Below are 131863 nucleotides of genomic sequence, written 5' to 3' on the forward strand. Positions count from 1 at the left end.
AAGGGTGGAGGTGCATGCATCCTCGAAAAAATAACTTTATCCGTTATTTTGACTGTTTTTGTCACAAGATTGCACGATTATTTTCCACAAAGAAGTCTAATTCTGTAAAGAGGAATGGGCCGGCTGGTGGTGGTCAATCTGCATCAACTCTCGCCATTAAATGGACATATGGTAAGAAGGACTAGGGGCAACGGTGGTGGAGGCCCACGCAGAAATTTCTCTTCTAAGGTGAACAATGATTTAGATTTTCTTTACAATTAGAGTTCAGTTGACAGTCTGAGAAAGGTCTTCTGTAATATAATATTATAGGAAGTAAAACAATAGTTCCTAGGTTTATGAGTCTGGGCTTAACCTCTTCCCCGTAGTAAACAAATGAGTTTGTATTGTGCTGACTTCTAAAAATTGGATACTATAATTACCACCACTTGAAACCAATGCATCTACCGGAAGCTTAATAGCATTAGATCGTCTAATACATCTTTTTCTTAGTCAATGATCAGTTACATCTTTTGAGTACTTGCATCTGAGTGTGTGAATGAGAATTGATGCTCACCTGAGAAACTTTTAGGATGTGCATTCCCTCTATAGCAATATTATTTGTTATTAACTAAAATATGTGGGATTTTATTTTTGATGAGTGCTCTTTCACTGATTTACACCTTTAAACTCGGTGCAGAATGAGTCTTGAAAGAAGCATATTGAACTTTAAGACCAGTTTACTAGTTTTAAACTTCATTTGGGTCACTGGGTGCAGGATTTCATTACATTTGGCAACTTGAAGTGATTCACAACCTCTGTGAGGAATGATTTTGCCTGCAAGTGTTCTAGCACTACCTAAATTTATCAATTTTGAAAGTTTCTTCTTGATTGGTGTTGACAGAAATGTGATATTGAAAATTGCAATGATTTCTTATTGGAGTGAGAATCTGCCATTGCATATGGCTCTGCTTAGGTGAGTTGGGACTAGTTCCACACTTCGACGATTAATTAACACACAGATCATAAGAGAACTTTTATTGCTATAAAGCTTCTTTGGATCAAGCTGAATGTATTGTACTTTGGGTCAAAAGAAGCAAAAGAAGACAGAAAGCCTATCAATTCAATCATTAGATATTGAGCTTTGGGTTAAGCTGAATGGTTAACATACAATTGAACTCACGTAACCAAGCCTGAATAGAGAGGAGAAGGATTCAGTCATTTTGTTACACCCAATCTGGGATACGAAGAAAAAATTCAAATAATTGAAAAAATCAAACTTACACAACTACGTTCTGACCCGCACAGCCACATTCCAACCCACACAGCCAACATCAAACTCACACAATTAAATTCCGACCCACACAACCAACATCACAGCCAAGACCCACACATCCACCACCACCAAACCACAACAACCTACAACCAAAATTCTGAACCACGCCAAACCCACACATCCCATAACCCACGCACATCAAACCCATGCCTACCACAACCCACGCCACGATGACCAAGCCACTGTTGGGGATATTACACAAAGTAATAATGGAAGAACAAGATTAACACAAAAAACAAACAGAAAATAGATAACTTGGAGGCACTATATTATTTTCCTTAGACAATATTTGTCCCCCACACTTTTGTTGCTAAAGGGTTATCGCAAATTTGTCTCCAGGATACAATCAAGATGTTAGGTTCTATAGATAGCAATTCTGGAAAATGACCACCGAATTTCTTGTGTTTCTTTCAAACTTACTTTTTTGTAGAGTTAGTTATTTTTCAAGTGAACATAAGCCTCTATTTATACCCATAGGGTTATGTTTCATGAAAAGTTACATATGCAAAGTTAGTTATTTTTCAAGTAAACATAAACCTCTATTCATGAAAAGGCACGTATGTTTCATGAAAAGACGCGCATGAAGAGTTAGTTATTTTTTCATAAATCGGTTAACAAAGATTGAAACCTCTTCAACCTTTCTGAACAGTCACCAGAAAATTCTATAGAAAATTCCAGAACTTGAATTTTCATTTTATGAAACCATATTCTCCAAACTCAAACATTATTATTACAACATATCTTTCTATATACCTATATATACAACAGCCATCACCCCATGGGCCATGACTCATCGATAGTGACAGCTCCAGGAATTTTTTTTGGGAGTGATTATTAAGAAACTTAAATTATACAAAATCTAATAAAAAGAGAATTTTAAACATTGACAAGACACACACACACACACACACACACACACACACACACACACAAAATCTTACAATTTTCTTCTACAATTTTTATTTATTTATTTTGAAATTGTTACATGATAATCTCATTATCAATGTTGCAAGCTACATCTCTTCAAAAGTTTAGTTAAATAAAATTTTTCTTGAACTTTTTTCTTTTTATTTGTAAGGACCTAATATATTGTTAAGAGGACCAAAGTTTAAGAACAAAATTTGGCTACAAACTTAGTTGTAGTCACTCTCATTAAATGAATTAACATTGTTAGATATTTTGAAAATCTACTCGATGAATTGCATGTTCTCTATGTTCTTAAAACACTTCAAAATTTCATGCCAATCGGATGTTATTTACCATTCGATCCATAAAATTATTTTTTATGTATAATTTTGGACTACAAAAACTCGAAATTTAAATATTTGATTGACGACATAGCTATTAATCTTTTATTTTCTTGAAATTTCGCAAGTATAAAGGATTTAAGAAGAAAATGAAATTAAATGGTGAATTTGTTGAAATTCACATTCAATAAAAAAAATATTGAATAGAGTTGTGGTCTTAGTCTACTACCAAGTTTGTTGCCAAATTTTGTCCAAAATTTAATTATGTTGGACATAAAATGAATTTAGCGTGGTCACAAAGAAATTGGTTCAATTCATAGTGCAAAACAGTACCACAACAGCGTTTAATTCCATGCTTGTATCAGATTATTGCTACAATGGGACAACTTGGATTGGTTATGATGATGTACAAAGTATTTATACAAAGGTCACATATGCTAAGGGAAAGGGGTTGCTTGGTTACTTTTCATGGCAGATTGACCTTGATTACAATTGGACTCTCTCCAAATTAAAAAGGTTAAAACTTATGAATTATCATTTTCTAATATTTTTGTGTTAGTTTCTAGATTCTAAAATAGTTTGCTATAATGATAATTTTCAATTTGAAGCAAAAAAGAAATTACGATAAAAGAAAAAAAAGTTAGGGTTTCAACCAATGTTTCTATGGTGGGCCAAAATTGGATAAGTAAGATTTCAACCTCATACAATTAATTTATAAAGATGGGATGTCAATCGACCTTGTTTACCCTTTTTTAACAACTCTATGAATGATGTTGGAATGTATGTTTGATATATATAAGCCCGGCAAAATAAAACAACTTATGTCTGGGATTAATACTATGCTTCTTGGTTTTAGGCCGAGGTGTAGGTTAATACTTGTTCTTGAACTACAATACTCTCATTCTCTCTCTCTACTTTTTTTTCTTGATCACTTTTCTTGTAGAGATCCTTTTCCTTTATATAATCATTCAAATTGCATCCTGGCCTTCCACTTGGGTGGCCAAGGGTGTTTTTTTTTTTTTTTCCCCCCCAGATACTTGTCCCATCAGGGCCTTACTAGAAGGTTTCTTTGTTAGATTGTGAGCTATGATGACACCATTCAGGGGTCATTCCACCATTAATGCAGCCAGCTAAGTGGGTGCATAACATTGAATGTGGAGGTAATGGATGCCTTATCTGTATCCTTCCTTCATCAACTCAATGACAAACATTCCTTCCTTTCCTCGGACTCGTGTCTAGTGGTCTTCATGGCCAGACCTTGGCCCTTCCAGGAATGTACCTGTATCCTCGAGTTCCTCGGCCACGCTGATCTTCTCCGGTTTTGTGATTGTGTTATCATGTTTGCTCTGAGGCTTCCTTAACAAAACCTTCCAAGGTGTGCCCCTTTTGTCTTGACCTCTTCTCATTTATTCTTGTTCTCGGTTTGCATACTCTTGTCATCGGTTTCCTGTCCTCCCACAATTTCTTAAGCTTTGTATTTGAATTTATTGGTCTTGTGGATTTAATTTGGTGATTAATTATGAGACCCGTAACAAGAGTATAGCTTAATAATATATTTGATAGAATTGTTTAAACTTGTTTCTTTTTTGTTTTTACTTTTATTTGAGCAAAAATATGTAAGAAATATATCTTCTTACATTTGTTTAACTTCACAATTTTACATCAATGTTCATTATTGATATGAGAATTTCTACATTTTAAGACATACAATTGACATTAAAAAAAAAAAAACAAGTGTTAGAGATAATAAAAGCCCAAATATATAACATATTTTGAAAAATAATTTACTATAAAATATAAGGATTATACAGCGTTAAATGAATCTGATCTAACAACTATCTATATAACTACATAAGAAAATTCTGGTGACATAACTTTGTGCACAACTCACCCACGTGGCGAGTTGTGGTTGGTGAAGGGGTGACCCACCATCACCTCTCTACCAATCACAACTCGTCAAGTGGGTGAGTTGTGCACAAAATTGTGCAAAGAGTCGTGGCACCAGAACCACTATTATATAAGTATATCACAATGATAGGCCGACATATTCATTATTCTTTTCAAAAATATATTTTTTAGTTATTAAAAAAAAAAAAAGTTGTCTTGTTGATTACTTGGTTGTACTTTGCAGGTTTTCCGAGGATTTTACCAAAAGATTATTCGTTTCTCAACAACCTCAAAATTGAAACTGCTTTTGACTTTAAAACCCAATATATCCTATATGCAAGTTGCAAATACAATATTCCATCCAAGAAAGAATTAAATCTATTTTCAAAAAAAAAAAAAAAGAGTATATTGAAAGAGAAACCATGCTATTTGCCAATATATATCTGCTCCATTACCATAATCATAGAAAGGTAAACAACTCCCAAATTCCCTTAATGGCTTTGAAAAGACTTGCTTCATTCTCTTCCACGTTCCACCCTCCTGTTCCTTTTCCAACTTCGCTTCTCAGCTGGGAATAAGAATGTCGTCAAAGCTTCCTACTGGTTATCTGGCAGTGGATACCCATTGTCCAACATAGATTCAACCCTTTTCACACACCTCTTTTGCGCCTTTGCTTATCTTGACCCTGACTCCTACCAAGTTAACATTTCCTCCTCAGACATAATCCAATTCTCAGCCTTCACCAAAACCGTGCAGCAAAAAAACCCATCTGTTAAAACCCTCTTATCCATCGGTGGAGGGGACTCAAATCCTTCAACTTTTTCTTCCATGGCTACCCAAGCCAGTACCCCAAAAGCATTCATTCATTCCTCAATATCAATAGCCAGGTCTTATAACTTTTATGGCCTTGACTTTGACTGGGAATTCCCATTAACAGCCACAGACAACATGGATCGGTTTTGGGAGGACCAGTATCTTTAGCAAAACTCTAATGTAAGTTATTGCGTCCACCTATTCCATCTTTTCATACACTATTTTTTATCAAAAAAAAACTTTTCATACACCATTTACCGTCCATATGTCATGGTCGTAACAAAAATTGTGGCTCAAGTACAGACTCTCTTCTGACCAGCTAGCCCGACCACTCAAGGACGTGTGCAATAAAGGACACGTGAGGAAGACAGCATCAATTTTTTCTGAGCTCTATTCAACTTTTCAAGGATAATTCGAACACCTATTTCACCTACTCTCCACGAACTTGGAGCACCAGTCGACAAAACTCATTCAAATCTCACAAAATGCGCATCTGTATCATTTGAGTGAAAAATTGAAGGAAAAGTTTTAAAAGTTGTACTTTCAATTTTATTTTAAAAATTTTACAAATTGATTTATCAGCTACGGATCATATTGATATTAGAATAAATAAATTTTTTAACTTTTTATTTTACTTGATTGATGTTATAGTTATTAAAAATTTTATTTTTTTATATAAGATTTATAAATTGTTGTACCACCAATTTTTAAGCATAAAACAAAAAATGATTAAAAAATTTATTTATTATGTTGTTGATGTTATACAAATCATATTTATTAATATGTTAATTTATGAGTTTTCTGTAATTTTGAGTTGTCTCCCTTCTTCTTTCAATTGACACACTCAACAGTCAACACATAGGCTCTGTGGTCTCCGCTTCTGCTTCTCTCAGGCAGCAACAGCTCCCACCTCCACAGCCACAACATGGAAGAGCAACTTCCTTAATCCGCAGTACTTGTAACAATTCTGCCTTGTTTAATGTTTAAATGTTAACACAGCCATTTTTAAAAGCTTATATAATAATATTTTTAGTACCTCTAGCATCATCCAAAATTAAATTATTGAAAAAAAAATAATAATGTTAGGGATATTATAAATACTGTCATGACTTTACAAACTAATGTATCAATTTTTAAACAAAACATAAAAAATATTTACGAAATTTATTTATGAATACGACACTCATTACATTTATTGTCACATCAATTTATAAGTATCTTGTGTTAAAATTAGTAGTAAATTTAGCATTTTGCTACCTAGGAGTATAGGCCTTATAAGAGAGTTGTTATTAAAGAGTTGTAAATAATATCATCCTCCGTCAAGATACTGATGCAAGTGATACTAAATAAGTAAATATTTTATTACATTAGAGCATTCACATCAATAATTCTAAAAAATTTAGGTTTTAACACCTCAAAAACATATTTTCTCTATTATACCATCCCACTTTAAAATACATCCAACATCAAAACTTCTATAATTTTTACCACTTCATTTAATATAATATAAAGTAGTCATTAAATTAATTTAAAAAAAAAAAAAAAAACACACAAAAACCTATAGCAACCACCTCCTCCTCCACCACCACTACCACCACTCCACCCGCCATAACTACCATTGTAGCAACCACAAACCCTCCACAGCCACCACCGCCAGGTCCACCACAAGCCACAGGCACCACCATGGCAACCACAACCCACTACAGGAAGAAAAGAAAAAGAAAAAGAAAAAAAAAAAATCAAAGCATAACCACAACCATCCATCAAAATCACAACCAACCACCACAAAAACAACTAGTCACTGTAAAAACAAAATCTCAGCCACCTTCCTCTTCCACCAAATCTCAACCACACACTCATTCCTATCCACCAACGAATCATAGCCAAGCACTCACTAGTGGCCGATCTAACCCACTACAGGAAGGGAAAAAAAAAGAAAAAAAAAAGAAGCAAAACCACAACCATCTACCAAAAACAACCAGCCATTAAAACAAAATTGTAACCCAACGATCCAACCCATGCACTCACCGATCTCATTGATCTCACCACTGTGCCTCACGACCAATCTCACCACCATGCCTCCAAATCAGACTCACAAACCATTGCCACGCTGACCCACCATTGAAAACCCACTGAAACATATCGGAAGCCACAGGGAGATCGAGTTCAGAGACAAAGGAGAAAGAAGAAGAAAAAGGAAGAAGGAGAGAAACGACAGGTCTGAAGAGAAAAAAAAAAAAGATTTTTTTTTTTAAGAGAAGAAGAGAGAGAAAGCTTTAATATATATATATATATATATATATATTTTTTAAGTTATAGCTACAGTAAGCTGTCAAAGATGGCAGCTTACTGTAGCTAAGTTATTATTTCTTTTTGCTATAGCACCTTTGTTGTGACCCACGTTTTAGTATTTTAGTTGCAAATATAGCATTTTTAGCATTTATACTATCTTTAATGTGAATTTTTTTCTTTTTTTTGAGAGGAAATGATAGTAGGCTTTATTAATGTAAATTACGTTGTACAATGGGGAAGAGAAAATATGAGCATTCTTCTAACCAAACAATGGCCTTATCTTCCTCTTTTGTAGCACTAGCCAAGCACGATTGCATCGTAAAGGAATGCTAGAAAAAGAAATAAAAACAAAACTTTCTCTAATACATGAAATATCTTCAAGGGTCCATGCAACCTCCAATGAGCAAATCCTGTCAGAATTTAACAATTCCACAAGTTTAGCAAAATTGCATTCCACCTCTACTTTGGAAAAACTGATGCTTTGACAGAACAGTAAAGCTTTCCTCCTCACAAAAGCTATTGTGCATAGCTGGTTCAGCTTCTTATCCATTCGATTACATAGAGCAGCTAGTACTTCATCCTTTTTGTTGCGGATAATCAAGCCAAAACCCACTGATGCAAACGTCTTGGATTGGGAAATAGCCACATTAACTTTGTGAATTAAGTCTGATCGGGGAGGCTTCCAAGTAGCTGCTGTCAAGCCGCCTACCTGCAGATTTCTCTCTTGCACTTCCATAAGCTCCACTCTGTACAAGTCTGCCTGAGACCAAAGATCTTTGTGGGAGGGTGCAGTGTTGTTGAAAACCAGTTTATTTCTGCATTTCCATATCATCTAGCAAGCTATGCAGAGAGTATCAAAAACTGGTGAAAGTAAATTCTTAATTGCAGCATCCATTGCATCAATGAGCTTTATGTGAGGAGGAAATCTGTAATCCCTCAAGTGTGAAGATTGCAGTCAAACGGCTTGGGCAAAGGAGCATTCCAGGAACAAATGAGTACAAGTCTCAGCTTCCTCAGTACAAAGAACACAAGAAAAGGAATTCAATACCTTTCTATCAAAGAGTTTGGTTGTGTAGGCAAACTGTCATGATATGCTCTCCAAATAAATGTTTTGACCTTAGGTGGAACCTGGGCGGACCAGATACCATCCCAAAAAGAGTGAGTCGAGATGGATTGGATGAGGAAGCTTGATTTTCCTTTAAATCCCTTTCCAATTTTGTTTGTAAGAGATACGCACTATGAATTGTAAAAGTAACCGATCTATTTCTAGTCCAAATTAAGGAGTCATCTACTTTGCATGGTGAGTTGGCCTTGATGACAATTGGACTTCCTCCAAAACAGTTTAGTAATTATGAACATATGTTATGCCAATATGATCATGCATTCAGGATTTGGAAATCCTTTTTATTTAAAATATAGAGAGTATTTTACTGTTAAATCGAGAATATATGATCTTCTCGATTTAACAATGCATATAGTTCCACATCACATGATACACCTTTAGATTTTATTTAATCAAAACCCTGAAATGACACAATTACAAATAGAGAGCATAAAAATATGTGTGTTTAAAATTTTTCTATTTACATGAAAAGATCCTATTCCTCCCTAGGTCTGTTAGGTACTATCTTCTATAAATATTACTATGTTGTAACATTTTTTGTGGAAAGTGGAAACAGAAAGTTTGCTAATAAGTCTTGATCAAGTTTCGAGGAGTCTTGATCGTGTTATAAAGGAGAAATGAAATAGGGTTTCAATCAAAATCTTTTTTGCTTTGTCTTTGAATTTATTGGGCTTGCTGGACTTAATTTGATGCATCATCAACGTAATTAAATTCATAGTAAGACTTGGTTTGATTGGGGATGGAAAAATGGAAGAATAGAAAAGATATTGTTTTTTTTTTTTAATGCATATTTGATTGTGGGTAGAAAAGAGTAAAAAATGGAGAACTCTTTTATTTAAAAAGAAAAATAAGAAGATAGCAAATGTAGATGTTATAAATTTACTCTTATGCCCTTAGTATATAATTTTTTTAATAAATATTTTAAAGTATTTAAAAAAATTGAAAAAAAAAAAAACCTAAAAATTAAAAGTTTAAAAAAGGGAAAAAAAAAGAAAAAGAAAAAGAAAATAAAGCAACGAAAAAGGAGGGAGGAGATGGCAGATAGGTAATTTCTCATCAAACCCTTGAGCCTCACAAAAATCATTCCCCTCCTCAAATCAAACACACAAATCCCTTCTATTTTCTCCTTCCCACAAATCACCCCAACCAATCACTATCTTTAGGTTAAAGACAATTTGCATATTTTTAATTGAACTAACTTGTAGTTTTATTTTTTATTTTTTATATTACCCTAATTATGGTAAAGACACACACACATATATAAAAGGACTTCCGTCCAATACTTATGTACACTGATAAAGGCTCGTGTCAGTTTTAAGGTTGCCTTTTAGTTTAAAAAATAGCAATATCTTTCCTTATGTCTTTGTAATGAACAGTTTACATTAAAGGAAACATCTTTGGATTTCTTTGGATTTTTTTTTTCATCACTCATCACTTCTCACTCAAATTCGTTCACTTATGACTCATCACTTAAAATACCCCACTCCGTTTGGCACCATCACTCACTTGTCATCACTCGATATTTTTCAACTGTTTGTGGGCCCTATACCTGTCACTTGGTCAAAGCAAAGCTGTTTTGTGGACCCCACCATTTTCTCTTTTCTCATTTCCCTTCCTTCACCCTTGTTACTCTCCGAAAACAGAAACCCGAACCCAGCTTCAACCACAATAACAAAAATAGCAACAACAACAACAACAACAAAACAAACCCTAACCCAGCTTCAACCACAATAACAAAAACAACAACAACAACAACAACAACAACAACAACAACAACAACAAACCCGAACCCAGCTTCAACCAAAATAACAAAAATAGCAACAACAACAACAACAAAATGCAGCCAATCAGACGGCTAATTCCACCTCCACCTCAGCCGGCGATGACGACAAGCTGATATAGAACCAATACGGCGACAATGAGCGGATAAGCACCGTGATGTGGCGGATCAGATCTGAAAGGTGGCGGATGAGGACCCGGCCCACTGCAAGATCTTCGTCCACGGTCTCGGTTGGGACACCACGCCGAAACCCCAACTGCCGTGTTCAAGGAATGGGTATTTTGTAACCCATTCATGTGGGTATTTTGAAACCCCAAATCCAAATCCAAATCCAAACCCATCCTTACCCAGTCATGGAGTCCAGCTTCAGACCAAAAAGTTTTGTAATGAAGAACACAAAAAAAAAAAAAAAAAAAAAAAAAAAAAAAACTGCAGAACTGAGACAAAAAAAAAAAAAAAAAAAAGCTTACAACGAAAGAAAAAAAAATTCGTGATGAGATAGAGGAAAAGAGATGGTCTGAAGGATGGGCTGTGTTAATGGCAAATGGGTATGGAGAGAAGAGAGTGGCTTGGGAAAGAGAAGAGGAAGAGGGGGGGGGGGGGGGAAGAGATGGTCTGAAGGGTGAGACAAGACACAATAAATGGGGGCCACCATGTCAATATATTTACAGAAATGCCATTGAAAACAGCTAAAATGTGTTTTCGGTTTCTATAAATCATCACTCAAAAATCAGAGAATCGAGTGATGGAAACAAAAACTGGAAATAGAGTTATTGAAATCCAAACAAGCTTTTAGGTCATGAGTCCCATCATTTTTGAGTTATGAGTTATAGAAACAGAATTATGAGTTATGGAAACTAGAAATCTAAACACCCCCTTATTCCCCACCCTACACACAATACATTGAAGTACAAGCCAATTACCTTAATTTAAAGGAAGATGGGATTTGTTTTCAATCTATTAAAACCAAAACTTGGAATATTTGATAGATTTTTTTGTCTAAAATCTCAAAAATTAGTTAAAAGGTATGTATGTACCTGTATAGATTTCTTGTACTCCTTAAACAATCAAAACCCCATGCAAAAGGGATGCCACGTAATAGATTGGACCAAAAAACCAAAAAACATATTACCCTTTGAGAATAGTAAATACATGTAACATTCCTTATTTTCACACCATATTCGAATACAATCATCACCTGTATCAAAGGTTTAAACCCAAACAATATGAACCTTTTAGAATAGTAAATACATAGGGAAGAAAAGAACTAGGATTTGAGAGCTTGTGGAATAATATGCCAGTGGATATGAATGAATTGTATATTTTCACATTATTTCTCCTCCAAGTGAATTCCATCCATGTTGGGACTATCAACAAGCGATTGTGCTAACCAATTTTAAATGTACATTTTGAAAACTCAAGTCAAGTCCCCTTAGTTAAAAACTTCAATGAAAGAACTTCTACAGAGTTAACTTCCAAAATAAATTTCTAGCTACTTTTGTTTGCATCTTAAAGCATCGTCAAGATTTATTCCATTAATATAGGATGTCAACATTAATGAGGTATGTTTAGAAATAATATAAAAAAAGGCTCACTTTGTCATGCCTGCAATGAATATTCCACCATTTCTCTCATCTGACATCTATAAGACCAACCCTGTGCAATAACATCCCCTGATACTTATGAAGTTCAGACTCCCTTGCACACTAGTTTTTGGCGACCATGCTTCAAATCCATCTGGTGCCATAAGGGTTCCATCAATCTTCTCATTATCAAGCCAAAAAGCGAGTTTCATCTCAAAATCAACCAACAGGCTTAAAGAAAAAAAAAATTAAGCTTGTAAGTATACTAATACACAACCAGAAGGATGAGGATGAGATGGGATTTGCAGGGCCCCTTGAAAATTGTACTTTGTAGTTTGTACCATGAATGAATGAATATTTGGGTGGAACAAGCATTGCAAGCCTTCTGTCTTGGTAAGCACTACTTCAAGCATTCTTGAATGCTTTGGTGTCATAAATAACACCATCCCCAACAGCAAGAGAAGTACATTGAAAAGAAATAATGCAGGGATTCAGGTGCCTTTGCTAATTATAATTTTTTGTATTTCCCAGTCAAAAGCTGTAGGGAACTACTCAGAGGAGTTAATCTGATGCTCTACTGAAAAATCTCAATATTCTTACCATTAACACTTCAATCTACTGCTTTATTTTAAAGCCAAAGGCAGAACAAATAAATCAATTAATAAAAGAGTAATATTTTGGCATCCAAAAGGTATCATACACAGCATTTGAGAGATATGGGTTACTGCATGTGCTCCAAAATCAACATCAAGATGAATAAGAAAAAGAAAATGACAGGGAAAATGAATTACCTGCTCAAAACCAAGCATAAGATTTGCCCACTCTATATCCCTAGTAATCAACAAATTGGACCTAGCAAGAAGGAGTGCAACCTGGGCCTAAATAAATCACAAAATACCAAGTGAAACATTATCCATATGTTACAGACAGTGGGTGAAAAAGATTAACTTTGAACATTAAGATTTTGAAAAAAACTTCTTTCTCAAAAAAAAAAAAGATTTTGAAAAAAACTTCAAGGCAACCTCAACCTTTCTCATGCTTTTTCCCCCTTTGTTCTTACAGGGATTTCTCTAAGCTAATTTCTTACTTCACACATACACAGCCAGTATTTCAATTTTCACAAAAATAGCAACAGTAAAACAGCTGATGTATTTGTTAAAGATAATGACAGATGGAGCTACTGAACAATCATAGCACAACAACTTAAATCATAATAAATCTACAGATTAATTCTAAAAATAACAAATTGACGGAAACACTAAACCCAACTCACCTCCTCTGGAGATTTTGGCTCCAGAAAAGCTGAGTCAGATTGGCTCAGAGGTGGTTCATTCAAAACTGGTTTGCCCTTGTCCAAAAAATTATGTCCTGCAAAGAGGTGCCCCTGAATACCATCTTCCATATTGATGTTGGTTTTCATATGCTGTACCAGAAAATTTTCCATACTTAACCAAGTTCCACCATGTAGCTTAAATCTCCAAACAAGATTTCTTGCCAGGACCAACTTTTCTTGAAAACCTGTAGCTGTACCCCACAAACCATCTTGTGACAATGATCTTGCTGGAAATGTCCCACTTTGAGATTGCAAGTACTGAAGGACTTGAACTTTCTCAGGGGTAAAAGCACCATTTTGATTTTGATTTGTAGTATGATACAATGATTCACTCCTTCCAACAGTTTTTATTGGTGCTGGCAAGGCAACAACAACCCTTTGTCCAATTCATCAAATAGAACTGTCACAGTGCCTGCAGAAATTCAATTTGCTAACTACTAAAACTCCATTTGTTGCAGGAGGAAGAAGGGAAAAACACAGATTTTTTTTAATATAAGGAATAAATAAACAAGATACATACCAGCTCAAAAAAATCTGGTGAAGATTTGATTTAAAGTTGTCAAGGATCCCACCTACACATTTCACAGTTTTCTCACATTAATGAGTCTGAAAATGGGGAGGGCACTAAGTGAATTAGCAACATTGTAATAAAAAAATATTTGCAGTTATGCGCAATGAATCGGTTGTTGAAGAACAAAAAAATGGAGAGAGAGAGAGAGAGATTTACAAAGTAAAGAAAATGAGCAAGACCCATGTAAAAATTACACCGCAAATGTAATAGAAAGAGGTAGGCATTTGAGTTGTTTACTTTTAAACGCAAATGAGTGAAATTTGGTGACACATTCAAAATTCCAATCTTTTTTCTTTTTTTTTTAATCATTTCTCAAAATTTATTGAACCCATCAAGCAATTTTGAATACATCACAAGATAACTGAATCTAAGCAACAACAATAAACCGTGCTAATTCAAATTTTATGAGAATATGTTAAATTCATCAATCTAGGTTGTTAGTAATTTATTTTCCGAGGGAATTTTTACCAGAAAAATGAGAATATTTTATCAATAGAATTTGTTTGTAAAATAAATGAAACGTAAGGAGATGGAAGAAGAAGAATGAGTTACCCAAACTTAGGGAAATAAGAATGTTCTTCAAGATTGATGATTGGGATGTGAGAAATGTTGGGCCAGTCCTCTCCTGTCTCTCTTTGGCAACGTTCCTTGATAATTGGAGAGGCAGTGATCTCCAATTCCTTCAATGGAATTGTACGCAGGAAGTCCGGCATTGACTTCAACTTTCCGCAGCCTTGAATTATCAACTCTTGAAGACATGGCATTATAGTAATACAGTCTTCGTCTTCTTTACCTCCAACCCCAATCCATTCTTCCCACTCCTCCAACCACCCAAACGTGAGATATTTCAAATTTGGGAATACTATTATGTCTTCATTCTTATTTTCAGATTCTATTCCCAAAAATTCAACACCTACTTTTTTCAAACTACACACATTCCATATAGTTAATGATTCGAGGAACGGAAATTTCCCCAAATGAGGCAAACTCATTAACTTTGAGGCCCCACGGATAGAAACTATTTTCAATTTGGTCAAGGACATCAACCACTTTGGAGACATTGTACTGCCCTGGTACCAACGAATGTGTAACCGCTCCAAGTCTGGAGGTAGCTCTAAGGCATTTAAAACTAATACATCCCTCTCCATTCTTCTATCATTGGGGTCGAAGGCATTCGGAGCCCAATTCATAATCATAACTTCTCTATTATTCCCTTTCCTGAAAGATAGTAACATTTCACGAAGGTGTATCTTCTTCTTAAGTTGTGCATTCTCAACCTCACTTACATTTACTATGTTCCCCAACCCACATATTTGAAAACTCCCTTGCAGGTGGTTCAAATTTTTTAATTCTTCGAGTTTACATCCTTCGCTATCCTCATCACTTATGTTGAAACATTTTAATGTTCTAAGAGAAATCAATCTTCCAAACCCTCTTGGAATCACTAACTCATATCCAATAAGATGTCTTAAGTTAATTAATTTACCTATCCCTTGCGGTAATTTTGTGAACACAAAATGAGAAGACTGAGTAATCTTCAAATATTGTAAATTGCATAGATTACAAATGGTTTCAGGCAATACCTCATTCCACAGAAACAAATCGAGATACCTTAAATGTATTAAATTTTCCAGTATATGCAGAAGTTCCATTCTATACTCCAAAGTTAATACCCGTAAAAGTCTAAAATTCTGGAATAAATTGGATATGTTATAACCACTTTGATTAAAAAAGATAAGGGTGCGTAGATTTTTGGCATTATCAATGGACAAAGGAAATCGGGATTTTTTTAAAATTTCTAATCTCAAATGGCGAGTATTATTATAATCTAATTCTGACTCTATGTCACTACTGATTATAAAGCATTCATTCTTAGTAATTGACTGTGCAAAGTCATGCACTATATCATGCATTTTGTACCTTATGTCAATAAATTCCCAGGATTCTTGGAAGAAAGAGCGAATGACTAAATTTTCAAAGTATTCTCTTGCCATGATTTCCTTCTCCATATTGCCCTTTGACTCGACAAATCCATGTGCTATCCACATAGATACCAACTCATCAACATTAAAGACATGATCTTTCGGAAAGACAGCACAATATGAGAAACATCGTTTCAGTGGGGAGGACAAATCATAATAACTTAGTAACAATGACGCAAAAAGACCTCTTTCAACATCTTCTAATTCCCACAAATTGCTATCCAAAACGTTCTTCCATTCTTCTCTACTTTTCTTTAAGTGCATGAGACTCCCTAGAGTCTTTGCAGCAAGGGGCAAGCCTTTGCACTTCTTTGATATTTGCCTTCCCAGGTCTTCTAGTTGCTCACATTGCTTAGGATCCTTATCAGAAAATGCTATTTTACTAAACACTGACCAACAGTCTTCCTCAGACAATTCCTCCAACTTGATCGTATTTTCACTTTCCATCATTTTCGCAACTTTGTCTTTACGTGTGGTGACTAGAATTCTACTATTTTCAGAACCACAATTTTTTAGTGCATCTCTAAATGGCATCCACATTGCATGGTCTTCAGTCCACACATCATCAAACACAGGAAAAAACCTCTTTCCCCCAAATAATTCACAAATTTTTTCCAATAGACTCTGCAATTCAGTAATTTTGGGGTCACCACCTGCAAGAGCTTCAATGATTGCTTTGGCAACCCTACATTGATCAAAAGGTTTAGAAACACAAACCCAAATTCTTTTTTCAAACTGATCTTTCACCTCATGATGATTGAAGGCTAGTTGGGCAAGTGTCGTTTTTCCAATACCACCCATGCCCACCAAAGAGATGACACGGGGGAGTTTTTCTTTTTCAGTGCCCTTGCCCAATAGGATGCTCACTAGATCATCCTTAACCTTATCACGGCCAAGAATATCAGGCACATCAACATAAGAAGTAGTTTTTGGTCTCTCAGCTACTTCTTCAATGGCCCGACTCAATTCAAACCCATACACCTCCCTCTCTTTGTTAATCTCATCTAATTTTTCGTTAAGTTCTTTTATCTTATGAGCAATATCACGATGCTGAAAAATATTAGGAACTGAGATGAGGGACCATACCTTCCTCTTCTTAGTAGTGCTAGTTTCAGCGTTTTCATCTTCTTTTTGTTGTTTCTCAATCTCTTCTTTGATCATGGCAGTGTTCCACTCATCCAACAAGTCGTCCATCTCGTAGGATACGCCTTTGAGCTTATCTAACCAAAGCTTCACAGCTTCCTCCTTCAGCTGCCTCTTCTCAGCATCGTTGAGCACTGCCTGGATGGTACGGAATTTGGTTTCAAGCTTTTGGACTTCTTGTTTAACAGTTGCAGTCAAGGTGAACTCTGAAGAAATGAAAGGACCAAGCTGCTCCACAATAGCAGAAAGTAAAGCACGAGCCATAGATTGGAAATGGGAAATTTGCTGGATATCACAAGAGAAGAAGAGTCTGTGAAAGAGTAGGTAGATAATGAACTGATTGATGATATTCAGGAGAAACCAAATATCAAATTCAAAAGCAGGGCCCGCTCTGGTCAATCAATGAAGTCTATCAGTTCACACTGGAATCCATCCACTGTGTAATCTCAAAAGCATAGCCACCCACAAGGCACAAAGTGTAGCGTCGATCACGAAGAAAGAGTTATATAGGAACATTTGAACACAATATCTTCTTGGTTCTTGTATTTTTGTCATTTTTTACTTAGGTTTTCATATATTTTGACCACCTATTTCGGCCCCTAAATTTTGAAAATCATTTTCAATTAATCACAACCATTGTCTTATTAAAGAAAATTGCTTATGTGACACATAGAATGCACAGTTGGCATGTTAGACACTAACATTATCATTAAAATAATAATTAAAAAAATATTTGGCATTTAAAAAATGCCACTCAACTTCCAAGTTATAAAATATTAAAATTTATTATTATTTTAGAAAAAAAAAAACTTTTAATTTACTATGGTTAAGGCGAGTAGAACTAAAATCTAATTTCCAATATAAATTTTTGTGTTGAGAGAGATTGTTTAGTGTATGACCATATGTATAATGTGGGAAACTTGTTTAAAAAAAATTGAAGTCTTGAATTGTTATGGAAAATTGATCATTCATGGTGATTTAGCACAGTTCTAACAATTTTTTTTAGAAAGATTTTAGAATTTCAATTAGGTTGAATTTATATTGACCCACATCATACGTTGTCTTATGGTCCGTTTGGTTGGAAGGATTTTAGGGAGGATGGAAAATAAATGCGAGAAATATGGTGAGAAAACGGTTTTTTTTTTTGGATGTTTAGTTGGAGAGATTTTGGGAAGGAAAACTAGTGAGGCCAAAATGTTTTCTCCACTAGCTCACCAAAATGTTTTCTCCCCAAGTTGGAAAGAAAATCAAGGAGAAAATGTTTGAACTAAAGCACCCATGTGTTGCAAGGTGCTGGGTTTTATTGGTTTCTTCTTGGCACTTTTTTCTTCTTCTTTTTCTCCATTTTGTCCTTTTCTTCTTGGTTGTGTTTCATTTGTTTCAGTTTTGTTTTTTTGGTTCATCTAGTTCTTTCTTTTCCTTTTTTTTTTTTTAAAAAAAATTTAGAAAAGGCATGAAAGTAAGTTTAAACAAATTACACTTTTTATCTCTCCACTTTTTCACTCTCAAACCAAACACTGTGAGAGAAAATTAAAAAAATTTCTATCCTCTCACTTTTTCAATCCTCCAACTAAACGGACCCTTAGTGATGGCCTAATTGGCTTAGCCTAAGAGCTGGCCCTATCCAAGCAAACTGCAGATTTAATTTAATAATTGTTTCAATAGAAGCATAAAACTAACATTCAAACTAAAATTTGGGTTCTTTCTCTTGTAAGGCGCCTCAAGCAATGGCCTAATTGACTAAGCCAAAGCCAAAGCTTGCAATTTGGGACAACAAGTTCTATAGAATGAACAAGGAAAAGATTATAATCAAATTTCAAGTAACATAGACACAAGGCAAACACCATTTCTTGAAAGAAACTTCTTTTTCATCATCAATAAATTTCCTATCCAATAGATGTTGTGTGTGCATTGCACCGCGTGGGTCCAGCCCACACTTTGTCTTAGTTCATTAAATGAGCTTGTTGAAAAATTGCCAAGAAGTCAGCAAAGCAAATTGAACTTGCTGGAGAAGCTTTCCAATGAGAAGAATTGAAGTCATCTTTATGTACAAAAGTCAAGACTAGTTGGCTTGCATTTATTGTGACTTTATGTGAAGAGTGGGGAAGGAAGAAAAGAAGAAAAAAGATGAAGAAATAAAAGGAAAGGCGGAAAGGCCATTCGGCCACTGGGTGTAGAAGAAAAAGAGTGAAGAGAAGTCCTAGTGAGTGAGACTAACAGTGCAATCTTGGAGAATTGTGTGAGTGAAAGCAAGCAAAGAAAAGAGAAAAATATAGAGAGCAAGAGAAAATTGTGAGATACACTGAGAAAGAGAGCAGTGAGTGAAAAGAAAAAAAAGTTTTTTTTTTTTTTTCAAGTTGCATCTCTAAGTATTGTAATCTCTATTTATTATAGTGAAATTATTCGGAGTTTGTCCGTGGTTTTCCCTTTCAAGGAGAAAGGGTTTCTAAAACTTAAACACACAAAGTTTCTCTTGTCCTAGGGTTGCGCTGCGCGCTCTCTAGTCACTCGTAGAATTTGCGTCCCTTTCTCAGTAAAGGTTGTCCTGTTCCCTCCATTGACTATGTTCAGTGGTAGGGCTTCCGTGGGTAGTTCTATACTGTCCCATTCTCCTCTCCCTCTGTTCGTCTCCTTTCCTTTCTGTTTTGCCTTGCAATGGAGGAAGTGGAGAGTATGTGGCAGAGGCTGTCTCTCTCTACAGAGGAGGAGGCTGGCCTTGAAGTCCCAAGCCTTCCCGGAGTGTCGAAGTCTCTGCTAGCTGGTAAATTCCTGTCTCACCGTATTATCAATAAGGAGGCAGTGCTAAGGACTTTTAAGCAGCTTTGGCGCACTCGAAAACCCTTTCACATATACGATATGGGAGAGAATAAAATGATCTTTGAGTTTGAAACAGATACTGATTTGGAAAGGGTCCTGGAGTATGAACCCTGGACTTACGACAAACATTTGGTAATTTTTCAAAGGGTTGATAAGGCATCCACGGTTGCGTCCCTAGCCTTTAACGAGTGCACTTTCTGGGCCCAGATTCACGACCTCCCCATTAAGAGTATGACGCCGGAGCTGGGTATGAGTTTAGGTAATTCCATTGGGAAAGTTGTGTGTGTGACTGAGCCTAACGCGGATGGGGTTATTGGTCGTTTTCTTCCTGTCCGTGTCACTCTCGACGTTACCAAACCCTTGAGTAGGGGGAGGAAACTTAAGGAAAATGGTGTAGTGGTGGGGTGGGCATCTTTCCGTTACGAGAGGCTTCCCAACTTTTGCTATTGGTGTGGCTGCCTGCTACATGAAGACAGGGAGTGTGTGGTCCGGCTACAGAACAAAAGTAAGCTGACCATGGGAAAGCAGCAATTCGGTCCATGGCTACGAGCTGAGCTGGATCGTCCGGCCCGAAAAGTGTCGGCCTCCTCTGGTGTTTTTGCTCAAGCCGGCGTCCTGTCATCGAGGCCTGTCACGGAAATCCCATCTCCTTGCCCTTCTCCCAATGCATCCGTGGGTAGGTCTACCCAAGAAGCTGCCAAGCCACCAGTTGAGTCAGCGCATAAGCTGGATGTGGATGCCTCAGACTTAGCTACTGAAAAGTTTGAAAAGACTTTGCATGAGATTGACACTGAGTTGGGCTGGAATCCAGATGGTATGGATGCTTCCTTGGAGTGTATTTCTCGAGATAAGTGTGACTTGAAAGAGGCTAATCCCGTGGATGGGCTCAAGAACTTGTCCAAGCGTGGCTCAATCCCCTCTAAAGTGGATATTGGGCTTTCTTTCAAGGCTGAGAATGGGCCGATAGAGACAAAGGAACCCCTGCGCCCCCACGTCGCCTTAACTAGCAAATCCAGGTCCCCCCTTGTAGACATTACGAACAGATCTGGCCCAAGCAGAGTTAGTAAGGTACTAGCCCAAGCTAGGCGCCCCAAAGTAACCCGTAAGCCCATTCCTACACCATCTGATGATGTTTTGCTGAAATTCATTAGAAAGCGCCCAAGTTTAGAAGCCTCAGATCCGCAACCCTCTAAACGCAGAACCATTCTTTCACATGAAGTTTCTTCACCTGTTAGTACATCGGCGGTGGCTGCATCCCAGCCATGCCGGCAGCTATGAATTGCATCAGCTGGAACTGCCGCGGGCTTGGGATCCAGCGGCGAGTTCAAGAGCTTTCCGATATTGTGAAGGTGAAAGGTCCCAACCTCATCTTCTTGATGGAAACAAAAAAGAAGAGCTCGTACTTGGAGAAGATAAGATGTCGTCTGAAGTTTGACAACCTGTTTGTGGTTCCTCGAAGGCACCTAAGTGGAGGTCTTGCTCTTTTATGGAAGAACGAGTTAGACCTGCACATTCAAACCTTCTCTCCGCACCACATCGATGCAGTGATAAACCCAAGGATTGATGACGCCTGGCGGTTTACGGGATTCTACGGAGCCCCGGAGACTGTCAACCGGGAAGATTCTTGGTCCCTGCTTCGTTACCTTAGTACTCAGTTGGATTTGCCGTGGGTCTGTATCGGCGATTTCAATGAAATTACGCGATTGGAGGAGAAAAGTGGGGGAGCTATCAGGCCTGAGAAACAAATGTAGGAATTCCGTGATTTCCTTGATTTTTGTGGGTTTAAAGACCTTGGCTTCACTGGTCTTCCTTTTACTTGGAGTAATCGTTGTTATGATGGTCCGCTGGTTTGGGTTCGTTTGGATAGAGCTGTCGCCTCGGCTGATTGGTTGATCCAATTCCCCTCAATTCGCCTTCACCACCTGACTGGCTTCTCTTCAGATCATAAACCCATTTGGCTTTGCTCAGAGAGTATTCACAGTAGATTCCACCGCCCTCAGAAGCCTTTCCGCTTCGAGTCTATGTGGCTAAAGGACGAGCGTTGCGAAGGTGTGGTGCATTCAGCGTGGGACAAACCTTCCACGAGTGATCCTATGGGAAAGGTCCTGGAAAAGGTTAGTAACTGCCAAACTCAGCTGGTTTCATGGAATAAACATGTTTTTGGTAATGTTAGATTAGCCTTAACTCGTAATAGGAAGCTATTGGCTAAGGCTGAAGCCAAAGCCTTATCAGGGTGTGGAATAGGTCAGGTGAAAATCCTGCAGGATGAGATAAATAAATTGATGGATATGGAAAGGTGCATGTGGAACCAGAGGTCAAAATCAGATTGGCTTAGGGACGGAGACCAGAATTCTAAGTATTTTCACTGTCGAGCTACTGATAGGAATAAGAGGAATTTTATTGGGGGTTTAGAGGACCAGTATGGTAATTGGGTTAATGATGAAAATAGGATTGGCGACTTGGTTGTCAATTTTTACTCAAATCTTTTTACCTCTGCCAACCCGACCTTGTTTGATGAAGTGTTACATGGTGTAAATCCTCGGGTTTCCCAAGAGATGAATGACAAACTGCTCCAACCCTTTCATGCTTCTGAAGTCCAGATTGCTCTCAAGCAAATGGAAGCTAACACGGCCCCTGGTCCTGATGGCCTTCCCCCCATCTTTTACAAACAGTTTTGGGCAAAAATTGGTGATGAAGTCTCTTCTGCAGTTTTGGCAGTGCTTAACTCAGGTATTATCCCTCCAAACCTCAACCACACTTTTATTACACTTATCCCTAAAATTCAAAGTCCGAGAAGGGTCACGGACTTTAGGCCCATTAGTTTGAGTAATGTGTTGTATAAGCTTATTGCTAAAGTGCTCGCTAATCGTCTAAAAAAGTTTCTGCCTGAGTTAATTTCAGAAACCCAAAGTGCCTTCATGTCAGGGAGACTTATCATTGACAACATTCTAATCGCTCATGAGACTCTTCATTACCTGAAGACTAAGAGAACAGGGAAGATGGGGCTGATGGCGGTGAAGCTTGACATGAGTAAAGCTTACGACCGCGTTGAGTGGGTTTTTCTTGAGAAAATCATGGACAAAATGGGTTTCAGTCAAGAATGGATAGCGCTAATTTCCATGTGCATCAGATCTGTCTCTTATTCAATCTTACTAAATGGGCAACCACACGGTTTCATTGTGCCAGAAAGGGGCCTTCGTCAAGGTGACCCATTGTCCCCGTATCTATTTCTATTGGTGACAGAAGGGCTGCATGGGCTCTTGAAGAATGTTGAAGCTGAAGGTAGCATTAGAGGGGTCTCTCTTTGTCAATCAGGCCCACGGATTTCGCATCTTCTTTTTGCTGACGACAGTCTCATTTTCTGTAGAGCCTCTATTTCAGAATGCGAAAAGATCCAATCAATCCTTCAGCTCTATGAGCAAGCATCGAGTCAGAATATTAACAGGGGTAAAACAAACTTGTTTTTCAGCTCTAACACTCCTTCCCAAACTCGGGAGGGTATTAAGAATTTCCTTGGAGTGGCAACCTCTCAAAGTTATGACCATTACTTGGGTCTACCCTCCCTGGTGGGCCGTGCCAAAAAGAAATCATTTAGCATCATCAAAGAAAAAATCTGGAAGAAGCTTAAGGGCTGGAAGGAGAAGCTCTTGTCCCAAGCCGGAAGGGAAATTTTAGTTAAAGCGATTGTCCAGGCGATCCCCACCTACACCATGTCGTGTTTTAAGCTCCCAAAAGGGTTGATCAAGGAAATTGAAATCCTCATACGAAAATTTTGGTGGGGTTACAAAGGTGAGCAGAAGCGCATTCACTGGATTAGTTGGGAAAACTTGTGTCTTCCGAAGTGTGAGGGGGGTATGGGTTTTAGGGAGTTAAACAAGTTTAATGACGCCCTTCTTGCCAAGCAGGTGTGGCGGTTGATGAATCATGATGAATCCCTTTTCTACAAGGTCTTCAAGGCTAAGTTTTTTCCGGATTGCTCAATATTGGAGGCAACAAGTCACCACAAAGGTTCATTCGCGTGGAAAAGTATTCTTCAATCCAAACATGTCATTGAGTCGGGTTCAATTTGGAGAGTTGGTGATGGTAAGTCAATCAAAATCCGAGGGGATAATTGGTTGCCAACCCAAAGCTGCAGAAGAGTCATTTCCCCAATTTCCTCTCTTGGCCTGGAGTCCATTGTGAGCAGTCTGATTGATGTTGGCTCCCGTTCCTGGAAAGCTGATCTGATAAAGCATGAATTCCTTCCCCATGAAGCTAGTATCATTGTTGGTTTGCCTTTGAGTCTAAACCAGGTCCCAGATTTACAAGCTTGGTTCCATTCAAGCCAAGGCAACTACTCCACTCTGAGTGCTTACCAGATGCTAGCTAAATCTGACAGGAGCCTTGTTCCAAATTGTTCCAACTTGGGTCGAAACAAAAGAATGTGGTCTGGTATTTGGTCCTTGTTGGTCCCCCCTAAGGTTAAGCACTTGTTGTGGAGAGCAACTCACGAAGCTATCCCAACTCTGCTTAATCTGTGAAAACGCAAAGTGGTCGCTTCAGTCACTTGTCCTAGGTGCCTCTCGGCTTGTGAAGACACTATACATTCCTTGTGGAGTTGCCCTGCTTTGCGGGTCATTTGGAATGCTACTGCTGCTGGTCAGAGACTTCTAAAACATAGATTCATGACATTTGCTGACCTCATGGAGAAAGTCGTTGAGATCAAAGAATGTTTTGATATCAACCTTGTAGCTGTGATTTTGTGGATGATTTGGGATTGTAGAAACTCTGATCGTGTGGGGGGCTGCTCTATTGACCTTCGTACAATACGTGCTAAGGCTTTAACCTTTCTCCATGATTTCTCTTCAGCTCAGATTCCTCGTTAGGTTCAGCCCTCGGTCTCTGGCAGCAGTAGTAGGTGGATTCCTCCTAATCCTTCGACGTATAAGGTGAATTTTGATGGGGCAATTTTTAAGGAAATGGGTGATGCTGGATTGGGCATGGTTATCCGTGATTCTGCAGGTTCGGTCATCGGTGCCTTGGCTGAAAGAATTCCTCTGCCTTGTTCAGTTGCCACGGTGGAAGCCTTAGCGTGTAGAAGAGCAATCTTATTCGCAAAGGAGATGTCCATTTTTGAAGCCTCTGTTGAAGGGGATGCTGAGATTGTTATCATGGCCCTTAAGGATGGAACGACCAGCAACTCCGAATTTGGCCATATCATCCAGGATTCCCTTGTATTAGCTAATGACCTTAGCTTTTGTGTTTTCTCTCATGTAAAAAGATTAGGCAATTCTGTTGCCCACTACCTTGCCAGAAAAGCCAAATCTGGTAATGAGCTACAGGTGTGGATTGAGTCCACACCTGATGACATAGCTCCTCTTGTGTACCGTGACTCTCTGTAGTCCTTTCCCTTTATTAATAAATTTGTGACCCTTGGGTCTGGATTCTCAAAAAAAAAAAAAAAAAAAAAAAAGGAGAAAGGGTTTCCACATAAATCTTTGTGTTCTTATGTAATTGTGCTTCCGCTGTGTTTGCTGAAATTTATTTACAGTTATATAGAATTGTTCCCAACAATAGAGTGCTGAATCTGAGAAAGACCAACAGACAACATATTGTTAGTTTAGAATAACAATTTCTTTATTTACAACCAACCAGAGAGTGCCGAACATTGTGATGAATACAAAAAGAGGCTCTTTCTCTTTCTCATTCCCATGACATCACTGAATTCGCATCAAAGCTGCAAATGCATAATAATAATATCTCTCGAAGCAATTTTTTTTTTAGTTTTTGATTGAGATAGTTCCTATGTCATACATTGTGTTTTAACATTGTTTGTATTTGGTCATGGATTAAACTAAAGTTAAGTGACATTGATATTAACATTGACCATTATTCGGCTGATTTGCTATCATTGTCATGGGCTTAAAAGATTTTTAAACCTGGTCCGGCAGAAAGAGTGTATACATAAAAATGTATGATGTATGATACCCCTATTATTTAAAAAAAAAAAAAAAAAAAAAAATACAGGATATACTCTTGAGAGTTTTTTGCTTTGTTTGTTTGTTTGTTTTTTTTTTTTTTTTTTTTTTAAGAATAAGTAAACTATATTAAGGTTAAAGACGAGCAACAGAGAAGATTGTCGAATTGATTAGGCAGAACATGGTTGGACTGCTAATATTAATATACATATATATATATATATATATATATATATTGATAGTTTTTCTTTTTTAAAGGAGAAGGGATAATTCGATAGTTGGGGATACACTCTTGAGAGTTTAGATGGGATTTTCTAAAAAGAAATAAGAAGAAATGCTAAAATGATGATATACACCAATGGTTTTGTTATAGTGGTCTCTAATGGCTGATGAATAATTATTATATACTCTCAAAATAAAGCTAACATAATATCCCATACCAATAAAAATAAACCACTTAATACAAAAATTTGACATAAACTAAAAGAGTCATGTGAAAAGGTCAAATTTTATATTAGGTGGCTTGCTTTTATTTGTGCATAGTGCCATATCAACTGAATTCTAGGGATATTTATTTGTTTATTTATTTTTGTCTATTGTATATATCAATGGTTCTTGAATGCATAACATAATTAGCAAACAAAACATGATACTCTCATTAACTTCCTGAAAAGGTAAGAATCTTGTTCAGATTCTATAAACCAAACACACCCAAGTGATTTTAGTTGAAAGATCATATATTTGAAACTCATCCAACATATAACTTTTGTGGAGTTTAGGTTCTTCTATCATTTAACTACCCATATGTTTATAATTCAAGCAACCAATTCTGAGGAGAATGTATCGCATATATCATATATATATGCATCTTTCTTCTCATTGCATGACAATTGTAGAATTCACACACTGTAAAAGGAAGCATGCATATATCCAATACATGAGATAATTATTAAGTGCTAGACTTTTTGTACTATAGACTATGCTATTCCTTGGTGCCAATAAACTCTAAACCTGATACATCTATAAGGCCCAGTTATCATGCAACTTCAATGGATTGGAAAATTTTGCAGGTAGTCCGCTTTTCAGACGTAAAGTACAGAAGGAAGTTTAAGATACCCAACAACGGATATGAAACATTTGGAAACAAACTGGTGGGTTGTTTTGTTGGTCCCCTAAAGACTCTTCTTCAAAGAAAGAATTCAACATGGTTGCAAATTCTGAAGGGGGTGGATGAGTATATCATGCTTGGATCCATGACCCTCCTACTAGGGCCTCCAGGTAGCAACATAAATACAATCTAAAATTTAATAATTAAGATCTATTGGCCAGAACATATATTACTCCTTAAGCACAAATAAAAAGAATTGGAACTAAAGCTATATACTGAGCAGGACACTAATTTGTAAAATGCTGAGATCAGTTGCAAGTTGTGCTCAAGAACTTCATAAAGGATGAAGCCATGTGAGATGAAATTCTTTTGCACTTAATGAGAGAAAAAAGTGAGAAATCCTCTTTATTAAGTGCCCAGATTAAAATTTAGGCTTTAGATTAGTCTTTCACAATGAAAAAAACAAGTTGCACCAGTAATGTCAAAAAGAAAATTATGCTCTCATCTCTTAGGAATTACATGAAGTCAGCAGTACTATACTAGAGAAAGAAATCCCTGCAACCTACAACTATTTGAAACCGCATCCTGAAAGTTTCTATCTACAAACAAGTAGCCCTATAAATTAAGATTTATTTTCATATGTAAGTATTTTATATGCGTTCATATTCATAATTTCCATTAGGCTTATTCCAAAATGCCATAAAAAGATTACTTGTATAGTAATTGAATTCTAAGATTTCACAATTGGACTATTTGATATAATTTCTAACGCATATTTGCTTGAATTTTTTATGCTACAATAAACACATCTTTCTTCATTCACCTGCAGTACAATAGCCCTTGTATGATTAGACATTTCGTTGCTACTGAACTTATCCATTAAGTAAATCTCACAATCAGTGGCAAGAGTACTCTCCTAGAAATTCTGGCAAGGAGAGCCAGTGGAAATAAGAACTCAATAGTGGAAGGTGCAGTCATGTACAACAACAAATATGCCTCTAACATTCGTCTCAATAGACTCATTGCATATATTAGCAACCAGCTTAATATGTAAGCACACAATGACCAAATTTTGGAACATGTATACATTTATCATACCATATGAGCATTCAAACACCAGTATTAATCAAAATTTAATTAAATTAGACAAATTAAATAACTTATCGGAGCTACCATGAATGAACACACAAAGTAGTCACTTGACTTCATAGTTTTCAAATAAGCATCATCCGACATCTAAATGTATTAACATAGATCCATACTTATGTGCACACAAATTTACTAACTACACAATAATCAAATTAAAGATTACTTGTTGGCATATTCACTTTCTCTTACTTGTAAAATTGCAGACACGTCCCATTTTTAACAGTTCGAGAGACGCTTGAGTTTGCTAGGGACTGCACTCAGGGGCTTCGGCTAGAGAACTTCACTCCTCGGATGAGAAAGTTCTTTGTCCATGCACTAGTAGAGGGACAGGATCCATTTTTGGAATGTGTTAGAAATCTTAAGTTTGAAACATATAGAAAACAAGCTCACAGGGGAGGCAATATCCGATGCTGATCACCAAAAGCTCACTACGGTTAAGTTAGCACTTGGAACATATTCTGTTATGATTTATGACCAACCATTTTCTGGGTGTGATCTAGCAACTACGTATGACCTAGTTGACACCATAAGAACTATTAGCAGGATTCAGTAATCTTCGGCAATGATGTCACTAACACAACTCTCTCAGGAAGTGTTCAATCTTTTCGATAGAATCATGTTGCTCACTAATGGACGTGTTTTGTTCCAAGGCCCCCATCAAGATGCCATTCCTTACTTTGCCAAACTCGAGTTAGTGTACAGTAACATGGTAGTAGTCACAGCCAAAATAGCAAAGCTAATATGTGCATACCCTTCTTTATAAGTAACAATGTTCAACATAACATTAGAAAGCAGTAACACTAGTTAATTATTCAGGTACATAAAACCATCATATGTGGACTCCAATGAGTTTCTCGAAGATATTGCAGCTGGAGATGGTTTTCAGTATATTGTACCTGGAGCAACGCCCTTAGTAGAGTGCTACAGAGCATCAGATCACTACAAAGATGTAATGAGGATTGTTAATGGAGATGATGCGAAGCACACCTACTGGGTGGAAAGTGAGCTTGGGATTGGGTTATCCCTTAAAACGCCATCCAAATTCCATAGCACAATCAATGCATAGCCAAGAAGAGAGACAGGTAAAGAAATCATTCCATGAGAATATCAATAACCTATCAAAGTAAACTCTATATATGCAGCTGGAACTGATTCAAGAATTTAACTGAAGCAGTTTATTCCAACAATTAATGATTACTAACATGATTTCAAAACTAGTGGTGTCAAAACTCTCAACCAAAGTAGGGCACTCAGGGGGGATCGAAAGCACTGGAAGAGTTCAAGTCGGGGATGTGATCACAGCAATATCTATGAACAATGAAGAAATGCAATACCTATCAGTGGGATCTCAAATAATTAAGCACAATCATGCCTCACATGCATATGCTATGCTGAAGCAGGCAAGAGGTCACACTTGCCTCTAAGTTAAGCGCTGTAAAGAACAAGTATATAAAAAGATTTTCCTACCAACAAGAAAGGACTAATGAGATATCAGCTTATTGGTTTTCAAATGTAATGAAAAATACTGACATTCAAACCAATGTGAGAAACAAAAGATATACTACATGATTTGTACTTACAGAGGTTATCTGTTATTTAGGAGGAGTATCAAGCTCAGTGGAAGCAGTTCCAAAGGCCCTTTGTACAAACATGGTTGCAATCAACCAAGACTTTGACTTACAAGCAAATCAAGATCACCAAAAGGCTTCATGCTATAATCAAATTAAGGCTATTCCAGGTTAATACTACCATATCTTCACAGCTTTCCTTGCTCATGAAGGTCACAAAAATCATCTGACATGTCAAAATTTCAAGTTATTGAATATCTAGAAAAGCCACGTCTACAGAACCAATGTGGAAGGAAAACCCTGATCTTTATTTCATTAAGTATCCCATACTTATTTAAAAATAAATAAATAAAAAGAATCCCACCAATCTTCCTTGAACCATGGTGTTTGGTGGCATGAGTTGTTGGAATTGCTGCCACCAAGGTCAAATGTTACAAGTTTGGTATAGTGAAAAGAGAAACAAAGAATATTAAAAACTAACCCATTTTTAAACTTTGCAGGCAATTGTGCTGGGAATATTTGTAGGAACACTATTTTACAAACTTGGGGGACAATATGACCAACAGCAAATGAATTCCGTAAGGGCCCTAGGGTTTGTATCCACCATGAGTATTATGCTCCTAAATCTTGTACAGCTTCCTCTCTACATGCTCCAAAGGCCAATATTTTACAAGCACAGGGCCCAAAGATTCTTCAGAACTTCATCATATATCACAGCTCATTCCATAGTCAATCTCCCACAGACTCTCATAGAAGTAATCTTCTCAATGACTTTTCCCTATTGAAATATCTATAGCTTTCAAATAACTCAGACATATAATAATTCTTGCAGGCACTTGCATATACTCTGTGTGTTTATTTTTTAGTAGGGCTATCAATGGCAGGAGATGGGGCACCATTCTTTGAGTATCTAATGCTCTTATTCTTAGTAGCATACTTTGGCTCATCAGTATTCTTCTTTATTAGTGCTATCTCTTCAATTCAAGAAGTTGGGAATGCTTTAGTAGGTACTTCTACTTCTTTGACAACAGTTAATCTAACTTACAATGATGATTTCCACAAGTTATTATTAGGACCTTAATGGAAATGAAAGAAATTGAAATAAGTCCCATCCTGCAAAAAGGTGGTTTTTGCTGTCCAAAAGCATCAACACTACATTGTTTGGATTTTGAATTTCCAAAATTGAACACTAATGGAAGGACCTGATGTCCCACAGCATGAGCATGTTCACTACAGAAGTTCTTAATCAGTTGCATAAATACAGAGATTGTATATTCATACATTTGATTGTAAGTTGTAACATTAGGAAATATCTTAGTCACATATAAGGCCTGGCTACCTTGAATTAGCCATAGATTTTGTGCTTCCTTCATAGTATGGTTGCTACTGCTTAGATTTCGTGTTTTCTTTCTGATTTGGTAGCTGCTGCTTTCTTTCTTTATGCAGTGGGTGGTTATGCATTTTTCTTCATTGAATCCAAAACGCTTGAGTTTTCTGTTGAGGAAGGGGCTTCTTATTACTTATTACGGATCTTTGAGAGAGGCCTTACCTCAATGCACTCTGTTTTTATGGGGAAGGAGAGTGCAAACCAATTCTTGTTCCATTTGGAGGAACTAATTTCAAAGCAATCACCTGGTCATTATGTAAGAACAATTAGAGAGGGTGATATTTTTTTCATCCTTCAATTGGGGTCCAACGCCCATGGCACGTTTTTAATGGTTTCTGAACTTCTTCATGGTCGGCGGAAGGGTAACATAGTGATACTAGAGGGAAGGTTGGGTAGTGGCTGGTTTGGCTTTGGCTTAAACCTGAGGAAAATTTTAAAACCAACTTCCCTGAGTAGTCAGGGATTGCTTCATAGAATACAAAGTGCACCAAAGGCTGATGTGGTGGTGGTGGTTGGTAGACCTTATAATCACGGCGGTGCAAAAAATACAGGTAAGGAGAAAATTTCGATCTTTCAAAATTTGAAACCTTCAATTCCCAGTAATTCATACCGTGATCAAGGTGAGAGTTATTCTAAGGAAGATACGGCACAATTCGGGGCTGATATTTTGTCTAATATTAATGTGATTGCCAAAAGAGATTTACTGACTCTAGACATCTCTTTACCTGTGGAGTGTGGGAAAGAGGGGCAGTGGGCTGTGGTTTCTTCTTTTACTAAAGATGTGGGCTCCAATCAAATTAGCCATGGAATGTGGCCCAATACTTTCAAGGGCCGTAACATGTACGCCCAAAACTGGGCCCCCAAACCTAAGCCTAAAGCCCAACCTCAGCAACCTATTATTTCTAAGCCTAAAGACCAACCTCAACAACCCATTATTTCTAAGCCTAAAGCCCAACCTTAGAAACCCATTATTTCTAAGCCTAAAGCCACCCACTCTCATCAAAGCACCGATATGATGCCGATGAAGCTTACCTCCCCCTCCATGCACCTTCAACTACCTTTACCACCAACGAAACTTCTAACCCACCGAGGAGCACCACTAGTAACGACACCGATATGCTTCCGACGTCCACCATCATCAAGGACACCACTTCGTTGTCCGACATCGTCATCTCCCCACCAATGAAGAACAGCACTCCTCCATCGACGATCGATATCAATATCTCCCCACCACTGAAGAACAGCCCCATCACCAACAGCAGCAGCCCTTGTCCACCACAGGCTGATTCTTTACAATTTGGGTCTGTGTTGGGCATCAACCTCCCACCGTTCACCAACAACATTTCTCAATCGAGCACTACTGCGATGGCCAGTGCTACGCTCTCCGATTTGCCAGTAGCTCCCGCGCTAGTTACAGCTGAGGATTGTCATGTTGAGCCTCACCCCTCCATTAAGAATTTCATTGAAGATTTAGAGCACACCTAGGGTAATTCAGAGAAATGGGTCTTAAAGCTTCGTGGAAGGAGGCAGATAGCTATTCCTCTCTCACTTTACCACTCTCCTGGGAGCTTATCGGATTTTTCTGATCTCGAGGGAGCTGTGGGACAGGGTAACAACACTTTCAAGGAAGAAGGGCATATTGTTAGTTGGGCGGATGAATGTGATGGTGCTTTGGATAATGTTTCTGTTGTTTCAGGGTTAGATTGTGAGTTGGGGGAATCTGATGGGGGTCTTGTAAATTGGGAAAATGTTAAAGAACCATTGGTTATGCAACCTTTGGCGATGGCTAACCCAGTTGCTCTACTTGTAGAAGTGGTAAATGCTTCCACTCAAGTATCACCATGGTTTGAGAAACGAATTAAAGCCTTTAGGAAATCTGTGGATACTTCCTTGGAAGGCTTCAAAGCGGAAATTACTGGGATTTTTTTAGCTTTGGAGGCTAGGAAGAAAGCTAAAATGTAGGCAGATAAGACAAGTTATAAAGGGCGTCGGGAGTTGAAAAGTCTGCTAAATTCTTGGAACTTTGAGAATAACTCTGATTTGGTAGGAGTTGCTAGTGGGGAACGGGATTCTGTGGTGCCTCAATGAATCTGAAAATTATCTCCTGGAATGTGAGGGGGCTGAATGATTGTGAAAAAAGACTTCGAATTCGGAATATGATCAGAGGTTGGGGTGCAGACATTATTTGTCTACAGGAAACAAAAATGGAATTGATAACAAGGAGAGAGATTCGGAGCTTGTGGGGTTGTCAAAATTTGGATTGGCTATATTTGGGCTTTATAGGTGTGTCGGGGAGTGTTTTGGTGATGTGGGCTAGAAGGATGGTGGAAAAAATTGACGAAGCAATGGGAAGGTTTTCTGTCTCTTGCAAATTTAAAAATGTGGTAGATCATTTTGTTTGGGCTTTCACTGGTGTATATGGACCAAACTCTAATCATGATCGGCGACTGCTTTGGGAAGAGATGGCTGGTATTCATAGTTGGTGGAATGTGCCTTGGTGCATTGGAGGCGATTTTAATGTCATGCGATTTCCTTCAAAGCGACTTGGTGCAAACTCTTTCTCTTCAGCCATGCTTGATTTTTCAGATTTCATTTCTGAACACAATCTTATTGATTTACCATTGGAGGGAGGTACTTTCACTTGGTCTAATTCTAGAGAAGTGGCTTCGCGGTCTAGGCTTGACAGGTTTCTTCTCTCTTCTGATTTGGAAGAGCACTTTCCTAATATTCGTCAAAAAAGACTGCATAGATTACTTTCAAACCACTTTCCAGTTCTGTTAGAAGGGGGAAATTTTCAAAGAGGCAACCGTCCTTTTCGCTTTGAGAATATGTGGTTAAAGGCAGAGGGTTTTGTGGAGAAAGTGAGAACTTGGTGGGAGTCCTATCATTTTCAAGGTTCCCCTAGCTTTCGGTTTGCAAGCAAATTGAAAGCTTTGAAGCTAAATTTAAAGAAATGGAATGTAGAAGAATTTGGCAATGTGGAGGATAAGATGAACAAGTTATGGAAGAACCTTGAAGCACTTGACTTGCTGGAAGATAGTCGTCCTCTATCATATGATGAGACTTTGGAAAAAGAATGGCTTCGCATTAATCTTGAAAAGGTAACTCTTATGGTTAAAATATGTTGGAGGCAGAAATCTAGGGCCCTTTGGATCCGAGAGGGGGATAGAAACACTAAGTTCTTTCATAGAATAGCAAACTCCCACGGAAGATTTAATACTATAGACAATCTGTTGGTGGAAGGTGAATTGATATCGGATCCTAATTCAATAGCAGCTTGCATCTCTCATTTCTACAAACAATTGTACTCTGAAAATGAGGGCCAAAGACCAGTGCTTGATGAAGTGGAATTCTCTATGATTTCTGAGGAGGAAGTTGCTTGGTTAGAGAAACCATTTGAGGAAGAGGAGGTATATGGTGTCATCCAAGGTTGTAACGGCAATAAATCTCCAGGACCAGATGGTTTCTCAATGGCTTTCTTTAAGGCTTGTTGGGACTTTTTAAAACTTGAAATTATGGAGGTTCTTGCCATTCCATTCACAAGTTGTCTTTGAGAAAAGCCTTAATGCAACTTTCATTGCTCTCATTCCAAAGAAAGTAGATGTTGACAGTGTGAGAGACTTTAGACCTATTAGTCTTATGGGTAGTATTTATAAAGTCATTTCCAAGTTGCTGGCTAATAGGCTGAGAAGGGTGGTTACTGGAATTATCTCTAAGTCTCAAAATGCTTTTGTTCTGGATAGACAAATCCTAGATTCTGTCTTAATTGCTAATGAGTTTTTGGATAGTAGGCTCAAGGCAAGGATACCTGGGGTTTTATGTAAGTTGGATATGGAGAAAGCTTTTGATCATGTCAACTAGGATTTTCTTATGTATATGTTGCAGCGTTGCAAATTCTCTAAGAAATGGAGAAAGTGGATTCTGTTTTGTATCTCCACAGTGAGATTTTTGATTTTGATAAATGGCTCCCCTAAGTATTTCTTTGAGAGCTCTAGGGGGCTGCGCCAAGGAGATCCTCTCTTCTCGCTCTTATTTGCTATTGTTATGGAGGCATTAAGTTGTTTGTTGGATGGTGCGGTTCTGGCTGGACACATTTTGAGTTTCACTGTTGGTACCAGGTCTAATACCCCCCCTGATGGTGACACATCTACTCTTTGCGGATGACACTTTAATTTTTTGTGATGCTACAGTAAGTCAAATTGAATATTTGTGGGAGATTTTAGCCTCTTTTGAGGCCGTGTCAGGGTTGCACATTAACCTGGCTAAGTCAAAATTAGTTCCAGTTGGAGAAGTGACTAATATGGGGGAGCTTGTGGCATTGCTGGGTTGTAGACAATCATCTTTGCCAATGACATACTTGGGACTGCCGTTAGGTGCTAAATTCAAGGACAGGGCGATTTGGAACTCTATCCTAGAAAGAATGGAGTGAAGATTAACGAGTTGGAAGCAATTATACTTATCAAAAGGTGGTAAGATTACCTTAATCTAAAGCACTCTCTCAAGTTTGCCAACTTATTTCCTATCTCTCTTCCATATTCCTGCAGATATTGCTATTCATATTGAGAGGCTTCAAAGAAATTTTCTGTGGGGTGGGATAGATGAGTCTCCTAAATTCCGACTAGTAAATTGGGCCCAGGTTTGTTCTCCATTGCAATATGGTGGTTTGGGCATTAAAAATTTGAGAACCTTCAATCAAGCTTTGTTGGGGAAATGGTAGTGGAGATATGGAAGAGAGACAACCCATCTCTGGAGGCGGGTTATTGAGGCTAAATATGGGAATGATTGGGGAGGTTGTTGTACAAAAGAAGTCTCTAATCCTTATGGTGTTAGTCTTTGGAGAACCACAAGACAAGGCTGGCTAGCCTTTTCAAAATCCATTCAGTTCAAGGTTGGTGTTGGTGACAGAATTAAATTTTGGCATCATGTGTGGTGTGGGAGCTGTACTCTTTGGGAGGCTTTTCCGGAGCTCTATAATATTAGTTGTAATAAGGAGTCTTCTATTGCATATGTTATGCACTTTCCTAACCAGAGGCTTCACTGGGATCTTCTTTTTTCTAGAGCTCCCCAAGATTGGGAAACAGAACATTTTTCACTTTTCTAGATCTTATCAATTCAATGCCCCTTAATGGTGAAGTTTAGGACAAACTATGCTGGAAACCAACTGGGAATAAGAATTTTAAAGTGAGTGAGTACTATCTCTCCCTTTCCTCTACTCTCGAAATTTCTTTCCCTTGGAAGCCTGTGTGGCATTCAAAGGTCCCTAGTAAGGTTGCTTTCTTCTCTTGGACTGCCTCATTGGGTAAGATTTTGACTACTGAAAATTTATGGTATAAGGGTGTCACAGTTGTAGATTGGTGCTATATGTGTAAAAAGAGTGGAGAATTGGTGAATCATCTTCTTCTTCATTGTCCTATTGCTTATGAATTATGGTCTATGGTGTGGGCTCTATTTGGTCTTCAATGGGTTATGCCGCATGGTGTCTCTGATTTATTTTCGAGTTGGCAAGGTTCCTTTGGTGGGCATCGGAGCATTGATTTACGGAGGACTGTCCCACATTGTGTCCTATGGTGTATTTGGCGAGAACGGAACTCATGATGTTTCAAAGGGAAGGAACGATCTATTTTAGAAGTTAAATCTCTTCTTCTTCACACCTTGCTAGAGTGGAGCTCTTTCTTTAATCTTTTCCCTTGTTCTAATTTTTTAGAAATGCTTGATCTTTGTAATTTTTGTGTTTGATGTACTATTTTCCATGTACACCCCCGGTGTACTTGGACTTTTGATTAATACAATTCCGTTATTTATCAAAATAAATAAATAAATACAGAGATTGCAATCAATGATGCATCCTTAAAATTCATTTAGAAAATTCTCAAAATTGCCATGCTCCTGGGAAAAAAAATGTATTATGATAATCACCTCATCAATCTCATATATACATAAAACAATCAATATTTCAAAGTTCTTTTTGAGTGAATGCTGCTTGAGATAGCACTACTTTTACATCAGGTATGAAACCCACTGTGTAATTTCTTGTACTTCGTGCAGGTCTACTTGTCTCGGTCTTCCTACTCTTCAGTGGCTTTGTGATCTATCCATCCAACATTCCAACTTACTAGAAGTGGCTTGTTTACCTGAACCCAATCACTGGGCCAATGTCTCATTTTGCAGGCTCCAGTTTAACAAGGGATACACAGAGCCCTGCTCAAAGTACCTTGGTGAACTTCCTTTATGTGACCAATTCCCATCAATGACAATTGGAAAAGTTTTATGAGCTTTCACAGGATGCTAAGATACTATGGCTTTCTTATGTTATTCTCCTGGGATGGATAGGAATTGCCAACTTGTTAACAGTGTTGGGGCTAAAGAAGATAGAGTTCATTGGGATGAGTTAGTCTCTGCCCCGTCTCAAAAAGACCCCTATAATAAGAAAGTATGAGGAAGACAAAGAGAAAGAATTTCAGTCATACAACAGCAATAGCCAACATTTAATTTCACAACAAGAAGGAATCAATCAATCAATATATTACTAAAAGCTGAGACGTAGCATTTAATGTTGCTATGCTCACATTAAGCCATGTCAGCAGGCATGTCATTCTCATCCTCTTTTTTAAATTTTTAATTCAATTTGAAAATATTTTTTGCCAAATTTTAATTCAATGTCCAGCCTTATCTCTACTTTAAAGTCCACTTCTTATACATTTAAACTCACTATAAAGTCCAAGCCCACACCCAAAGTCTTTTCAGCTAACTCTCTTTGTCAAACCTAATTACTTTTCACGATTACAACATATAATATTCCCCTGCCTTCTGTTACATGGAGCCCTATCTCTACTTTAAATTCCAGCCCACACCCAATGCCTTTTCAGCTAACTCCTTTTGTCAAACTTGAATGCTTTTCACGGTTACAGCTTATGCCTTTCCTTTTAAGGTTTAGTTCCTTCCCATACCCAACCTGTTTCAGCTTCTGTTCTATCATTTCACGTTTTGTTTCATCCACCCCATATCACGATTTCAGCTTCTGTTCTACTATTTCACTCACGGTTTCATCTTCCTGTTCTACGGTTTCAGCTTCTATTTTCGCTTCTAACGGCAGCCTCTCTGTCTTCCTTCATCTCCTTACATCCATATAAATACTGACATAAGCCGGGTGATTCAGTTGAGGTATCCCTACATCCTAATTTCTTTTGTGCTCTATTCTTTTGCTTGATGGTTTTTTTTTTTCCTTTCTACTTTTGTTTCTGCCTTTTTCGTGCTGTGGTGTGGATGGTTGTTACGTTACATTTACTTTCTAAATCATTTTTGTTGGGGTGTTGAATTTGTTACTGTTGGGTTATTTAATTGGAGCACTGCTTCTTTTGGATATGTCCTGAGTTCTTTTGGGGATGTTCTAGGTCGGGAAAACCCAAAAATTGGGTATGTTCATTATGCACGTAGAGATTTATTTTGGCTGTCTATTTGGTTGCAACACCTGTGTTCTATGATATCAATTTTTGATATCTTTGTTTTAGGTTGAGAAGTCTAGAAACAAAGACTTTCTGTTATGTAATTTTTTCCCCTTTACTAGATATGGTTTTTTATTTTTATTTTTTATTTTTAATGGTGGAATGCTTGAAATAAATAATGGAAACCAGTAGGCTATGATAGTTCTTTATGCATGACAAGAGAAGAGAGGCCAACCCTTCACCACCCTCAAAATGTTCGACAAAATGCCCGAGCCAAACTGTAAAAAAGGGGGCTTGGGCTTCGAGGCATGGCTTATAAAGATAGTGTTGACATTAGGCATCCTCCAAGTTTTATTGTATATTTGTGGTCAAACGCTTCAAAGGAACAACCTGAAGACTACATTAGGATTATCAAAGACATATGAAAACTATTAACATCAAGCTATTATTCTTGCCATGAGAAATGCCACAGACACATTAAGGTTCAGTTGGTTTAACCATAGTTAACCTAATTAATCTTTAAATGAACACTCTTTATGATCCAGATCCACACACGAATCCAAGGATTTTTTTTTTTTTTTTTTGAAATGCCAGGCAAGCTTCAATAGATAAATAGAAACTGATCAGGGTAAAGACTATTCATTCAAAGTATCCTTCTTGATCACATTCACAAACTAATCAGGGTAAGGACTATTCATTAACAAACCCCTGCCACCTATTATTGAGAACCCATTTGGCTAAGTAATGAGCTGCTAGATTAGCTTCACAATTTATCCAAGAGAATGCCATTGGATTCAACTTTTTAGCCATATCACAAGTGTCTTCTACTGTCTACAATACATATAGCTTGCCAAGGAACAGAGATAGGCCTTTCCCTTTCAAAGTTTTGTTAATAGCATTGATACAAATCTTTTAAGTCTCCTTCAGTTACTACTTTCCTCAAATTTAGTTCTTGACTCAATAAAACTGCCCATCTAATTCCTTTTACCTCAGCTGCACACACTGTAGTGTTACATACCATCCTTTTGCCCCCAGCAATCACCTTGCCCTTCCAAAATCCCTTCCAAGGCACTTTGTAGGCTGTTTGCAACCTTAGTCATTGAGGGGTGAAGTACACTTTCACTTACACAATCCAATGCCAGGGATGCAACAAATGCCAGTGCCTCCATTTCCAATGGGGTAGGTGGTGGTACTTTTGGGTCCAAAAACCTGTGAATTTTCTTTTGGGTAGTGTATGGGACTATGAAATCAACTATAAGCCTTTGCTCACCACTAATAGTTTTCATAGATTTGTGGTCAAATGTTTGATAGTCTGATTTAATAGGAGCAATCAAATCTTTTGTTTAGCAACCAGAATTAGGTCACCTTGATTTGACCTTCTAATTCAGTGTTTGACTATTTTGTTTCTCTGAAACTTTGATTTGTTTGTCTCTCTCTGCCAATCACCCCTCTAAAAAATATTGCTTTATTATTTTGGCGTGGAGTTGAGGGCTTAATTAACTAGATTCTCTGTTATATGCACAAAAATTGTTTGATGAAATACTTGATTGTTTTGTTCCTTCTCTAGAATTAAGTCCAAAAATTGTAAATGGAGATGTTCTTGTTACACAGTATATACATGGTCTTGGCAGTATATAATGTCCATTTAGCACATGGTTTATTTTAGATTTTTTTTTATTTTTTATTTTTTTATTTTAATCTGTGATGTACTTCTTTTTGTAGAATTGCTTTCTTGGTTTTAATCCCTATTTGAAAGTAGGAACGTAGACAAGAAAAGCTAAGATTCACTTAATTTTCTATCATTTTGTCTTGGTACGAATTTTCTTTTCTCCCTTTTGTTTAGTATATAGATACTCATTGACTTGAATTCAAGCTTGATTCACATTACTAATCAATTATAGAATACATGACAGAGCATGCTCAATGTCTAACAAGTACACATGACATGACAGTACATGCTCCATGTCTTTCAAACAATCAATATGTAAAATCCATTTACAATCTACGAACCCAACTATGTTACCTATCATATTAGGTGAAAGCTTTGTTATTCTATTCAGATTAAGTTCTTGGTCTTAGGCTCTTAAAAGCTTTCTTTGAATTGTCTATGCTGGTAATTATTTGTATGCTTCATTAATGGTATGTACTTAAATGACTCCAAGCAGTTTTACCATATATTTTTTAACAAATTTGCATTTAAATGTATATTTTTGTGTTTTTTTAGGGCCTGGCTTTAGTTTTGGTTTGGCATAAACTCGAAACAAATGCCACAAATATCTAGATTTGTGACTTTTGTATTCTTAATGTTTGACTAAAACTATATGGTACCATTTAAACATGTTTCATATAAGCTTTTGAGGTCTTAGGTCATGTTGTATTTAAATATGACAAAAGATAGTACCATTTTCCACCTTAGTACAGTTAGTATTGGTGTTTTATATATAACTTGGATAGATTGAATTTGTTTTGTGTGTATACTCACTTTTGTTATTTATTTCTAAATTTCATGATGAAGACTAATAGAATACTTATTTTTCATGAAGATTTTTAATATATTGGATTTTTAAAAATAAATCAATAATTGGGCTCAAGTTACTTGAATCATACATGTATCCGTTTAATTTTCTTTCTTGGTTGCTTTGTACTTCCTACCATTTAACAGTTTAAATATTTTTTCCTTGCTTTGTTTAATTTTACTTATTGTTGACTTCTTCAAAGAGTAGTATTACAAAAAATAAAAAATAAAATGAGAAAGGGAGAATTAGAGGTTGTGGGTCATAAGTCGTAGCCACATCCATTAGAATTTGAAGTTGGGTTATGCTTAAATAAGTTAGGCTCAAATTATTTGCAAGGACTTCCACAATTTTGGGCATGTTTGGGGTGGACATATTTGATGCTATTCTCCTTCTAGGCTAGATTTATGATCAATAATAATGGTTAGGTGCTTTTTTTTTTTTTTTTTTAATTTATTTTAAATGTACAGTTGTGTATTGATGAGATTGTCCTCATTCAAGTAGTTAGCCATTTGCTCTAACATCTAAATTTGGAATGATGTCCAGGGGCTATCATGGTTGTTGAAGCATCAAAGCCGATTGCAGTGGTTGATGCGTATGGGTTTTTTAAGTACAAAAAGTAGAATGTTTGTGAGTTTCATTTAGTTTCCAACTTATAATATATAAATTTGGTGTTTTACATTCATGAGGTGAAGTGTTGTTTGACTGGCCCGTCCTTATGAAACATGCGTGAAACTGTGATTTGAATAGGAAAATATGACAAAATCCTATTTGTTATTGGTGCAATTGTTGTGAGAAGTCCAAATTAATTAGATAGGTAATTTGCAGTGATGATTGTATGGTCTAGAAGTTCTATAATCTTTGTGATGATTGGGTTTTGATGCATTGCTAATTTGATTTTCCACTAAAGAATAGTAAAATGTTCTGGATTAATCTCCCATCCTTATTTTTAATTTTTTTGGTTTGGTTAATTTGTGAAATACTTGGTTTTTTTAGTATAATAATAGTTGTCTTCCCTTTGTCAAGAGATTACATTAATAGGCTTGTCACACTCTCTCTCCCCTTAGCTCTCAATTTGTGACATTCATTTTCTCTAATTATTTTTCTTTTGCTATCTTTTCTATTTGTTTACATAGCCAATCATAGGATTTATCTTAATATAATATTTTTATGGGAATAGATTTTTTATGTTTTTTTTTTTTTTTTTAATGCAACTTCAATTTGTTTGATAGTTGGAGATTATTGGATTTGAATCTTGAATGTCTCCATTGGAAACACCAAGAGGTGCCAATTAGTTGAATTACAAAGTTCGTGGCGGATTTTGCCAATTTGAGTTTGACTCAATCTTAATATCTTTAGTTGTAAATTTATTGATATTAAGATGTAAGCGCAGTTGTACATTTATTTGATTTATTGATTCTTTTGTAATATTTATTAAACCAAATGTAAGAGCACATTATGATTATTATAATATATTACTTCATAATATTTGTATGTATCTCATTTTTAATGATATTGTGTGTAAAATTGACTGTTTCATCACAAGAAATGTTCAAGCTGCATTTTTCATCTTATATTGGAGTTGATAGCTTTCAATTGTTGAAATTAGAGAGATGTTTAAACCTGAACATGTTAACATTTGATTTAAAACAATCCCGTGCAACGCACGGGTTAGCGACTAGTATATTACTAAAAGTTGAAGCGTAGCAATTAATATTGCTACGCTCACATTGAACCACATCAGCAACCATGCCATTTCCATATTCTTTTTTGAATTTTTAATTTAATTTTAAAATAGATTTTACAAATTTTAAAATACTAACAAAACTAAAATTATTTCCAGCTTTATCTCTATTTTAAAGTCCAATTTTTATACATTTAATCCCACTATAGAGCCCAAGCCTAGGCCCACACCCAAAACCTTTTCAACTACATCCCTTCATCAATCCTGATGTTTTTTCATGGTTACTATTCCCTTTCCTTCTGTTACACGATTCAAATTCCTGTCCCCCACGTTTTGATTCATTGTTTCAGGCTTAATCCCTTCCCCTTCCCCACCTTTTGATTCTCACGGTTTCAGCTTCTGTTCTACTGTTTCACTCACGGTTTCATCTTCCTGTTCTACGGTTTCAGCTTCTGTTTTGGCTTCTAATGGCAGCCTCTCTTTCTTCCTTCCTTCCTTCCTCTCCTCACATCTATATAAATACTGACATAAGCGGGTGGTTCAGTTGAGGTATCCCTACATCCCAATTTCTTTTGTGCTCAATTCTTTTGCTTGATGGTTTTTTTCCCTTTCTACGTTTGTTTCTTAGGGTGTTGAATTTGTTTTTGCTAGGTTATTTAATTGGAGCACTGCTTCTTTTGGGTATGTTCATTATGATTTTCTAGCTATATTGAATCTATATATTAAATCTGTCACCTTTTACTATTTCGTGTTGTGCTCTATTCTTTTGCTTGATGTTGTTTTTTTTTTTTTTTTTTTTTTTTTTTTTTTTCTACATTTGTTTCTACCTAGGGTGTTGAATTTGTTACTGCTGGGTTATTTAATTGGACCACTGCTTCTTTTGGGTATGTTCATTATGATATTCTAGCTATATTGAATCTATATATTAACTCTGTCATCTTTTACTAGAATTGGCCAAACAATTGGCGTGGGTTTTTTTGAAACCTCTGGAGTCACATCTAGGATTTTTAATTATGCGAGAGAATGTGCAGTCATATTATAGTACCAATTGACTTGGAATGTAAAGATTTTAGTAGCTTTCCCTTGTGTGAGTTGTGACCCCTAAAAGAATCATGCTGTATATATCTATTTTAATATTCTTCAGTACTTGAGATACTTTTTTTGTGGATTCTTCAGTACAGATAGAGTAGAAACCTTCATATGCTAATTTTAGAAATACATTTTTGTGGATTCTTCTCTGTCTCTCTCTTTTTCTTTACCACTCTCTGAATGATTCCTCCAACAAAATAAAACATGGTTCCCCTTATTATGAATGTCAATTCAACTCAACTTTCTTCTACATGGTGAGATGAACCTGGATGAGAGGATTACATTATCTTAATTGTTGTGTTTTATTATTTTTGTTGAAACTTTTGGCATTTAGTACAAGTATCATGTCAAAAAGTTGTTCACACTTGGTAATCAAAATTTGGAGTTTCAAATCACCATCATCTAATCATCTTTGATAGTTGTCCCATGAAAGAAAGATTGTTTCATAGCCTGACAGTACTACAATTTCATAGCCTGACAATATTGCATCTCACATATTATCCATTTCATGTCTCACTTGCTATCTTACTGCACATCAATCTTCCTTAAGAAAAAAACTGTGATGGTTCTGCTTTGGCTAAATCCTCCATAGATGCTAATAACCCTCTTGCACCTTTTCCCAGAACAAACTGATCGTAGAAAATCATCACTTCTTTCAATAATCCTCATCATAAAGACTAATCCCGCTTCCTCTACCTTTACTTTGTAGGATTTCTTTTCAATATATATTATAGAACTCCCTTGACATCTTATTTCAAGAATGGTGAAGTACTTACTTTTTCTCCACTAAAAAGGTTCCAGAAAAAGTTTCTGACTAACCAAGCGGTGGCTTAAGAAAAGAGTGAGGACTTCATTGAAAATGAATTTTACACCAGTGCACCGGATTAACTATCAAACAATGCCTTATCTTTTGATACCCAAAATAAATAAATTAGATTAAGAAATTGATTACAAATTTAATTGGGGTCAAGGAGGAAATTTTAATTTTATAGAAATCATATTCTAGAATTCAAATGCCCCCACCCCAACTATCGATGTAAAAAAAGGTTTAAAATTTTATAAATTCTTTCTTTCTATTGATTCTATTGTTTAAAGAGAAAACTTACCCCAGGATTCAAATAATCCAATTTGAGGCGAAGAGTCTTTAGGATTCTAACTTGATTTTGGCCATGTGTGAATTGGACTAGACCTGTTTTTACATTTTCCTTGTGAGTTAGACCTTTTAAAAGGTTTGACATTTGCATGGATGGAGATAAAACCCTCTGGTATAACTCCATATGGTTTCTTAGTCCCCTTTTTAAATAGGCGTAGAGTGTTGTGCAAGATGTTACAAGTGCCATTCAATTGTTTTTCAGGTCAGGTACTAATTATTAAGGAGGTAAACGCCACCATCTTCTCATGAATTACTAAGGTTCCCAAGCCATCTGAAATGGGTGATTGTAGACCTATCTATGTTGTAACATAATCTATAAATGCATTACTACAGTCTGGGCCAATAGGATTTAAGCCTTGGCTTAAGTATATTGATTGGTCAGCACCAAACCACACTTGTCATGGGAAGGAATATCGAAGAGAATGTTCTCTTAATGAAAGACATGAGGGATGCTGTGTGCTTTTTGTAAATTGTACAGCTCATGGCTGTATGAAATGGTGGCCATTAAATTAGTATAGAGTTTGTGTTTTCTTTTTTATGAGATCCCTTGTGAATTTTTTCCACTAATTTGGATGGTTCTCCAATATTATAGTGCTGCCTTAAACAACTGACTGTTTAAACCTTCAAATTCGTCCTTTTGTACTCCACTATAATAATTAATTTAAAAGAAAAGAATCTGAATCCTATTTCTCTTTCTTATGAATCATAGGCTATGATGTTACTGAAGATGTTTCTGAAATCCTCTTAGCTCTTCTTTTCTTTTTTTTTTCTTTTTTTGGCCACCATCTGCTCATATATTTTTCTTTTTCTATCTATGTTGAAATTTCAATAAAGAAAAAAATGTAAGATTCTTCACATTTACAATATGTTACAAAATATCTATGTGAGTGGGAAATATATTTTGCTCTCTAGCTAAGGAACTTAATCTAATATGGATGTTATTGTTCAGCCTGATGTATAGGTTATGTAATTGTAAAGCCATAGTCATATGGAACATGTTATTGTGTAGGTGTGGGAGCAAATTTCATATTCGTTCTGCAAAAAATACAAAGAATTCTCATATAAGCCACTCCATAGATATTAGAGATTTGCATAATTGTTCATTGCTGGATCTTCTGAAAGGTATTCCAATGTCTTGGATTAAATCTCCTCCACCCAAAGGACAACTTTAAATCATGGACAATCAATATGACTATAGAATCTGGTATGTAGAAAATATGCCTCTTAATATGTAGTGATCCTACTATATGCAGAATTGACCTTCTTTGGTTGTAAGAATAACGTGTGAGAGGATTTACATATTCATCTATTTAAATTTTTTTTTGAAAAAGTTCATCTACTTAATTTAGATATTTATAACTAGACAATTAAATAAAAATTTATGAAACAATCAAAAAAAGCAAAAATTGTCTATATATATTTATCATGGATGGTTATAAATTTATGTTTAACTTTGCATTTACGTATTTTTATGCTTTAATTTACATATTTATAACTAAACGATGAAAATTATGAATAAAATAATTAAAACAGTTCACTCATCATAAAGCTAGAAAAATACTATAAATTACGATCCTAAACAACTTCAAAAATACAAACCAAAAATATCAAAAATACTCTTTACACAATCACAAAAATGAGCATGTAACGTGAATTACCTACATAATTATTAGTCAAAATATTATCCAGTGTGGGAAGACAATAGCCAAAATTTTAAGGTAACGTCAACTTTCCATTTTTTCTCTACTAATCACAATCTACAACGTCCAAAATTGTGGAACAAAATATTGTAGTCTTATAGTTTGTCTTTTTATTAACTTTATACAATGAAGTCATGCACAGTTTTAGAGTCATTGTTATATTTTTGAAAAAAAAAAATTGACTTCATAAATCCAATATTGCAATTGTGATGATAACAATGTTCATGTGTCATCCTTAGTATATGATAAATGAAATGTTTTGTCACCAGTTGATTTTTTTTTTTTTTAAGCACATCAGTTTCTTAATGTGTTTATGTTTTCAAAAAATAACTGCAAGCTATTCAATCGGCTAACCAAAAAAAAAGAAAAAGTTCTTCATGACATCAATCTAACTGAATTGCTCCAAAATTCTCTATTCCTTCGAAAGGAGGAAGGAAAACTCATTCATTAATGCTTTAGGGCTGGAAACAAGCAAGCACTATTTTGGGTCGAAGCTCACAAATATTTTGTACAAGATCAAACTAAAGTGGGAAAAGAAATCTTTTTCAAACCAACATAGAAGGAGACAAAAATGCAAAATATGGATTGGCAATTGCCCTGTTATGCAAATCAAATGATGAGGGAATATAATTACTGTTATCAATTCTAAACCAACCAGATGGAAAACTATTGCTGCAAAACTATCAACAAATCCTTCGACATACAACTTTTGGAACAAACACATTTTGCATCCCAAATAACCAAGCATGCAAGAAAAATGGAGTGGGTTATTGGGATCATGAATGCCCTTACCCTTATGGAAATGAAGAATTACATGTAACATGCAAAATGTGTTCAAATTGACTTGGAAATGTACAAATTAGCCAACCGAGTAAGGTAGAAATTATGTTTCAAAAATAAAATCTACAATAAAATTTCCTCATTCTATTCCGAATACTAATCTTTAATAATACAAAATAAATTCAAAGACCAAAACCTCCAATCACCATGAATCCTGCAATATATATATATATCATTATCATAAAAACATTTATCATGCGCAACGCGCAAGTCCGCAACTAGTGACGGACAATAGCAGAGTTGAGAAATGGATTGAGGAGTTTCAAATTGACCTGGAGAGTCACGGGTTAGGCATTCCAGCGAAGTAGGCAACTCTACTCTTCGAGGATTTATCATTCACAAGGTTTGTTCCCTACTCCTAACCGAACCTTATGTGTCCCAATCTCCAAATTGTACCCAAAAAATAATTATATAATTACCTATAACAATTCCCTAAAACAAATTGTCTACAACAAGAAATAATAAAAGTAATAACAATAGCCTGCCAAACAAAAAAATAGGGGGGAAATTCCAAACTGATCTTTATAAAATTAAAGGGTTGATCCCCATGAGATATTTTTTCACACTTAAGTGGTGCATCAGGTATGAAAAGGGAGCTAAAGAAGGCACAACAGTTTTCAACAATATAACAGGCTATGCAAGACCCCACACCATGCTAGCCTTGTTAGGTGGTAATCAAACAAGTAAGGTCACACTCCGCAAATGCCTAGCTGGAAGGATACCAGTAAGCAGCAGCCTCAGTGGCAACCTCCAGGCAAATGGTTTGGGGATAGGCACTACCTTCTCCAGACTAATAGGCTATGTTGAGAAGCTTGATGCTCACCAACCTTACCTCTCCATCCGTGAATCCCATCAATTCAGTGCTGCACTCCGTCTTGGCCAAGAGATTAGTGCCACAAGCCGCCGCATTCATGTTGAGTTGGTTCTCAACCAACTTGGTCTATTGCCCTACTCCAATGAACTCGTAGGTCATCTTTGCAATGCCACTGGAAAGACATTTGAAATAGCCAAAAAGATAACCATTGCAGTTGAGTTGGTTGCCAACCCAAGTATTCTCCTTCTTGAAGAACCAATTTCTGGTTTTGATGCTAATGGAACCTTGGCCATCCTCAACATTCTCTCTCAGGTGTCAAATTCAGGTCGGGTCATTATTTCTACTCTAACACACCCTAATGCACGCACACTATCATTCTTTGACCTAGCACTCATTCTTACACAAGAGGGAAATCAAGCATACTTTGGCCCAGTAGGATTTAACTGCAATGACTTGCTACATTATTTCACATCAATCCCAAAGGCCCCCTATTATTCCAGAAGAGATACTCCAGTTAGGTTTATCATGGGAGCTCTTGGCATAGGAACCAAAAAGAGGGACACTCCTTCCCTAAATTTTTCACAAATCTACCAAGCCAACTCTCTGTGTGAGATGAATAACAAAGAAATTTGCAATATAAAGAAGTCGATCAAGAACATAAGAAGAAATTGTCTATCTTCTACTTATCCAGCTCCATATTCACGGCAAGCCATTTTGGTAATACTAAGAACACAAAGATTCTTATGAAGGAATGTTCAATATACATATGCTAGACTTACCGATTGTGTGATGATTGGTTTCCTGATGGGTTCCCTCTACTTTCAGATCGAATACAAGGACATATATGGTGCTACATCACGTACACTATATATACACATGCAAGTTATACTCATAGGAGTGATCTCAGCAAACAATGTCATTCCCCAGATTGGCACAGGCAGGTTGGTCTACTTCCGAGAGAAAAGGGCCGGAATGTATCTTCCAGTATTTTACCCAATATCATGGGCAGTGGGCGAGATTCCTTACTTTCTCGTGGCAACACTTGCAGTTGTAGGAATTGGGAATGGGATGGCAGGTATTGGGACACAATCCCCTTCAGAATTCATCAAGTACTGGACAGTGCTCTTCTTGTTCACACTATGCCTAACTTATTTTGGAATGATGATCACTTTCCTAGCACCAGTGCCAACACTAGCTGCATTTGCCGTGTCAGTTGTGACATCACTGTGGGTATTAGCTTCAGGTGTGGTTGTTATCTGACATAAAGTTTTACAGATGGATGTATTGGAGTAACCCATTCCAGTATGCAATGAATGTGATGACCTCAAATCAGTTTTTACTGTAATATAGAGGGGTGTGGATCACAGTGCAATTGTCCATGATTGCAAGATGGTTCTTATGTGTGGGATAGGTTGGAAACTTTAAGAAGCTTAAGCCATGAGAGGATAGATTTGGACATACTCATTTTGTCTGCAATGTGCTTGCTGTTTGCCAGCCTTGCCTCTATCTTCTTTGTTGTGTTGAGACACAATTCACCCCCTCCAATATAGAGTTATGGACGTCAAGAAGCAAAGATGGGAAGTGTTTTAAGGAGCAAGGCAAAACAAGCAAACAGCACAAAGAAGCATATATAGGGTAAATCTGAGCTAGATTAAATCAAAAGGACTCCGGACTATAAAAAATGCATTCAGCTACAATTATAATCAAAGCAACGTGAATTATCACACTGATGACATCCCTCCTTCTTGTACCTATAAGTTGGGCACTGCGATGTATTCATGTACAGCTTTACAATTTTTTTTCCTTTCCAAATTATTGTATTTCTTGGCATTGCAAAATATTCAATATGCAGATTCCAGAAACACTTTAATTTCAAAGGTGTTAAAGTAGCCTAAACCAAGTCAGAGGCAACCACTGGATTCAAAAAGTTTATATAAAGCAAACAAGCAACAAGTGACATGCTGATTGAAGGAGCATTGATGCAAGACAAAACCAAGATGATGCAACAACAAAATTGAAGAATATAAACTAAAGGATAGGTGACCTAGGAGTCAACACATAGGCTTGCTTAGACTTAGATTCAGCACCAAGCAAGAGAGAACCTCTAAGAGTCAGCACTTGGTTGGGTGGAGTAGGCACCAGATCATTGGAAGAATTTCAAGAGAATTTTTTACCAATCAAGCTATAAATTGTCTCCATAGAAGTACAATATTATGCTTACATAAACTACTAGGACAAAACCCTAATTCTAATTTTAATTCACTTGGGAAATCCCCATCGTTGAATTACAAAACTAACCATGAATCTAGGAAATTAAAAATTATATTAATAAAATTAATTAAGTACTAAGAACTAAAATAAAATACATTTGACTAATAAAAATACAATTGATTTCCAAAAGGATATAAAAGTAAATTAAAATAAAATTTTTGCTACACCTCCGACATCAAAAACACTTCCTTTCTTTTTCCTTAATAGAGGAAAAATGAGCAACATGTTCCACTCAACTATCACATACAGAAGCTGCATGAACCTATATCCACACATATCTCAATTTACATTGTAACCGTATCAAGTATGTCAAGGAAAGGTGATAGGAAATATAGAAGGAACTCTATTACTGGCACCACACAAAAAGGTGACTAAATGAAGTAGCAGACCTATCCCCAATCCACAGAGGGGCGAGAAGGATATCCACCCTCTGGAGGAGGCTTTAGAGATGGAGGTAAATTGCCCCATGACATTCCCATATTATCTCGTACTACATCCCCTGTGAATTGCAATGATGAAACATAAGCATTTGGAGTAAAAGTAGTCTGAAACATAGAAAATAAAGCTACAAAAATAAATATAAAAATGTCCATGACAGATAACAGAATATAAGCTGATGAACACAAGCTACATTTACTAAAAAAGGAATAAAGAAATTAAGCCCCATTCCTTCAAGATTGAACAGCAGTAAGCCTTATGCATAGTTTGTATACCACATTAAGTCTAACAATAACATAAGAAAAAAAGAATAAACCAAAAATTATAACAAATGCAACCATTGACAAACAAATGCTCAAGTCTAAGCAAACATACAATGTATCCTTACCTGAAAAACTGCCTCCAACCGACTGATTTCCAGGGATAATTGGTGACTGATTGTTATCCACAAAGCCTGTCACTGATGTTTGATAAAGTTAGTTATCTAATAGTAGCATTGTTAACAGTTATCTAACATATATGTCATTATTAACCCAGATACAGTGTTGAATATTTCCACACCCCATTTCTTTTTTTCTTTTTTATAGAAATAAGATCTTTATAACAAATTTAAGATAGAGTATTAATCAGATTTATTTAAATTCATAAGATAAATAGAAAATTAAAAAGAAAAATAGCCTGAAAAATAAGTAAAAAGAATTAAAGAGAATAATATATATTAGGGACATAATTTACCTGATATGCCTTGAGTATTAACATTTGCTAAGTTGTTCTTGGGATGAACATATTTGCAGGAATCTCCGTACTGGCAAAAACCCTTTACTCCCATCATGCCAAAAAAAAAAACATGTTAATTCAAGGCCAAATCATTTCCATTCCAAAAGCTATATAGCCAATGCAAGAGCTTCACCCAATTTTTCATTATCAACTAATATTACTTGGGTAATCAAAGAAAACTGGATTAAAATTCCCAAACCAAATGCAAACATAAACTCCCTCCTACCCATTACTCAATATGTAATAAAATTACTTCAGTACTCAAAGACAACAAGCTCAAATTTCCACAACAAAAGCCAAGTTAAACTCTACCTCCAACCCATTTTGCACTTAGAAATAAACTTAAACTTTTTTTATACATCTTATGTGAGGGGATTCAAACCCTGGACATTAACTTTAGAAACACCAAGAAGTGCTAGTCGACCTAAAGGCCATAAGGCAAAAATAAACTTAAACTTACTTAACCAGTAAAAAAAATACAAAAGGCTAAAGTAAAATTTTCCTCCAATCCATTATTTATGACACAATAAAACTACTTAAACAATTATAGAAAGAGAAAAAGCTATCTAAATTCTTCCTTCAACCCATTACTCGATATCCAATGAAACTGGATTGGGTAATTAAAGAAAACACAAAAGTTAATATAAATCATGTCTCCAACCCATTATCCAAAATACAATAAAACAACCTGGGTACTCAGAGAAAAAGAAAAAGAAAATCTAAATTCTACCCTCAACCCATTGTCTAATGTCCAACAAAATGACTTGGGTAATCAAAGAAAACCCAAAAGCTGGTCTAAATCCAGTCTCCAATTCCAATATCCATCAAAATAACTTGGCCACTTGGGTAATTAAAGAAATATAAAAAGCTAATCAAGATTCTGCCTTCAACCCGTTATTCTATATCCAAAAACACAAATTGGGTAATCAAACAAAACCCAAAAGCTAATCTTTATTCTTTTTAAAGATAAATGAGCAGATTTTATTTTACCTCATACATGTACAAACAGTACAATGAATAGCAAGACACAATTACAGAGAGCTAGCAAAAGCTCAATCACTACAATCACAGCAAGTTACCAGAAAGCTAATCTAAATTCTTCCATCAACACACTTTCCAATATGCAACAAAAAAAACTTGGGTAATCAAAGAAAAAGTAAAAGCTAATCTAAATTCTTCCATAAACCCATCATCCAACATCCAACAACACAACTTGGGTAATCAAAGCAAAAGGCTAATATGGATTCTGCCTTCAACCCATTATCCAGTATCCAATAAAACAGCTTGGGCAATCAAAGAAAAAACAAAAGATAATCCAAATTCTGCCATGAACCCATTATCCAATATTCAATAAAACGACATGGGTAACCAAAGAAATTGCAATTTAGAGAGAGATTCTCAAAAAGGTACCGTCTTGACAAAGCGGTTGCACACCCCTTTGCCAAATCCTTCAGTGTAAGCCTGGTTAGCATCTGCAATGAAAAAAGCAACTTGGTAAAAAAAATGTGAGAGAATCATAGAGATAGAGAGAGAAGAAGAAGAAAAAGAAGAGACCTTTGAATTGGAAGGAGTCGAACCAGAGGGCCTTGTTTCTAAGGTGTTGGAGACCTTGGAGATGGCGTTTCCGAACATATGGGGTGTCTTGGAATTCCCTGTCGCAGTAGTCGCAGTAGTACTTCCCCAACGGCATTCTCTCTCTCTCTCTCTCTCTCTCTCTCTCTGTGTGTCTCTGCGCCTCTATAAGGAAGTGTGGCATGTCGCTTTGTTGCTGGACACTGAAAACGACAACCGTTTAAGACAATACCTTTTTCATTTTTCTTCTTTTCTTTTTTCTTTTTTCTTTTTTTGAAAGTGAGTTTATTTAATCTAATCTATATATATATATATATATATATATAAAACCGAAACTTTTGAAACTCTCACAATTTTCCACGTCAGCACAATATTTAAATTAAATTTTCCACCTCATCACTGTTTTCTTTTCTCTCCCACCGCCTCTACTCTCTCCTATTTAAGAATTGCTTGCGTAAAAAACCTAAGACCTAAAAACTATTCGCGGAGAAGATAATGTTTGAGGACCCTCACCACAAAGTGAATATTGAAACTGACATCTTTTTATAAAGGTTGGTCAATATCTTATATTTATATGTATGGCCGTTGGTCACCACTATTTTTTTATTATTTTTATTTTAAATTCTTTTTATTTTAGATTTTATAATTAGATTTGCTATTATCTTCTTTTGCCGCAACACAATTTTCTCCTTAAAACTTATCTTTCTTCAAGATTTTTTTTGAGGGCGGCTCATGCTTCACAATTCACATATTCCACTTATGTATTGGACTCCTCTTCTTCTTCGGTCAATGCATCAAGGTTAGGGTTATTTGATTTGTTCAATAAAAATTATAGATTTGTTGCTTTTTCTTATAAGTTTGTCAATTATTGTTTTGTTTATTTAATTGCTGGGCTTGAATCTTTTAATTAAATCTTCAAATTTTTTTAACCTTTTAAAAGTTTTAATATTTTGAATTTTAACATTTAAAAGGTAACTCATATTTCTCTAATATTTCTATGTTGTGTAGACATATTTTTTTTGTTTATTATATTTCTCCATTGTGTAGTCACATAATTTTTGTTTTGTTTTAATAAATTCTTGGCTCAAAATCTTCTAATTGTTTGGTTTACATATGAATTTTTAAGTTCTTTTTTGCAATACATTTAATTGTCTGGCTAATTTCAATAGTAGAAAAGCTATAATCATGGATTCCCTTCTTTCTATTGTATTTTTCTATTGCGTAATTATATATATTGTTTTATTTCAATACTTTTGAAGCTTTGAATCTTCTGATTTAAAAAAAAAAAAATTGGCCTTTTGGAAGTTTTAACATCATAACTTTTGGGTTTTATTTTTTCTATTATCAGAAATTATCTAGAAGATTTCAATGAATATCCATGGATTATTCTTTTTTAGGGTAACCCATCTTTATCTTATATTTCTGTGGGGCCCAATGATTCGAGGCCTTGGCCCGTTTATTCACTGGGGCCCAAGGCCCGAGCCGAGGAAGGTTATAGCCCAGGCTCGGTAACACGAGTACAAAATGGTCTTGGGGCACAATCGAGGACGATTTAGTCCTCGACATGTCCGAGGTCTCACTGAAAGGAAGGGCAAAAACGGTATAGGAGCAGCTTGGAAAAAATCTAAAAATATCTAGGTCAATAGAGAAGGATACGCTGGAAAGTGTAAACGACCAGGGAAAGCTGCCCTTACTGCCATTCAATACTCTGCATCTGACAGAACCATACTCTCCAACTTTTATAACCACCCCCCGACCACTCTAGGTATAGGCTGATGGGACAAATATCAGTCTGGGAAAAGTCGATCCTACACGTGGACGAAGGATAAGGAACACATGCGAGTATAAAAGGAAAAGGAAGGAATCCAAAGGGGGGGGGGGGGGCGGGGAAAAAAAACCAAAAATCAGAGCCTCCCAGCCCGCCTCCAAGAGAAAGACTCCTTGGGCGAAAACAACTTAATCATGTATGAACACCACGAAAAACCCACCGTTTGGTGACCAAGGCCTAGCCTTTCAAACCCACGCTTTATAAATGATATTGTTTGGGCCTTTTTACGTACGAACCCAACACTGTTATGGGTCGTTACGAATCGTGACCTTACAATTGGCGCCGTCTGTGGGAAAGGCTTGTGTCTTGGCATAGGCGATAGGTCGAGATAGTTCCCTTGTCATGTCTAACAGCCGGTTGTAGTGTTCTAGCGTTAAGTTCCACTAGGGGCTATATTTCTTTACTAGGGGCAACGCTTCGTAGCGTCAGCCGCACGGATGGTTCCAGGGGCTGGGCCGAGAAGCTCATTCCCCTAGAACCAAGGTCCCATGCCATAGCTGAGGGGTTATTTCCCCTGACTACTTATCAAAAACTGAGTTTTGGACAGAACCAAGGTATTGCATGGTCCTCGGACTCAAACCTATGGGGAAACCAACTACTTGGAAGAAAAACCGAGTTTTGGACAGAACCAGGGTATTGCATGGTCCTCGGACTCAAACCTATGGGGAAACCAATTACTTGGAAGAAAAACTGAGTTTTGGACAAAACCAGGGTATTGCATGGTCCTCAGACTCAAACCTATGGGGATACCAACTACTTGGAAGAAAAACCGAGTTTTGGACAGAACCAAGGTATTGCATGCTCCTCGGACTCAAACCTATGGGGAAACCAACTACTTGGAAGAAAAACCGAGTTTTGGATAGAACCAAGGTATTGCATGGTCCTTGGACTCAAACCTATGGGGAAACCAACTACTTGGAAGAAAAACCGAGTTTTGGACAGAACAAGGGTATTGCATGGTCCTCGGACTCAAACCTATGGGAAACCAACTACTTGGAAGAAAAATCGAGTTTTGGACAGAACCAGGATATTGCATGGTCCTCGGACTCAAACCTATGGGAAAACCAACTACTTGGAAGAAAAACTGAGTTTTGAACAGAACCAGGGTATTGCATGGTCCTCGGACTCAAACCTATGGAAAGGTCGGCTACTTAATAAAATTCTAAGTTGCTTAATCCTCAGGTCAAATACCAGAAGAGGTTAAAGCTATGAAAGTTTTTATGAAGATGGTGAAACACCCTATTACTCAGCAGCCTGGAGGGGCTGTTCATTTTTGGGTTATATGTCTTCGGATGATTACCTCCTACACCGCACCCAGCATTCAGTTGTCATCTCGGCTATTTTGGGGTAAGTGTTGCTTTCTCAGGTCGGCATTATTGTGCCAAACAACTCTATTAAATTCATGATAATATCTTTTCCTTAGCAAGAGTTTTGACCCTAAGTGTCATTTGTTCAAGTCGGTATTATTATGCCGAACAGCACTCGTAAGTTCATAATAGTGCATTTTTCCTTGATAAGGGATCTTGGCCCTAAGTATTGTGTTTTCAGGTCGGCGGTATTGTGCCAGACCGCCCCAATAAGCTCATCATAATATCCTTTCTTTTCTTCTTAATATGGGTTTCAGCCTAAAGTATCATTTGTTCAATTCAGTATTATTAAGTCGGATAGTTTCAATAAACACAGAATAAGATCTTTTTATTAACTAAGATTTCGGTCCTAGACATCGGTCAAAGTGTAAAAATAAAAAGAAGTCATAAGATAGTATGTCTATTCACGGCATAACCGTTTCAGAAATAAAGAGATAGAACATGTGAAATAAAGCAATAACGACTTTTATTAATATAAAGAAGTATTACAACGTACAAAGAATGACTTAAACAAGCCTATACAGAAGGTGGATTACAAAAACAAAAACAAAAAAAAAAAAAAAAAAAACAACAACAACAACAACAACAACACCAACAACAAAAACAAACAACAACAATAAGACAAATAAACAGTCAGATGTCTTTTTAAACTCGTCTCCGAAGTCCTTCCAAACTTTGCCCTAGTAGCGCTCATATTGAGAGGAGGACCTTCTTTAGAGAAAGAATGAGGAGAAGAAGAGAAAGAAGGAAAAGCACCAGGATGGATCTGGTGGTGGAAAGAAGAAGAAAGAGAGGCAAAAGGAGGCACCAGTGAACGAAGAGAGGAAGAAGCAGGGGCACTTAGTCCCTGCGTCAGTCCTGACTTCTAACACGCTGGTACCATGTTAGCTATGCTCATGAGAAAACGACTGGTACTGATAATGGGTGACCCCAGCTCAGTCGCGCTGAAAGCTTGACGCGACGAGCCCCTGCTTCGGATTTTGGCTGAAAGGAGGGTGAGAAGTATCTTGAGTCTCTGCCATCCCTGCCCTGACCGAGCCATTTTTAGCTTCATAAAAACATGGTATTTTTTAGAAGGGTATGGTTCCTTCATTACACACTCCTATCTTGAACGTATCACAATTTAAGGTATAACTAGCAGAAAAAGTAAACTCTGGAGGTGGCTAAGGGTTTCTGGTTTCAGAAGGATTAAAAGGGTCTCTATATGAAAGAAATAACCTCATGTCTTTCTTCTTATATGAAGGGCAAAACGAGAGGTATTTAATCTGTTCAGATTTCCAAGAAAACCTGTAAACTAGAATATACCCGTTCCACTTCCCCACACCGTCAAATACCGTCGAATTTGAATGGTCTCGTAAAGGGAAATCATTAAAGGCGTGTTTTAGATAATCAAACGACAAGAACGCGTCATGAATGAATTCAAAGGAATGTCTCGTAGCCCAGAATGTTTCCTGGGTAGATGAAGAGACACCAACATTAATGAAGGACAGAGTTAAACGAGCCGTAATAAAGGCTTAGCATTATCAAAACCCTCCTCTTCAACCAAGAGGTCGGACAGCAGGATTTTGAGGGACTATTGTGGGGCCCAATGATTCGAGGCCCTGACCCGTTTATTCATTGGGGCCCAAGGCCCGAGCCGAGGAAGGTTATAGCCCAGGCTCGGTAACACGAGTACAAAATGGTTTTGGGGCACAGCCGAGGACGATTTAGTCCTCGGCATGTCCGAGGTCTCACTGAAAGGAAGGGCAAAAACGGTATAGGAGCAGCTTGGAAAAAATCTAAAAATATCTAGGTCAATAGAAAAGGATACGCTGGAAAGTGTAAACGACCAAGGAAAGCTGCTCTTACTGCCATTCAATACTCTGCACCTGACAGAACCATACTCTCCAGCTTTTACAACCACCCCCAACCACTCTGGGTATAGGCTGATGGGACAAGTATCAGTCTGGAAAAAGTCAATCCTACACGTGGACGAAGGATAAGGAACACATGCGAGTATAAAAGGAAAAGGAAGGAATCCAAAAGGGGGGCTGGGAAAAATGGCCAAAAACTAGAGCCTCCCAGCCCGCCTCCAGAAGAAAGACTCCTAGGGCGAAAACGACTTAATCATGTATGAACATCACAAAAAACCCACCGTTTGGTGACCAAGGCCTAGCCTTTCAAACCCACGCTCTATAAATGATATTGTTTGGGCCTTTTTACGTACGAACCCAACACTGTTACGGGTCATTACGAATCGTGGTCTCACAATTTCTATTCCTAACTTTTTTTTCCTATATTTTTTCTTTAATTGTTCGTGTTTACGTCTCTTTTGTTTTTCTTATTTTTACTTTCATAGCGTATGTACATGTTGTGTATGTTCTTTGATTCTTTCTTTAATGATTTTTGTGTATGTGTCATCGTATCTGGGTACTTAGACAAAATCTATAAAGACTAAAGATGCTTTTTTTTTTTTTTTTTTTTGGTAATGAATCCTGTGTTTTTCATGACTTTAGTGAGTCATATTCTTAATGATCGAAATGGTTTTGTTTGACGTGGATTTTGTTCATAGTGGTTTCAAAGTTTATTTCTTGGCTTATATTATAGATTGTAATGTATTTATTCATCAAACTGTTTAGTTGAGTTTGTTTTCGAAATTGTTTTCAGTGTTGGACATTTTCTTGAAGCATGTTGGTATCATATACTAAAATACTGTTAAGTTGATAATAATAATAATAATATAGTTTAATAAATGTCTGAAACGTATAGCTGTTAACAAATGTTTTAGCTATATGATTTTATTTTACAAATTCAATTTTGGTGTTGTAGTAAAATAAACAAAGATTAAATTATATATTGTACTCAATACATTTCCCTGCATCGCATGGGTTAACAACTAGTATAAACCTATTATTGTTGACTTTATAATATATAAAAAAGGTTTGGAGTGATCACATTTTCTTTTAATTATTCATTTATTTGACAAAATCTAAACACAAAGAAAGGGGTTTTAATTAAACTATTAATTCTTTTCAGAATCTAACTCTTGTTAAGATTTTTACTAATTCTATTTTGTTTGGCTTTATTTTCAGTTAATTAATTAGTTATTCTTTCTCAGATTTGCTTAGAAATTCTTTCCCACTCCCTCTGTTATTAGGATTTTCAAGAATAAGATTGTCATAAAGAATCATATTACAAAAGAAACTTCTTTTGTTTCTACAGAACTCTTTGTCCTCAAGGTATTTGAATTTCTCTTTGTAACTTTTATTTCTTTTGTTTTTCATATTCTAATTTTTATTTAAATTTTTGTATAATGAGTTCTTTTGTTTTTCATATTCTAATTTTTGTTTAATTGATATTTTTCATTTAATAATCGAATGTTTCATATATTGAGGTTTGGGATTTTTGAGATTAGAATCCTAATGTGTAATCAAAGAAGAAGAAACAAAGAACTGTTTAAATCTTCTTACAAAAATCTATGAAAGTTACGTTTGCAAAACATTCATACACATCTTAGAAAAATTGTGGTCACTTAACATTCATTCCCAAAAGAGTTACAATATTTTTTGGATAGTATTTAATTTATTGTAAATAAATCAAGATTAACACGGGTTAGTGACTAGTATGACATGTTATAAAGTAGGTGTCACAATAGATGAGAAGTTTTCTAGATCATGATTGTCTCATCACTTCTTTGGGATGAGCTACTCTCACAATTTTATTTTATTTATAAATTCAAGCTATCCATGTTTAATTATGAAGTTCTTATACACCTTTGATTAATTTAATAATCAGCATCTACTTCAAGATTAATTTACAATGTTTACTATGTCATCTAAATTAGCATATGAGGGATTGTATTTGTAGGATTTTTATGTAAATACCCTTTTTTTAGGGGAAATTTTGCAAAATATCCTAATTTAGGATAAATAGCTGTCATTAACTCCCTTATTTTTTAAATAACAAATCATTCCCGGAAGAATGTATCTCTTATAACAGCCGTATGGAGCGTTCCTCTAACACTTATAAATCTCACATTTAATGAAAGGAACGGTCCATGTAACTACTACAAGAGAGAATTCTCTCTTCCTAGAGACTTTAGTGATGATAGATGGATGATTTCACTTGTGAAGACTATTTATTCATTAGAGAGCACAATATTCAAATATGAAATATCATGATTCTTAAATTGTAATTCCCATCATTTGTAAACTTGTTTTCTCATCAGAGTAATCTCATTGTCCTTTAGGCAATAAATATAGCAAGTTTTGGTTTGACAAGGAACTTAGATAGCAATTATATGCAAAAACAGCCAAGTTAGTTGACAGGGAACTTCAGGACCAAACTTGCATGGAATTCCCTTTCTTTGTCTGTCAAACTTTAGGTTAGTGAAAGAAGGAAAGCAAGGAAGGAGGCCTGTCCATTTCAAGGGCAGGCTTCAACAATCAGGGTGCTTTTCTAACCACACTACAAAGTCTTCATCATTAATTAAGGGCAAACTACGAAAAATCACAAGGGACCCATGTTGATGCCTGTGAAATCCAATTTCACAACCTCATGTTTCAAATGAACTCTAGAACATGTGTGGATATAATAAAAAAGATACGTTTAGAATAAAATTTATGTAAAATTTCTTAGATACTGCACTTTAAATTCCCCAATTGATTGCACTAGACAATACAACGATAAAATTCAATTCAATTCAATTAAGGAACCTTTACTTTACCCAAGTTTGGTCCTGTGTTTAGTATTTGTTTCTTTTTTATAAATGGTAGGCAGAGATGGACCACAAATCATTCACAGCCTAAAACGTGAGAACAAGAGCAAACATGTGGACCAAAGATGATTTTGGTTTGACAGATAGAAACAACTGGACATGTGCTGATATTGTCATCTAGAAATAGCAGTACAGATAAAACACTTAGATACTGCTGATGTTTGTCTTCTCTATGTAAGGTTACAATCTGGCTGTGATACAAGAACAAGGTAATCAGACACCCATTGAGGTTTGGGCAAATAGGTAGCATATCTCTAAATCTGCTTTTACAAAACAAGGTAATAATAGAACAAAAGATACATTGAAGAACTGAGAACAAATAGCATAAATAGATTGAACACAGCTCCATACGGAGAGAACACTCGTGGGTTTGTTACATTACATCAAATCACAAACCAAGAAAGGGGCATCGCTTTCTTGCATGCTCTGGGATCAATTTCACTAAAATCTCAACTGGCACCCCCTTCAATTCTAGTTGACAAAAACAGTAGGTGAGACTTTTGGATGGGAATGACAGTTCATAAGGTAATTTAAATTGTTTTAAAATGATATCATACCATGAGATTTAAAGTTGAATAGTGGTGGAAGGAACCGTCCATTTGGCAAGCGACTGTTGGGATTACGTAGCTCATCGAAAAAGGGATGGATCAAGGCATCCAGCTGCATTGCAATTGAAGCATGATTAGAAAACACAAAGCTCAAAAAAAAGAGAAGCATGAAGACAATTGGCCAAAAAAGTCACTAAACTCATACTGTGACAAGAAGACAATATTTGCATTCAAAAACATTTCTGATTGTCAAGCCGCAAAAGGCATGAAGAAAAATGTGTAGCAATCCCAGTAAAGCTTATTTGAGTCAAATTGATATACGGTACCAAATGTGCATCACACTTTTTCCAGCCAAAGAAAAAAACAAACAAAAGCAAAACAAACGTGACTCATGCTTGACCAACATCAAGTGGTGACATGGTACCAAGATGAGATGCAGCCCAAGTTTAAAACACGCATGCCCCACTGGCCCTCAGTCTCACGGAAAATTCCTCAAGCTTTGACTTCTATAAGTGATGCTGTCTAAAATTGTGTTAGGTGAATGAAATGAACCAACTCTACCAAGAGGGAATCTAAAAATGATACAACCCAAGTAGGACCAAGTGACCTGTATAGTCAAACATATTTGGTAGACTTTTGTCATTACGTGCTCTTTCCAAACCAACCCATCCCAAACAAAAATGGAACAGATTGATCCATGCTGTAAAAGCAATCTCCATCATCATACAACTATTGTGAATAATTACCAATATTCACCTACAAGATTCCTATGATCAACAGATTAATCATATCATACATAGCCTAGTGAAAATGTTCCCAAGGGAGTAGTGCAAGATTGCTGGTAACTTGGTAAAATAAGATATTGGAAAACTGAGATTTTAATGTACTCACAGCTGAGCATCGTAGGTTAGGGGAGTATTGTAGTAGTCTTGAAACCAGATCAACAGCCTCTGGAGGCATATGCTTGTGGAATATCTAATAAAAGAGGAATGAGCAGATATTAGTGGGAGGATTGGTGATAAAAATATATACTAGACCTTAAGATTTCCATCTTGAATACCTTGTGCCATGGATGAGCTTTAATCTGCAGGAATTTGAACTCTGTATAGTTAGGGTTCATGCATTTGATTTCCTCCCTTGTAGGAGTGCCCAAAACCTACAACACAGAAAAATTCATATCAAATACAGCAGTGTAAAAAATATCCATATACCATGTAAACAAGCATGACCGTAATTCAAACCAACCACTGCCCAATCTAAGAGCCTAAAAGCTAAAGCATCTACTAGGTCAGCCCAGTGAAATAATTGTACTCAAAAGACTTCATTTTGTCTCATCAGCTAGTTCCAAACCAGCAAATTTCATACAGAAAATCCCACAATAAATAAATATCAAAGTTCCATTACATAACAAAATATTATATTTACCTTGATTATCTCCACGAGCTGGTCGACTCCACTATCACCAGGAAACAAAGGCTGACAGAACAAAAAATTCATTTTAATCTTAATGTACAAATTACAAATCCAGAAGTTGACCAGAGCTTATATGAATAATCAATTACCTGTCCAAGCAGTAACTCAGCAAGAACTCAGCCAGCAGACCAAATGTCAATAGCCATCGTATACTCAGTTGCTCCAAATATAAGCTCTGGTGCTCAATAATACCTAGAGCAGATGTAAGAAATGTTTGGCTCACATTTTACCTGTCCAACATTAAAGAAAATAAGGACATTAAGCATTCCAATTACAGCAAAGACAAAAATAACATCAGGAAAAAGGACATGAAAAACAAAATAAAAACATGCCAAGACTTTCACACTTCCAAAGTCACATAATTTAACCTGGAAGGTATGTGGATTCACCTGTACAAGAGCAATAGCTTTTAGCTAGAATAAGTTGTCAACCTGCATTTTTTTCCTGTGTCATCCTTACAAAGGCAATGGCAGTGCAGCTTAAAGGAAACATAAGTTACATATCTAAAATAGATATGCAAATTTTTTAGCAGACGTACCAAAAGGTTTTGAGGTTTAATGTCCCAATGACATACTCCAATGCAGCGATGAATATATGACAAGGCCCTAAAGATCTGCAAAGCATAAAGATATATTAGAATCTAAGCAAGAACAAAAACAATCAGCAAAACTATAAATACCACACATGTTGATGAAGTTAAAGCTAGCTATAAACCCTACCTCCCACCCCCCTTCAAAGAAAAAGAATGGAATGTCAACCTAAATCTAAAATAATTAACCATACATGTGAAGATTCCGAGGGTTAAGTCATGAGGCTGTCTTTAATGCATCAAGAAACATTGGTCAGCCTAGGGCTCACAGTCCATGGTGTAGAACACCAGTCTGATACTCTTAAACAAGTTAAGACTAACTTAACATTTAAATATCTTTGCTCAAGCAATATTAGACATAAGCAGTTTCCAAAAAAAAAAATTTCAAATTAACCATATGAACATATAAACATTGTCCATAATAAGGTTTCACATATATCAGTGGCATCCTTTGGTTCAATTTGTTGTAGTGTTTGATCACACAATGAACTGTTTCAGGAACATACTCAAGTACCAAATTAAGGTAAAGTTCATCCTTTTCAGTGGTTGAGAAGAAACAGTGCTTCAAAGAGACAACATTTGGTTGGTCAAGAAGGTGCATGGTTTGTAGCTCTGCGTTCTTATACCTCGTCTTAAGAACCATCTTTGTAGCAACAGTTTCACCTGTCTCTAGGCACTTTGCCTACATAAACATAGTAAACCAGTATATAACAGCTTGCATCATACTAACTAAAAGACGCTAAATTAACAGACAACAAACTTAGTTATAATTTAAATGGTATAAATCCTCACCTGGAACACGACTCCAAAAGATCCATGTCCAACAACACGCTTGGCCATGTAACTTATTGTCTGCAAATATCAGAAGGCCATATCAGAAATACACGTCATGAAATGATACATTGCATTTAAATCAAGATATACACGTATCCAGAAGGACAAATTTTACAATTGTTGACATTTGCAATAGTCCTAAACCAGCTTTAGTTGGACACTTGTAGAGCATGTAGGATTCATTTGACATTTTCATTCAAAAGAGCGTACATAAGGTCCTTAATTACAGAAATTGTGGAGAATAACTTGCAAAACAAAGCTATACCTGCTTCGGCTCGCCTTTTCTACCCCAAATAGTTGTTACAATTATATGACCTGTCTCTGTACCATTACCATCAACAACTGTGGCTTCCATTTCCTACAAAAACAGTGAATCCTATGAATAACTGGTTGATAAACTTCACAAATCAAGTGAACACAAGAAAATAATAAGAAAGAGAAATGCCAAACCAACTCCGTACTTTGTCATCCCTAATTTTCATGTCATTCATCTCCTCCGGCAACCGATCAACTCCGACATTATGGTTACTAGGTTCTCTCATACCAGAAGCAGCTGCTACGCCGACTGAAGCCATTAGTATAAAATGTTTCCTAATCTCCTTAAATATTCACCTTGATGAGACCGATCATTTACCTGCTAAAATAAAAATAAAGAAATGTGGGCCATCAATATCGGGTGTTCACGTCTTCAAACTCTTAAGAGACCAAAGAGATGCAGTTTTATCCCATCTTAGCTCTATCTAGGTGATCACCTTTGGTAGCATTTACTTAAGCTTCCCATATAGATGCATAATGCTTTAAGCGCAAAACTTACAGTACAATTTCTTCTAATCCTTAGATACGTTAGGTTCACCGTTCGCCAATTAAAATCAATCGTGTAATTACATTGACCAAGCAACACAAAAGCTGGTATCTTCTCCAGCAGACAAATAAATTTAACTACATGGCCCATTAGACAACCACATGAGTGAATTTAATTGGGGAACATTAGGTAAAACATCTAAGGAATTGTATCTAAATTCTGTCCATGTTTCAAACTGGCAAAAAGGTCTACCTGTTTACCAAAAAACAAAAACTTTGCATAACAATGCACACAACAAAAAAGGCCAACCTTCAATTAACGAATATGAATGTTGGACGTACTTGAGAACCACCAATGGGCTCAAGTACTAAAAGCAAGTGCTAGTATAACAAAATTGTTGTTGGTGCAGTATAATACACGCTATCCTCACATTTGGGACATACTTCTATTTATGTAAAATTTCATAAACATCCCTAATCATAGAGATGTAACCAACTACTTTATTAAGACTAGCACGCTAAAAACCTAAGCATTCACCAAATTCCCAATGGGCTTCAAAGCACAAGCACGATTCCATTGAGAGAGAGTCAGTTGTACACAAAATACCTGAGTGTTAACTAAAAATAAAAAGCATTTGAATGTATGTACACATTGAAAGTTAATCCACAATGGATGAAAGGATAGATCAACTGTGTCATAATCAAGCCTAGAAACCAAGGTACCACTGCCATCTGTACTGTTCTAGCCAAAGATATTGGGAGCAATTCCTAGTGGTTCCATATCTCTATCTAAATTAATGACCACATAGTAATGCTTCATTCTTGCAATGGCACCCAAAAATTGATTAAAATCTACAAGGGAAGGGAAAGGGTGCATGTGAAGCATTGTATCAAACAAAAAAAGAATGAACCTCTCAAAACCATCTTTAACGACTATACCAAATGGATTTATATTCATCCAATTCATAATTATTTAGGAATCAATAAAACTAACTGCAAATATTATTAGAAAAATATCAAATAAATACAGGAAATGAAATGCTTAGACTAGAGGACAAACCCAAATGGTCCCTCCAATGAAGGCTTTTCCATCCTACATAAAACAATTTGATCTAGATGAAATGTTGTAACATATGTCAATAGAGTTGTATATAGAATATGTACTACACTTTAATGGTTTACCAATTCTGATGTGCAGTAGGATTGTAATTGCTTTTAAAGTTAGCAGGCATATTAGCATAAAGTAATAAAGCTGCATGAGTGTCCTCATTCGATGATCCTCTAGTAGAATTAACAATCATCATCCAAACCCCATATATTTTATATTAAAAGTTTTGTTATAGTAACTTTACCGCAATCATCATGCTATAGTGTTAACACACCTGTTCATGGATCAAATGTTTTAGGAGTGACCCTGAAAAGTCCTCAAAGAGTTCTATTTTTTGTGAAAAAAATTTATAATTTCAATGCTTATTATCCAGACCTAGTAGTGAATGCATGCAACTAGATGTAGCATAAATCCACCTAAGAATTGATGACCATTACCATCTTTGTTGATTTAAGTATCTTGGTAGCACAGCATTCATAGTGAAATAAAGTGATACAATGTGTTTAAGTAGTATATCTATATTACTATTTCATTTCCTCAGATAGAAAACTTTAATTGCCATGCCAACAGGTATATAACATAGGATTAAAATCCAAAACGGAAGGAAAAAGGCAAAAGGGAACCGATTGATCAAACAACCCTAAGGCACTACCAACATTCCTAAAGCTTTGAGATCTGCATTGATCTCTCACAGATTTAAAGAACCAATTGAGGTTTTCCACATCTTCACTACTAATATACATGAAAGGCAACTCCTTATAGATTGAGTAGCAAAGCATTAAATTATGAAACCAAGTACCTGATGTTGAAAGACTAAAATCCTTCATACAAGTTGTTCTATATGTTGAAAAACTAATCCCTTGCATATGCTAAATAACCATGCAACTATTTATCCTAACTAACTTCCCAAATGGACCACATTATCCCTATACATGAGAACCCAATTCCAGCCATCAAAACAGTGTTCCCAACTTGCCAACACATATGAGCAACTATCAAGGATGTGTTGTAGGAATACAGAGCTTAACAGAACAAGATAGGCTGATCGGCACACAGCACTTTAGGTCAGAGCTTTTGTGTCGAATTGTCATTAGTGTCGTTTTACATTGAAATCCGGGACCAAAGTGTTGTTCAGCACTCTTGGTTAGGAACCCAATTTTCCAGTCCTGCCTTTATTCATCAAGTCAGTTTGAGTTTTGGGTTGAGTTCCTTTCAAACTTCATAGAGACTAAAGTTCTCCTTCATGGCTCTCTCATCTAATAATTCCTTATGAGGATCTACCCCGATGTACCCAACGATAGTTAAGTTTATTTTTAGAGCCAAATCTTCAATTGCTTCTACTTGGAAACTCCAACGACACCCAAACCAAGTCATTCCTAGAAGTATATACATTCGCCATAAATGAAGTTCCGAATGATTTACTTGAGGGCAACGACTTGAGCCTGGATTAATGATAAACTCACCCAACCCAAATAATTTGAGAGAATCTTGTTCTGTTAAAAATCCCCCCCCCCCCCCCCCCAAAAAAAAAAGAAACAATGTTTTGAAGGAAAGTTAACCTAAGCATTTGTCTTTCTATTTTAGCTAGAGAAAAGTTTAAAAAAAAAAAATTAATCATATTAATTATTATGAAAATCAGTGTCACCTATAAAATTCTAAGCAACAAAAGAATTTGTAAAATCCAACTACCTATAGCTACAAACAAGCAGCACATTATATAATAGAACAATGTTAACAATATAGCAAAAGAATACCAATGGTAGGAAGGGTGGTCCCAATCTCTCCCAATTTCAACTTGTACAAAATGGTAGTCTTGCCCACTACATGAAGACCCACCATTAGAATACGCATCTCCTTGGCAAAAGGCCAGCTAAAAAGCTTGGTGAAAGAGAACCCCATCTTTTATCTCAAGCTGAATTCCCAAAATCACAAGTCAAAGACCAAATCAACCTCACAAGAAAACACTCATACATAATAATTATCTCATCATAATGATTTTGCAGTAACCTACAGCACGACTTTTATAAACCTTGTTGTATATTTCACAAGACCTATAGGATTATCTATCTTATACTTGACCAAACATGACATCACTAAGTTAACCTTGTGTATTTCAAAAAGATTGGTTTTCGTTAAGCATAACATCACTAACTAAAACTAAGAAACCTAACCTAAGTTAGGCTAGAAAATCACAATCTACATACAACAAAATGAAATTACAAAAGCTCCAAAAGAATCAGCTCTTTGTGTCCATGAAATGTAATCAATCACTAACAAATGAACTATTCTTCAGCTATATGATCACAAGTTGGGAGTTTCCAACTCAATTCATTTACTTTAAATCGTAAATGTCAAAATGATTATACCATGAAGTTAATTTTGTATTGCACTACAAACTAAGTTGCTTCTCTCTTAGACAATTCAAGGAGAAGCACATACAAAATTATCAGCTAACTCCTTGAGTTGATAAACCAACCAAGCTAGACTAACAAAATTTGACTCGAGTCCACTGCACAAAAGCACCACAAGGCTTATAAGAGGGGGAAAAAAGGGAAGGGGGAGGGGGGACTCAGTTTGCATAAATGCAACTCCAAAACTTAATTTCATTGAAGGGAACATTTATTATCATTAATTCCATTGGCTAAGGGACGTATAACCACACAAAAAATTACAAATTTTAGAGCAACAATATTTAGCATTAACCTTAAATAAGAAAAAATTTTGAAACAACTATCTAGGAAAATAGGTTCCAACTTCCAAGCAACAACATGAGTGCACAATGAAATCACAACAAAAGATAGAACAATTAAAGATACAAACAATCATGCATACATAAATGAAATAGAAAATCATCTTTAGAAACTACAAAATTTACCTGAAATGATACACATCTTTTAAAGATTGACATGTGATGGATAAAATATGAAACTTGTCCTTGATGTTGAGAAACTAAAAGACCTTCACTTAGGCTTCTGGAGAAATTCTTGAATGTTCTTATCTACTTGATTAGATGACAGCAAGTCAAAAAACTTGCTTGCAACTGTCGCATTTGCTGAAAAACCCTTATCAACCATTATTTCAAGATATTTAACTGCCTTTGATGTCTCATTATGTTGCAGTAACCCTTGGATTATTGTGTTATATGTGCAATCGTCAGGTGAACAACCGCTCCCATCCATTTTCTCAAATATCTCACTTGCTTCTTCTAGCAGTCCCTCTTTGCAAAGCCCTTTGAGCATTATGTTGTAAGTTCGAACATTGGGTTGCAATCCTTTTGCAGGTAGACTATAAAAGAGTTCTCTTGCAACTTTAAGATTCTGAACATTACACAAACCATCAATCAAAATGTTGTAAGTCACAATATAATTGCCCAACGTTTTGTCTTCCATATCAAGAAACACTTTTATTGCCTCAACAACTAGTCCATTCTTACACAGGCCGTCCAACAAGACAGCATAAGTTTGGGGATCTGGAAGTTGGCCACAAGCCTGCATTTTATGGAATAGCTCTAGAGCAGCCTTATGTCTCTCCACTCGACAAAACCCACCTATAAGAGTGTTGTAAGTCACAACATTAGGAGTTACTCCCTTGTTGGACATTTCATTAAAGAGATTCATTGCCTCATCAATTCTTTTATTTTTACAAAATCCATTAATCAATGTGCTATAGCTAACAACATTAGGTGGACAACCCCTCTCAACCATCATGTTCAATGCTTCGATGGCATCCTTCAATTTATTTTGCAAACAGTATCCATCAATTAAAGAACTATAAGAGACTACGTCAGGCTCAATACCTCTTTGAATCATCTTCTCAAAAACTTTTTTTGCCTCTATCAACATCCCCTCTTTGCAAAATGCGTCCACCAATATGTTGAAGGTCCACACACCTGGCACGATCTTCCTCTGTGCCATCTTGTTCAACAAAGTAGTAGCCTCTCTCCACCTGCCGCAATTGCATAGGCCTTGAATTAAGGAATTGTAAGTGAAAAGGTCTGGCTGAATGCCTTCACTCATCATTTCAGTCAAAAAGTTCAAGGCCTCAGTTACCAACCTATCCTTACACAAACTGTCAATGATTGTGTTATACGCTGCCAGATTAAGCTCAAAATCTCCTTCTTCCAATTTCCTGAGCAACCCAAGAGCCATATCAGCCTTACCAATCTTACACAGAGCATTTAGTATCGTTCCACAAGTAAATGCATCAGGTTGATACCCTTTCTTCTCCATATCTTCTACCAACTTCACAGCTCCAGCAATGTTACCTTGAAGACAGAGACCCTTCACAAGGGTGTTTAGAGTAACAGAGTCTGGGTGATAACCAAGTTTCAAAATTGTAGCCAAGACAGAAAACCCAAAACCTAGACGGTTCCAATGACAGAAGCAGTTAATCAAAATATTAAGAGTATAAACATCGGGAGAGATTCCGAATGATTCGATTCGTTTAATTAGAGAAATGACTACTGGGTAATGCTTCATTCTTGCAATGCCACCCAAAACGTGATTAAAATCGGCAATGGAAGGCAAAGGGCGCGTGTGAAGCATTTTATCAAACAGGTCTAAGGCATCATCAACATTCCTAAAGCTTCTAGATTTGCACTGATCTCTAACAGGTTTCAAGAATTGATTTTGACTCTGATTGTGATTCGGGTTTTTTTTAGCACTAGCAATACTAGTAGTAGTAGCAGCAGTAAGTGTAGAATAACAATAAGAACGAAAACAAGTGTGCGAAGAACGAAGACGCGTACCCATTTTCCTGAAGATCCAGCAACCAATTCGGCAACGGAAATCAGAACGAAACGATAGAGTTTGAGAATTGAGAAAGAGAGAGATAGAAATAGAGAATCGGTTCGGGTCGGTTCGGTTTGAGGGCAGTTTCCTTGAACTAACTCTAAGCTACTGATCAGTTATCTCATTGTGTGGTGAGAGAGCAGAAAAAAACTGGGGAAGGAGGCGGCTGAAATGTGGTATTTATATCATGCTCTCATCCTTTTGGTTCTTCTATTTTTTGTCATTTTTTACTTTGGCTTTCAATTTTTTGGGACCCTATTTGGCCCTTTATTTTTTAAAATCGTTTTCAATTAATCACAGCCGTCATCTTATTAAATAATAGTAAAAAAAATATTTGGTATTTAAAAAATGCCACTCAACGTCCAATCAAAAATATTAAAATTTATTATTATTTTAGTAAATACTTATAATTTACCTTGGGTAATGTGAGTAGAGCTAAAATCCAATTTCTAATGTTAATTTTTGTGTTTGAGAGAGAGATTGTTTAGTGTATGGCTATGTATAATGTAGAAGACTTGTTTATAAAAAATTGAAGTCTTGAATTGTTATGAAAAACTGATCATTCATGGTGATTTAGCACACTTCTAACAAATTTATAATAAATAAAAACCAAAACAAAATGTTTTAAAATTTCAATTAGGTTGAATTTATATTGACCCACATCATACGTGACTTTAGGGTCCGTTTGGTTGGAAGGATTTTAGGGAGGATGGAAAAGAAATGAGTGAAATGTGGAGAGAAAATGGATTTTTTGGATGTTTGGTTAGAGAGATTTAAGGAAGGAAAACTAGTGAGGTTAGACTGTTTTCTCCCCCAGCATACTAAAAGGATTTTAGCTTTTTGTCCTTTTCTATATTTTTCATTTTGGTTGTGTTTCATCTATTTCATTTTTATTTTTTTGGTTCATCTAGTTTTTTTTCCCTAATTTGTTACTTTTTTTTTGGTAGAGGCATGAACAAAAATTTAAACAAATTCCATTTTTTTATCCCTCAACTTTTTTACTCCTAAACCAAACACCTTGAGAGAAAACTAAAAACTTTTCTATCGTCTCTCTATTTTCTATCCTCTCACTTTTTCACTCTCTAACCAAACAGACCCTTAGCAATGGCCTAATTGGCTTAGCCTAAGAGCTGGCCCTATCCAAGCAAACCGCAGATTTAATTTAATAATTGTTTCAATAAAACTAACGTTCAAACTAAAATTTGGGGTTTTGCTCTTGTAAGGCACCTCAGGCAATGGCCTAATTGACTAAGCTAGAGCCAAAGCTGGCAATTTGGGCGAACGGGTTCTATAGAATGAACAACTGAACAAGAAAGAGATCATAATCAAATTTTAAGTAACATAGACACAAGGCAACACTATTTCTTGAAAGAAACTTCTTTTTCATCATCAATAAATTTCCTATCTGATAGAGTGCTGAATCTGAGAAAGACCAACAGACAACATAGTTTTAGTTTAGAATAGCAATTTCTATCATTTACAACCAACCAGAAAGTGCCGAACATTGTGATGAATATAAAAAGAGGCTCTTTCTCTTTCTCATTCTCATGACATCACTAAACTCACATCAAAATTGCAAGATGCATAATAAAAATAATATCTATTGTTCAATGTTTTGGATAACAAAACATAATCAGCAATAATAAACTTCCATGTAAAACAAGACTTGTTAGTCTTGCTAAAGAAAGGGTTCTTCTTACTAGTAGAGAGCTATCAAAATAATCATTGAAAGAAATTCTATTCTCTTAATAACAAACTAAAGGCATATGTAGTGCATGCTTGTTGTAAGTGCTTGCAAGGGCCAAAGGGTGTACCTTGGTTTTGAAGAACCTGGCCTGCTTTTTATTAGAAACTAGCCGTGAACCCGTGTGCTACACGTGATAATTATTTTTATGGTGGTTTTATTAAATTTTTTTTTACAATTTAAACTAATCTAATAATGAGTAATGTATTTCATAATTATATTTTTATTTATTATAGGAACAATCCAAAACACCAAAAAAACGTAAACTAAAAAAAAATTAATAAAACTTAACAATGATTAATTGAACCAATATTAGGATAAAATTTTGTTTTTGGTAATCTATTAAGGTTATTTTCTTTGTAAAAATTATAATTTTGGCCACCCAAAACATATTATCAAATAAACAATTATTAGCAAAATCTAAGAATTAAATTTCTATACATGCATTGTTATAAAATAATAATAATTAAAATAAAATTGCAAAAGTTAAAATTTGTCACCTATCCGATTATTTTCGTTTGGCTAACCTTTAAATGAATGGCATTATAGAGTACTTCTAATACAACTATTAAGAGTACTTTGTCCACCACAAAGGATTAGAAAATAAATAAAAATTAGTAAAGTCTCATAGTTTAACATCTAAATTGAACACTATAAAAAATAATGATATCTAACATAATAAATACCAAATTATCCAAATCATGCTATGTAATAGAATAATATTATATTTATATATGCTATATTTAATTCTTCCGAACGCAATAGGATAACATTTAACAATCAAAGAGAATAAAAAATAAAATAAAATAAAACAACAACAATTTAAAAAACAAAACTAAATCGCATTAACCCAAAATAGAGTTTTAAAGAATATAAAAAATTATCAACCTAAAGTAGAAATGCAAGAAAAATAAAAAATAAAAATCCACCAAAAAATTTAGAGAGAGAGAGAGAGAGAGAGAGAGAACCTTTTTTTTTTTGTGAGGGAAAACTATGCATAGAATAGAAGAGATAGTGACAAATTTATAGTAAGAGGGTGTGAATAAGAAGAGACAAAAATAAAGGAAGATAAAGGGAAATAGGAAGAATGATATTAATATAGAGAGTAGTGGGGAGATGAAAAGGTAAGGGAGAGAGAAAGATTGAAGAAGTAGTGAGGAGATGAAATGGTAAGGGAAAGAGAAAAGTTGGAGAAGTGTAAATATTAAAAAAATAAATGTTAAAAATTATTATAGGAAAATTGGAATGGAAAAAAAAAAAAAAAAAAAAAAAAACCCCAAAGCTTGAAAAGCTTCAACATTTTTTTTTTTTTCTTCCTTTAAGCTAAAAAGGCTCACATAAAACCCTAAAGTTGAACTGAAAAGGCTTTGGGTTGGGCTTGATAGTGGAACTAAATAAATAAGAGGTAGACTGAATTAATTATACAGATTTATTATAGGGTGATAGTGGAAGTAATTAAATAAGTAGTGGGTTGGATTTATTATAGAGTGATAGTGGAAGAAAATAAATAAGTAGTGGGCTGCATTTATAGGACTGAAAATTGTAAAAACCATTTTAAAATTGTAGGACAACTTATATTTAAAAAAAAAAAATTACGTGGCAGCTGATGTAACGTAACGAGTAACATTAAACTCTACGCTTCAGCTTTTAGTAATATATAGATTTAGTAGGCAGGGACAAAGTCAACTCAGTCTACCAATTTAAATCCTCACATGAGTTTCTCTTCTTTTTCTTTCCTTCAATTTTTTGGGTAACGTGAACCAAGCAATTAGAAAAATCAGCAGCTGACAAATTTGTCACATGACCTGGTAATAATAGCCAAATCCCCTAACTGCAACATTGCTAGCCTCAGAACATTTAAGAAATTATCTTGTAACTCGACTTACAAGATAACCGATTCAAAGGAACCATATCTCCAAGCTTAATAAACTGCCAAAATTTGCAACACTTGAACCTTTCACAAAATAACCTTAATGGATCCATACCCCTGTAGCTTATTGGTACTTCTTCTTTACCACTAGTAAACATTAATTTATCTCACAACTCATTCATGGGCAAACTACCATTTGAAGTAGGTAATTTGAAAAATATCAATGAAATGGATATCTCTAACAATAATTTGTCTGGTGAAATTCCTATATCTATAGGAAATTGTTCGATCTTGGAATATCTTTATCTACAAGGGAATTCCTTTCAAGGAGCCATGCCATCATCTATGGCTTCTTTGAAAGGTCTACAACTTTTAGATGTTTCACAAAATAACCTTTCAAGACCCATTCCAGAGGGTTTAGAGAAGCTATTCTTCTTAGAAAAATTGAAACTTTCATTCAATAATTTTGAGGGCGAGGTACCAATCAAAGGGGTTTTCAAAAACATAAGTGCCTTATCATTAATTGGAAATACTAAACTTTGTGGTGGTATGCAAAAATTGCAGTTGCCAAAATGCCCTGTAAATGTTATGAAACCAAGAAAATCCATTAGATTCAAACATGCAATTGTAATTGTTTCTATTGTTCAAATTTTCCTTCTGTTTTCATCTTTTATTGTTTGGATGAAAAAATCAAGAAAGAAATCACCTTCAATGGTTTCATCAATGGAGCTCCTTCTAAATGTTTCATACAAAGAACTCTATTAGGCAACCAATGGATTTTCTTGAAATAATTTAATTGGATCAGGCAGTTTTGGCTCTGTATACAAAGGATTTATTCATCTGGAAGAAAGAACAATTGCTGTAAAGGTCCTTAATCTTCAACAAAAGGGTGCTTCCAAGAGCTTTATGGTTGAATGTAATGCCTTAAGAAATATCCGGCATAGAAATCTTGTTAAGATATTAACTTGTTGCTCTAGCATGGATTACAATGGGAATCAATTCAAAGCTCTAGAATTTGAGTTCATGACAAATGGAAGCTTAGATTTTTGGCTTCATCAAAGACTAGACAATGAAAACCAATCAAGGAACTTGAACCTTCTTCAAAGACTAAATGTTGCAATTGATGTGGCTTTTGTAATAGATTATCTTCACAACCATTCCATGCAACCAATCATTCATTGTGATTTAAAACCAAGCAACGTTCTTCTAGACAATGACATGGTTGCTCATGTAAGCGATTTTGGTTTAGCAAGGCTCCTCCCAATCACCAATGATTCTTCAGAAAAGCAAACTAATACAATTGGGATAAAGGGATCAATTGGTTACGTTGTTCAAGGTAACTTCTTTTGAATTCTTCTAGTTAACCTTCAAAACATCTTTACATGTATTAGATTATTTTATTTTAGGAAATTACCTTACCATCAAGAGAGGATATACAAATTCTCTCTCTTCATGCACACATAGAAGCGTACCTAGCCACTCAATTTACAATTTTATTTTAATTGAAGAATTTAAAGGAAACAAAAGCAGATTCTCAAAAATAAAAAAATAAAAAAATAAAAAGCAAACAAAAGCACCAAGCATGTTTTAAGCCTTGATAAATTTGATTAATTGAGACATTGCTTTCTCCATTGACTAAGTATCTTCATTTTTCAAGCATTTATTTCCTCAACACTATATGTTTGTGATGATTGATGATAGCTTGTCAATTTATTATGGCAAATATGGTAGATCCGGTGTCAAAACAATTCTGTGCTATAGTTGTGTGACATTAACTCGTGTCCTATACTGAAGAAGTGGTCAACAAACATTATTGAGGTAATGGAAACTAATAGGAAACATGATTTTTGTTGAACATGGGGCACAGGGCCGGCTCCACAGCAGATGCAAGAGATGCAACCGCCTAAGGCCCCCAAATAAAAGAAGGCCCCACTTGTAAAAAAAAATTTTATATATAATATATTTATTTATATATTTTAGTTAAAAAAAATTTTAAGCATTTTTATTGGTCAATAAAATGCATTTAAAAGGTCCCATTATATCCTAAAATGCAAAAGATTAAAAAGGAAAAAAAAAAAGTCAAATTTCAGCTAACACAATTAAATTTTAGGAGACAAATGTATTAACTCATTTTTGAAATATGCTAAAATTAAAATTAATAGCAGACAAATTCATTAATAATATAACGTAATTGTCTTGAAATATGCTAAAATAGAGATTATAAATGTCAAAAACAAAAGAAAAACCTCTCAACTCTCTGCCTCTTCATCTTCTTACGGTTTTACCTTTCTTTTCTTCATCTTCATCTTGATTTTTGATTTTCTTTCATCAACTCAGTCAGCCTCTCTAGCTTAAAATTTTTCTTTGTTGATTCCTGCATACCACTCTATCAGGCACCAGTCGGCAGTCACAGAAGGTATTTTTCTGCTTCAGTTTTTTCTTCCCCTCTTTCTCTTTGTCTTTCCGAAAATAAAGACTCAAGAGCCATCTATTTCTTTAACTTATATTATATATATTTTTAGTTTGTTTCACCCATTCACCGCACTGCACAACTATTTGATAGGATGGACACGTTTTTTGTTCTACCCGTCTGTGGACTTTTATCTACTTTAAAACTTAGCCATAGAAATTGGAGAAAAAAGCTGATCCGACTGAATGGTTCTCAATTTTTTTTTAATAGGAGTACTGTGGTCAGTGGTATGTCACGTCAAACCACTGACCACAGCACAGTTTTTTTTTTTTTTTGGTTAAAGACCAAAGTTATTCACTTTGGTCTGACGGTTTCTCAACCCTCTTCTTTTTTTTTTTTTTTTTTTTTTTTTAATATGACATTTTATTTATTATTATAAATTATTATGTCAATTAATAATTTGATGTATATCATATTATTATAATTTTGCATTTCAAAAAGTAAGGAAAATAAATTTTAAATAAAAAAAATTAATATATAAATATATTTTATTTTATTAATATTTAATTATAAAAAGGTCTCATTTAAAATTTTCGCCTAAGGCCCCAAAACTTGTTGAGCCGGCCCTGATGGGGCAGCGAAGGCATTCGTACCCAAGGAGTCCAACTAGTCCAAACCATTAACCACATTTTCTATGCTACACATAAATCACAAATATTGCCTGCTTGTTATGAGCCTAATGTAGATTGTGAATTGTGATACTTATATGGAAGGAAGTGAAATTGTTTTTAAAATAGATTTGTTCCGCATGAAAAACTTTACAAAATTTATATAAAATAACTGAAACACCAACAAATATTTGATCGATATAATCTATGAACATATCGCACTAGAACATGCACACGCGCACAAATTATCAATGCTTCTAACTTGAAAATTTGAAATGATGGATTTTGTCTTCACGTTCCTCTTTAGGTTCAACGTTTATTTTGCTATTTTGAATATACAACCAAATGAAGTTGTACTTGCATTAAATTCCAAATATCATTGTAAGAACTGAAAATTTTCCCTTACATGTCATATTAAATTACAGAGAATGACATGGGTGATGAGACATCAATAGAAGCAGAAGCGTACAACTATGGTATATTACTACTGGAGATGTTCTTAGGAAAGAGACCCACTGATGACATGTTTAAAGATGGTCTCAATCTCCACAATTTTGCTAAGACGACACTACCTGAAAAGCTTGTTCAAATTGTTGACCCAATCCTTCTACCAGGAGAAGTTGATGAAGCACCAATAGCAATTGTGGCAGCCAGAGATCTATATATTACTTAAAGCTGAAGCGTGACATTTATTGCTGCTGAGCTCCTGTTGTGCCACCTCATCGCCACGTCATTCGCCACATAATTATTATTCATTATTTATTCCTTTTTTTTTTTACAAATATATATATATATATATATAGATTATTGACTTTATATATTCATTTTTGTCGGTTTTAACATCTATATATATATAATTTTTTTTTTCCAATTTTCCTATAATTTTTTTTTATATTCACTTATTTTTTAAATATTTACACTTTCTTCAACATTTCTTCTTCCCTTACCTTTTCATCTCCCAACTACCCTCTACTTGAATGTTGCTATTCATTTTTCCCTTCATCTTCCTTTATTTGTCTCTTCTTATCCCTTCCCTCTTACTATAAATTTGTCACTCTTTTCCATTCTTTGCATTGTTTTCTCTCACAAAAGGTTCTCTCTCTCTCTCTCTCTCTCTCTCTCTCTCAATGTTTTGGTGGATTTTTATTTTTTATTGCATCTCCGCTTTAGGTTGATAAATTTTTTTGTCTTTAAGAACTCTAATTTAGGTTGATGCGATTTAGTTTTGTGTTTTAAGTTAATATTATTATTATTTTGCTCTTTGATTGTTAAATTTTATTCAATTAAATTATAAAAAAATTAAAGATAGAAGATAAAAATAAAATAGTATTCCATTACATAGCATAATTTGGATAATTTAGTCTTTATTGTTATATCTTTTAATTTTTCTTATTTTTTTCTTCTCTTCTATTTTACTCAATATTGAAATTCAACCATATCCTCCTTATCATTAAATTACTTATATTTTCTCTCTCTTTTTTGTTTTAAAAAATAAAATAAAAAATGTAATATTTTACTTAAATTCAAATAAAAGAAAATTGTGCTCATCATATTGTACTCATTTTTTTTTTTAACATTTACACTTTCTCCTTCTCTTTACCTTTTCATCTCCCTAAACATTTTACCTTGATATCACTCTTTCTCTTTCCTTTTATCTTCCTTTATTTTGTTTCTTTTAATTATCATCCTCTTAGTATAAATTTGTCATTCACACTTCCATTCTTTACATAATTTTCTCTAACAAAAAAGTGGTTATTTCCCACTCTTTCTCCCTCAATTTTTTGGTGGATTTTTATTTTTATTTTTCTTGCATCTCTATTTTAGCTTGATAAAGTTTTGTATTCTTTAGAACTCTATTTTGGTTGATGAGATTTAGTTTTGTGTTTTAAGTTTTTATTTATTATTTTTGTATGACTTTAATTGTTAAATATTATCATATTGCATTATAAATAATTAAAAATATTATATAAGTATGTACTATTATTATATTACATAGAATTATTTGTGAAACCTCGGATTTATGTTAAAACACAAGAGCTTGTTTAGACCCTCAATTAAAAGTTATGGCTAGATTACTTTTACTCTAACTTATCTAAGTAGGGAACAAGAGTAAATGAAGTGCAATAAACCAACAACTACTCTAGTGCATAAACATGAATAACAAACACTAAAAGTAAAGTACAAGAGTAAGGGAAGAGAGATGCAACAACAAGATAACACCAAGATGTGTTATCGAAGAGAAAACTGAAGAACTCTGCGAAAAAACTCTCTATTACCCTCCAAGCGGTAAATCGATCCACTAGATAATAAGTTGGGATACACAAATAGCAAAAGACCCTCTAAGCCTAATCTACCCAATGCACCTAAGCCCACCAAGCTCTTACTCTAACAAGGTTTCTCGGAACTATGTCTTTTCTAACTTTCTGGATCTCGGAATACACCCGATTGCATCCGCCAAGCCTCACCGACTTCTTTTGGCAAATCCCCAAAGCTTCCCAAGCTCCAAAACACTCTCTACACTCTGAAAATGTGTAAGTTGTGTTTGGGTACAAATCTCCTCTCAAGGTATGACAATGGAAGAGGGAAGAAGAAGAGGCTACAATGATTTTTCACTAAGGATGAGTAGCTCTCTCTCTAAAAGAATGGGTGTGTGTGTTGTAGAAAACTATTCTAGGGTTTTTTCTCTCTGAATGGCCTACCTGCAATTTCTATGGATAATGAAGGTATAAATAGTATGGGTGAAAGGTAAGAAAGTCGAAATCCTCCAAGCTGGCATGACTCTTCAGGTTATGGCATGTGCTCCTCATGTGACTTTTAGCTATCTTGATCAAATCTCCACCACTAAATACTAAACCCATTACAAATAAATCCCACAAAAATACAAGGAATCAAATTAAAGCAATTACAACACTTTTTGTCATTGAATAAAGCCAACATAAAACATAGTTGTAAATCACAACTTTACAATTTGGATAAGTTAGTGTTTATTGTTATGTATTTTATTTTTATTTTTTTCTCATATCATTTTATTTAACATTTAAATTCAGCCACATCCTCCATATATATCATTAAATTATTTATATTTCCACTCCTTTTTATTTTAAAAAATTTTAAATATAATATTTTACCTAAATTAAATAAATAAAATTGTCCACATTAAGTGGAGTAATGCTAGGGAAACACTCATTCTCACACCCAATGCATCAAAGGAAGAATGAAATATGAAACAAATCAAGTTAGAAACACTAAATTTATGAATAAAAAAATTAGAAAAAAAAAACTAATAATGCATATTTAATTTCATAAAATCATCATCAAATTTTGGAAAACAATAGGTTGCCAATGGAGAGAGAGAGAGAGAGAGATGGTATAGAAAAAAACCAATACAAAGTAATAAATAGTAGATAAAGAAAAAAATCAAACGTCAATTAGTAATCATTGATTGGAAAACAAAAAGGTTGTAAGGAGAAGTAAAAAATAAAATAGAGATTACCGTATGGAGAAAATTAAAAACTTTACAGTGTAGTAACATAGACCGTTAAATTCACTTAAAAAATTAAATCAACAATCAACAATTAAATACAATCATAGTACTAAATTTAAATTTAAAACTAATCAAACTCTAACTATGGAAACCATATTAATCATAACTAAAAAAGAGATGTTCTCTGATAGTAATAGAAATTACATAAGAAATAAAGTTAGGAAAATTTAAAAATCTATTTTTTGACATTTCATTTAACCTTATTTATATAATATATATATATATATATATATTTATATGTATATAAAATTTTCATACACTATTACTTTCGAAAATCTAATGAATAATGCTACGTCTCATTTATCGTCTTTGTTATACAAATCATCAGTTAGTAAATATATGATAATGGTAAGAAGCATTACAAATGAGATCACTAAAATATACATACATATATATATATATATATATATAAAATTAATTAGCCACTATCATTATGGAGTAGTAGCCTATAATTTTACGCATCCAAAAAAGTGGAATATATAGAATTTTCTTAAAGGTATGTGTAAAGATTCACTATGTGTGTGTGTGTGTGTGTGTGTGTATAAAGGTAAAAAAAAAGGTATCTTTAAGGTTTTTATTGACTTAAAAACTAATGAAAAATCAATGGTTAATAACTAAAATTATAGTATTAATAAAATATTTAATGAGACTATCCTAAAAAAATTATCACGCGCAACGCACGGGTATGCGACTAGTTATAATAATGGCAATGAAATTCAAGAAGACGAAATGGATCCCAATGTGCATAAATGCTTAGTATCAATTCTTGAAATTTGACTTGCATGTTCAATGGAATCACCAAAAGACAGAATGAATGCCTTTAAAAAATATTCCAAGGGAAATCAATTTCAAGTGGCGGCAATAGTGGTAATTCGGGATAATAATGCAGCTGTGCTGGCTTCTTGTTCAGAAAAAATTCATCAAGCTTACAAGCCTGATGAGGTTGAGGCACTGGCTGCTCTGAAGGCAATAACATTTGCGCATGAATTAGGTTTTCGAAGAGCTACTATTGAAGGAGATTCTCTTGGTCAGATTAAAACTTTGAAGTCAAGAGAGTGTAGCCTATCTCCAATAGGTCTATTGGTAGACAATGTGAAAAGGGTTGCTAATAGTTTTGAACAATTGTTGTATTCTCATGTTAAGAGAAACGGCAATAGGGTTTCTCATAGTCTAGCGAAAAATGCATTACGCATACCAGATTTTCAAATATGGATGGAAGATGTCCCATTGTATATTGTTTCGATTTTAGATTTGGATGTAATTGTTTCAAGTTAATAAAATAAGTCAGCTTCTTTCTCAAAAAAAAAAAAAAAAAGACAGAATGAAGATGAAGGAAGTTACCAAAGAACTACATTTGATCAAAAGTGCTTTTCTTGGTTCTACTATACGCAAATCTGAAATTAGGAGAATCCAAGTTTAAGGTACTTCCTAATATTTTAAATTTTAATTTGTCTAGATAATAAAATCACCATGACAATTACATCTAATCAACAAGGTTTATTTATTTATTTATTGGGTGGGTTAATTTTCTAATCTTGATGAAACATTAGAGAAAAAATGTTTTTCTTATCAATTTTATCAATGACTTGACATTATTAAACTCGGTCTTATTATAAATATTCCTGTTGGTGGCGTTATCAACATCGACCCATGCCTTAATATTGATCTTCTTTCTAAGAAAAAAAAATTGAGAATTTTCCAATACAAATAGTTTCTATATGAATATTTTTCTATATATCTATACTATCATCTTTAACTAGAGAATTATGGATCTACTAAAATGATTGAAGACCATCTTAAGAGTTATAGATTGGCCATTAAGTTTTTCAATCTTTTGTTTCCTATTAATTTTGCATAAACGAAATCATGGTGGACAGTAATTTTATTTTTTATTTTAAATCATGGATGTCTTTTATTATTTTGATAAATGATCTTAATCGTATAAATAGTAATACTTTTCAATTCTCACCAACAATCAAATTTTAGACTAAATTTTTTCACACTTTTAGATCCAAAACCTTAGGAAAGGTTCTTTCATATTCTATTTTTATTTTTAAAAGGTCTCAAGCAGATGCAATAGTTGTTCTTGTTTCTTCTTTTATGGTTTTTCCTTATAGTCCAAGAAAAAACGAACATAACTAACTTTATATTTGGACTGCAGAGCAAGAAATTATTAGAAGAGGTCACTGAAAGTCTGAAACTTCTTTCATGTTCCCATTGAGCATATACAGGTGTGCTAGTTCAATCTCCTTTGCCAAAATGTTTAAGAAATGATTTCCTTATATTTTCTTCTTTGGGATAAGGCAGTTCTACTTTTGTATGCATATCATCACTTTTTGGCAGTACAAGCATGTTGAACACTTCTACTACAGGTTCTAGTATAGTGTGTATGTATTTTGTTTTCTATTAGAAAATCAATCCTATTACAAAAAACCCTTTTGTATTGGGAATATCAACTATGATGCTTTTATTTGATTGGTTATTAAAGATATGACATGTATCCCAAATTCTTGAAATATTGAACAGCGAACATTTGCTAAAGGACACTGAGAATTGTGAATCCAGTCCTATATTAGACTACTTTTTGTTATTATTTTTTAGTATAACTAGTCACTAACCCGTGCGATGCACGGGAAAGCTACCAATTTTTTCCAAATAATGTGACATTAGCTATTGGAATTCAGCATCAATTCTCTAGAAAACAAAGCAAAACTCACAATTTACCAATGTATCTAAAAAGACCCATTCACAACTGATTGAGCTTCCATTTACTTGTGCTTCACTGTTTTTCTCTCCTCAACACCTAAATAGAAGCTTAATTAAAATTTTGAGAATATAATCCAACATACAAAACCCAGAAATATCCCTAAAAAATCACAAACTTGGTCATTCATAAAAAATAAAAACAAATCTGGGTATCAAATAACTAAATATAAGAGTTTAATTCCTCTCTGTTTCAATTTAAAACCAAATTGTGCATGTGGGGACCGTTCGATTAATGGGCCCGTAGGGCTCAGAATTGATTCAAGGTTGTTGGGCCCGTGGCCCATCCGAGGACAAATACCCGTCCGAGGACACCATAATCCTCGGCAGTATGCGTCCGAGGATATTAGCGTCCGAGGACGATCGGGACGTGGTCTTACTGCGATAAGATCTCAGAGTTAGGCTACCGTAAAGGATAAGAGTAACCGACTAAGGATGGAAGAGATAAGGCAAACAAATATCTGTCACTACAGCTGCCTCCGCATTAATGACTTCTCAACCAACCCTCTGGCCGCATTAATGTGGAGGTGATACCTGAACAGTAAGGAAGCAGCCTTACAGCTGCCTATAGGAGGTTCCAGGAGATGCCAGATGGGACAGAAAGAAATCCTTCGGACCCAACCTACACGTGTGTGGTAAGGATGAAGCGCAAAGGGGAGTATATATACGAAAAGAGGAACATGAAAAAGGGGATCGGAACAGAAAAAGAGAGAAAAAAGAACGGACATAAGAAAAGAAGGTTAAAGGAGGAAGAGAAAAGGAGTGTTACCCAGTCCACTGAGGAGGGGATTCATTAGATAAGCTTTAAACCTTTAACGTGTTTGAGAGGGAATTTTTGGGAAGGGATATCAGAGTTAACCTAGTTCTTTACACCCACGCTCTACAAATCATATTGTCTGGGCCTTTTACGTACGAACCCAATATTATTTAGGTTCGATACCAAATCGTGTCCTTACAGTGCATAAAAGCAAAAAAAATTTGTTTGTTCTAATATGTCTTTAGTATCAAAATCACAAATTCATTAAAACCAAATTGTGCATAGAAAATTTTAGAGATTGAAAGACAACTTTAAAATGTTTTTTGTATCTTCTTCCTTTGTTGCTTTGTAGTAGTCCCTAAATATGCCCTTTTGTTTTCCTTGAGTACAGATGTTGGTGTGAGTTGCACATTGGTTTGAACATCAAGTTTTTGAAATTTGGTACAATCACCATCTTCTTCAATTGATAAGTTGTTGCTACATTCATTTGAAGTATCACTGATGTAAACCTGGCAATAGAACAAGTTGAGGAATGTATTACAACATATACATCTTAAATATCATATTTGTAATTTTTCTAAATTAAAGAATACTTACTTCTGCCATTTTATCAAGTTGAATTGCTTTGTCAATTTCTTCAAAAGAGTCAAAAAGTTTCTTGACAGTGTAAAATTCCGATCCATAGTTGAGATTATAGTCATTTAGTTGTATTTGGAAAACAAATTGTTTTCCTTTCAGATTTTCTACCTAAGTATAAAGTTAAAAAACAACATCTAACTTTGTATTACTTATTTGTACCTTTAGTTAACAACCTCAAACTACTGGTAGGCATCCTACATCTACTATCAATTGCATCCTTTCTTTCATGAAATTTAAGGTCTCTATCATTTTTTTTAAAATAATCCCTTCTATTATTCAGTCTGTTTGCAAAATCTTGATAATCTTAGTTGTTTATTCTTTGTTCTTGTCATCATCAATGCGCTTTAAAAATCACATTTAGGAGTATCATTTGAAAAGTCATACATGGTGCAATTAATAAACAGTAGAAAGGGAGCGCAACATGCAAACACAAGAATGCTTTACATATCTTTAAATAAACTACATCTATTTAAATGAATAAATAAAAAAACATATTAAAAGAAAAATATTAAGGACCTTGAACTTTGTGAAATAAGGTTATAATGTTATTACATATAAAGTTATTCATCAGCCTTGTCTCAGTCTTGTGTGCACTGCAAGCAGTAGCTGGAGCATTTGAATCAACTGCAGTCTTTTCTTTTCAAGGCAACACTTGCAGCGGTACCCCACATTCCATCTTGCCTTTGGATGGTTGTCCTTAGAGGTTGCTATTAGAGATATTTGAAATCACGGTAGCAACCATAGCCTATTGAGGTTACAGAGATAGAGAGAGGGGGAGTGCATTATCGGGTTCAAAGTAGTTCTAAGTTCAAACTAAGTAAAATATTTAACTAAAATACCATGCTAAAAATAAAAATTAAAAATATTGTTGAGGTGTAAAATTGTGAAGACTCCAAAGCTGAGGTGGCACACTCTTAAGAGGCCAACTTTTTATTAACATTTGAATTTCCTTGCAACCTTCTATTAACGTGAAGCAAACAAACACAACCTATGTTAATATTTCTCACTAAGTGCTTTTTTAAGAATCTGCCAATAACTACCAAAACATCCTGGACTTTGCATCAATTCCTAGTACAATGCCAACAATTACCAATTATCACAATACAGCTAACACTAAGTACAATAGAAGCATAATGCATATTAGCATGTACAACAACAACAAAAAAATTTCACAAACAGCAGCACCAGGCCTTAGTATAGTAGCACATAGCAGCAATAATGTTAGTTTGAATACTGGAAAATGAAGATTAGCCTTATGACCACAGGAGCAACATAGAAAGCCTATTGACTAAAACCTTATCTTCTTTCCTTTTTTTTTGGTAAGTGAAAAACTTTATCTTCTTTCTAAATCATTTTATTTCAAATTACTGAAGCTCACCCTTCCAAGGGTTCAAAAGAATGATGACAGTGAAGCATAAGCAGTTGTGAACAGTTGTCGACCTAATTAAACCATCAACACAATAATTAGACTACAAATATGAGTTATATTAATAATTATTTTTCACAAAATTAAATCTAAAAAAAAAAAAACTAACAAATAACAAAACCTAAATAATATTTAACACAAATTTTTGTTGTTAAAAATACCTGTACTGGTAGTGGTTCTTGCAGTATATGAAGGTGTCAAGAGGCAGGGTTGAAGGTGGGTGATGATTTGACATGGTAGTAGTTTGACAGTCCTAGAATTCCTCTCTTAATCTCTCTCCATCCATCTCTGTGTGCACATTTACGATTACCTTTATCGGCTACAAAATCATAATAAGAAATTATATTAAAAAATTAATGAGATGGAAACACACGAACAAACCCAATTAATTGAACAAATTCTAAGGTGTGATTAGACTATTATAATCCAAATCGACTTTTGAAACCAACAATACTCAAACTAAAAGCAATTCAAATATAAACCAATTAGTAAAACTAAATAAAAGTTAAAACGATTCAAGAATATCTAATGCTATTCGTACTAAAATGGATTTAGTCACAGAGAGAGAGAGAGAGAGAGTGACCTTCTTGGAGGAGTTGGCTCAAATGGGAGTGGAGACTGAGTATTGAGGAGACGGAAAGAACAACAACTCTAACTCTTGCTCGTCCACACTTACATTGTTTTCTACTTTCATCATTAATGATATATTGTCTACGTCGAATACTCCTTTCAAATGGCTCATCATCTCTTGTTCTTGTTTGGCCTAGGTTTCATACTAATTATTAGGTTACATACTAATTATGAGTTTTTTAAAGAAAAATATTTTTTTAATATGTCAATATCGTACCCCTTCCATTTCTCTTTTCAGATAAAATTAATCTTCGTCTCAATCTTGCATAGAAAGCAGACTCCATGCTTGTGGAATAAACTAAAAGCAAAGCATTCACAAAAATTTAATTCATAAATATAACTATATAGCAAAAACATATATTACAAATTAACAGTTAGATGTTATAGAAAGGGGAAAAATTGAAGAAAAATATAGCATTCACATACTAACTTCAGAATTAAAAAAACATATAGATGTGATTATGGTCATATTCCAATTTCAAATTCTCTCTACAAACATATTACCAATAAATATGCAATAAACAGTACAGAATAAAGGAAAGACTGGTAAATACCTGACTTTCCTCGTCTTATAGTTGTATTACCAAATAAGCCAGATATCAAAATGCTAAATCCCTACCTGCAAAACCATAACAATCCAATTTTCAGCCAAGAATCATTAATAGAAGACAAATAGTAAAGTGCCGAAAAAAAAAAAAAAAAAAAAAAAAAACAGATTTAAAACAGCAATCATATATTTGCTGCTGTACACATATATACAGCAACTTTTTCATCACAATGATAAAAAAGCATAATTGGGAAAACGGTAGGGGGGGGGTCATCAACCTCAAATGTGCCATTTACAGCATCTCCATATTGTCCAATGCATTGGGCACAGCAATTTTACACACCAATACACTGCATTGTTGCCCATTAATTTCATATATATAATATATCCCAAACCAAAGTCAAATCCCAGGATTACAAAAAACCCAGATATATATTTTCAACCCATAAACAGGGCAAAACCCAAGTGGGGGACTTCCATTGAATTTGGTTCAATTTGCAATGAGAGGAATAAGATGATGACATTAGAATTTAAAAGGCTAGATATCAAACTAAGATTGGAAAAACTAATAAGGAATTGGGACAAAAGAGCTGTAAGTAGTATTGATTCAACTTTTCACTTTGGTCAACTACAACAGAGCTGTCAAGATGTTTAACCATTAATTAATTAACTCATCTTCATTGCTAATAATGAAAGATTCAATAGCTTCAATGCCAAAAGACAACAACCAAAATAATTTAAACTGACAGGACTCCAACAAACCTTTGATTTTACCTAAAACCCTTTTCATAGATCCACCTCAACTTCACAGAACATACCAACTAAGAGGACTAGTCTGCAACAAACCTTTCATATAGTTATATTAAAGTCTGTTGAAGTTAAAACGGAAAAAATATGAAGCTATTTTGTCAAACAATTTGCATGCATATAGCAAAAGGCAAAATTTGAGAGATCGAGAATGGGGTGGTTTTCTAGAGACTCTATACCCATCTAATATTCATGTAGACAAAAAGAAAGCTATTTAAAGAATAAGGAGAAAAGATACCTATATCAAAACTAAGCCAACCAAAACCTATATAACGCACAATTATTTATTTATCTAAATTACTGGTAGTGGTTTTAGGAATATGACATTGACGGAATGGTGTAATGATAACAGGTGGCAGCTTTCGTAGGGGTGACCCTCAAATTTCTCTATGAACCTTAGAGACCCTGTCTCTCTCTTAATTTTGTCTCAAATTTAAACAATGTAAGTAGAACTATCTCCGGCAGAGTTGTTTTTAGAACCCATAAGATGATTAACCAAACAACATAGTGAAGAACAAATAAAAAATAAAAAATCAAGAGCATATCTGAAACCTTAAACATGATTTATTTTAAAGAATTTCACATTCCAAAAATTACATACCCAAACCTAAGCCTAAATCAAAATCAATTCGATCGAAATCCCTAAGCCTAAATCCTATTTAAACGATAAAATTTTAAGACAAATCAAAAAACCTTACCAGTAAAGGTTTCGACGTGGTGAAACCTAGTGAAGAGGATATGGGTGAGATCGATGGTGTTAGGCAAATCGGTGGTCTGAGGAAGGAGATATCGGATGTGATGGTGGGTATGGTGGATGCGATGCCGTCGTCAGTGGTCTGATGAAGGAGATCGATGGTCTTAAGCAAATCGCTGGTCTGAGGAAGGAGATATCGGATGACATGGGAAAGGCAAAGGATTGGGAAAGCCAGAGCATCGTGAAAGGGAATGGGAAAGGACGTTGCGATCCCGTCTTCGGTGGTCTGATGAAGGAGATCGATGGTGGAAAAGGCAGAGGATTTGGAAAAGCAGAGCATCGTGAAATCCATCGTGAAAAGGAATGGGAAAGGATGTTTTTAATACTGTGCTTTTGGTTTTTTTTTTTTTTGTTTTGGTTTTGGTTTTTTTTTTTTTTTTTTTAATACTGTGCTAATGTGAAAAATTGTGAAAGTTTCAAAAGTTTCGGTTTTTTTTTAATACTGTGCTGATGTGGAAAATTGTGGAAGCTTCAAAAGTTTCGGTTTTATATATATACTAGTCGCTAACCCGTGCGATGCACGGGAAAACTATTAGAAAATAATAATGAATGCATATATTAAAAGTCAATTTAAGTTCATGTGTGCTTGCAAAGGATACATACCTAAATAGTTCTTGCGGTAGAAATAAAAGTCTTATCTTTGAGATAAAGAACTGATGTAAACAAACTAACCTTACATAAAAAAATAAAATAAAAAAAAATAAAAAATAAAAAAACATAAAACTGATGTCACGGGAAATTCAGCCATATAGTAGTAATATATAAATCTCTTAAAACCTAAACCTAAACGTAAGGACTAAATATTTATGCGCCTTCTCTTGCTTTCCTGATGTATTTGGTTAAAAACATAAAACTGATGTTACGGGAAATTTAGCCACATAGTAGTAATATATAAATCTCTTCAAACCTAAACCTAAATCTAAACCTAAACGTAAGGACTAAATATATAAACAAACTAACCTTACAAAAGCTGAACTTTATAAGCTAAAATCTATACCGTGAGTTGTAGATCTTGAATGTTATACCGTGCGTTTAGGGCTTCCTACATCTGGAGAGAGAGAGAGTTTGCAGAAATCAAAGAAAATCTCTCTATAGCTTAAGAAACACAATATAATAAAATCAAAGAGATAAAATTTTCAGAGGATAATAATATTTTATGATAGCGCAGTTAGAATTTTGGTTTAATTCTTGAACACTGAATTGGAAATTGATTATATGAGTATTCAATGGTGAACAAAGTACTATGTATTAATTAATATATAAACAAAACTAACCTTACAAAAGCTGAACTTTATAAGCTAAAATCTATACCGTGCATTGTAGATCTTGAATGCTTTAGGGCTTCCTACGTCTGGAGAGAGAGAGAGTTTGCAGAAACCGTGGCTTTATATTTCTTAACTTGAGAGAGGGGTAAGGTTGCTAGGGTTTTGAGGAGTTATAATTTTTATTTGCTTTTTATTTTTTAAATATTGTGCTGACGTGGAAAATTGTGGTTTGCAGAAACCGTGGTTTTATATTTCTTAACTTGAGAGAGGGGTAAGGTTGCTAGGGTTTTGAAGAGTTATAATTTTTATTTATTTTTTATTTTTTAAATATTGTGCTGACGTGGAAAATTGTGGTGCCAGCAAAGGCTTCGGTTTTATATATATATATAGACTAGTATTATGCCCGTGCGATGCACGGCTTAATAAAAAAATTGTATATAAATTAAAATATATATTTTTTATACTATAATATAATTTAATAACAAAAAAATAGTAATTTTTAAAAATTATGGCAAGTTTTAAATTTTTAGAAGCTCTTTGTAGTAAAATTTTAATTTGTTTTTTTTATATATAAATGGCACTTAAAAATCTTTCTATAATACTTGCTAACATGTGGAGTAGTAGAAGTGCTAACCATAAATAAATTTCTAGCATATATAACCAAAAAAAAATTCCATAGATTACAAAAGTAAAGTATCTAGATTGCAATGTAAATGTAAATTTTTGTCATAAGTGAGGAAATAATTAGCATAATCAATTAAGAACACCAAATCAAAAAATAATATCAATAATTAAGATGAATTGAATTATCTAAATTTTTTAAATAAAAAATCATAGAATTTAAGTAATAATTGAACTGCGTTAATAGAAAAAATAGAAACACAATAAAATAAAATAAAAAAGATAGCTCTTCTCACATAAATCTCCTAATTTCATATTGTAGATGAGTTCCATCCCAAATAGATTTGGTGATAAAATTTCTTGTATATATGACTGAACTAAATATTCCATAAATTACAAAAAAATAAAATAAAAATAAGTATCTAGACCTTCTAGGGTACTACACTCAAAATAATTTCAAAAATAGATAAATAAAGGTACAGAAAGAGAAAAATATATATATCATATTGCAATATAAATGTAAAAGTTTACATATGAATCACCCATGTCTAGCCATTTTGATATTGACATTCATGTATAGCCATTTTGATATTTCCCTTAGTGAGGAAATAATCTGCACAATTAATTAAAAACACCAAATTAAAAAAAATATATATATATATATATATATATATCAATAATTAAAATGAATTGCATTATCTAAAATACTTTATAAAAATAATAGAATTTAAACAATAATTGAACTACGTCAATAGAAAAATAGAAACACAATGAATAAAAAATAAAAAGAAGATAGCTATTATGAATAGAGATGAATAAATTAGAGTAAACAAATACATATAGAAGAAGAGATGAATAGAGGAAAAAAAAAAAATTGTATGGTTCTATGAGTTATTATATATATATATATATGTCCACTCCACGTAAAAGAAGTTGATATAAACAAAAAATCTAATGTCAGTTTAATTTGTGAGATGTGAAGTTAAAATCTAAATCTTAGAAGTCTGAAAAAAAAAAAATGTACCGTAACAAAAGTTAAGAAAATCCCAAGAACCATATTTGAGCACAACAAATTAAATTATAAACAAACATTATCGTAGCTTTTAGAGTGAGGAAGATAGAAATTTACCTTGTAAATAAGGAAAAAACTGAAGAGAGGGATAGACTGAGCATGTCGTGTATATAGAATGAAAGTGTGAAATTGATATCATTCCCTTGTAGCAATGGAATTGATTTACGTATCATGATATCAAAATCCAATAACTGATCTACTTTAAGTTTCAAAAAAAAAAAATAACTGATCTACTTTAAGTTTCAAAAAAAAAAAATAACTGATCTACTTTAAGTTTCAAAAAAAAATAACTGATCTACTTTAAATAGTGCTATATTCACATGTACTTATAAGAGAAGTAGAGTTCCAGTTAAACTTTATTATATAAAATCCCATTAGGAAGATGATATTTGATTATATTTAATTATTTAATTATATTTTTCTTTTTTAATTGTGTTTATCTAAATATTTATAAAAAAAAAAAAAGAAAAAAAAAAGAAAAAAGAAGAATAACAAATTGAGAAATCGTAGAAATCAAAAAATGGGAAAAAAAGAAGAAGACAAATTGTAGAAATCAAAAATTAGGGAAAAAAAGAAGATTTTTTTTTTTTATTAAGTTTTTGTGTCTATCAAACTTTATCCAAAGAAGTGATTTCAAATTAAAAAATTTTATCAACTTAGAAATTATAGGAAAAAAAAAAAAAAAGATAACGTAGAAATCAAAAATTGGGGTTAAAAAGAAGAATAATTTTTTTTAATGGATGAGAAGAAGTTAAGTTGATATTAAATTATTAAGTTTTTGTGTCTATCAAACATTATCCAAAGAAGTGATTTCAAATTAAAATTTTTATCAACTTAGAAATCATAGGAAAAAAAAAAAAGATAAGAACAAAAAAATATATATTTATAATTTGTATATATCTATTCTTAAAATCTAAAAATTTATTAAAATTTCTGCAATTTGGTGAAGCCACGTGGCGCAACTACGGCGTCTAAGTCCAACTTTTATTATATATATAATATGATATGATATATATAGACTACAAGGCATGAATATAGTATTATTCTATTTCAGTTGTTGGGGCATGTAAAATAATGTGAGTAATTAACATTACACTCCTATTTTAGAGGGTCTTCTTCCATTTGTGTACCTTTATGTTATTGCTTTAATGGCCCACCCTAGTCAAGGGATAGTACTTAAAGGCATTTTGCATCATTTACCAATCCTATTGGGAAATAAATAGATGGGGAAAATTCTAGGTTCACCGGGGTGGCACAGATGGAAAATAAGTCAATAATCACTATAAACTCAAGAAACACTCAAAAACAAAACCAACTAAACACATCCACGGAAAAACAAACTGTAGAACGACATCCAAATTAATAATTCTCTCAAATGGAGGATATATTTTGTAAAATTAAACTTAAAAATTCTCAAAAAACAAAACAGTTCTAAAGTAAACCATCAAGAAATAAACACCAATAACCCAAGGTTTAGTCAAATAAACTAAAACCCATGTTATCATCAGACTCTTCAACAGGCTCTTCCTTTTTCTCTTCCTCCTTTGCAACAGCGGTAGGGGCACCACCAGAAGCAGCTGCTGCAACAGGGGCAGCGGCAACAGCAAACTTGCTAGGAACCTGCATTTATACTCAAAACAATCAACCTATTGAACAAAGGTGACCTCCTGGTGGCAAAGTGTAAAAAATTCTCATTGTGACCAAATGCTTGTCAATTAGCCCAGACAAAATAAGGTGAAGTAAAACAACAACAGTGCAACACAACTTGACATTAATTGAAAAATGCAGTTTGCTGTCACCAACCTTAATGTGATCCTAAAAATCTACACCAAGATCACTTATTATGCCACCCACATGTATTAATATATTAATGCGCTTGCACTCACTTTACCAAACTAATGGTGGTTTACAGTGTGCACCACTTTGCAAAAATCAGTTACAAGAACTGGGCCTATCCATCGACTCTGTCGATGCCTCGTGGCGGTCAACCACCCATCGTAGTGACACTCGCACTCTATTCTATTCATTTATAAAAACAACTAAGAAAGATAAGACAAGGGGAAAAAAATTCAGGAAAAGATATCTAACTTTGATGATTTTGGCAGAGATATTCTATAATAACATAAAAGGGTAGAGTGGACTAGGGACAAACTTCTTTCCAAATAACACTGCCAATGTGCCAATTTAAAATGTGACCTTTTAAAATTAAATTGAACATGAAATAATCCAGTTTAAGTGTGCTTTAAAAGAAACAATTGTAATAACGATAACCCCTCTCCCTGCTTTCTATCTTGCTACTTGTCTTTCTACATGGAAATGAAAGCAAATGACATATCTTAGTCCCACTGATGCTCCCTTTAGAAAGTCCATTCTGATGGATTTAATGTTGTCTTTCCATCAGTGGCAACAAGATCGTATGGTGAATCCTCTGCAAATTCAGTTGGCATGGACTTCCGGTGTAGACATGGCTCCCAGTCAGCTTCCTTGATCACCTTTAGTATCTCTTCAACACCTATCTTGCTCCCTTCAGCTGATAAATGAATCCCATCTCTGGGGAAAAAATATATATATATATACATATATATATGTACACACAGCCAACAAACATAATGATTACTCTATTACATCACACTTTATTGGCGAAGTCTTGACTGAAGACAAGTTGACTAACATGGTGCGTATCTAGAGAAGAATGTGAATGCAATTGGTTTAAATTCAATATCAAAATGACTCCTCTCAAAAACTCAGACTACAAATCTATCACTTGATAACATGAGTGCCAAAAACACGTCATGACAAACTGTCACAAACGTAACTAGGAAAGAAACCATGGGTAAATTGCGTGCACATACAGGACTTGGACCCAGGACCAAAACCACAATCCTATACTTATGAGGGGTGGAAGTGCCATCTGACCCAAAGGACGGTGGCTATAAATCAGATTGTTTTTTTATACTTATAAGAAGTTCCGATGCAACAAAAAAACTTACATGAAGCAAGCATCCATCCAATCATCTCTTTTCTGAAGTGCAGTAAAAAGATCAACAACCTTCACACAAGCATCTGAGCATCTTTGGCATAACTCATTTGTTCTAACTAGCTCGCTAAAAAAATGACTGGTTTAAGAAGGAAAACTTGAGTTAGAATTCACATTATTAGAAAACCAGGAAAACAACACACTCAAGATGTGGCTCAGAGCACCTTATGTTTCCACAAATGTTTTCCTCATTGTATGGTAGCATCAACCAAGAAAAGTAGTGTTTGGAGTCAAATAATAATTTTTTTTTTTTTTTTAATAAATATCAGAGAGCTATCAATATTGATACAAACTAGAATCCATTTTTCACTGTCTACATTAAGTTCTTATGGAAGGCTAACAGAAGAAAGCAATTCAGCCTTGATAAATAACAAGGACATCAAGATTACTAACATCTCTCCCTGCTTTCTATCTTGCTACTTGTCTTTCTACATGGAAATGAAAGCAAATGACATATCTTAGTCCCACTGATGCTCCCTGTAGAAAGTCCATTCTGATGGATTTAATGTTGTCTTTCCATCAGTGGCAACAAGATCGTATGGTGAATCCTCTGCAAATTCAGTTGGCATGGACTTCCAGTGTAGACATGGCTCCCAGTCAGCTTCCTTGATCACCTTTAGTATCTCTTCAACAACTATCTTGCTCCCTTCAGATGATAAATGAATCCCATCTTTGGGGAAAAATATATATATATATATATATATATACACACACACAGCCAACAAACATAATGATTACTCTGTTACGTCACACTTTATTGGCGAAGTCTTGACTGAAGACAAGTTGACTAACATGATGTGTATCTAGAGAAGAATGTGAATGCAATTGGTTTGAATTCAATATCAAAATGACTCCTCTCAAAAACTCAGACTACAAATCTATCACTTGATAACATGAGTGCCAAAAACACATTATGACAAACCGTCACAAACATAACTAGGAAAGAAACCATGGGTAAATTGCGTGCACACACGGGACTTGGACGTAGGACCAAAACCACAATCCTATACTTATGAGGGGTGGAAGTGCCATCTGACCCAAAGGACGGTGGCTATAAATCAGATTGTTTTTTTATACTTATAAGAAGTTCCATTGCAGCACAAAAACTTACATGAAGCAAGCATCCATCCAATCATCTCTTTTCTGAAGTGCAGTAAAAAGATCAACAACCTTCACACAAGCATCTGAGCATCTTTGGCATAACTCATTTGTTCTAACTAGCTTGCTAAAAAAATGACTGGTTTAAGAAGGAAAACTTGAGTTAGAATTCACATTATTAGAAAACCAGGAAAAAAACACACTCAAGATGTGGCTCAGAGCACCTTATGTTTCCACGAATGTTTTCCTCATTGTATGGTAGCATCAACCAAGAAAAGTAGTGTTTGGAGTCAAATAATAATTTTTTTTTTTTTTAATAAATATCAGAGAGCTATCAATATTGATACAAACTAGAATCCATTTTTCACTGTCTACATTAAGTTCTTATGGAAGGCTAACAGAAGAAAGTAATTCAGCCTTGATAAATAACAAGAACATCAAGATTACTAACATCTACATAGGTATGGAAATTACTAGCCAAAATTATACTAATGTATATGTGCATGTCCATCCAAATTCCAATTGGTAATCACACAAGAACTTGAAAGTCGAGAGAATCATTGGCACACAAAACTATGGAGACATCTCATCTTTTAAGGTCTATCCTTTGGTTGACCTTGCAAAGAAACCAATTTTCACAAGAAAACATCCACTAGCTTATGCTCTCTTGAGCATCATTGATGTCAAACATGTTCCCCAAAATATTTTCATGGTTGACACTACCAAGTACATCTAGGGTACCATTAGATTTTTGATAGTATGGTCACCTAAATCCTTTTAAGGCAAAAGGCATTTTCAACTAGAAGTATAATATCTTTGGAAAAACTTGATTGAAGACCTGGAGAGCACATAGTGAATTCCACCCAAAGTAGCCTCGCAACAATATGTCTGCCTACAATTTATCACGAAGAACATAAGATTCTAATGTAAAAATTACAAGATGCATAAAACAAGCTATTCCTAATTGAAATTCCGTAACAGAAACAAATATAAGACAGACAAGGTGTTCGCATGAGAAAGTAAAGGGACTATTTATGTGAACTTTTTGATACTAGCATGATATTTTCTTCTTCCTTTGATTTAAGTTTACATACCGGCTGGTTTAAACCCACACAAAAAAGTCCATGTATACCCGCATACTAAGAAAGTTAAGATTGGAAAAACATTTAAATTATTTAGAATACTTCAAGGCCATTTTACACATAACTAGTAGACAATAGTTCTCGAAATTTTAGAGATGTGACTTTCAGACTAGTCAGCAGCTAAAATCCTGAGTTAAACAGGTAAGATAAATTTAAAATATGGTTCAACAGGATCTCAGACACTTTTAATTTCTTACAGGGACAATCTTCTATACCTGTGGCTTCAACTACATTCAAACTAATTACTAGTAAGACAAGCGACCAAGCAATCATAAATGAAATAGAAAATCATCTTTAGAAACTATAAAATTTACCTGAAATGATACACATCTTTTAAAGATTGACATGTGATGGATAAAATATGAAACTTGTCCTTGATGTTGAGAAACTAAAAAACCTTCACTTAGGCTTCTGGAGAAATTCTTGAATGTTCTTATCTACTTGATTAGATGACAGCAAGTCAAAAAACATGCTTGCAACTGTCGCATTTGCTGAAAAACCCTTGTCAACCATTATTTCAAGATATTTAATTGCCTTTGATGTCTCATTATGTTGCAGTAACCCTTGGATTATTGTGTTATATGTGCGATCATTAGGTGAACAACCACTCCCATCCATTGTCTCAAATATCTCACTTGCTTCTTCTAGCAATCCCTCTTTGCAAAGCCCTTTGAGCATTACGGTGTAAGTTCGAACATTGGGTTGCAATCCTTTTGCAGGTAGACTATAAAAGAGTTCTCTTGCAACTTTAAGATTCCTAACATTACACAAACCGTCAATCAAAATGTTGTAAATCACAATATCGTTGCCCAACGTTTTGTCTTCCATCTCAAGAAACACTTTTATTGCCTCAACAACTTGTCCATTCTTACACAGGCCGTCCAACAAGGCAGCATAAGTTTGGGGATCTGGAAGTTGGCCACAAGCTTGCATTTTATGGAATAGCTCTAAAGCAGCCTTGTGTCTCTCCACTCGACAAAACCCACCTATAAGAGTGTTGTAAGTCACAATATTAGGAGTTACTCCCTTGTTGGACATTTCATTAAAGAGATTCATTGCCTCATCAATTCTTTTATTTTTACAAAATCCATTAATCAATGTGCTATAGCTAACAACATTAGGTGAACAACCCCTCTCAACCATCATGTTCAATGCTTCAATGGCATCCTTCAATTTATTTTGCAAACAGTATCCATCAATTAAAGAACTATAAGAGACTACGTCAGGCTCAATACCTCTTTGAATCATCTTATCAAAAACTTTTTTTGCCTCTATCAACATCCCCTCTTTGCAAAATGCGTCCACCAATATGTTGAAGGTCCGCACACCTGGCACGATCTTCCTCTGTGCCATCTCGTTCAACAAAGTAATAGCCTCTCTCCACCTGTCGCAATTGCATAGGCCTTGAATTAAGGAATTGTAAGTGATAAGGTTCGGCTGAATGCCTTTACTCATCATTTCAGTCAAAAAGTTCAAGGCCTTAGCTACCAACCTATCCTTACATAAACAATCAATGATTGTGTTATACGCTGTCAGATCAAGCTCAAAATCTCCTTCTTCCAATTTCCTGAGCAACCCAATAGCCATATCAGTCTTACCAATCTTACACAGAGCATTTAGTATCGTTCCACAAGTAAATGCATCAGGTTGATACCCTTTCTTCTCCATATCTTCTATCAACTTCACAGCTCCAGCAATGTTACCTTGAAGACAGAGCCCCTTAACAAGGGTGTTTAGAGTACTAGAGTTTGGGTGATAACCAAGTTTCAAAATTGTTGCCAAGACAGAGAACCCAAAATCTACTCTGTTCAAAGGGCAGAGGCAGTTAATCAAAATATTAAGAGTATAAACATTGGGATAGATTCCGAACGATTCGATTCGTTTAATTAGAGAAATGACTACTGGGTAATGCTTCATTCTTGCAATGCCACCCAATACGTGATTAAAATTGGCAATGGAAGGCAAAGGGCGCGTGTGTAGCATTTTATCAAACAAGTCTAAGGCATGATCAACATTCCTAAAGCTTTTAGATTGCACTGATCTCTAACAGGTTTCAAGAATTGATTGTGATTGTGATTGTGATTCGGGGCTTTTTTAGCACTAGCAGCAGTAAGAGTAAGGGTAGAATAACAATAAGAACGAAAACAAGTGTGGGAAGAACGAAGCAGCGTACCCATTTTCCTGAAGATCCAGCAAACAATTCGGCAGCGGAAATCAGAACGAAACGATTGGCTGATGGTGAGAAAGCGAGAGAGAGAGAGAGAATCGGTTCGGTTTTGAGGGCAGTGTCCTTGAACTAAAGCTACTGATCAATTATCTGATGTTGGGAGAGCATAAAAAAATTGGCTGAAATGTGGTATTTACATCATCGTCCTAGGGGAGGGGGTTTTAAAAATGTAAATATTATCACACTTACCCAAATTGCCAAGCGAAGGCTCGAACTTTAAATCATTTAGCCATAACACACTTACCACATCACTAGCTATTGATCAGTTAAGTCTTTAAGTTACTTACAAATATATATATACAGACATATGTAACTTTATATGCTGCTTAGATATGCTAATACAAAACATACTGCATCTGGGATTCACTTCAGGCTCCAATCTCGCACATTTATTGTTGTAAAGCCGCAAGGGAAGCAGGTAGTATTTGTAAATCTAGATGCTTGCATGGCTTCATAGCTTGCAACAGTGAAAGTGATTGAGTTAAATTACACAGGGTTTGGAAAACCATATGGTGAGAGTTGAAGATGTAAGGGTGGTGTTTAAAATTTGGTTTTGACAAAATTGACCAAGAAAGAGAGAGAGGTGGGAGGTAAAAAGTTGATTTTTTTATTTTTTATTTTTTATTTTTTATTTAAGAGTTTGACTGTTTAAAATTTATAATTGGTTTGAGAGAGTTTGAAAGGCTTTGTATTTTAGCGCAGAGAAGTAAATCATGAGTGGGAGTTGAAATTGGGTGTTTGTGTGTTTTGAACTATATTCTCTTTCACAGCTTGGAGGCATGTGTTATCTCCTCCCTCAAACTATCTGAAGAGAATCAAATTTAAAGCTAGAATAAGAGTTTAAATTTCATGTTTTTAATGAATTTGGGGATACTCAAATTTATTTTAATTTTTTATGTATGACCAATTTTGTGATTTTTTAGGTGGTGTTCTGGGTTTTACATGTTGGATTATATTCTCATAATTTTAATTGAGCATCTTTTTGGGTATTGAGGAATAAAAAACAATGAAGAAAAAGTGATTGGAAGCTTGTGAAGGGTTTTTTACTTTTTTTTGGATATGTTGTTGAATTGTGAGTTTTGCTTTGTTAATATTCAAATTGAGGATTACTTTATAGATTTTGGTAGATATTTTTTCTAGGGAGAGATTTAACAAAACAATGAATGATAGCTTTGCTTTTTTTTTTTTTTCTTTTTCTAATAAATGTTTTCTTTATGTTCTTTCTACTAACATATATCTATGGTTTTCTATTTGACTTTCTTTTTTTTTTTTTTTTTTTTTTTTTTTTTTTTTTTTTGATTATTCAATCCAACAAATTTTGGGAACACACTAGACACCACCATTCATATGGGAAGAACACTTTAATAACTTCTTCATTCATAGCAGGTACTTGTAGTTCTTTGCTTGGCCCATTTTACCATATAATAATATTTGGAATTGTTTTAGCTCCACTATTATTGTTTTGGGATAATATATAAACTTTGATTTTTCTTTTTTTTTTTTTGAAACATGAATATCGATATAGGGAAAAAAAAAAATAAAAGAGGAGATTATTGGCCCAATGAATGAGGAAGAACAGGGCAAAGGAGAGCTAAGGCATTGCAAAGCCAGTTTATGGATAGGCATCTTACTTTGATTGGTAATTTGGTGCTTCCTTTGTTTACTGCATAATCTTTATTTTTCACGAAGTTTCATCGATATTTTAAACTATATTTGTTTCTTTTTTATCTGTCTATGGTGTTTGTATCATGTTTCAATGATTGGACCAATACCATTGTTTCATGATGCCATTGTTGACGTTGTTAGCATGTTGTTTTAGTTTATATTTCTGCGTGTTAAGAATAACAACTTGAATTTTGAAGTAGAGACTGTGTGCTTTTTTATTAATATATTTACTCTATTTTTTTCCCCTTAAAATTTCATTTGAGATGGTAGTAGATTCAAAACATGTGTAATTTCTTCATCATCATTTTTTCCTGTAAAGTTTGATTTTTCTTTCATCACCACCATTATCAATTGATCAATATTTTAAATCAAAGTTGAGTGTTTGATTTTGTTTGTGTGTGTGTGTGTACTATTTCTCTTCACTTTTGGTTCCAACAAACACAGTGGGTTTTGGTTTCAGGCAAAATCTCAAGTGGGGATTTCCAATTCAAGCTCATTCCCTCACCAATTCACCCTCCGGGCTTATTGTCACAATTTTTCAATGATGCACACTTAGTGCTTTAAATTTAGCTTATATATAAGCCACCTCATAATTTTGAAGTCCACATTTAAGCCTAATAAGGTATGAATAGAGTAGAGTGCAAATTTGACTTTACAAGCTGACCAACTTAAAACAATTTTAATGGGGATTGAAGTTTAGAATTTACTTTGAAGTTCTAATAGCTTGATTTTGTAGATATTATTGAATGCTAGACTTTGTCTGTAGACTATGCTATTCCTTGGTGCCAATAAACTCTAAACCTGACACATCTATGAGGCCCAGTTATTATGCAACTTCAATGGATTGGAAAATTTTGCAAGTAGTCCGCTTTTCAAACATAAAGTACGAAAGGAAGTTTGAGATACCCAACAATAGATATGAAACATTTGGAAACAAACTGGTGGGTTGTTTGTTGGGCCCCTAAAGACTCTTCTTCAAAGAAAGAATTCAACATGGTTGCAAATTCTGAAGGGGGTGGATGGGTATATCATGCCTGGATCCATGACCCTCCTACTAGGGCCTCCAGGTAGCAACATAAATACAATCTAAAATTTAATAATTAAGATCTATTGGCCAGAACATTTATTACTCCTAAACACAAATAAAAAGAATTGGAACTAAAGCTATAGACCAAGCAGGACACTAATTTGTAAAATGTTGAGATCAATTGCAAGTTGTGCTCAAGAACTTCATAAGGGATGAAGCCATGTGAGATGAAATTCTTTTGCACTTATAATGAGAGAAAAAAGTGAGAAATCCTCTTTATTAAGTGCCCAAATTAAAATTTAAGCTTTACATTAGTCTTTCTCAATGAAAAAACAAGTTGCACCAGTAATTTCAAAAAGAAATTATGTTCTCATCTCTTAGGAATTACACGAAGTCAGCAGCACTATATTAGAGAAAGAAATCTCTGCAACCTACAACTCTTTGAAACTGTATCCTGAAACTTTCTATCTACAAACAAGTAGCCCTATAAATTAAGATTTATTTTCATATGTATGTATTTTATATGCGTTCATATTCATAATTTCCATTAGGCTTATTCCAAAATGCAAAAAAAATATTACTTGTATAGTAATTGAATTCTAAGATTTCACAATTGGACTATTTGATATAATTTCTAACACATATTTGCTTGACTTTTTTATGCTACAATAAATACATCTTTCTTCATTCACCTGCAGTACAATAGCCCCTATATGATTAGACATTTCGCTGTTACTGAACTTATCCATTAATTAAATCTTACAAGCAGTGGCAAGAGTACTCTCCTAGAAATTATGGCTGGGAGAGCCAGTGGAAATAAGAACTCAATAGTGGAAGGTGCAGTGATGTACAACAACAAATATGCCTCTGACCTTCGTCTCAGTAGGCTCATTGCATATATTAGCAACCAGCTTAATATGTTAGCACATAATGACCAAATTTTGGAACATGTATACATTTATCATACCATATGAGCATTCAAACACCAATATTAACCAAAATTTAATTAAATTGGACAAATTAAATAACTTATCAGAGCAACCATGAATGAACACACAAAGTAGTCATTTGACTTCATAGTTTTCAAATAAGCATCATCCGACATCTAAATGTATTAACATAGATCCATACTTATGTGCACACAAATTTACTAACTACACAATAATCAAATTAAAGATTACTTGTTGGCATATTCACTTTCTCTTACTTGTAAAATTGCAGACACTTCCCATTTTTAACAATTCGAGAGACGCTCGAGTTTGCTAGGGACTGCACTCAGGTGCTTCAGCTAGAGAACTTCACTCCTCATATGAGAAAGTTCTTTGCCCATGCACTAGTAGAGGGACAGGATCCATTTTTGGAATATGTGATAGAAATCTTAAGTTTGAAACATATAGAAAACAAGCTCATTGGAGAGGCAATATCCGATGTTGATCGCCAAAAGCTCACTACGGCTGAGTTAGCACTTGGAACATATTCTATTATGATTTATGACCAACCATTTTCTGGGTGTGATCTAGCAGCTACATATGATCTAGTTGACACCATAAGAACTATTAGCAGGATTCAGCAATCTTCAGCAATCATGTCACTGACACAACTCTCTCAGGAAGTGTTCAATCTTTTCGATAGAATCATATTGCTCACTGGTGGACATGTTTTGTTCCAAGGCCCCTGCCAAGATGTCATTCCTTACTTTGCCAAACTCGGGTTAGTATACAGTAACATGGTGGTAGTCACAGCCAAGCTAATATGTGCATACACTTCTTTATAAGTAACTATGTTCAACATAACATTAGAAAGCAGTAACACTTGTTAATTATTCAGGTACATAAAACCATCATATGTGGAGTCCAGTGAGTTTCTTGAAGATATTGCAGCTGGGGACGGTTCACAGTATATTGTACCTGGAGCAACACCCTTAACACTAGAAGAGCTAGTAGAGTGCTACAGAGCATCAGATCACTACAAAGATATAATGAGAATTGTTAAAGGAGATGATGCAAAGCACACCTACTGGTTGGAAAGTGAGCCTGGGATTGGGTTGTCCCTTAAAACGCCATCCAAATACCAAGAAGAGAGACAGGTAAAGAAATCGTTCCATGACAATATCAATAACCTGTCAGAGTAAACTCTATATATGCAGCTGAAACTGATTTAAGAATTTAACTGAAGCAGCTTATTCCAACAATTAATGATTGCTAACATGATTTCAGAACTAGTGCTGTCCAAACTCCCTACCAAAGTAGGGCACTCAGGGGGGATTGAAAGCACTGGAAGAGTTCTAGACTTATCCAGCTCCATATTCACGACAAGCCATTTTGGTAATACTAAGAACACAAAGATTCTTATGGAGGAATCTTCAATACACATATGCTAGACTTACCGGGTGTGTGATGATTGGTCTCTTGTTGGGCTCCCTCTACTTTCAGATCGAATACAAGGACATATATGGTGCTACATCACGTACACTATAAATATACATGCAAGTTATACTCATAGGAGTGATCTCAACAAACAATGTCATACCCCAGGTTGGCACAAACAGGTTGGTCTATTTTCGAGAGAAAAGGGTTGGAATGTATCTTCTAGTATTTTATCCAATATCATAGGCAGTGGGCGAGATTCCTTACTTTCTCATGGAAACACTTGCAGTTGTAGGAATTGGGAATGGGATGGCAAGTATTGGGACACAATCCCCTTCAGAATTCATCAAGTTCTGGACAGTGCTCTTCCTGTTTACACTATGCCTAATTTATTTTGGAATGATGATCACTTTCCTAGCACCAGTGCCAACACTAGCTGCATTTGCCGTGGCAATTGTGACATCACTGTGGGTGTCAGCTTCAGGTGTGGTTGTTTTGTTATCTGACATAAAGTTTTACAAATGGATGTATTGGAGTAACCCATTCTAGTATGCAATGAATGTGATGACCTCAATCAGTTTCTACTGTAATACAAAGGGGTGTGGATCACAGTGCAACTGTCCACGATTGCAAGATGGTTCTTATGTGTGGGATAGGTTCGAAACTATAAGAAGCTTGAGCCATGAGAGGATAGATTTGGACATACTCATTTTGTCTGCAATGTGCTTGTTGTTTGCCAGCCTTGCCTCTGTCTTCTTTGTTGTGCTGAGACACAATTCACCCCCTCCCCATTTAGAGCTATTGACGTCACGAAGCAAAGATGCGAAGTGTTTTAAGGAGCAAGGCAAAACAAGCAAACAACACAAAGAAGCATATATAGGGTAAATCTGAACTAGATTAAATCAAAAGGACTCCAGACAATAAAAATGCATTCAGCTACAATTATAATCAAAGCAACGTGAATTATCACATTGCTGACATCCCTCCTACTTGTTGTACCTATAAGTTGGGCACTGCTATGTATTCATGTACAGCTTTACATTTTTTTTCCTTTCCAAATTAGTGTATTTCTTGACATTGCAAAATATTCAATACGTAGATTCCGGAAACACTTTAATTTCAAAGGTGTTAAAGTAGCCTAAACCAAGTCAGAGGCAACCACTGGATTAAAAAAGTTTATATAAAGCAAACAAGCAACAAGTGACATGTTGATTGAGGGAGCATTGATGCAGGGCAAAACCAAAAAGATGCAACAACAAAATTGAGGAATATAAACTAAAGGATAGGTAACCTAGGAGTCAACACATAGGCTTGCTTAGACTTAGATTCAACACCAAGCAAGAGAGAACCTCTAAGAGTCAACACTTGGTTGGGTGGTGTAGGCACCAGATCATTGGAAGAATTTCAAGATAATTTTTTACCAATCAGGCTATAAACTGTCTCCATAGAAGTACAATATTATGCTTATATAAACTACTAGGACAAAACCCTAATTCTAATTTTAATTGACTTGGGAAATCCCCATCGTTGAATTACAAAACTACCCTTGACTCTAGGAAATTAAAAATTATACTAATAAAATTAAATAAGTGCTAAGACCTAAAATAAAATACATTTGACCAATAAAAATACAATTGATTTCCAAAAGGAAATAAAAGTAAATTAAAATAATGTTTTTGTTACACCTCCCACATCAAAAACACTTCCTTACTTTTTCCGTAATAGAGGAAAAATGAGCAACATCTTCCACTCAACTATCACATACAGAAGCTGCATGAACCTCTATCCACACATATCTCAATTTACATTGTAACCATATCAAGTATGTTGAGGAAAGGTAATAGGAAATATAGAAGGAACTCTATTACTGGCACCACACAAAAAGGTGACTAAATGAAGTAGCAGATCTATCCCCAGTCCACAGAGGGAAGAGAAGGATATCCACCCTCTGGAGGAGGCTTTAGAGATGGAGGTAAATTGCCCCATGACATTCCCATATTATCTCGTACTACATCCCCTGTGAATCACAATGATGAAACATAAGCATTTGGAGTAAAAGTAGTCTGAAACGTAGAAAATAAAGCTACAAAAAAAAATATAAAAATGTCTATGACAGATAACAGATTATAAGCTGATGTCCATATGCTACATTTACTAAAAAAGGAATAAAGAAATTAAGCCCCATTCCTTCAAGATTGAACAGCAGTAAAACTTATGCATAGTTTGTATACCACATTAAGTCTAACAATAACATAAGAGAAAAATAATAATCCAAAAACTATGACAAATGCAACCACTGACAAACAAACGCTCAAGTCTAAGCAAACATACAATGTATCCTTACCTGAAAAACTGCCTCCGACCGACTGATTTCCAGGGATAATTGGTGACTGATTGTTATCCACAAAGCCTGTCACTGATGTTTGATAAAGTTAGTTATCTAATAGCGTCATTGTTAACAGTTATCTAACATATATGTCATTATTAACCCAGATAGAGTTTTGAATATTTCCGCACCCCATTTTTTATAGAACTAAGAGCTTTATAACAAATTTAAGATACAGTATTAATCAGATTTGTTTTAATTCATATGATAAATTAAAAATTAAAAAGAAAAATAGCCTGAAAAATAAGTAAAAAGAATTAAAGAGAATAATATATATTAGGGACATAATTGACCTGATATGCCTTGATTATTAACATTTGCTAAGTTGTTTTTGGGATGAACATATTTGCAAGAATCTCCATACTGGCAAAACCCCTTTACTCCCATCATGCCAAAAAAAAACATGTTAATTCAAGGCCAAATCATTTCTATTCCAAAAGCTATAAAGCCATTGCAAGATCTTCGCCCAATTTTTCATTATCAACTAATATTAATTGGGCAATCAAAGAAAACCGAATTAAAATTCCCAAACCAAACGCAAACATAAACTCCCTCCTACCCATTACTCAGTATGTAAAAAAATTACTTTAGTACTCAAAGACAACAAGCTCAACTTTCACAACAAAAGCCAAGTTAAACTCTACCTCCAACCCATTTTGCACTTAGAAATAAACTTAAACTTTTTTTATACATCTTATTTGAGGGGATTCAAACCCTGGACATTTCCTTTGAAAACACCAAGAAGTGCTAATTGACCTAAAGGTCATAAGGCAAAAATAAACTTAAACTTACTTAACCAGTAAAAAAAATACAAAAGGCTAAAGTAAAATTTTCCTCCAATCCATTATTTATGACACAATAAAACTACTTAAACAATTAGAGAAAGAGAAAAAGCTATCTAAATTCTTCCTTCAACCCATTACTCAATATCCAATGAAACTGAATTGGGTAATTAAAGAAAACACGAAAGCTAATATAAATCATCTCCAACCCATTATCCAAAATACAATAAAACAACCTGGGTACTCAAAGAAAAAGCAAAAGATAATCTAAATTCTACCTTCAACCCAAAATCCAACAAAATGACTTGGAGCTAGTCTAAATCCAGTCTCCAGCTCCAATATCTATCAAAAATGACTTGACCACTTGGGTAATCAGAGAAAAATTGAAAGTTAATCCATCTTCTGCCTTCAACCCATTATTCTACATCCAATAAAACAGATTGGGTAATCAAAGAAAACCCAAAAGCTAATCCTTTTTTAAAGATGAATGAACAGATTTTATTTTATCTCAAACAGCATGTACAATGAATAGCAAGACACATTTTCACACAGCTAGCAGAAGCTCAACCGCTACAATCTACAATGACAGCAACTTACGCAAGAGGTAATCTGAATTGTGGCATCAACCCATGCAAGAAAACAACTTGAGTAATCAAAGAAAAAGCAAAAGCTAATCTAAATTCTGCCATAAAGCATAAACCCATTATCCCACAACACAACTTGGGTAATCAAAGCAAAAGGCTAATATGGATTCTGCCTTTAACCCATTATCCAATATCCAATACTAATAAAAACTTGGCTAATCAAAGAAAAAACAAAAACTAATCCAAATTCTGCCATAAACCCATTATCCAATATCCAATAAAACGACATGGGTAACCAAAGAAATTGCAATTTAGAGAGAGATTTTCAAAAAGGTACCGTCTTGACAAAGCGGTTGCACACCCCTTTGCCAAATCCTTCAGTGTAAGCCTGGTTAGCATCTGCAATGAAAAAAGGAACTTGGTAAAAAAAAAAAAAAAAAAGGTGAGAGAATCATAGAGATAGAGAGAGAAGAAGAAAAAGGAGAGACCTTTGAATTGGAAGGAGTCGAACCAGAAAGCCTTGTTTCTAAGGTGTTGGAGACCTTGGAGATGGCGTTTCCGAACATATGGGGTGTCTTGGAATTCCTTGTCGCAGTAGTATTTCCCCAACGGCATTCTCTCTCTCTCTCTCTATGTGTGTGTCTCTTCGCCTATATTAGGAAGTGTGGCATGTCGTTTTGTTAATGGACACTCAAAGCGACAACCGTTTAAAACAATACCTTTTTCTTTTTCTTTTTCTTTTTTCTTTTTTTGAAAGTGAGTTTATTTAATCTAATATAAACCTATTATTGTTGACTTTATAATATATAAACACAAAAGGTTTGGAGTGATCACATTTGGCAATAATGTATATCTCTTTTAAAATTAATCCTAATGTGCAATCAAAGAAGAAGAAACAAAGAATTGTTTAAATCTTCTTACAAAAATCTATGAAAGTTACGTTTGCAAAACATTCATATATATCTTAGAAAAATTGTGCTCACTTAACATTCATTCCCAAAAGAGTTACAATATTTGTTGGATAGTACTTAATTTATTATGCAAGTTTTTTTTTAGAAGATTATTATGCAAGTTCAATTGCCACAATTTGTATATTATTAATGCTCCCTCATGTTTCTAAGTATAATATGAATTTATGATATGATGACTATTGTAAATATATCAAGATTAACACAGGTTAGCGACTAGTATGACATATTATAAAGTAGGTGTGGCAATAGATGAGAAGTTTTCTAGATCATGATTGTCTCATCACTTCTTTGGGATGGGCTACTCTCACAATTTTATTTATTTTTTTTTAAATTCAAGCTATCCATGTTTAATTATGAAAGTCCTGTACACCTTTGATTAATTTAATAATCAACATCTACTTCAAGATTAATTTACAATGTTTACTATGTCATCTAAACTAGCATATGAGGAATTGTATTTGTAGGATTCTTATTGTTTAGAATATATTGTAAATACCCTTTTTTTTAGGGAAAATTTTGCAAAATATCCTAATTTAGGATAGCTGTGATTAACTCTCTTATTTTTTAAATAACAAATCATTCTTAGAAGAATGTATCTCTTATAACAGTCATATGGAGCGTTCCTCTAACACTTATGAATCTCACATTTAATAAAAGGGATGGTCCATGTAACTACTACAAGAGAGAATTCTCTCTTCCTAGAGACTTTAGTAATGATAGATGTACGATTTCACTTGTAAAGAACTATTATTCACTAGAGAGCACAATATTCAAATATGAAATATCATGATTCTTAAATTGTAAATCCCATCATTTGTAAACTTGTTTTCTCATCAAAGTAATCTCATTGTCCTTGTTTTTGGCAATAAATATAGCAAGTTTTGGTTATACAAGATGGCACAATTGGTCATGAAGAGTGAAGACAATGCCAATTCGAAGGAGGATAGCAATTATATGCAAAAGCAGCCAAGCCAAGTTAGTTGACAAGGAACTTCAGGACCAAACTTGCATGGAATTCCCCTTCTTTCTGAGTCCTTTTTTTTTTTTTTTTTTTTTTTTTTGAGAATGCTTTCTTTCTCTGTCAAACGTTAGGTTAGTGAAAGAAGGAAAGTAAGGAAGGAGGCCTGTCCATTTCAAGGGCAGGCTTCAACAACGGGGGTGCTTTTCTAACCACACTACAAAGTCTTCATCATTAATTAAGGGCAAACTACGGAAAATGACGAGGGACCCATGTTGATGCCCGTGAAATCCACAATTTCACAACCCCATGTTTCAAATGAACTCTAGTACATGTGTGGATATAATCAAAAAGATATGTTTAGAATAAAATTTATGTAAAATTTCTTAGATACTGCACCTTAAATTCTCCAATTGACTGCATTAGTCAATACAACGATAAAATTCAACTCAATTAAGGAACCTTTACTTTGCCCAAGCTTGGTCCTGTGTTTAGCATTTGTTTCTTTTTTATATATGGTGGGCAGAGACGGACCACAAATCATTCACAGCCTGAAACGTGAGAACAGGAGCAAACATGTGGACCAAAGATGATTTTGGTTTGACAAAATCAACCATCTATTCAATTATTGGACAAGACGGATTGTATATTTCAAATAATACCATAAAACAAAAGCGACTTGGGTGGCATGAAATGTCGGGTTTATCCTAGAAAAATAAAGAACAATCAATCTAGTTGTTTTCTTGACCACCTGTATTATTTGAACAGCAAATCCTTAAATTGTTTTTTTTTTTTTTTTTTTTAATTATTGGAAAATGACAACTAAACCACCACAAAGAGGGCCCCTAATGGAGATACAAATATTTTAATTGCTACCAATGAAGCTTATGCAAGAGCAAGGGTGGTTACTTCAATACACCATGAAACCAAGTAAAAAAGCTAAGAGACCAAGACTATTGAGGCACTTACAAAGTGTGTGAGAAGACTTTTACAGTCTCCTATTAGATGACTTCCCAAGTCCTAGACTAACATTGAAATCCCAAGACAGATAGAAACTACTGGACATATGCTGATATTGTCATCTAGAAATAGCAATACAGATAAAACACTTAGATAATGCTGATGTTTGTCTTCTCTATGTGAGGTTACAATCTGGCTGTGATACAAGAACAAGGTAATCAGACACCCATTGAGGTTTGGGCAAATAGGTAGCATATCTCTAAATCTGATTTTACAAAACAAGGTAATAATAGAACAAAAGATACATTGAAGAACTGAGAACAAATAGCATAAATAGATTGAACACAGCTCCATACGGAGAGAACACTCGTGGGTTTGTTACATTACATCAAATCACAAACCAAGAAAGGGGCATTGCTTTCTTGCATGCTCTGGGATCAATTTCACCAAAATCTCAACCGGCACCCCCTTCAATTCTAGTTGACAAAAACAGTAGGTGAGACTTTTGGATGGGAATAGCAGTTTATAAGGTAATTTAAATTGTTTTAAAATGATATCATACCATGAGATTTAAAGTTGAATAGTGGTGGAAGGAATCGTCCATTTGGCAAGCGACTGTTGGTATCACGTAGCTCATCGAAAAAGGGATGGATCAAGGCATCCAGCTGCATTGCAATTGAAGCATGATTAGAAAACACAAAGCTCAAAAAAAGAGGAGCATGAAGACAATTGGCCAAAAAGTCACTAAACTCATACTGTGACAAGAAGACAATATTTGCATTCAAAAACATTTCTGATTGTCAAGCTGCAAAAGGCATTAAGAAAAATGTGTAGCAATCCCAGTAACTTGTAAAATGATCCATTGAGCCGATACAAGTCAGTGGGAATCATGGCTAAAGCTTATTTGAGTCGAATTGATATACAGTACCAAATGTGCATCACACTTTTTCCAGCCAAAGAAAAAAACAAACAAAAACAAAACAATCGTGACTCATGCTTAACCAACATCAAGTGGCGACATGGTATCAAGATGAGATGCAGCCCAAGTTTAAAATGTGCATGCCCCACTGGCCCTCAGTCTCACAGAAAATTCCTCAAGCTTTGACTCCTATAAGTGATGCTGTCTAAAATTGTGTTAGGTGAATGAAATGAACCAACTCTACCAAGAGGGAATCTAGAAAATGATACAACCCAAGTAGGACCACCTGTATAGTCAAACATATTTGGTAGACTTTTGTCATTAAATGCTCTTTCCAAACCAACCCGTCCCAAACAAAAATGGAACAGATTGATCCATGCTGTAAAAGCAATCTCCACCATCATACAACTATTGTGAACAATTACCAATATACAACTACAAGATTCCTATGATCAACAGATGAATCATATCATACACAGCCTAGTGAAGATGTTCCCAATGGAGTAGTGCAAGATTGCTGGTAAGTTGGTAAAATAAGATATTGGAAAACTGAGATTTTAATGTACTCACAGCTGAGCATCGTAGGTTAGGGGAGTATTGTAGTAGTCTTGAAACCAGATCAACAGCCTCTGGAGGCATACGCTTGTGGAATATCTAATAAAAGAGGAATGAACAGATATTAGTAGGAGGATTGGTGATAAAAATATATACTATGAGACCTTAAGATTCCCATCTTGAATACCTTGTGCCATGGATGGGCTTTAATCTGAGGGAATTTGAACTCTGTATAGTTAGGGTTCATGCATTTGATTTCCTCCCTTGTAGGAGTGCCCAAAACCTACAACACAGAAAAATTCATATCAAATACAGCAGTGTAAAAAATATCCATATACCATGTAAACATGCATGACCATAATTCAAACCAACCACTGCCCAATCTAAGAGGCTAAAAGCTAAAGCATCTGTTAGGTCAGCCCAGTGATATAATTGTACTCAAAAGACTTCATTTTGTCTCATCAGCTAGTTCCCAACCAGCAAATTTCATACAAAAAATCCCACAATAAATAAATATCCCAAGTTCCATTTTTTTTTTGATGGTATCCAAGTTCCATTACATAACAGAATATTATATTTACCTTGATTATCTCCACGAGCTGGTCAACTCCACTCTCACCAGGAAACAAAGGCTGATAGAACAAAAAGTTCATTTAAATCTTAATGTACAAATTACAAATCCAGAAGTTGACCAGAGCTTATATGAATAATCAATTACCTGTCCAAGCAGTAACTCAGCAAGAACACAGCCAGCAGACCAAATGTCAATAGCTGTAGTATACTCAGTTGCTCCAAATATAAGCTCTGGTGCTCGATAATACCTAGAGCAGATGTAAGAAATGTTTGGCTCACCTTTTACCTGTCCAACATTAAAGAAAATAAGGATATTAAGCATTCCAATTACAGCAAAGACAAAAATAACTTCAGGAAAAAGGACATAAATAACAAAATAAAAACATACCAAGACTTTCGCACTTCCAAAGTCACATAATTTAACCTGGTGGGTATGTGGATTCACCTGTACAAGAGCAATAGCTTTTAGTTAGAATAAGTTGTTAACCTGCATTTTTTTCCTGTGTCATCCTTACAAAGGCAATGGCAGTGCAGCTTAAAGAAAACACAAGTTAAATATCTAAAATAGACATGCAAATTTTTTAGCAGACGTACCAAAAGGTTTTGAGGTTTAATGTCTCGATGACATACTCCAATGCAGCGATGAATATATGATAAGGCCCTAAAGATCTGCAAAGCATAAAGATATATTAGAATCTAAGCAAGAACAAAAACAATCAGCAAAACTATAAGAACCACACAAGTTGATGAAGTTAAAGCTAGCTATAAACCCTACCTCCCACCCCCCTTCAAAGAAAAAGAATGGAATGTCAACCCAAATCTAAAATAATTAACCATACAAGTGAAGATTCCGAGGCTTAAGTCTTGAGGCTGTCTTTAATGCATCAAGACACATTGGTCAGCCTAGGCTCACAGTCCATGGTGTAGAACACCAGTCCGATACTCTTAAACGAGTTAAGACTAACTTAACATTTAAATATCTTTGCTCAAGCAATATTAGACATAAGCAGTTTCCAAAACAAATTTTCAAATTAACCACATGAACATATAAACATTGTCCAAAACATGACTTATCGTGAGAGTAGAAGGAAACCAATTCTTAACAAGTAACAATACCTGGTATGTATAAAGTTTCACATATATCAGTGGCATCCTTTGGTTCAATTTGTTGTAGTGTTTGATCACACGATGAACTGTTTCAGGAACATACTCAAGTACCAAATTAAGGTAAAGTTCATCCTTTTCAGTGGTTGAGAAGAAACAGTGCTTCAAAGAGACAACATTTGGGTGGTCAAGAAGGCGCATGGTTTGCAGCTCTCGGTTCTTATACCTCTTGTCTTGAAGAACCTTCTTTATGGCAACAGTTTCACCTGTCTCTAGGCACTTTGCCTACATAAACATAGTAAACCAGTATATAACAGCTTGCATCATACTAACTAAAAGACGCTAAATTAACAGACATCAAACTTAGTTACAATTTAAATGCTATAAATCCTCACCTGGAACACGACTCCAAAAGATCCATGTCCAACAACACGCTCGGCCATGTAACTTATTGTCTGCAAATATCAGAAGGCCATATCAGAAATACACGTAATGAAATGATACATTGCATTTAAATCAAAGATAAACACATATCCAGAAGGACAAATTTTACAATTGTTGACATTTGCAATAGTCCTAAACCAGCTTTAGTTTGGACACCTGTAGAGCATGTAGGATTCATTTTGACATTTTCATCCAAAAGAGCGTACATAAGGTCCTCAATTACAGAAATTGTGGAGAATAACTTGTAAAACAAAGCTATACCTGCTTCGGCTGGCCATTTCTACCACCAATAGTTGTTACAATTATATGACCTGTCTCTGTACCATTACCATCAACAACTGTGGCTTCCATTTCCTACAAAAACAGTGAATCCTATGAATAACTGGTTGATAAAATTCACTAATCAAATGAACACAAGAAAATAATAAGAAAGAGAAATGCCAAACCAACTCCGTACTTTGTCATCCCTAATTTTCATGTCATTCATCTCCTCAGGCAATCGATCAACTCCAACATTATGGTTACTAGGTTCTCTCATACCAGAAGCAGGTGCTACGCCCACTGAAGCCATTAGTATAAAATGTTTCCTAATCTCCTTAAATATTCACCTTGATGAGACCAATCATTTACCTGCTCAAATAAAAATAAAGAAATAACAAATTTAGCTATAGTGCAGTGCTTTGTACAAGATAAATATCCTTTATCCATCCTCCATAATTCACATAAAAGAATGAATTATAAACCTATACAGAAAGAAACAGAATGAGACCTAGAACCCATCAAATTAGCCAACAATACAAAAGATGAGCTGCAGATCAAACAAATGCTCCTACTTCCACAACCTAAACCTAAAACCAAAGATATATTCAAGGATTTCTTAAGCACTTCACATCAACTACTTAACATAAACTTATAAATTCCCACAAAATATTTAACAAAATCAAAGTATGCACAAAGTTTTGGTTTGTCAAAACCTATCTACTTCCACACCAAACACTAAAAAGCTATAAGACCCCATCAAGCTAAAAAAATATCAAAGTTTTCACATTTTGACACCTTTTTGAGTGAACATAAGAGATGGGAATTTTGAGAGAGAGATCTGGAGATCAATAAAATGAGCTCAAAGATGCAATTTCTCTTTAAAAATAAAGAAAATGGAAGCTGATAAGTATAAATCTTTTGCACTCTATAAATACTCACAAGCAATCAAAGAACTTTTTTTTAAAAAAAAAAATGATAATTAAAGCAAGTAAATCCAACATAAAATACATGATCATAAACTAAACAAAATTTAACCATCACAAAAAGTAGCTAAACAAAGAAACCCATAGATCCATACCAACCAAATAGCCCAACAACGCAAACTCAAACCCAACAACAAAGATCAAAACTTTAACAAAAACAAACAACACCGAGAACCAAAAACCTCAAAAAAGTGAAAAAACAAAAACTGGGTCTTTGAGAAATTTTTTTAAAAAAAAAATTATAAAAAAAACATCCATACCGATCAAACCAGAAATTCCCAGGCATCAACAAGAGCTCCTTGAACAGCAAAGTATCAGAGGCTTTAGAAACTTAGATCCAGTTGGGTTTTTTGATGGGTTAAAAACTTCAAAGCTTTTGGCTTTTCACTCTTATGGATTTGTGTGTGTTTTAGAGAGAGAGAGAGAGTAAATGCTTTGCTTTTTTCTGTGAAGTGTGCTATAATGCGCTGGTGACAGTCAAAGAAAGAACCGAAGCTCTTAAAAAAATAATGAATATTTTATTATTATTTTGTGGTGTTTTTAGTTTTATATTTTTTTTTAATGGAATATTTTTACAAATAAAAAAAAATCGGTAAATGAAAATCATAAAACTTTGTAAGAAGTCTGTGCCTACTGCCTATCTTTTTGACCATTCAAACTTACTTTATAAGTTTTGTGTTTTGGGGTTTTTTTTTTTTTTTTTTTTTTTAAGAATTTTAAAAAGGTATGGTGTTTAATAAATGTCTAAAGGGAATTTGATTTTGGCACCTATGTGATTTTGATTATTGGGCACCCACTTTCCTATTAAGGGTATTTGGATAATTTTTTTTTTTTTTGGGTAGATTTTATTTTTATCCTCATGTTCTTTTTGAATAATTTGATAGATTCTATTTAGGTAAAAAATATGCTGGATTTTTTTTTTTTGAGGGAATATGCCGAAGTTTTTAAATCTTAATAATCCTTTTTTTTAAAAATGGCTCCTTGAGGATAACTTATTTTAATTTATTTATCGAAGTTAAAAAAAAAAGTTGGACTAAAAAAAACTGATCAATTATATCCAAAAAATTATACATAAACCTGAAAAATTGAAAATAATTCTCTCAAAATTTACCATGTCATCAATTATTTAGATGAATATCAAAATTGTGTTAATCAATAACTTTTCATATGTTGATAATATGATAAAGTTTAATGTTTAACCATCCATATAATATTGAACGGTTTAGAATTTAAGAATTCTTACAATAAAATCATCCCAAAAATTTTAGGGAATCTAAAAAAAAGGTTGGATTCTAAAACCATTTATGAAACTTTTGAAAATGATTGATTTTCTCACAATAGCTAAATTCTCTTGTTAGAAACCATTACAAAATGATGGTGAAATATTTTATTTGTAATATGTGTAAAGAAATGGTGGAGTGGTTAAAGGCTAATAGTTCTTTTAAATTAAGTCTACAAATTACTAATATCTTTCCTTAGATACTACATAAAATTATTGAACTATCTCTAACCCAATAATTATGGTATTAAGAGAGCCACAATAGGGAGCTCAACTACTAAGTTGTCGCTAGCAATATTTTTAATCTAATGAAGTTTTGATAAAGAAAGTTTTTACTACTTTTAATGTTGTCAATAAGTTGCCCACTTATGAGGTACCACCAAACTCTTTAATTCAAACGGTAGCTCCTCAATACTAATGACACGTTTGGTAGATTGTAATAGACACTATAATGTAATAGATATTCATATTGCATAATTATTCAGTTGTTTGGTTATGTTTTTATTACAATGAATAGTTATTTCTTATGAATAGTTATTCTTCAAAATGAGGAATAACTATTCCTTCACGATATGTAATAACTTTTTAAAATTTTTTTTCTAAAAAACTATTAGTTGCCACATCTTCAAAAGGAAAGAAAACAAATTATTAGCTCTATTTTAAACACCCTAAAATAAGTGTATTTTAGGAAATTTGACTTAAAAAAATGATTTAATTACACCTTCTTTTTATACTCTACGACATTGCGGATGCATATTCAGGATTCTATTCCTAAATGATCACCAAACTAATGAATAGTAATACTTATTACATTCCAACTTAATGTATTCATTGTAATACTTATTCATATTCTCATGCAATAATTATTACAGTGTATCAAACCTGCGCTAAGTACTTGGTTAAAAGGGAAAAAAGGTTTGGTAGTAATTAGAACATTTCTAAACCTATATAAAGAAAACAAATTGCCCACTTTTCTCAACTACTAGTACTATTACATTTTTATGTATGACTTGTTGTGGTAGGTTATATAGAGATGGGCGGATGAGAAGATTGCATTTTATGGTATGACTTGTTGTAGGATATAAGAGATGGTTGATGAGAAGTTAAGCTTTGGTATGGCACATGGCTACATGTATGATCCTTGTCATGTCACTCAATTTAATATTGGTGAGATCAATACACATGATGTACATACAATATCACATCTTGTGTATTTTGTCAAAATTTTCAATAAGAACTTGTCATTAGATCAATTATTAGTAGAAATTTTTTTCACACAATGTGTTCAAACCTTTTAGCTACTCTCTTGTTTTCTTAAGCTATAAAAGGTCCATAACTCTAGAAAGCTAACATCTACATATTCAAACCTTTATCTAGACTCAACAGTTATTCTATTGAACATTGACCTAAAAATCCTTATAAATATTGCATTAATAATCCATTCAAATTTCAAGTTTCATGTTCTAGCACCAGAAAATTACGTAATACTTCAAGAAGAGAAGAATGTGGTGTGATTATACATAGTTTAAGTTAGGTGGAGTTTTTTTTTTTTTTTTTTAAACAAAATTTATTATTATATTATTTGGGCAAAATTGTAATCCACATTACAACTAAAAATTTCTATCACGAAAACCTTTTCACATATTGATCATTTCAACCTGTTTTCATACAGTTGCTTTAATCAGGCTCAAAATGATTGAAGTGACCAAAGGAGGCTCCACTATTATTACATTAACAGTCCATTCAACCCTGTTGAAGTTTCATTTCATATGTTATGATGAAACTATAAGAGTATAATAATTAATTAACCAAGACTTTTATCAAAAATAAAATAATAATAATTTTTATAAATATGATATGATTTAAATTAATGATACACACTTTATGATAATTAATATTTTTCATTCGGAAAAAAAATGTTAGATTTCTTTTATAAATATCATATTTAAATTCAAATCTCATGCTCAACAAAGAGTTTTTTTTTTTTTAAGGAAAAATATTTGTAGAAGAGGAAGGTGACAACCCCTGCATTTTTATAATAATGCGAAGAGAATCAGACATCAACACACTCACCAATGGGAAACCAAAAAAATTTAAAATTTTAACTTATAACGTCTGCTCTTAATGATTGCCCTTTGGGGATAGAATCTCAAATTTCTTATTAAAAAATAAGAGACATTATCAGTTAAACTAATTTACTAGTTAGACTTTTTATGAGGAAACAGTAATACTTATTACAACACACGAACACTTAAGTAGTACTAATTAGACTACAATCTCTTTATGAGGGTAATATTGTCCTTTCAAGATGGGCGCCTATATTGTCAAAAGGACAGTCCAAATCATTATTGCAACATGCGAATATACCATAGCTCCTTTTGCCGTTTAAAGACCAGGCTCAAGCACAATGTCTTAGATTATAAGATCTATAGGAAATTACAATATCACCCTTGTAATTTATATACGAATCAAAAATGCTTTTAAAGTCAATGATAATGATAAAGAAAATTAGGCAGGCTACCTATGGATGAACCAAATGAAGAATATATTATTGGATGATTTTATTTTTATTTTTGAAAATCTATATTGGATGATTGTGGTCATTGTCTTTATATATTTTTATTTTGATTATTTTTTGGTGACATATAACAAGTCCAAAATTGAAAACTTGGTCTTTTAAAAAAAAAATTTATTATATAATAGATTATTTTATGATTTCACTAAAAGAATAAGGAAAATTAGGTAATGATTAGGAAAGTGGGGCCAGCAGACACAACATAAAACAAAGAAAATACTGGTAAAAAAACAAACAAGCTGTCAAATTTTAACTAGGACTTCCACCCCCCCACTAATAAAGAAAGAGCCTCAATGTTCTTTATTTGTTTTAAGTCCAAAGGACAGCAAAATGTTCACAATTTTTTTCACAATTATTGACGCGACTCATTGTAATTGGTGTATAATAAAAAATCTCTAATGGTTGATCCATATGAAAAAGAGAATTTTCTAATAAACACGGTTTATCATCTTAACAAGTGTAAAAAAATGTTGTCTCTAACATAGTCAATTTTCTTCATTCAAGAGGATATCAACTATCAAGTTATCAACGCTTCTAATGGCAGTGGCGGTGCACTTCTGGCATGTCTGAATAGTAGGCAATATGGCACTTAATAATGATGATTGATATTCAAATCTAATGCATATATGGTGATTTAACATTGTTGATAACTCCAAAGTCGTAAGTGACAAAGTAGCTCCTTATCCTATTCCTTTTACATTCAGAATTTGCTCCACAAAACTTGCAAGACATTTGACCACTGTTTCTTGGCTTGACATGTCAGGCAGCAAGAAACCTTAGCTAGCCCCAGCTAGGAATATTAGCATTACCATAAGATGATAGCTAGAATTTTGCTGCTTGTTTTTATACATTATTGGAATTGTATGATAGTTTAATCATCATTAGTATGTAGTATGTACATTGTGTTTCATGTTAGTCAACAGCTCAATAGCCGTGTATTTTTGTTGTGTATAGACTTACCAATCCAATATCCAAGTTCCATGTTCAAATGCTCAGTTAAAGACCCTAAATTTTCTACAGAAGTTACTATTAAGCTATCATTCTTGGTAGCTACTAAGATATACAAGGTAATACTTGAAGCAATATGAGAAGCAAAAGAGGTCACATTATTTTCTTCCCTCTCAATCTTTTGGGAAATCATGGTTGTTTATGTCCAAGATCAATTTTCCCACAGAACTTTTAGAAGAGAATCTCATTGTAGTCTTTGAAGACATTATAAGATCCTTCATAGCCTTGCACTTTTTCTTGCGCTTACTTGAGAACTACCCAGCAGCTAGTAAGCAAACAACAAAACCAGAAGGACACTTAACAAGTTATTCTTTAAGAGACAGTAAAAATCCAAAATTTCAATATTATGATTCCATATCACCTTATTTGATTACTGCATACGGTACTAATTCAAGATATGCCATGGTCATGGCATTCCTGTCTTATCCTTGGGCTGCCAAGCAATTTACTAAACTTCAAAATTTTCATTACCCCCAGTTTAAGGGCTATTTTCTCTTCCATGATAACTAAGTGCATAAAAAGTGACCAGTTATAATGGAAAAAATTGAAGGTCCTTTTTGTGATGCTTTATGTATCTCTATCCTTATATGTATTTTTGGGGTCTCATCTTGTGAAGCAACATCCTCTTGTTGGTCATGTGCAGAGTAAGTGTAGGAATACTGCAAATGGAGAGACCATTGGTGAAAGACATTGTATCCAACAAGCACCCTAACTTGGATGCTGAGTTAGTATTCCTGTAACAACATATACTTTCTCCAGTGCTAGGTGACAGTTCATCAATCATAAACAGTCCCTTTTATCCCTTATGTCAATAATAGAGTTATAAAAAAAAGTAGCGGTTGAAAGGTTTTTATATTAAAAAAAAAAAAAAAAGCATATATGTCAAAGATTAAGTGATCCTATTATTTCACAATTATCACATTTGTCATTTCATGGAGAGAAAATGATCAAAACAGGGAACTTGCCATTAACAAAGTATTCAATTTCAATCAAGACTTGTTCAGTACTGACGCAAGAATGGAACCAAAAGATTAAGTCAACAATGAGAAGTCTAACATGGCATGCACATATACAGTTTTTTATGAACTTTTTAATCTAGTTAAAGAAAATTTCAAAGATGTACACATTGAATTGGTTGATGAGAAAGTAAAAACGCAATCATCTCTATCGCAACCTAGTTGATCTTACGTCCTAAATCTTCTATCCTTAGCTGGTAAAGGTCGTTTGTTGTCAGGCAAGAAGGTTTGAACTTTGGATCCAATTTTTTATTCACAACCTTAGAGCAAGGGAAGTGGGTTTTAGTGATGAGAAAGAGCTGCCTCTAGTTATGTAGCCTAATGGACACAATAAAGAAAAAAATTGAGGCTTTTGTCTTGCATACTTTCATGTTATATGATTGCATAGTTTACTCAAGTGGAAAACAATAGGAGACCCAAATGGAAAACATTCATGTTATATTCTACTCTGCAGTTCCAGTCCTTGGAGATCCAAATGGATTTTGAGAAATTAAACAAATCATTTGTCAATTAATAATGAAAATAATGTGAGTCCTACAGACTCTACTGAACATTTAGTTTCTTGATCTAATAATAAGGGACAAATTAGTGCTAGTCCCCCTCATCTGATTAGACATTGCTAATAAAGAGAGAACAAGTTCAAAAGTGAGTATTATTCCTTGCTTCAAAGTAAATACTGGTGTTGTCAGCCTGACATCAGAAATAAGTCTAGGCAAAGCCTCAGCAACACAAGCATCAACAGTTTGCTTGATTTCAGAATAGAAACAGTCTGCCAAGATCATGTTATCCAACATTATTGCAAAAGGTGATAACTCTAGACACCAATGATGTTCACAGTCAAGCATAGCCCTAGAGTAACGAAAAAAGATGACAATCTACTATTTTAAGAAAATTAGTCAAAACTGAAACCCTCTGATGAAGCATCATAACAATAATCCTCAGAATAAAAAATAAAAAAATAAAATAAAATTCAGAGTGTGGAATTCCTGTCTTTTAGGCCACTTCAAAGGAGCTGGTTCTGGTTCAAGCATATCAATGTCCTTGAAAGAATCCATTTCCCGGTGGTCACAATATGATAAATCCTAGCATCAGATGCTGTGTTTAGAATGCAACAGATTACAGGGAAAAAGAACATTGAATATTTTGACCTATTTAGAACAAAGTAAATTTAGGTTCATAAACTTAAAAGAACTAAACAATGTAGCAGCATTAGTGGCATGACATCAGATTCTCCAGAAGTAACATCCTCAGCTGCCTGGCTTAATGCTAATGTACAAGCCTCTGCTGACGCAAACCATAATATATCATCATCTCCCATATATGCACTGCATAATATCTCAGACAGTCTCTTTGATATCTTCCATTTCTCAAACCTTGCAATGATTTATTCTTATGCTATTATCAATTTCCTCATCAGCCCAAATAACAAAACGATTAATTCTCTTTACACATGAAGGTTTAAGAGGGACTATGTGTTGAAGTGGGCCCATGTGTGGCTTGAATTGCCACAAGCCCAAGTCAGTCTAACCTTAGTTGACCGAATCCTATTTGTAATAGGAACCTCTTCAGCCGACTTTGACATATATATATAAATATACTAGTGTTATGCTCGTGCGATGCACGGTTTAATAAAAAAATATTTTGTTAATATAATTAAATTTAATAAAAAATAAAATGAAAAAATAATTAATTCAAAATTTAAGATTAAAAAATAAATTGTACTTGTACACTTAAAAGAAATTTAATTTTTATTTCTTATTTTGATATTTAAATCATTTGTTTTAGTGATGATTTCATTCAAATGGTTATAAGTTATATCAACCCTAAACCAGCACATGTATCCATGTGTAGCATTCTAAATTAATAATAAATAAAAATATAATACTCTAACTTAATGTAACATTCTAACTTACTAATTGTATGGACACGATTCGTAACGAACCACAACTGTGTTGGGTTCGCACGTAAAAAGGCCCAAACAATATCATTTGTAGAGTGTGGGTTTGAAAGGCTAGGCCTCAGTCACCAGACGGTGGGTTTTCGTGGTTTTCATACATGGCTAATTCGTCTTCGCCCCTGGAGTCTTTCTCCTGGAGGCGGGCTGGGAGGCTCTGTTTTTTGGCCATTTTTCCCAACCCCCTCTATGAATTGCTTACTTTCCCTTTTATACTAGCCTGCATTTTTTATCCTTTGTCCACGTGTAGGATCGACATTCCAAGACTGATACTTGTCCCATCAGCCCATACCCAGAGTGGTTGGGGGTGGTTGTAAAAGCTGGAGAGTATGGCTCTGTCAGGTGCAGAGTATTGAATGACAGTAAAGGCAGCTTTCCCTGATCGTTATTCTTTCCAGCATACCCTTTTCTATTGGCACAGATATTTTAGATTTTTTTCCAAGTTGTTTCTATAACATTTTTGCCATTTCTTCTCGTGAGATCTTGGACATGCCGAGGACTGAATCGTCCTCGGCTGTGTCCCAAGGCCATCTCGTACTTATATTGCTGAGCCTAGGTCATAACCCTCCTCAGCTGGGCCTTTGGACCCTGACAAATAAATGGGCCTGACCTACGAATTATTGGGCCCCACAATAGCCCCTCAAAACCCTGCGGTCCAATCTCTTGGTTGGAGAGGAGGGTTTTGGTAATAACAAGCCTTTATTATAGCTCGTTTGACTCAGCCCTTTATTAAGGTTGGCGTTTCTTCATCTGCCCAGGAAACGTACCAGTCTACGAGGCATACCCCTAAATTTATGCACAACACTTTCATACCGTTTGGCTATCCAAAACGTACCTTTAATAATTCCCCTTTACGAGACCATTTAAATTCAACGGTTATTGATGATGTGAGGAAGTGGAAAGGGTATATTCTCGTTTACAGATTTCCTTGGAAATCTGAACAGATTAAATACCTTCCGTCTCGCCCTTCATATATAAAAAGAGAAAGCAGGAGGTTATTTCTCCTGTACATAAGCCCTTTTTATCCCTCTGAAATCTGAAACCCTTAGACTCCTCCAGAGTTTACTTTACCCGCTAGTTATATTTTAATTTGTAATTCGTTCGAAATAGGAGTAAGTAATGAAGGAGCCATACCCTTCTTAGAAATTTTATGCTCTTATGACGCTGAAAATGGCTCGGTCAGGGCAAGGATAGCGGAGACTCAAGATCCTTCTTATCCTTCTTTCAGCCAAAATCCGAAGCAGGAGCTCGTTACGTCAAACTTTCGGCATGACTGAGCTGGGGTCACCCATTATCAGTACCAGCCGCTCTCTTACGAGTATAGCTAACATGACACCAGCGTGTTAGAAGTCAGGACTGATGCAGGGACAAAATATCCCTGTTTCTTCCTCTCTTCCTCCACTGGTGTCTCTCTTTTTCTTTCTTTCTTCTTCTTTCCACCGCCAGATCCATCCTGGCGCTTTTCTTTCTTCCTCTTCTTCTCCTCCTTCTTTCTTTTCATCTCCTCCATCTTCTTCTGAAGAAGGTGTCCTTCTCTCAATATGGGCGCTACTGGGGCAGAGTTTGGAAGGACTTCAGAGGCCAGTTTAAGAAGACATTTGACCGTTTATTTGTTATATTGTTGTTGTTTTCCTTTTATTATTTTTGTAATTCACTTTCTGTATAGGCTTGCTTAAGCCCTTCTTTGTACATTGCAATACCTCTTTATATTAATAAAAGTTATTATTGTTTTATCTCGCACATTCTATCTCTTTATTTCTGAAATGGATACACCGTGAATAGATATACTATCTTGTGAATTCTTTTTATTCTTACACTTTGACCAATGTCCAAAACCGAAATTCTAGTTAATAAAAAGATCTTACTTTGTGTCTATAGATATTATTCGACTTAATACTACTGAATCGAATTAGTGATATTTTAGGGTTGAAACCCCTATTAAGAAGAAAAAGAAAGGAAAATTATGGTGATCTTATTGAGGCGGCCTGGCACAATACCGCCGACCTTAGAGGACAATACTTAGGGCCGAAATCCCTTATCAAAGAAAAAGGCGCTATTATGAACTTACGAGTGCTGCTCGGCACAATAATACAGACTTGAACTAATGAAACTTAGGGTCAAAATTCTTGCTAAGGAAAAGATATTATCACGACTTTAATAGAATTGTTTGGCACAGCAATGCCGGCCTGCGAAAACAACACTTACCCCAAAATAGCCGAGGTGACAACTGAATGCTCGGTGCGGTGTAGAAAGTAATCATCCGAAAACACACAACCCACAAAATGAACAGCCCCTCCAAGTTGCTGAGTAGTAGGGAGTTTCACCATCCTCTTAACAATTTTAATAGCTTTAATCTTTTACGGAATTTGAGCCAAGGATTGAGCAGCTTAGAATTTTTACTAAGTAGTCGACCTTACGAAACTCAATTTTTCTTCCAAAACTCAGTTTTCCATCTAAGTAGTTGGTTTCCCCATAGGCTTGAGTCCGAGGACCATGCAATGCCTTGGTTCTGTCCAAAACTTAATTTTCTCATCTAAGTAGTTGGTTTCCCCATAGGTTTGAGTCCGAGGACCATGCAATACCTTGGTTCTGTCCAAAACTCAGTTTTCACATCTAAGTAGTTGGTTTCTCCATAGGCTTGAGTCCGAGGATCATACAATACCTTGGTTCTGTCCAAAACTCAGTTTTCACATCTAAGTAGTTGGTTTCCCCATAGGCTTGAGTCCGAGGACCATGCAATGTCTTGGTTCTGTCCAAAACTCAGTTTTCACATCTAAGTAGTTGGTTTCCCCATAGGCTTGAGTCCGAGGACCATGCAATGCATTGGTTCTGTCCAAAACTCAGTTTTCTCATCTAAGTAGTTGGTTTCCCCATAGGCTTGAGTCCGAGGACCATGCAATGCCTTGGTTCTGTCCAAAACTCAGTTTTCTCATCTAAGTAGTTGGTTTCCCCATAGGCTTGAGTCCAAGGACCATGCAATGCCTTGGTTCTGTCCAAAACTCAGTTTTCACATCTAAGTAGTTGGTTTCCCCATAGGCTTGAGTCCGAGGACCATGCAATGCCTTGGTTCTGTCCAAAACTCAGTTTTCACATCTAAGTAGTTGGTTTCCCCATAGACTTGAGTCCGAGGACCATGCAATGCCTTGGCTCTGTCCAAAACTCAGTTTTCACATCTAAGTGTTGGTTTCCCCATAGGTTTGAGTTCGAGGACCATGCAATACCTTGGTTCTGTCCAAAACTCAATTTTCACATCTAAGTAGTTGGTTTCCCCATAGGCTTGAGTCCGAGGACCATGCAATATCTTGGTTCTGTCCAGAACTCAGTTTTCACATCTAAGTAGTTGGTTTCCCCATAGGCTTGAGTCCGAGGACCATGCAATACCTTGGTTCTGTCCAAAACTCAGTTTTTTTTTTGCGCGGGACCTTGGCTTTAGGGGAATTAGCTCTTCAGCCAAGCCCCTAGAACCATCCATGTGATGGACGCTACCAAGCGTAGCCCCTAGTCAAGAATCATAGCCCCTAGCGGAACTTTACACTAAAACTCTATAACCAGCTGTTAGAAATGACAAAGGAACTCTCTCGACCTACCGCCTATGCCAACACACAAGCCCTCCCCACAGACGGCGCCAATTGTATGGACACGATTCGTAACGAACCACAACTGTGTTGGGTTCGCACGTAAAAAGGCCCAAACAATATCATTTGTAGAGCATGAGTTTGAAAGGCTAGGCCTCAGTCACCAGACGGTGGGTTTTCGTGGTTTTCATACATGGCTAAGTCGTCTTCGCCCCTGGAGTCTTTCTCCTGGAGGCGGGCTGGGAGGCTCTGGTTTTTGGCCATTTTTCCCAACCCCCTCTATGAATTGCTTACTTTCCCTTTTATACTAGCCTGCGTTTTTTATCCTTCGTCCACGTGTAGGATCGACATTCCAAGACTGATACTTGTCCCATCAGCCCATACCCAGAGTGGTTGGGGGTGGTTGTAAAAGCTGGAGAGTATGGCTCTGTCAGGTGCAGAGTATTGAATGGCAGTAAGGGCAGCTTTCCCTGGTCGTTATTCTTTCCAGCATATCCTTTTCTATTGGCACAGATATTTTAAATTTTTTTCCAAGTTGTTTCTATACCATTTTTGCCATTTCTTCTCGTGAGATCTTGGACATGCCGAGGACTGAATCGTCCTCGGCTGTGTCCCAAGGCCATCTCGTACTTGTATTGTTGAGCCTAGACCATAACCCTCCTCGGCTTGGGCCTTTGGACCCCGACAAATAAATGGGCCTGGCCCACGAATTATTGGGCCCCACACTAATAAATAAATATAAAACCATAACTTAAAGTAATGTTTGTAATTGTATTGTGTTTTAGCCTTTAAGAACACATATGTTATTTGTTTTTTAATCATAAAAAAAAAAAAAAAACACAGATATTAATATTACACATGAAAAAATAATAAATTCAATAATTGAAATGGTTGAAAACAAAATTAAGCCAAAACCTCAATTCATTATTGAAAAAATATCCAAAATTTTGAGCTTAAAAAAAAAAAAAAAAAAAAAAAAAAAAACCGGAGTTAAGTAAAGATAGACTTACATAGAAATTTGGACAGATGGATACTCTCGTATCCAATTTCATGTTTGACAGTGTAGGGCCGGGGAGCTTACGATCCGGCCCACGCTCTATCCGGGCTCAGGGCCCCTGCCGAGGACGAATGATCAAAGGCCGAGGGGTTAAGGGGAATATCTGAGGACGACCCTATCCTCGGCACTCCAAGAATTTGATGAGAAGCGCAACGTCTTAGTGAAGGTCATCCCCAAGTAGTCTCCTGAAGGGGATGTGAATGGAGTAGGGCCCACATGGAGGTACGATACAAAATAGGTTCAAGAAAAATACGTCCCCTCCGCATTAAATGCACCGGCCAATGTCCTGATCATGTTAATGAGAAAAGACGCTTGGACGGTGTAATTTCGATCCTCGCAACTAATAGAAAGTAAGAGGGGACAGCTGATGGGACAAGTACAGAAGTGAGCACCTGCCTGACCAACAAGTGGAGGGTCAGGATCAACCAAGAAGGACTATATAATGTAAAAGTTAGTGTCCAAAAAAGGGGGTTGGGAAAAATAGCCAAAAACCAGAGCCTCCCAGCTCGCCTCCAGGAGAAAGACTCCAAGGGCGAAGACGACTTAGCCATGTATGAAAACCACGAAAACCCACCGTCTGGTGACTGAGGCCTAGCCTTTCAAACCCACGCTCTACAAATGATATTGTTTGGGCCTTTTTACGTGCGAACCCAATACAGTTGTGGTTCGTTACGAATCGTGTCCATACAAACAGCAAATTTTGCTTTTAATTAAAAAATATAGATTACATGGAACAAAGCACCAAACAAAAGCCACAACAAATTAAATCCATTATAAAATATTGATGTCAATAACAAATAATCATGTAATAAGAAGTTAAAAAATACAAATATATTGCTTGCTATATTGACTTCTAAAAAAACACTAAAATGTGTGATCAAACATAGAATTTCAGCCTATCTATAGAACTTATTGATAAAAATCATATTATATATAATAAAAAGGTAACAAATACACAAAATCTATTCAATTTGATGAAAGAAAAAAAAAATTACTTGCAAGGTTGTAGGTAGGGCAGAGAGGAGAAATGAAGAATATAGCAAATAATTATAAAGTACGTAATAGAAATAATGAAACACCAAAAAACTGTGCGTATATATAGTAAGAATTTTAGGTTGTGAAGAAGATGATATGAACAAAAAGAAGTATTTTAGGTGAAATTCAAATACTTTTTTTTTTTTACTTTATTATTAGGAAAAAGATGACATAAGATGCAAATTTATCCATAAAAAAAAAAAAAAAAAAAAAAAAAAAAAAAAAAAAAACGTAGGAAAAAAAAAAGCAAGTTCTATCTTTTTTTCCCCGTAGCCTATGTGATTTATAAGTGGAGTTGCCTATAATTAAAATAAATAAATAATAATAAAAAATGGGAAAGCATTTGGGAAAAAGAAGATTCAATATTATTATTGGTAAAAGAAAAGAAATCAAGGAAAATTTTTTAAAGAAACATAGGAAAAAAAAATGCAAATTCGATCTTTTTTTCCTTTTACTTTTTTTTTATATCTCTTTTTTATTTAAATTCTATCCTTAGATAATTCTATTATATTGATTTTAGGTTTTGTTAATAACATTTTAGATAGACACAACTGTTATAGTTGTAAATCAAATACTACTTTTTTTCATTACTTGATTTGTTATATTTATCAAAAAAATATTCATATATCTATTCTTAAAAAGATGCAAATTTATCCACCAAAAAAAAAAAAAAAAAAAAAAAAAAAAAGAAACATAGGAAAAAAAAAATGCAAGTTCTATCTTCTTCTTTTTTCTCCCGTAGCCTATGTGATTTATAACTGGAGCTGCCTATAATTAAAATAAATAAATAATAATAAAAAAATGGGAAAGCATTTGGGAAAAAGAAGATTCAAGATTATTATTGGTAAAAGAAGCACGGACATATGTTGAAATCTAAGAAAATAAATCACAGAAAGTTTTTTAAAGTAACGTAGGAAAAAAAAATGCAAATTCTTTTTTTTTTTTTCTTTTACCTTTTTTTTTATCTCTCTTTTTTTAAAATTCTATCCTTAGGTAATTCTATTCTATTGATTTTAGGATTTGTTGATAACATTTTAAATAGACACAACTGTTATAGTTGTAAATCAAATACTACTTTTTTTCATTACCTGATTTGTCATATTTATCCAAAAAATATGTATATATCTATTCTTAAAATTTAAAAATTTATTAAAATTTCTGCAATTTTGTGAAACCACGTGGCGCAACCACAGCGTCTAAGCTCAACTTTTATTATATGATAATATGATATAATATGATAATATGATATATTAGGTTTGAGATTAAGGGAAGCTATGAGAGTAATTCCAATTAACCTAGTGAGCAGCCGCATGAGAGAAAATAGAGAAAAGAGAGGCAGTCAGCTTCTGTTCTTATTGTTTCTGTG

General features: G+C 34.8%; 7 protein-coding genes, 3 long non-coding RNA genes and 1 pseudogene across 18 annotated transcripts in view; 3 read left to right on the plus strand and 8 right to left on the minus strand.

Moving 5' to 3' along the window:
- LOC115980260 (ADP,ATP carrier protein 1, mitochondrial-like) overlaps window positions 1–334 on the plus strand; it is a 6082-nt gene extending 5748 nt beyond the window's left edge. Inside the window, exon 4 of the mRNA XM_031102533.1 lies at window positions 1–334. This exon is cut by the window's left edge and continues 180 nt beyond it. Within this exon, the coding sequence (XP_030958393.1) occupies window positions 1–108 (108 nt within the window). The 3' untranslated portion in view covers window positions 109–334.
- An 11481-nt stretch (window positions 335–11815) lies between these two features.
- LOC115982094 lies at window positions 11816–13748 on the minus strand. Its single transcript, XM_031104612.1, has 3 exons — window positions 13311–13748; window positions 12829–12915; window positions 11816–12216 (listed from the first exon to the last, which is right to left on the minus strand). Exons 1-3 carry the CDS (start codon window positions 13479–13481, stop codon window positions 12097–12099), a joined length of 378 nt encoding a protein of 125 aa, XP_030960472.1. The 5' UTR covers window positions 13482–13748; the 3' UTR covers window positions 11816–12096.
- A 741-nt stretch (window positions 13749–14489) lies between these two features.
- Window positions 14490–17330, minus strand: LOC115980261 (putative disease resistance protein RGA3). The gene has a single exon (XM_031102534.1). The coding sequence runs from the start codon at window positions 17328–17330 to the stop codon at window positions 14490–14492; it is 2841 nt and encodes a 946-aa protein (XP_030958394.1).
- A 7511-nt stretch (window positions 17331–24841) lies between these two features.
- Window positions 24842–106403, plus strand: LOC115980262 (annotated as a pseudogene).
- LOC115981478 lies at window positions 37824–45540 on the plus strand. Of its 2 annotated transcripts, none has more exons than XR_004089365.1 (3): window positions 37824–38213; window positions 41554–41637; window positions 45136–45540. It is a non-coding gene; the product is annotated as an uncharacterized LOC115981478 (long non-coding RNA). The 2 variants fall into 2 exon arrangements; XR_004089366.1 differs by lacking the exon at window positions 45136–45540 and adding an exon at window positions 42240–42456.
- Window positions 50631–53488, minus strand: LOC115981475 (zinc finger CCCH domain-containing protein 3-like). Its single transcript, XM_031103644.1, has 5 exons — window positions 53328–53488; window positions 53184–53245; window positions 51732–51813; window positions 51385–51456; window positions 50631–51057 (listed from the first exon to the last, which is right to left on the minus strand). Exons 1-5 carry the CDS (start codon window positions 53461–53463, stop codon window positions 50948–50950), a joined length of 462 nt encoding a protein of 153 aa, XP_030959504.1. The 5' UTR covers window positions 53464–53488; the 3' UTR covers window positions 50631–50947.
- On the minus strand, window positions 61381–63499 carry LOC115981477. The gene is made up of 6 exons (XR_004089364.1): window positions 63407–63499; window positions 63270–63320; window positions 62905–63000; window positions 62736–62819; window positions 61854–61956; window positions 61381–61767 (listed from the first exon to the last, which is right to left on the minus strand). It is a non-coding gene; the product is annotated as an uncharacterized LOC115981477 (long non-coding RNA).
- On the minus strand, window positions 63490–71584 carry LOC115981474 (shaggy-related protein kinase NtK-1-like). Of its 7 annotated transcripts, none has more exons than XM_031103643.1 (9): window positions 69525–69612; window positions 68404–68561; window positions 65202–65374; window positions 65006–65098; window positions 64699–64758; window positions 64533–64588; window positions 63856–63930; window positions 63707–63771; window positions 63490–63547 (listed from the first exon to the last, which is right to left on the minus strand). In XM_031103643.1, the coding sequence occupies exons 3-8, from the start codon at window positions 65313–65315 to the stop codon at window positions 63744–63746; spliced, it is 426 nt and encodes a 141-aa protein (XP_030959503.1). In that variant the 5' UTR covers window positions 65316–65374; window positions 68404–68561; window positions 69525–69612; the 3' UTR covers window positions 63490–63547; window positions 63707–63743. The 7 variants fall into 7 exon arrangements, 5 of the variants coding, with proteins under 5 accessions (XP_030959503.1, XP_030959502.1, XP_030959499.1 ...); XM_031103642.1 differs by having other exon boundaries at window positions 64413–64588; XM_031103639.1 differs by lacking the exons at window positions 63490–63547; window positions 63707–63771; window positions 63856–63930 and having other exon boundaries at window positions 63941–64588.
- On the minus strand, window positions 94300–96665 carry LOC115981479. The gene is made up of 3 exons (XR_004089367.1): window positions 96629–96665; window positions 95947–96005; window positions 94300–95506 (listed from the first exon to the last, which is right to left on the minus strand). It is a non-coding gene; the product is annotated as an uncharacterized LOC115981479 (long non-coding RNA).
- Window positions 106404–107160: 757 nt separating the features above from the next.
- LOC115981905 (zinc finger CCCH domain-containing protein 3-like) lies at window positions 107161–109905 on the minus strand. Of its 2 annotated transcripts, none has more exons than XM_031104336.1 (5): window positions 109759–109905; window positions 109608–109669; window positions 108198–108279; window positions 107863–107928; window positions 107161–107535 (listed from the first exon to the last, which is right to left on the minus strand). In XM_031104336.1, exons 1-5 carry the CDS (start codon window positions 109883–109885, stop codon window positions 107426–107428), a joined length of 447 nt encoding a protein of 148 aa, XP_030960196.1. In that variant the 5' UTR covers window positions 109886–109905; the 3' UTR covers window positions 107161–107425. The 2 variants fall into 2 exon arrangements, with proteins under 2 accessions (XP_030960196.1, XP_030960195.1); XM_031104335.1 differs by having other exon boundaries at window positions 107863–107934.
- A 2341-nt stretch (window positions 109906–112246) lies between these two features.
- On the minus strand, window positions 112247–117487 carry LOC115979993 (shaggy-related protein kinase alpha). Its single transcript, XM_031102156.1, has 13 exons — window positions 117259–117487; window positions 116212–116384; window positions 116016–116108; window positions 115706–115765; window positions 115323–115595; window positions 114801–114875; window positions 114595–114651; window positions 114352–114492; window positions 114215–114265; window positions 113821–113916; window positions 113649–113732; window positions 112722–112824; window positions 112247–112635 (listed from the first exon to the last, which is right to left on the minus strand). The coding sequence occupies exons 2-13, from the start codon at window positions 116323–116325 to the stop codon at window positions 112553–112555; spliced, it is 1230 nt and encodes a 409-aa protein (XP_030958016.1). The 5' UTR covers window positions 116326–116384; window positions 117259–117487; the 3' UTR covers window positions 112247–112552.
- Between the last annotated feature and the right edge of the window lie 14376 nt (window positions 117488–131863).

This window comes from Quercus lobata, chromosome 3 (assembly GCF_001633185.2).
Source record: "Quercus lobata isolate SW786 chromosome 3, ValleyOak3.0 Primary Assembly, whole genome shotgun sequence".
Classification (NCBI taxonomy): domain Eukaryota; kingdom Viridiplantae; phylum Streptophyta; class Magnoliopsida; order Fagales; family Fagaceae; genus Quercus; species Quercus lobata.

Bases quoted from the DNA above. Each gene is read 5' to 3' on its own strand.
- LOC115982094 (XM_031104612.1), bottom strand. From the start codon at position 13,481: ATGGAAAATTTTCTGGTACAGCATATGAAAACCAACATCAATATGGAA. The intron at 12,916-13,310 runs GTGAGTTGGGTT...TGATTTATTTAG, and splicing joins AGCCAAAATCTCCAGAGGAG to GCCCAGGTTGCACTCCTTCT. The intron at 12,217-12,828 runs GTAATTCATTTT...GATAATGAGAAG, and splicing joins TTATGCTTGGTTTTGAGCAG to ATTGATGGAACCCTTATGGC.
- LOC115980261 (XM_031102534.1), bottom strand. From the start codon at position 17,330: ATGGCTCGTGCTTTACTTTCTGCTATTGTGGAGCAGCTTGGTCCTTTC.
- LOC115981475 (XM_031103644.1), bottom strand. From the start codon at position 53,463: ATGCCGTTGGGGAAGTACTACTGCGACTACTGCGACAGGGAATTCCAA. The intron at 51,814-53,183 runs GTACCTTTTTGA...ATGGGAGTAAAG, and splicing joins GCAACCGCTTTGTCAAGACG to GGTTTTTGCCAGTACGGAGA. The intron at 51,457-51,731 runs GTAAATTATGTC...ATCAAACATCAG, and splicing joins TAATACTCAAGGCATATCAG to TGACAGGCTTTGTGGATAAC.
- LOC115981474 (XM_031103639.1), bottom strand. From the start codon at position 65,315: ATGGCTTCAGTCGGCGTAGCAGCTGCTTCTGGTATGAGAGAACCTAGT. The intron at 65,099-65,201 runs GTACGGAGTTGG...CTGTTTTTGTAG, and splicing joins TGAAAATTAGGGATGACAAA to GAAATGGAAGCCACAGTTGT. The intron at 64,589-64,698 runs GTGAGGATTTAT...ATGTTTATGTAG, and splicing joins CTTTTGGAGTCGTGTTCCAG to GCAAAGTGCCTAGAGACAGG.
- LOC115981905 (XM_031104335.1), bottom strand. From the start codon at position 109,885: ATGCCGTTGGGGAAATACTACTGCGACAAGGAATTCCAAGACACCCCA. The intron at 109,670-109,758 runs GTCTCTCCTTTT...TTTTCATTGCAG, and splicing joins CGACTCCTTCCAATTCAAAG to ATGCTAACCAGGCTTACACT. The intron at 108,280-109,607 runs GTACCTTTTTGA...ATGGGAGTAAAG, and splicing joins GCAACCGCTTTGTCAAGACG to GGGTTTTGCCAGTATGGAGA.
- LOC115979993 (XM_031102156.1), bottom strand. From the start codon at position 116,325: ATGGCTTCAGTGGGCGTAGCACCTGCTTCTGGTATGAGAGAACCTAGT. The intron at 114,493-114,594 runs GTATGTTTTTAT...AATGTTGGACAG, and splicing joins TTGGAAGTGCGAAAGTCTTG to GTAAAAGGTGAGCCAAACAT. The intron at 113,733-113,820 runs GTATTCAAGATG...CTCTTTTATTAG, and splicing joins AAGCCCATCCATGGCACAAG to ATATTCCACAAGCGTATGCC.